This window comes from Drosophila mojavensis, unplaced genomic scaffold (genome assembly GCF_018153725.1).
Source record: "Drosophila mojavensis isolate 15081-1352.22 unplaced genomic scaffold, ASM1815372v1 contig_136, whole genome shotgun sequence".
Lineage (NCBI taxonomy): Eukaryota > Metazoa > Arthropoda > Insecta > Diptera > Drosophilidae > Drosophila > Drosophila mojavensis.
Window position 1 is genome coordinate 1,833,283 of NW_025318667.1, and position 103,959 is coordinate 1,937,241.

The window sequence follows — 103,959 nt, forward strand, 5'->3', positions numbered from 1 at the left end:
TTTAGAAGTACGATATGTTTGAAGTCTCGAGTGCATATCTATGAGAGGAAGAGGCTTAAGTATCACTTATCATAACTTTTATATACTATGTACCAAGACCATAATATTCAAAGATCACTAATATAAGATCAAGTCGACTTATAGCAGGCCTAGATTTCTGATATACATAGAATAGATAAATACATAATCGATTTATGCAATTGACCATAGACCACATTTAGCCATTGGCATGCACTCGAACAGAACCAATCTACCCCATGCTTAGCCCCTCTCGTCAATGGGCAACGAGAAGAGTCGGAAGGCAGCTGCTGCGGTTGCCATGTTAGGCTCTTGTGCTTTGTGCCCGAATGAAAACGAAAATGGAAATGAAAATGAAATAAGGCAAACTCTGAGAAATGAATCTACCACAGAATGCCAAGCATTGAATAAATCAAATATTTTTAGATCACATCGTTTAGTTCGGCTTAAATCAAAGTTAGCTGCTCCTTGACTTTTCATTTTAGTTTGAATAATAAGTTTGTGTTGTGTGGCTGATTGCGCCAATTGAAAGTAGGTGAAACGGAAATGGATATCCAGGAATTACAATGGATCATCCAGGATATGGGAGAGCTCACTCTCTGGCAACTGTTGAGTGTCTAAGTGCAATAGAGAGAGAGAGAGAGAGAAAGCCAGTTAGAGTCTGCGAGCTTGGGCGTAACCAATAGTTGTATTCTCTGTATCAGGGAGAGATAATATCCTCGTGGATATGTATATTTCCTTGGGCTTGACTATAAAACATTAACTTAGCACAAATAACGGCCAGCTTTAATGACCTCTCCCATCAGCCACATGTGCCTTAATCGCGCTCTGCTTCGCGTATTTCCCGTACTGCCTGGTCTTACATTCTGCAAGAGGTTCCCTTTGTTTATTCTCTGTCGTCCGCATAGCTTCCACATTCCGACGCGCATCATTAATTCACACTAGAGTTGCATCTAATCCACACACGATTTCTGTGTGCCGGTCAAAATGCGAAGAAGTTTCAAGCCGGAATGGAAGCAAGGTAAGGTGAGCTCTACGGTTCAGCAGCTGGGCGATGGTTCTTATACCCTGTACGCATGCCGATTGTCCTGCAGGGTATTATTGTTGTTGGCCGCAGATATGTAACAGATGAGTGCATAATTTACATGTATTATGAATCAGGTACCGGAATTCGAGTCTATCTAGCTATGTTCTACGTATCCGCCTCTCTGTCTTTGCGTACGTCTCTTGTCCATAGTTCGTTCATCTTTCCAGCTCTTCGTTATGCTATGTTGACATCGTGTTATTTGTCCGTCCGCATGCCTGACCGTCCTGCTCGTTCGTTCTCGTGTCCCCGCCCTTTCGTTCGTCCACCCGTCCGTTCGTTCGTCCGCCATTCCGTCCGTCAGTTTGTTCCCCCAACCGTTCGTCCGTTTGTTTGCCCGTCCCTCGCTTCGTTCGTCCGCCCGTCCATCGTGCGTCTGTCTCTTCAAAGAGCTCAGCTTGAATTGATTTTCAGGGTATCATCCCGTCGGACACTGACAACTTGAACGCTTTCGCTTGGTTTTTTTCCTCGTTGTGGTCTGTGATCCTTGGTGTTTGGTCCTTGGCGGTCTTTGGGTCGCACAGTTCGCAGTTCGCAGTTCGCAGCTCAGTTCGTGCATGTGTAACACACGTTTCATGTGTTAACGAGTTGGAAAAATTATTATTACATTATTATTTTGTCTGCGGGTAATTCGCCAACAACAAAACACGACAACAAGGTGTTCTTTCACGCTGTGTTCACGCGAGTGCGAGTGTGTGTGCGTGTGCGTGTGTGTGTGTGTGTGTGGGGCTTACAATAACTATAAATTTCAATTTTTCACACAGACCAAAGCGCCCCGCATTTGTTGGCTATAACTCTGGCCGGAGCAGGGGCGGGCGGCGTAGGTTTTGGCAACCCTTAAGCAGCTTGCGTTCTGAAATTTATGCGCTATACGCGCGTTGGCTAAATAAATTTATAACTTACACACGCACAGGCACACACGCACACACGCACACACACATGCAATCAGTTGCATAGTTGAGCACCCAAAATTGTTAGCCTCCATCTGCTCAACCCCCACACGCTTAGCTACCCCCCCTTGGCTATCCCCTACTGGGCTGCTACGCTTAAACGAGCTTTTGGTTTGTGTTTTTGGTCTTGGCTTGTTTTACAACATTGCCACGCCCCTTTTGCAAAAGTATTCCTCCTTGCACCGCCCTTGGCCCCTTTGACTACCCTCAGCCACACACACACACATATGACTTTATCTATGTCTCTGTCTCTGTCTCGTGTGCGCGTGAATTACGAAAATTTTCTTGCAATTAAAATTTGTTGCTTTCTGGGTATCATAATTTTATAAGTTTTCCAACTAGAGTAGGACAGAGAAAGAGAGAAAGGTGAGAGAGAGAGGGAGAGGGAGAAGGAGAGAGACAGCTGTCGTTGATTTTAACAAATTACAAAAAGCTTTGTGCATATGCTTAAAATAGATTGCGCAGCTATTAATGAATTAGTACGAAGAAGTTTGTGTAACGCCTTAACTTGAAAGCTTCTTTAGTAGTGCAACACTAAAGTGGAAAATTAATGAAGCAGTCGACTGAAATGCTTAGAAATTGACTTAAAGTAAAAGCTATTTAAAAATTTCTATAATAATTTTAGTAGTATATTTGATATACTACTAAGAGTAGTAGTATACTCTAGCATATGCTCTAGCATACTCTCAAATGAAAATATCATTCCCCAGCTGTAGATGTGACAGAGAGCTTTAAGAAGCTTTTCAAATGCTTGCAGCTTTCATGAGCTTTTCAAGCAGCTTGCATTGGTGTTGCTTTCACACTCAATTGAAAGTTTAAAGACCATCTCAGAGCATTGCCTAATTTATGTTTATGGACAGTACACGAAGGGCCCTCAGCTATAAGGCGATCATTAAAGATGCCTGTCATAAGCCCTGTCATTCGAATAGCGTTGCTTCCATCTGACATTCAGTAGCTGCGGGCAGGTATGCTTAGGTATCCTATATACAATACATATATGCATGCAAATGCATATAGAACTTGACCTGCCTGAGTAGTGCTGAGGTATTTGATGTGAAATCAAATGAAACTCTCGAGACTTTGAATACTAAGCCGCACTATATAAATTTGTAATTAGACAGCTGGGAGAGTGCGACCTGCGGCACATGTCTGCAGAACACTTAAGCCAGTGCTCAGGGTCAGGCTGGGTCAGACTGGGAATGGCTTAAGAGCTGTATATAACACACCTGTGAGACTGTTAAGCGTATACACTGCACAAAATTGCTTATAGCAAATTATTAACTAAACCAATCTTATATTCTCATGTATGAAAGTATATTTCTTTAAAGGAATATGAAAACTGACTATGCTTGAGCAGCTGAAACTGGAGGCAAGCGAGTGATTTGGTGAGCTTTTTGTTAAAGTTTCTTAAAGCTCGCTTTAAATTGAGCTAGTATTGAAAGTGTATGCGAGCTTTTTACAGCGCCTGTCTTATATATATATTAAAATTCTCCATGATATGTGAGATATTTAAGTTTTTGTAATACATAAATTGATTTATACACATAAACACTTGAAGTTCTTCTGAAAACTCAAGTTCTTTAGTGTTTTTATGGAACAATATTCTATCTCTAATATATTCAAATTTTATGAAAGTTGAATCGTTACGATGTTTATGTTTTCAAGGGAACCTAAAACATATCTGAACAGTTGGCATACGCTTTGAACATTTATGTAAAGGAAACGAAAGCTTTTGCAAACTTGAAGTCTTCTGCAAGAGATTGTATTGCAATGTTAAAAAAATCTTTAATAAATGGGAATTTCAAGCAGTTAACGTGCTTTAAATGGGATTTCAATAACCGCATTTCATTTAACGAGGCTCTGTAAGTCTTTTAGAAAACTGCCTGAATATTTCAACAGCTTTAAGCTCCCCTGCTATTGTTGTTTGTAATTGAATGGGACAAGTTTTTTTTAGAGTGTATAGCAGAGGGAGCTGGGACAATCGCTTGCCTTTCGTTTCTGTTAATGCCACAAAATGCGCCTAAAATTATGTTAAGCACTTGCGTCTCAGGCGTCCCAAAATGGTGGCGCATGCAACAAATACACGCACACACAGACACACACACACACACACACACACACACACGCACACACACACACACACACACAGTAATACAGCTGCAAAGCTGGCAAACGTTGATGGCATCGGCTCATTTATAAATCGACGACAGTAAATTATAAATGGGGAATTACATCGACAAGAGGGCTTTCCGTATGCAAAGCATGTGTATTAGTCTCTGTATGTGTGTGTGTGGGCGTGTGTGTGGCTCTGTGTGGGCGTGTGTGTGTCTCTGTGTGTGTTTACATATCAACGCCTTTGTAAAATGGAGCTATCCCTTGGCTTGTGCACACACACACACACACACAGTTGCATATTAAAGTTCAAAAGGCAACGGGAACAGCGACTTGCAGCTGGCACTGCGAAATTGCGGCACCAGCTGCTGCTGAGTGGGCCGTTTCAGGCCGTGTGGAGCAGCGGCCAAAGCAGCCGAAGGATGACAAAAGTCCACACACACAGACACAGACACACACACACACATACATTAGCACGCCTACAAACTAAATACACAAGGGTGCCTATCGAAAGCTCCAAAAAAAGTAAAAGAAGTAAACGTGCTTTAGTCGGAAATGCCTGACTAGCAAATACCCTGCACACATCTAGTAGCTCGATCCTTAAACAGCCTCACACTAAGTTAAATAAGTTTTAGAAGAGCTTGGTTATGATTATGAATTGAATTTTGAGTGAGGGTATATAATAGACAAATAAGTGAAGGTATCAAATTTCAAGATTTAACTACTCTACCAAGCTCAAAATATTTGAGTATAGTAGAAGTTAGAAGTTTTCAAGCTATGGCTGTGAAGTCAGCCAAATATATTCATCGATATTCATCGATATTAGATATGTTTAATGATTTTTAGATGAAAGGTTGGAATGGAATTGATATATTTGCATTGAAAAGTCTCTAAATATTCCATTAGCCTAGATTGAGTGAGTGAGGCCGATCCTAATTTCCTTTGCCACTGACATACACTTACACAGCATCGAATTCTCATTTTCGGTGGGCTTAAAGTACCCAGACACCAATATGCTCGCTCCGTGTAGTTGGCGAACGAACGCGCATTTACCGAGCACAAGACGTTTCAATCCCCAATCCGAACTAGATGTAAACAGTTCGTTGTGAGGATTTGCGCTTAGTTGCGAACTGGAGGAAAAGCACGCGACACATACGCGAAAAAATAGGATGCGCATTTAGGAGGAGGCAGCTGCTGCTACAACTAAGTCGCAGGAGGAGACTGAGCCTGAAACTGGGCAGGAGATAGAGGCTGAGGCTGAGGCTGAGGCGATGCCTGGTGGGACGTAACGACGACAAGGTCGAATGGCTTAGGAAGTAATTTTAGCATTGTAAATCCTTTTGGAAAATTATAGCGACAGTCAGCTTGTAGTTAGTAGCAGGCAGCTGGAGGGGGCCACAGAAGGGGGAGGCGGTGCGGTTAAAAGTGCAGATAGATGGAGATAGAGCTGTAGGGAGAGACTCGAAGAGGCGGGGCAGATGAAGCTATCATAAGATCAGGCGCGCACACAAAATGTTCTAGCACAAAAATTGCAAGCACACAAACACATACACTCTACATACATATATATGTATACACTCACACACACACATACACGCATTCTGCAACAGTCAAGCGCGAAAAATTTCATATGACATTTGAAAGGCTGCTCAGGCAGCGCGCCAGACCCAAAGACAAGACTCGACGTGAAATTGTTCTGGGATATACTGGATTAAGGGGTGAAAGGAGATGAGAGAGAGAGAGGGAGAGAGAGAGAGAGAGGGAGAGAGAGAGAGAGAGAGAGAGAGAGAGGGAGAGAGAGAGAGAGAGAGGGAGAGAGAGAGAAAGCTGGAAAGAGCTGGAGGTTGGTTTAGTGAGTCAGAGATAGACGCGTACATAAATTTGCTGGGCGTTCTAGCAAAAAATAATGCATGCATTCCCAATTTCAAAGTGCCTTCATCTAAAATATGTGCGGCAATTCAAGAACACACAGCCGCACACACACGCACATATACACAGCCGGTCGTAAATACACTTACGCACATTACGTTATAGCTTTAGATTTATTTTGACATATTTTTCTTATGTGCTACTCAAAGAGATTCTAGCGTATGGAAATGGAAAATTTAATGGCATACTCAAAATATGCACTTCAATAAGTTGCGCATTACGTTGCCTTACGTTACGTGAGTTGACTTTACGTCACACTTACGAAAGTTGTGCTACTTGTATATATTGTGTATATAGTTATACGTTTAGTATTTAATGATAATGGTAAATAAGTGTCTTAACACGTTATGCGTTACGTTACGTAAGACTTAGACTTAAGCAATACGTACGTGAATGATAAAGAATACTTTTATAAAAGCTATATAGACAATTAATGATGATACAGCAAATGCTTAAATAAAGTAAGCATTAACGTAACGTAATAACATAGCGTAAGCAATATAAGCAGAAATACTCCAATGAAAAAAAAAAAACAGTCAAGAATTATTGAGCATGAAATATTTAACATTGCAATGTAGCATGAAATTCATGCATTACGTTACGTAAGCGCACAACGTAAGCAAATTTTCATATAATTACCTTACCGTAAGATCATGCAAGCGTTAGCTCACTGCAAATAATCAATTTGAGACTCAATTCAAGTCAATTCAATCAAATTATGGCATACAAGTGAAGTTGATGGCACTACAAAGCGCTTACTACGTAATCTTATTGAATATTTCATTCATATAGTTTGACCCGTAAAAAGTTGGCAATATATTTTCCATTTTTTATTTGATGTGAACAAACAGTGAGAAAATCGGAGCTGAAACGTAAGAGATGAGCGTTGCAAACAAAAATAAGAAACTGCGAAATATTTTATTTAAAAATATTGATCAAATTTTTGTGCAAATAAAACAATTACGTAATTATTACTATTATTATAATTTTTTTTAAATTTTATATCACATCTTCTGAAGCAATTTCTTGCAGTGTAAAATCGTAGGCAATGCGCTTTAGTTGGTTAAAAAGTTTATGAGGTGGGCTCGCTTGCTTTGGCTCGGCTCCTGGACAAAGTTCGCAATGCGGTTGCTTGTCTATGGATTTGTTTGCCGCTTGTTGTCTCTATCCAACAATTTGACATTTGGCATTTCTGTGGGCAGATCGAAAATTGCCAAAGAAGTCGGCCAAACAGCAGCAGCAGCAGATATCTAGTCCGCTCGCATGTTGACATTTTATTTGAATGCAATGCTCCAAAAAAAAGTAGTCAAGTAGAGACTGAAGAGTACCCTGTATAGTTTCTATTCTCTTGTATACTATACATATATTACACATTTCAAGCCTCTCTTATAGAGGTATTTGCTTATGCTCTATGTAAGATTGAAGGTTTTATAGAAACCCTCTAATTGACTTTTTCCTTAAGATACCCGAACAGCTCAAAAAATATATCGGCTATAACGTCTCAGTAAGTACCATGCCAAATTTCATGTCTCTATCTCTTATAGATTACGAGTTAGCTTGAGTTAGCTTTAGAACTGCTGGCAAATGTATAAGACTTCATAGAGAATTTATTTTTATTGAGTCTCAATAGATTATATACTAAATTGTGTGACTCTTTCTTCTATAGATTACGAGTTCCCTGAGTCAGCCTAACAGATAAGCTAAAATAGTTATGACTACAATATATATAATTGGGTGTAAATAGCCTAGCTACCAAATGCTATGAATGAATATGAACATATTTGGATATTTGCTACCCCATCAGCTACAATATCAGTTTATAGGGTACAAAAATCAAATCCCTGTTAATGCAGCTGCGATGACTATGACTGCAGTTACACACACACACACAGGCACACACATATACATATACACATTCGCTACGCTTTGGTTCAGAGTTGCTGTGAGTCAGCTAACGGATTTAGCCGTCTTTTTCGGCCAGATTACTATTGGCCAACGTGGTCGTAGCCAGTGCTAAAAACCATGTAAGACATACGAAATTTTCGACTTTTCCGCTGTTCTTTTTGCCTTTCAATTTAATTCATGTTTTTTTCTTCATATATACATATATACATCTATATATATTATATTTTACATTTTGTTGTGGCAGCTGGTAATTGTTAGCACAGCGAGAGCGAGAGAGAGGGGGAAACGAACTTCGAGCGTATTGCGTATACGCCACGCCGGCCGCCAGAGAACTTGCCCCAAATGAGAAACTTCGTTTTGCCAGCAGCAGCGAATAGAGTTTCCATAAATATTTTGTTGCTCGGCACAAAAGTATTTCAGCTATTTGCAGTATATATACGAGTACGTACGTATATTTATAAACTTGCGCTATTCAAAATGTACTCATCCAAAAAAAAAAAAAGAGGTTAAAGACTACAAGAAGTAAATGTGCTTTGAGCTGGGAGTGCGCGACTAGAGGATACCCTGAGTCCACGCAAAATATGCTTATTCAACAAACTAAGGGAAGAAGCTTTTCTGGCTTTGACTCTGAAAGCGTAAGAGACATAATTATATAAATAACTATCGATAAAACATATATTAATCGATTTGCTGTAAACTGGAAATACTATTGACTTATTAAAATTAACTTGAGCATAACTAGAATATTTGAAGCCTTCAGTTAATTTTGCTCATCACACTTTGGGTATCTCAATATACCCCACATTGAGGGTATATGAAACAAAGAGATGAAAAAGCATGAGTTACGCTCCAGCTCGAGTCGACTTGTGAAAATCTTTGGCATAGTTTTGGCTCTGTGCCCTCGCAGCGATAGTTTGTGGTCGGTTAGAGCTGAAAGCAGAGCTGAGCATCAAACTATGCGGCAGGTGGAAAACTTGTGAAAATTAGTAAACACTGCTAACGGGTATTTAGCAACACTAAACACCACTTGACACAGTGTCGTGCAGCCGCAGCTATTAGCCAAGACCAATGGCATTTCTGCCCCTTTCTCGTTCCAGCTCTACTAACTCAACTCAACTCAAGTCAACTCAGCTTGGCATTTCGCTTGAATTCTCAATTGGTTTTCATAGTTTTATTGTTGTTCATGGCATTTGCATTTAGAAACTCGTAAAAGTTAGCATAGGGCATATATAACCAGATGCCAGGGCTGCATAAAAGTAATATAATATTCAAGCTGATTTGGCTAATGATTGCAATTCACTTAATTAGGGGATTGGTGAGAGTGACAGTACGTAAAGAGATTTCAGTTCTGGTATCTATATAGTCTATATACATTATATGTTTAATTTATATATGTATTAGCTATACACTATATATAGTGGGATATCCCATATCAATATTATCTACTTTATATACAATCTTTAAACTATGGACAAACTACCTGTTTGTAATCAATAATGCATACATACATATACATACAATCTAGGTAATATACATATATACTATCTATCCATATATGTATATACCATCTTGACTGTACTGGATATCCGTATGTAGAATATATACATTCCATTCATATTTTCATCTCTCTATCAATCCTTACCCTATTATACTAACTAATTATCTATTACCTTGAACACATTTGAGATTTTAGCATATATGATATATGATATTATCATATAAATTCCCTTCAAATTCTATTATCAAGTTAATTCTCGTTCATATATAAGATCTTTAAAGTAGCTCTATCATTTGATTCCATTGAGTGAGCTTCGATTTAGAATCAAGCACAACAAAGTTTGATTCATAATGCTGCAGCTTTCAAACTCGAATATGTTTTTATTTTGTTAGCTTAAATATGACCACAACAGCTATAATCAAGCCCACTAAACAATGCTCAAAGTCAAATGTGTATTACATAAACATTTCGTTTGCTTTACCCTGTAGGCAGGCAGAGTGCCAGAACGGCATGATGAGCTGAATCTAAGAGTTGAAGTGAATCGAAATGCAAGCTGAGAATACGATTTGAAAATGTAACATCATGTATATGTAATTACAGGGTATCGTTGAGCTGTCTTAAACTGAATGAAAGCAATGTATGTGTAGGTATTGTAGACTCTTTTTTGGTAAAAGTCTGTTTAATACAACAACTACGCATTTGTTATAATATATATATTTTATTATATTCTATTATATGATATTATATTATATATCTAATATATATTATTTATATAACCTTGACATTACAGAGTATCTCTGTGGGCATTCATTAATCCTTGCTTGTCATGCAAAAAACTTCATAATGAACCCAACTGAATTCGTAGTGCATTAAAAATGTTTTCACATTGTTTTAGTTGAAGCTACGCAAATCCTCACATTAAAATTTATATAAATATATATTGTTAGATATACATATATATACAGATATATTTATGTATGTATGCGTATGCATTTATTATGAGACTAGCTGAAAATCAAAATCCGGATGAAGCCAACAAAATGCAAATGGATGCAAACAGGAAACCGCGCTGGCCGCACGCCGGAAAGCGAAAACACGCAGCTGCTCTAGAAGGGCATGCCAGTGTGGCTGGAAGAGGGAAGGCGGGGTGGGCGGCTGGTCTGGCAACGTGGAATGGGCCTTGTTTTAGCCAGTTGCTTGTGGCACCTGGTAACTCGTTAGCGCTTAACAGCGTCCAAAATGCTGTGCCCAATATCAATATTGACATTAATTTGTGCGGCCCACAAAATCCGCATGGAGGCGGCTTCCCCGTCACCCCGCCCCATCCCCGCTTCCATTTGAAGACCACCCCTGGTAACTGCAGCGGGCAGCGTAGTGAAAGTGGATGCTGAGCTTTGAGATCGCTGCTGCCATGGCCCTGGCGGAAAGGGTTTGCATTAGCCCATATCGTATATCATATGCCAGTTACTAGCATCGAGAAGAGTAAACACCAGGCCAAGCAGATACCCTGTAAAAGGGGTTACTGTAGTGTAAGTAACATTGCGGTTCTCTTTCTGTCTCTCTCACTTCATCGATTCAATGTACTTTCAATAACTATCGATAAGGCAAGAAGTATCGATAATCGATAATCATCTTATGCTAATTTTCTCAGTTATCATATCTTCATCATCTTCATCCCACTTTATACCTAAATACTTCTACACATTCTTCAAAATCCATAGATACAATCTTTATCTTCTCTATACTCCTCTGTTACATATATATTCCTAGGCAACATTATACCCTATCTATGCCCTATGAGGGCATTGAAAGAAAATGAAAAATGCTACAGAACCGCAAGGGTTTTGGGCTGTATTTTTTTGTTGGTTTGTTGTTGGGTTCGGGCTTGAATCGAGTTCGAGTTTGGGTTCAGGTTCTCGTTCGGCATTGGAAACGGCCCCTTTTCTGTGCTACCTCTACCGCTGCGCACATAAATTGTTTTGCCTAAGCACTATAAGCAGTTAAACCACAGAATAGAAGAAGGCGAAACCTCCACTTTCTAATTACCCTCTAAGCAGTACCTGCTGCCTTAAGTGTTGAGACCGAGCTCTTGTTATCCCTAAAGTGGACTATTGCCTTAACTAATCTAGAGCTTAATTGATTTATGTGGGCTTTACTTTCAGTTATCCCCAAATCTGATTGCTTTGATGGTCGTGGGAGTTGTGGTGTATATGAAATGAGTCAAAGGATGGAAATAGATGGGAGAGACTTGGAAGATCACTAGATAGTAAATTAACGATAGATGGGAGATTAATTGAAGATGAAAAGTCAATGGAGGCTACTCAAAGATAGATGAAAGATAGAGGAAACGGAAGAAATATGGATCAAAGATGAATGGAACATGAGTAGAAGATAGATATAAGACAAATATAAAAGATAAATGCAAGATTAATAACAAAGAGATTGAAGATGAAGTAAGATAGAAGATATATGGAAGATGCTAAGATATCTATCAAAATAGATGGAAAAATGGAGTCCAATAAAGAATAAGGTAAGGCATCTATAGGAAATATAGATATTATGGGATATAGAAATCAAAACATGGATGCTGACTATAATTAGAGATCCTTAAGCTGGCGACTTTTGACTGAATTGAGTGATGGATTGAGGAACTCTCTCTGAGGTCTGTCAGCTTACATTTGAGTTGCTCTAAAGCGAAATTGCGCTGGACAGGGTATAAGGCAGTCGATGCCACTCGATTCTCGTTGTTTTTCTTTTAGCAACACAACAATAACAAAATAGAAAAAATAAATAAATAAAAATGTTAAAAACATTTGCATTAGAGGCAACAGCAAAAGCGTAAACTGTAGTTGAAAGAGCTGGGCGTTGGGGGGCGTGCCTCTCTCTCTCTCTCTCTTCGGCACTATGTATGTGTGTGTGTGTGTGCCGTGCAGGTCAGGTCGTCGGGGTTATTATCATGTTAAAACTGTAAAATGCAATAAGTTAGTTGGCAAACCGCGTCTCGGCCAACGGGTGGCTGCCGTTCGGCCAGCAGACCCGCTGCGCCAAGATTTATTAAGTGCATTTTGCAGACGATATATGCATATAGACGATGTATGTATGTGTATATGTGCATGCATATATATACAGAGCTGATATGTAAACATTTGTCTTGCTCTCATTTCTTGCCTGAAATACGCTTAAAGTTTTGCGCTTTAATGTCAGAGGAAGGGCGTGCAGCACGAGGAGGGCGGAGGCGGGAGACTTATATTATATTCATCAGCGACTGTTTGCTTAAATATGTTGCGCTTGCCACAAAAGTCATTATCATTATCAGTTGGCTCGCTGGCAACTCTGGCAACAAAAGTTGGCAACGCGCGCGAGCCAAAAATTTCTCCGTCTATTTGTTCGTTCGCTCGCTGTGTCGTTTGGGTAATATTCATAATATTCACAATATTCATAATATTTAAGTTTATTTTGCTTGTTCTTCTTCCCTTTGCCCATTTGGGCCCTCATTAGGGGTAATTTCGAGTGCCATTTGCATGCGAGGCGCCGCCGAGAAGAAATATGCTTCTGCCTTGGCTGCTCCCTCTCTCCATCTCTCCCTCTCTAACTCTCTCTCTCCCTCTGGCTGCCTAGGTGCATTTGTAATGGCTATTTAATGGGTCCTGCAGCGATCATTACAATGAGAGACTACACATGTGGTAAAAAGTGCTTACAATGCGCACGTCTCATGGGAACCAATAAATTATTCAATATATCAACTAGCGGAGTCACAGCCAGCCTTGGATCAGCCTGGGCCCAGTTCTCAGACTATAAAACTCAAACCTAATGTTCAAATTAATACCAATTATAATTAATACTAACTGATTCAATTTAATACTAACTTGAGTTAACTGCTTGGCGTACGGCTTGGTAATGTAATTGAAACTGATATATTAAGCAGTTTTCTTTTATTCTGGCGAGTCTAGGACTGGGTCCTTAGAGGTGTACAGGTACTATAAATGTAGCTTGTCTTTAGTTGTCTCATAGTTGATCTTCACATGTGAGCAGAAGTCAGGTTACTCTATAGAGACTAGATTAAATAAAATTCATGTACTCTTAAGGAAACTTAAGGAACTAAGGTTAGGAAAACTAAGGTTAGTTTTCTCTAAGAGTACATTAATTGTCTTCTAAGTTCTTCTCAGCCCAAACAGGATATTTATGGGCATATCTATCTACATCATATTTCCGATCACATCATATCACTACCATTCCATCCCAGACTGTTACTTGGCCAAGGATCTGTTGGTAATTCTCAGAGCTCACTCGTTAGATAACGTCTATTCCTGTCCTTGGCTAAAACTTCTCATGCATAAAAGATAATCTTTATTGTAAATTTTCCTTACCTACTGAGCTCTTCTCTGTCTACATACATATCTATCTACATCATATCTCCGATCACATCATATCACTATCATTCTATTCCAGACTGTTACTTGGCCTAGGATCTGTTGGTAATTCTCAGAGCTCACTCGTTAGATAACGTCTATCCCTGTCCTTGGCTAAAACTTCTTATGCTTAAAAGATAATCTCCATTGCAAAGTTTCCTTCCCTACTGAGCTCTTCTCTGTCTACATACATATCTATCTACATCATATCTCCGATCACATAATATCCCTACTATCCTAGTGCATCACACACTGTATCCCAGCTGCTCTGAGCTTCACTCGCCAGGTCGTTGCTTGGCCAAGGATCTGGTCGTTAGGCAGCTCTCTGAGCTGATTCGTTAGCCGGCGAACTGAATTTAGATTGAAGTTTATGTACTGGAAAGCTTGAAGCACTTTGTGCTCCAGTGTGCTGAGCCACTTGGGAGCGCTTTTGGGTTCGTTGATCACAAAGTGAACCAATTTTGATGCACTCGCCGCGTAGTCTTTGTTGGCTTGACCCGTTCGTAATTAGAGCGCTCGGATGTCACTTGATGGCATCGCTGTGACAGCTGCGACTGGCGGTAGCACTCGTGCTAGTCCTGTCTATATCTCTCTCTCTCCCACACTCACTCACGGGCTAATGCGTCACATCTTTCGCATTCTCCCCTGCCGCGCTGCCCGCTCCTGTTGGCAATGCTTTTTGCTGTTTAATTGATGCTTGAAAAATGCAAAGGAGCAGCTTAAAGCGCAGCAAAAAGCAAAGGACACACACACACATAGAGCGAGCGGGCAGGGGGAGGGGCACGCAGGGGCGGCTGGGCGGTAGCACAAAGTAAAAGTAAGCAAAAATTAGATAACAAGCCAAACGACAGCAACAACAAACTGGGAAAAGGGAAAGAGAAAATCTACAACAACAACAACAGCAACAGTGAAAAGTGCATAAAGTGGAAAAGCACAAAAACAACTACAACAACAAGTAAAAAACAAAAGTGGAAAAAATTGTGGAAAATAAGTAAACGCTAGTGCCATATTTTCTAAAACTTTCCCAGGCTGCCTTACTTTGTCTCTCTCCCTCTCTCCCTTGCTCTCTCCCTCTCTCTATCTGTCTGTCTATCGCTTTCTATTACTGGCTGTGCCATAATTAAATTTACCTGCACTTGGGTCAAGTTTTGTGTTTCGTCTGCCCCACTTTGTGCCCCCATTCATCCGCACGTTTCTCTAATGCATAAAGTTGTTTTCTACATTTGCCACGCCCACATCCATGCGGCCACACGAATGGCCCTTGTAGTGGCCATTGTGCTCGCATTCGCTTCGCCATTTCCATTCGATTAATTTCATAACAGTTTTTTCACTGCATTTCCGGCATTCCAATCCCATTTGACTTTTCATTTTCTTTCATATGATATGGAAGATATCTTCCAGTGCATAATATTTTGTTTATAATTTGGATACAAATTTCATTTGTTTTTGCATTTGGAGGTCTAAAAGATATGTCGGTATTTTCTCCTGTTTGCCCATCTGTATGCCTGTCTTTCCGGTCTACCCTTTGGTCAACTATTCGACTATCCGTATTTCTGTTCGTCCGGCCGTGCGTTTACTACTTCGTTCCATCTGGCCGTGTCGTATTTCTATCTATTGGATTGTACGGTTAGACCCCCTTCAAGTCGTCCCGGCAATTCATCCGTCTATGCGTCCGCCCATTTCTTCGCACGTCTCTCGATTCGTCCGTCCTTTTGTCCATTCGTTCGTCCTCTCATTCATCCGTCTATTCGTCCGTCCGTCTCTTCGCACGTCTCTTGATTCGTCCGTCTGTGTGAGATCGTCTCTCCTTTTGTCCGTGCTTGCGTCTTCTCATTCATCCGTCTATCCGTTGGCTCATTTCTTCGCACGTCTTTATATTTTTCCATCTGTGTGAGATCGTCCGTCTTTTTGTCCGTGCTTTCATCAGCCATTTCGTCCGTCCTTTCGTCCGGCTTTTCGTCCCTCCTTTCCTACGTTCTATAGTCCGTCCCATCGCCCGCCTTTTCCCTGCTGTCCATCCCATCGTCCTATTCTCGGCAGTTTCGCCCACTTTGCAGTTCATTTCAATGGAACCCAAGTGTAAGCTTATTAAGACTTGCGAAAATGCTTGTTGCGAAAAGTTGTCAGCAGACCCATTGTTAAAGGAGACTTACAAAACAATCATGCTGAATGCTTGAGCGAATCTTGTGCCTGGCCAAAGTGAGCGATTGCCAAGATTCACAGTGCTGCACAGTGAGTAACTGTCAGTCGAGCATACCCCAGTGCAATGCTTCATTCGGCTGGGGCTTTTGTTTTCACTGGCGCATTATGAATGCAATTTTAATCTAGGCTAAAATACTCGGCAACTTAATTAATTGCGTGCGCTCACATTTAAAAAGCACAGGAAAAAGTCGAGAGACAAAAAAATAAATGCAACAGAAAAAAATAAAAAATAAAGTAGAATGTTTTATTGCATATATGTACATATAATATAAATCAAATTTAATTTTAATACCAAATTACAGTTTTTAGCAAATTAATTATGCGGCCGGCTGCTGTAGAGCGAGTTGATTAGCTGCCTTCCATTTCCATTTCCATTTCCACATGCATTTTCATTTTCATTTTGTATTTTCATTTGAACTATTTAATTTGTTTGTTTTCCATTTTTGTTGTATTTCCAACTAAAACTAAATTCGTGTAAAATGCGAAAAACTTTTTGCCGTTAATAAATTATACGTAATTAAAGTGGACTTAGCAACTATTTAATTATGCTACGTCAATAAAGGAGAGCGCCACAATTAGCGAGCCATATTTGCGGCTGCTATATGTATATACATAGCTATGAATATATGTGCATGCGTTATTCATGTATTTGATGCATGTTTCTACAGCAAAGCTATCCTTAAATGTTTATCAATAACCCAATCATGTCATCATTATTATCACAGCTAGGCAAGGCATTATGGGACTTGTATACATAGATCTTCATACCTACATACATACATACATGCATACATGCATACACGCATACATACATACATACATATATACATACATACATACATACATACGTACATACATACATACATACATACATACATACATACATACATACATACATACATGCAGACATACAGGTAGACATACATACAATGCTATCTATCTGTCTTTGTTTCGCTTTCATTGCTTCAGCCTCACTTTTTCGATTGCATTTCATTTTTCGTCCACATTTTGATCACTGTCTCTCTCTCCTTGTTTCCCCCTCCATCTCTCACACATTCTCGCTCTATTCTTGTCCTACTTTTCTTCTCTTGATGAAATTCCGTCTTTCTTTAGATCTATCCTTTCAGTTCTACTCCTGCTCTCTCCTACTCTTACTCACTATCTCTCTTTCTCCCCTCTACTCCCTCGTTTTCTCTCTCTCACTCTCTTCCTCTCTTACTCACGTTATCTCTCTCTCTTCTTCTCACACCTACTGTCTCTCTCTCTCTCTCTCTCTTATTCACTTTCTTTTTGTCTGACTCCTCTCCTCTGGATTAATTTCCATTTTTCTCTTAATCTATCCCCCCACTCTATCACTCTCCTTTTCTCTTTCTTTCTTCCTCATCCTTCTCCCTCTACACATCTAAATTTCTTACCTCTTAAGAGTTACGTCTACTTTCTGTCTTCACAATTGTTTCTATTTTCATATTCACATTAGGGGCATTCCCTCGTTTTCACATGTCGAATATATGAAAACTTTCAATGGACATACATACAAACATTCTATATATGGACACAAAAAATCACTCTGTCGACAATTAAAACTTTAACTTTTTCCAACCTACATACATATATGGCAGTGTCGCTTCCATCTCCTTCTCACCCTGTCTCGCTCTCATTCTCTGCTCTGCTCATCGTCTGTTTTCTCTTGGCAACACAATGCAAATTGTTGAGATGACGTCACGTCCGTTGATTTTATTTGCAATGACACAATTTCAGGACGCAACGGCTGTACCGGATGTTGAGCGTATGGGGGCAGGGGACAAGGGACAGGGTGCATGAGCCCAGCCCAGCCCGCCAGTCAGCTCTAGGGGCGGTGTGTGTATGGACGGATGGGGTAGGGTAGCGCCAACAGTTGCTGCTTGCGGGGGCGCAACTTTGTTCGCTGTTCAACTCATTTGTAATCATTTGGGCGTTAAATTTTTTGGCGCATTCATTGCTCGCCTCTGCCGCACAGACACGGCACCCTGTCTCAGCTCAGCTCAGCTCAGTTCGGTACGGTTCAGTTTAGCTCAGCTCAGTGATGTCGCTGTTGTTTTTTACAACCTTCATAAATCTTAATTTTAGCGCATGCAGCAAGCAGCTAACAGAAATGGTCTAAAAGATGGCCAAGAGTGAATGGGATGTGGAGCAGGAGTAGGGGATGCTCTAAGAGGACAGCGGCACGGGCAGGGGTAGGGGCAAGGGGGCTTGGCAACGTGACTCGTTTTGAAGTTTTGCGCTGCACTTTTGACGTAACCAGCTGGCTGACAGCCGGCGGCGGGTGTTGCCAGCGCGTTCACGATGACGCGTCGGATGGATGAGCTAACTGAAATTTGTCGCACAACAACAACAACAAGCTGAAGGCGGAGGAGGAGGAGGAGGCGAGGAGGCAACAACTGCAGAGTGAGAGGGAGAGGGAGAGGGACGAAACGAAATGGGACAAGTTTTCGTCGCGTTAAATTTAATGCTTGTCTCGCTTTTGTTTTTGAGCGCATTTTTCCAGGAGTACTGGGCAGCCTCCATGTGACGCTGCCCCCCACACCCCTACCCGATCGGCCGCCCTCAGGGAAAGTAAGGCAGTCATACTGCCATACTCAGCAAATTGTGCCAAAAATTTTTGGTCAGAGTCGCAAGAAAATGTTTTTTAGGTGATGGGCTGTGGAGAGAGAGGGGGGTAACTATAGCTGCATAGAAGGGGCAGGGGTTGGTGTATTAAGAAGTGGAGATGTGTCGGCTCTGTGCCCGAGGGTCGCCGGTCTCCGGTCGCCTGGTGGCGCATCCAAACGCATTTTGAAAGCTTTTAGCTGTTAATGTGGCATAAATTTGTCTTTTGTTGCTGCTGCTGCTGCTGCTGCCTCGGCTTTGTGGGCGGAAATTGAAATAAAAAGTATTCAAAGCAACGGCAAAGTGGCCAAAACCAAAACGCAAACTTGAAACGCCCCCAGGCACAAGTCAACGCCATGCCAGCTGTGGCAATAGCAGGCGATGAAGGAGGGTTCAGGGGGGATAGCAGATGAACGGGGATAGAGGGTGATAGAGGGGGAGTGCGGGTAGCTGTCATGCAACAGCAGTGCGGACACTTCAAGTACTTTATGCAACAGATTTATCTCTGTATGTGTGCGAGTGTGTGTGTGTGTATGCACACACATTTAGGATTTATCGATTCACATTAAACGGACTAAAGCATCTTCGGAGCGGGTTCAATGCTGTCAGGTGGGACAACAACTGGAATTAGGAATATTAAACTGGAACTGGAAATTAGCACTGTAAACTGATTTGGTAGTGGAGCTGGAACTGATAGAACTAGAATTGGAACTAGAGCCTGAACCAGAACTAGAAGTGAGACTAATATTGGAAGCAGAAGTGGAGCTGCAATCGGAACTGGTAGCGATACATCAACTTCAATTGGAGCAGAGCCATGGGAGCTGGAACTACTTAAAGCTGGAACTTCAATTGAAAATGGAAATAGTTCAACTGGGAATAGAAGCTGAAAATGGAGCTAGATCTGAAATACGAGCTCAAACTGGGCATAGAACTTGAATTCGAGCATTCAATTGAATTGAAATTGAAAGTTAAGCCATGCGACGATCCAAAGCAGGAAATAGAACTGGAACCTTAGTCGAAAATAGTGCATTAGATTACAGCTAAGCCGGAGTTAAACTCGGAGCTGATAGTCGAAAATGGAGCTGAAACTGGAGCCACAGCTGGCACTGATACTGGAATTGCTGCTGTATATCTAGAACTGGAAGACAAACGGAACTGATCCAGCTCAAAAGTTTTTTAAGCTACAGCTGGAAGTAGAAGATTAGGGAACTGTCTTAGCATTAATTTGAAGTTGGAACCAAACCCGAAATTGAGGCTGATAGCGAAACCAGAACTTTAAAATGGAACTGGAACTTGTTCATCTCTAAATGTTAAATATCAAATCTGACTGATACATTGCGAATCCTAAGCTGAAGGCTTCTAGCCTGTTTACAAGATGTAATCTCATCGACGACTGAAACTAAGGACACGTTTCGAGCTGAATCTCTGTCCCAGCAGGATCCACAGCAGCGCCAGAGAACGAACTGCTTCCAAATTGAGATTGATGACATGTCAATGAAATTTATTGACACGACGTCGCAACAGCAGAGCACAGCACAGCGCAGCAGAGCAGAGCATAGAAATGAAATGGTATATGTCATTGGCATCCATTTTGTTAATACTTGGCTCTGGCCTGAGTTTGGGACTGGCTCTGCGGCTCTGAGGCTCTAAGACTCTGGTCTGTGTCATGGTCGCTGTGGCAAGCGCCACTAACTACACGTGCCACGCGGCGCAATCGAAGCATCAAATTGACTAATTTGTGTGAAGCGAATTCTGATTTGTTGCCACGAAAAATGTTGAATAATGAATAATGAATATGCCCCATCTAATACCCATTAGAAAACACGAAGCATGACGCGGCCCAAAAAAGTGTGAAAAATATTTAAGAGGGAGAATCGTTAAGCGAATTTGCCAGAAGTGGGAAAAAGAATCCTTGGAGTCATTAATGAATTGGAAATTAGTGTGTAGTATCAAAACTTGAGAATCTTGAAGGTTCTTTACATCAATCTGTATGTTAGAGCTATGATGTCTTAGGTAGAGAGAGAGAGAGAGAGAAAGAGAGAGGAGACAGAGAGATAGAGAGAGCGAGAGACAAAGATATATAGATAGATAGAGAGAGAGGGCGATATAGATAGATAGATATACACATATATATATGGAGAGAGAGATAGGTACATAGATAGATGGAAAGAGAGATAGACAGAGAGCGAGAGAGATAGATAGATAGATAGATAGACAGATAGTTAAATAGATAGAGAGAGAGAGATAGACAGAGAGAGCGAGAGAGATAGATAGAAAGATAGAGATAGATAGATAGATAGATATATAGACGGAGAGAGAGCGAGAGAGAAAGATAGAGATAGATAGATATATAGATATATAGACAGAGAGAGAGAGAGAGAGAGAGAGAGAGAGAGCGAGAGAGAAAGAGCTATGTATAGACAGATAGAAAAAGAGAGGTAGAAAGACTAAGCAAAAGTAGAGTCAGTCACTCGCTGGATCTTTGACGGATAAGACTCAGCCCACCCTATGGATCTATTCGTCAATATACTCATAGTATGAATGAGTTCTTTAAATGTCTATATAATCTTTATAGAGTTTCCTATATTGCCAAAACAAGGACACTGAAACAACCTTGCCTACCCTATCCAGGAGGAGTCTGGGAATTTATTCGCCTTTTCGAATATCTTTTACAGCTTCATATTATAAGTAGTACTATAATTTTTGTTATACTAATCACTCACTATATATTGCTCTTAAAGCTCTATGAAGAGAGTGTTTTGCTGTTGCTCCTCCTCAACCTCATTCTCAACTTTAAAGCTGTCCGCTCAGCACAGTCAGAAGTCTTACGGACGGTCTATCGATGACGTTGGCGATAACGATAACACTTACTTGAATGTTAACGCCATTGACAATGCACATTTCGCCTGCCGAGGCCACACGTCATTCAATTAACACATTGCGATTTTGTTGTTGTATTTTGTTAAGTACAAGTCGATTATGTTGTCAACAGTTGTGCAATGCCCGCCTTGCCTCAGCGCCCTCTGGCTCGTCGTTTATCTGTTTGCTGCTTGCCAAGCAATCAGCATTAATGTGAATACATATAAATTTATGTGTATGCACTTTCTCGCTCATTAATTTCAATTTGAATGCCATGCAATCGATACTCGATAGGCGGGTGTGCTCTATCGGAACTCTGGTTGGATGGATATGCAGAGATACTAGAGTTATGAGCTCTGGTATAGCCACTAACCAGGTTACTGGTATAGCCTAGCATTTCATGAATATTAAGAGAAGTATCCAAAGGCAATTATAACTCAATTGCTCAACTCTTGTCATTTCGATTACAGGATATCTGTTAGTCGATCTACGGCACTTAATGAGCTGTTTCATTTTGTTTATTTTACTTTATACATTAAATCAACATTTATTGTGGGCTGTTTGGGCGTTTGACTCGCGAGGCTCAGATATTGTAAATGTATTAAGCTCCCTTTTTTGTTTAAATATACCCTGTAAATGTCGAATTCACAAATGAGGAGTGGACTTTGACTAATTAAGCAGATTTTCATTATACAGTAGAATTCCGATAATTCGAAATGGTGAGAGCCTCAGTTTTTCTTTTCCGATTTACACAGGAATTTAAATTATCGAGAATTATTGAGAACGGACTTCTTTCAAGGGGATAGAATTTTTTCCGATTTATTGCGATTTTCGGGTTACAAATTATCGAGACTTGACTATATTCTATATAATATACTACATCACTGTCTCATCTACAGGGTATGCGTAGAGGTAATGCGTAGTATGCCTCTGTTTACTGTTGCCATTTTGCAGCGCGACTTCAGTTCAATATCCCATAAAAAATCCCCCCGAAATTCTGCTCAACCCGAAGCCGGTGCCCGTAGAGCAATATGATTATCATTCGGCATTCGCATTGAATTTGGACTGATCTATTTGTATGATTGTTTGTTGTGCTGTTCTACATTTCAATTCATTTATAATCAATTGACTTAGTATGAAAATAAGGAGTCGGCCTGGCCGCCCCTCCCCCTTCCTCTTGCCGTCCCCTGGTCAGCTCTTCAAAAGTTCGCATTGCTGCATTCGGTTTACAAATTAATTAATTGCTGCCATATGCTAATTAAACAGCGTTTTTATACTGTAATTTCGTTGGCATTCAATGCGCATACACTCACACATTCACGTTCGCACGCACATTCACACACACACACATGCACGCACGCACGCACACAGAGAGAAAAATAAATAAATTCCAAGCGTAATTCTTTCAAATGATGTGCAACATTATTATTGGACCTCGAATGCGAACAGCGCAGAGCTTACAATACATACATACATGCGTATACGTATATGTGTGCGTACGTAGGGTATACTCGACTCAGACATACCCTACTTTCCAATAGCATAAGCTGAAGTCTATATATAGCTTAGACCCTTATAATGAATGAATTTATTAGCACCCAATATTCAGTACACTTACAGATACCCTGTTTACATAAAATGTATTTCGACATACCCTAACTGCAATTGACTTAATTTTAAGACTCTTATTTTATATATGAAATGCACTAGCTAGGAGTAGTAAACTAGCAGACACCCTCTGTTTCGTGTGTGACGTTTGGAAGGATTAAAGCACAAACCAATATACCCTTTCTTTCAGTTTGCACATTATTTATAGGGTATTTGTCAATAAGTATATTTTGCTACTCATTGTAATATGTTTCGTTTATCATTTATGTCGGATTAAAGCGATGCCATACAATACCATTTTATTTGTGCAAACAGTTAAGTACGTGAAATTACCGTTATTATGGCTAAATGCCATTCACAGTGAAATTCAGCGAATGGCTTTGCGGTGAAACAAGCTAACACCTATCCACCTGATTAACCCCTGCCACTATTTATACTTGACTAATGATGCATTTCTATGTTATACAGTTGCATCGTCGAGCAATGGAATACCCTGGAAATGCCATGGAAATACCATAAAAATATCCTAGAATTGACAGATGTATACATGTATGTATCAAGCATTTGGAGCATTTGCCTGAGTTTAATAAGACATATAGGATAACTGCTAGTCGAGCATTGCCGACTTCTTTTGACTCTAATCATAGTGATGAATAGATTCCTATTTACAAGATTAATATATCTTCCACGTGGTTTCGCGTACTGCTGATAAAAATTCGATTTGTTGTTGCATCAAATGATTCTGGTCTATATAAAATAATAGATCCAAAGTTTTACTTTATATAAAATCAGTGAAACTCAAGCCATTGACTAGGGGAAGAGAAATGGCGCCCTAATGAAGAACAATTTATGCTTACGAGTGAGGTAGAGTTTAATATGAAACACGACTAAAATAGTAATCAGAAATATAAATGTGACTATAAACTAAATGTAAATATAACTTAATACTTGAGTTACTTTCATATAAATTAATTTTCAATGCTTATAGGATTATGTTGAAGTAGGGCTAGGGTGTTCTGTACTCTAAAAAAAAAAACAATGTTTTTCTCTTAAATAAATGTAGCTATATTTTTGCCCACTTCACTCAAAGATGTTGCACATGGCATAACGTGCCGTCATTGGCAACATTTGCTCTATGCAAATTGTGAGTCTGGCTTCAAGTGCTGTCTCCTTTTGCGCAGGTGCAGCGTGCTTTCTCTTTCATGCTCTCGCAACATTAGCGTGCATAGCAACAATGTTGCTGGGCGAGCAGTGCGCATGCACTCCAGCAACATGTTGCGCGCACTTGTTTTGATTTGTGCACAGCTTGTTTATGTTTATGAGCTAAACAGCTTACAGCCAGACCCAAAGCGCACGACAGGTGGTTGCTGTGTCTGTGTGTGTATATTAGTGTGTGTGTGTGCGTGTGTGTGCAGTGTGAGAATATTTATGCATAGCAATTGCTCAATGTCGCCGTCTGTGTCGTCCAGAAGCCAAAAGTGACGCCAGTGTCCAACCCAAAGCTTCAGCATTGGCTGCTGCCGGCATCAAAGCATTTGTCATTCTGCCTGGCAGCTGTTTGTGTGTGTGTGTTGTTACTGTGGGTGTTGGCTGTTGGCTGTGCGCATCTATGCAGCAATTGTTTGGGCTGCCTTGGCGCTGCTTTCGATTCGCGCCGTTGCCAAAAGCAGATTTCGTCGTATACCTATTGACATAGCCACACACACACATGCAGGTGGGCCATAGCCTCGTTTTTCTTTCTGCTGCTGCTGCTTCTGCTTCTTCTTCTGTTTGATGGCCCATTCACGGCACACTTCACACATTTTGCAGCCGTCGCGCTGTCACTTTCAATCTGGTCGCAGCTCAGCGCGAGCTTTGGGCAGCCCAGCTCCATCCGCCCGCCGGCGAGTTTGGCATCTGCTTTGGCCACACGCCAGCAGTTGTCCTCGCCAAAAACTACCTGTCACACACACACGCACACATACATGCACACATGTACACATGCATGCATGCATTGGTGCATGTGACTGGCTGCCTGCGGCAATGCAGCATAATTCGTTTTGGCTCCTGCTTTGCCTTTAAGCCGCTTACAGCCGCTGCGTGGACGCATAACTGGGCTCTAACTAGCCCGAATGCCAGGGGCAACCACCCCCCACCCCCACCTAACCACCTAAATACACAGCTTTCGCTGCAGCAGCTGCACTGATCCCTGACTCTCTGTTTGCCTTCTCTTGGCTCACCACAACTCTTGCTCCTAAGCGTCATTTCGCATGTACAGTTGTGTGCTAATGCTTTCCAGTGTTGGGTAATGTTATATGCTATGCATAACTACTCCCTAATTGATCGAGAAGAGCTGAAATCTTCAAGTTATGTATCAATTGCAAATATATGTACATAGTTTTGTCACTCTCATTCCTCTTCTCACCGTCCCCACTCTCTCTCTGTCTCTCTCTCTCTCTGACTCTCAACTCTTTTCCTTTACTCTGCTCTCACTCTTTCTCTTCTGTTTTCTAATCTCTTTCCCATTCTTTGTTTTCTTTCTCTCTCTCCCACACTCTCCATAAGCTCCAACTCGTTGACCAGCTCCCACTAGCATCTCTGATTTCTTAGCAAACTGTCAAACATCAAGCGGTTTAACTTTCTCCCAGGTTCCTTCCATCCATCCAGATTTTTCCACGACTATACGTTAGTCACAATCTGTTGCTCGTCAAGGACCCAGAGCCAAAAAGGTGCTTCATTGCGTCTGGCAGCTGTAAAAAGGCTGACTGACTCATCGACGACTGGCCACAGACTCGGGCTTCGGTTGCGTCGAGTGGCCGACATTGTGCTCCCTGCTAGTTGAGTCTCCACCTTTCCATCGTTCCACAGTTCCACCGTTCGCTGTGTTCCTCCTTTCTTCCGCTCTCCTTTCAGGGGCATCCAGTGGGAAAACACAAAGCTAAATCGCGCACAAAGCCAATTGCCTTTCCTCTCGCCTGTCGGCTGGGTGGCAGCTCGGCGCGCTATTTTACTCTCTGCTTCTTCTCAGTTACGGATACTCATTTAAGTTGATTCACCGCATCAACAACAACACACACACACACACACACAGTTGCAGTGACGTCGGCGTCAGCAGCGACGTCGCCAGCCAATGACACTTTATGACAATTGCACTTGGCGGCTTAAAGGAGACGCCGAAGTGAGAGAAGAGTTCTGCTCTGCAAAAAATGGGTAGAAAAGAATGAATAAGTAGGAGTACAACTAGTGGAGAGTGCTCTTGGAACCCTCTTGAAATACCCTGTGCTCTGAATCCAATTGTCTTGGGCTTTTGATATTCAATGGCAAGCAACTGTTTGATCAACCTCAGCTGAATGGTGAATAGAGCAAATGGTTATCGATCAGTGAGCGAATTATCGATAGTGGGTAAGCAGAGCTTTATCTGTGTACCAAAGTCACTGCCATCTTAATCTGGGCTAACATAGCAAAGTAGAGGTCTGTCTTCCTGCACAAGCAACTTAGTGCAAATCGATATTTATCGTTGAGGGACTCGTCTCAAGATCTTGTACATACGAACGAGCACTTTTAAGTGTATTCGTTTGAGGGAGATGCATATGTAAATAGTACCAAATCGATAATTATCGATTATCGCTGACATGATTGATAATCGTAAGTGCATAAGAGATTGTGAGGTTGAGATTGTAAGTAAGTGTGTGAGTAAGATTCAAAGGAAGTGTCATCAAAATCTCAGGTAAGATATGTAGCCGGATGACTCTCCTGAATGGCAATCGATAGTTTTATAATTAGTTAATTACCTTTTGTCATTAGTCAAAGTCGTTCAGCGTTGCAGACTCGATGTGATTAGTCACATTTACTTCTCTACAGCTCGCACAGGGTATCAAAATGGGGAAAAATTCAAACAGAAAGCAGCCAACGGCACAAACAAGTGCAAATCGTTCAGGGAAAACTGGCATCGCTGACGCCAACTTTGGCTCCAAAGGAAATCCGTGCAAGTGGGCGAGGGGGGCATTGCGGGCAAAAATCGTAAACAAAATGCCGGAAAAGGCAGCAACATGGCGACAGCACAACCACGTGCTCCACATGCCTCAGCGAAGTGCATGAGCAGGAGTCCTCGTCTCGGCTGTCGTCCTGTCTGCTGGCTTGTCGCCTTGATAATGACTTTTTGTCTTTGCTCAAAATGTCACTTGATGTCCTGGCGGCTCGCGCTCAGCGCGCTCAGGGCTCATCCTTCAACTTGTTCACGTTGTTGTTGCTGTTGTTCCTGTTCTCGTTGTTGTTGCTGTTGTTTCGCCCGCACATATTCGTCCTGCTGCTGGCTGTTTTGTCCGTGGGCCGCCTTTGTTCGCGCCGTTTCGTTTTCATACCGTGAGGTTATTCAAGTTCATGCGTCTCTCCTGCTCATCTCTCCCTTGCTGTGTAGTAGCCTTGATTAATTGGCCATGAGGCGGCGCTGGGTCGCGTTGGCCTTGCCCGAACTGTTGAGATGCTCTCAGCCTGCTGCCTGCCTCTATTCATATTTTCTCCCTCTCTCTCTCTTTCTGTCTCACACACAGTTCGAATATTTCGTCAAAAACTTTTCCTTCGAAATTCGTTTGCTAAATGCCTAGCGATCATTAGTGCCGGTGCAGCATGCAGATGGGCTACAAGCTGCGCCGGGTGCCGCAGCAGCGTCGCCTGGTCCGTCATCTGATGCGCATCATCCTGGAACTGCTGCAGAGCACGCAGCGTCCGATGCGCGACACGGAAATCATCTCAACGCTGGCCGCGCGCCTCCGACGTAGCGACCCGGAGTTCCAGCGCCAGGTGGCTCTCAATCTCGAGGATGCAGTCAGCTACGGCATACTGAAGCGCCAGCTGAACGTCTACTCCCTGCGCTCCAAGCAGTTGTCGCTGATCGTGGAGAACCTAGCGCCAAGCAGCGGACGAAGTCAACGCTGAACATCTGCTCAGTATACAACTATATACTGATGATGGTCTGGGGAGCACATTCAATTACACCCGAGTACATCGATATATTTTTTAATAGATCCAGTACAAATTAAATTTATCGATAAATATAAATCGCTAAGCTCGGCTTTAGTTTGTGGAAAGGAGTTAAAATAAAATCGCAAAATATGTTGAGAGCACAGTAAAAGAAAGTTGTATCAATTGTTATCGATATATATTTTTGTTGCACGAAGCTCAACTGAATGTATGTTTATAAAACTATATCGGTAAGAATACCATATATATCCTATTAAATACGCCTAAATAAATTTATTAAATAGCAAATGCTTATCGATAACTATCGATGACATAAGGAAAATTTTCGGTGTAGTAATGTTTGAAGTAAATGCATGCACGCCTGCATTGTGCACTTGCATTACTAATCAATGCTACCAGCTTATCGATAATTATCGATTTCACTTGGCAATTGATACATAGGGATAATACCAATGTGCGATCAATTGGAGCGAATATTATTGTCGCAAATACTATTGGTAGCTATCGATTGTACTTTCAGCCACAATGACACTGGATATGGTGAGTAGAATAGTCAGTTAATCATAAAGTTTCTTGTATAAAATACCCACCGATAACTATCGATTTTAGGTGTAATAATCCAACGTTTCCACTCTCCAGATACAGCTCAATGGAACGCTGTCGATATGCCGTGTAATTAATGTCCGGATTACCAACTGACAATGCAATTCCAATTTGCAAATCAAATCGCTAACTGCCAAAATAATCGATAGCTGGCATGGACCATGGAAACTACATATGTATAAATGCCAACATGTGAGGCGTGAGCAATTGAATTATATTTGATAAAACACAATGGCAAATGGCAGACGGACGGACGCACAATCAAATTCGAATGGAACTATTATTTGCGTTAGGTTCGGGCGGGGCAAACAGAATCAACTGTAAAAATTCTGCAGATTCAGTTGCGTTTGCCGCGGCATTCGCGACGCGCTTCGTCAAATCCAATTGAAATGCATAAATTATGCCGAGAAGTATGCAACAAATATTTTGTACACATTGTAAACACACGCGCGCTCACCTGTACACACACACACACACACACACACACACACACGCACGCACACACACACATGCAAGCCAGCGTAATTTACTAACACTTTAAGAGTGTATGTGTGGGAGTGGAAATGGGGGGCGTGGCTTGGCTGTTAACACAGGGGAATTTTGTCACGTTACAAATGTGATGCGAATGCATTTGTGGTAAATATTTGCGGTTATCTAAATGAAATGCGTTGCATACTTTTTGCCAAATACATATGCAAATATATACACACACACACACATTGACACATCTACAATGATGCACATAAATCGTGGCTGGGCCATTTGCATTGAAGCGCAAAATATGCAATTAAAGCATATATTAAGCATTTCAAAATTTAAAAATCATTTTGCTAAGCGAGAAGCACAACGAAATCACACTGAGAGATTTACCAGAGATTTAGGGGTGAATTTGTTGTTGAGAACAGGTTTATAATTATTAGTTCATTTGAGATTACTACAGACACTACCGATTATAGAGATACTAAAGTACTACAGATACTAAAGATATTATAGATAATAAATATATTAAAGATACCACAGATACTACAGATACTAAAGATATTATAGATAATAAAGATATTAAAGATACCACAGATACTACAGGTACCACAGATACTACAGATACCATAGATACTATAGATTCGATAGATACTACAGACACTACAGATACTACAGATACTACAGATACTACATATACTCCAGATACTCCAGATACGACATTCACTCCAGATACTTCAGGTACTACATATACTACAGATACTACAGATTCTATAGATACTACAGACACTACAGATACTACAGATACTACAGATACTACAGATACTACAGATACTACATATACTCCAGATACTACATATACTCAAGATACTCCAGATACTACATACACTTCGCGTCATCAGGTTAGCGCCCCCCCTTACACTCATTTTCTTTTACGTTTTTCTCTTTGCCTATTGCACACAACTTCTTGGTTTTTTTTTTTATTTCATTATCATCATATGAGATGTCTCTCATACCAAAAAAAAGCGCGAGTGAAAACCCGTTATGTTTTATTTTCTATCCTTCTCTATTTTCGCAAAAAAATGTGTGCACTTATTTTGCGTCATCAGATTAGCGCCCCCAAATGCAATTGTAATTATCTTGCTTATTTTGGCAATTACACTCACCAAATTTTTTATGAAGCTCAAAGTATTCAATATATTTATAGTATGGGTAAAGAAACTGTTTTATATTTGGTTGAAAATCAAAGATTGAGGCATACTTTGAATCTAGACTATGCAACCATAAAATTGCTGAAAAATCAGGAAAAAACAGAAAACTAAGTGGCAATTTTCTTACAAATAGGGAAAACTATGGAAAAAACTATATAAGCGGTAATAATCAAGTGATTTCAGAAGGAAATAGAAGAGCATTAGTTCGAGAAGCTTCGAATTCCCACGAATCGACCACCAAGATTAGGGTTAAAATCAGTGTTAGGACGAGCTTATCAACGGTCTAAAGAGCAATTAAGAAAGTTAATTACTTAAAGAAACAGAATGTAAAAAAAAAGACACCAGTCGATATGCTGAGAAAAGAAATACGCATTAATTTTGGCCGGGCGAATATGACGTGGTCTACCCAATGGCAGCATGTTGTCTTTTCTGATGAGAAAAATTGAATTTGGAAGGAACTGATGGATATAATTATTATATCCATGACCTACTCATAGAAGAACATTATTTGGAACGGTTTCCAAGCCGCTGCGGCGGGGGTGGTGTGGCATTTGTGTAGGTATCAATATCTTACTACAGCGCTTGTAAGCTTCAATTTTTGACATCGCGCATGAACGCATAGGACCATAATATCGTGTTTAAAACTGCTGTTCCGCATTTCTATAACCTGTCTGAAAACCGGCATTAGATTTTCCAGCATGATAATGCCCCAATTCAGACCGCCCGATCCCTGAAGTCCTGGATTCAGGGCCAAAAAATTGATCTCATGGAGTGGCCACCATACTCACTCGACCTTAATATCATTGGAAACGTCTGGGGATGGTTGGTCAGGAAAGTATATGAGTCCGGAAAGCATTATAGTACAAAGACAGAGTTAATCGAAGGTACTGAACACGCTTAATCAACCATATCCTTGAATAATATTGAACAACTTTATAATTCCATTCCTAATCGAATTTTTTAAGTAATTTCAAACAAAAAACGGCACTACGCACTACTAATATTACTTAAAAATAACAATAGCTTAAAATACAGGTGTTATTTTTGGTAATTAACTTAAATAAATTGAATTTAGCGCAGGGGGCGCTAATCTGATGACCAAATTTTTGTTACATGTTTTTTGTACATTTTACAAAAAAAAATTATTAAAAAATAATCCTTATTGTTACAGTAGCCATTCTTTTTGTATTTTAAAGAGAAATAAATGGAGTATAATGTAAAAAAATTTCAAAGATGGAGCTCTGCTGGTTTAGATTTTATTTAGCTTTGAGGTTGAGTGTAAAGGGGGGCGCTAACCTGATGACGCGCAGTGTATACTCAAGATACTCCAGATACTTCAGGTACTACATATACTACAGGTACTACAGATACTACAGTTACTACAGATACTACAGATATTACAGATACTATAGATACTACAGATACCAAAGATACTACTACAGATACTGTAGATACTACTACTACTACTGTAGATACTACTAAAGATATTACAGATAATAAAGATACTACAGTACAGATACCACGCTATTTCCTGGGAACTGGGAACTCTTTATATCGAAAAGGTTTTGCAGAACATTTCTGAAATGTTTTCTCCTTTTTCACTTTTAGCTGTAGCTAAAAGTCCGTAGACTAACTTTCCACAGTCCACAAATATAGTCGCATTCTATTCTCTATCTTTGGCTGGTTCTCCTAGATTATTTTGTCGAGTGTAGATTTTTTCCAGTTTCCAGTTTTATTTTGATGACATTTGAATATCAGTTGTGTTGTCTTGTTTTGTGGCAGGTCTGCAACATTGTCTGCAATTGTGAAACCGTTTTGTTTGCCATGTGTAAAGCGCTAACCACGAAACGTTGCCACTCGCCCCCCTTCGCCACTCCCATGGCGGCGCCGCCGTTAAACAATTTGGGGCGCGGCTATGTAAATTCAGTGACATGCATTATTAATAAATAAGCTGGCGGCCAGCATGAGATGGGCGAGAGTTGGACAACAATTTAACTGTTTAGTGTGAATTAGCTTTAGAGGTCTACCAATTAAAGCTAAGCTTGCGGATTTTAGATAATAATTTTAATAATATATAGAGATTAAGTACTTAGAGATTCTGCTGGTATCAGCTTTGGGATTAGTGAATTGGAATTGTTTTCCAATTGAATTGAAATGTGATTTGATAAAATCGAATTTCTGTTGGCATTAACGCTCTTCTATGCACTTCTCAAATATTTAAATTTAAAAAAATCATACACCATGCCTTCTTCAAAAAGACTCCTTTGACTATGTTTTTCTCTCTTGCTCTCAATCACTTCTCTCTGCCTCTCAATCTATTTTTTACTTATTTCCCCCTCTTTCTCTCTCTCTCTCTCTCTCTCTCTCTTGGGTTCTCCATTTCATTCCACTCTTTCTCTGTCTCTCTATTTCATAGCATAGCTCTAGATTTCGCTTAGACTTACACTTTTTTGAAGCTTATTTCGCTTGCCTAATTGTGAACGGAAACGGAAACGCGCCAAACTCATAAATTTACGCAACTCAAACGGCAGAAATGAGACCGAAAATATTATATATCAGAATGGGAAACAGCCCAAGCCACATAAAACTGTCATAAATTACGTATAATCGTAAATTAAAAGAAATCAAATAAAAATGTATATGTATCACAGACGTACAAGTGTTATCGAAGTGAAAATACCCTTGAATAACTGAGATCGATGAACAATTCTCTGATTGATGAAACTAGTTGGCGATATGAATTGAAGGGCCTTATTGGTCTGATGAATGGATTGATGGATTGGAGTAGTGGAGCAATAGACAGATTGTTAAGTTGATTGAATTACAGATTGCTTCAAGGGGGAGCAGAGAGCAAAGTAACAACAAGTAAGAGTGGGCCAGTCGGGTGTGCATGACTGTGAGATACCCTTTGTACGAGGGGATTGCTGGTAAAGATAGCAATAGATCGATTGAGCATTGTTATGGTCTCGTTTTTAGCTACTACATTGTAGTACCCTTTCCCATTTAAGAGGTTGCTTGGCTGCGTCACAACATGCTGTGATTGTTTACAGGGTATATCTGGGCAATGGGCTTCTGCGTTGTCTGCCGCCCAAGCCTGCGCTAAGCCTCTTCTGTGAAACCAGTGGCGCTCAATAGATACCAAGAGAGCATTCTGGGAAAACTACTTTTGAAGCACAACAAACTGCGAGAAGAAGCAGAACAACTATGGCAACAGCAGCAACTTGTTGACATTTTGAGCCAGTTCAAGTGACAATGGCGCTGCACTTGGCCAGTTGCCTTGGTAGCTGCAAAGTTCAAGACCTCTGAGCTTGGCAGAAGCAAAAAACACTAGCAACAATAACAACAACTACAGTAACAGCAACAACAACAACGACGGAAACAGGCGTCGCGCACTTGTAAATTTCTTATGAACTGCGTCCGCAACACACACGAACTTAACAAGTAACTAACTGTAGATGTGTGTATGTGTGTGTGTTTGTTGTAGTTTCTTGTTATTGTTGTTGCTAACTATGACTGCTCCTGTGCCTTATGTAGTTGTTGCTGTTGTTGCACGCACAATTAAATCAAATTACCTCAAGTGCACTCAACGCTTTTTCAACGTCTCGAGCCAAGGCTTAGTAATTAAGTACAGTGGGGACTTTTACCTTTTTGTGTCCTCACTCGCTCTGTCTCTCTCTCTGTGTAGTTATACTGCTTCCGGCACTGGTCATTCAACCTCAAAACACCTGCACATATGCTCTATTTGAGTAACTGACACTGAATTCGTGCAAAAGGCTTTAATTGAAATCGCTTTTTAGCTTTAGGCTGATGCTCAAATTCAGCTCAGCTAGCAGATACCCTGTTTGGAAGACTCGGTGATTCGAATGAATGAAATAATGAACGATTGGCATAGGATCACTATCTAGTAGAACAGAGATGTATATAAATACGTAGATATAATAGATAGATAGTAATCGATATTTATCGATTTGGGTATGGATAAGCCTCAATGAGGCTGATATGAGAAGAGTTAGTCTTCTGTAATAATTGATTAATCAAGCTATAATCAGAGCTTTTATCAAACATCTTTCATCCATAGATCGACAGGTTAAGCAATAGCAAGTTGTTTCTCTGTAATCAAAGGAACATGATGGCCTTTGTCCCTTCCAGGGTATAATGATGCCATATCGCCAGGGGAATCAAAGTGCATATGTGTGACAAGTTGGCAACAAGGGCGGATAACAAAGGCGTCTAAAATACATACGTGATGCCGATGAAAAGAGCAAGGCAGCTGCCAACGGGGGAGAGGGCAGGGCAACGAACGTAGAGGCTGCGAGGTAGAAACTTGAGGGTAGACGGTGCAGGTCTGGATAGAATGTGCTGAGTGTGTTGGTAGAGCGAGAGAGAGAGAGAGAGAGAGAGGGCGACAGAGTGTCCCGAGCAGACGGACGAAATTGCAGGAAGGGCAACGGACGGCCGCAACGTCAACGTTGACAGACGTATTACGAATATGCTCCACAGCCTCTGGGGACAGGCGGCGACTGCGACTCCAGCTGCGACTTGGACGTCTCTGTATATACGTGTAGCACACCGTATGTTGTATGGAAAAACCTCAAAAAGTTAAAACCGAAATTAAATTTACATCAAAAGGAAGACGAGTCGACCAGCAACATGTGAATGCGCCTTGGGGGGCGCCCGGTTGTTCCATTGTTATTTTATTAGGTGAGAAATGCGCTGAGGGGGCAGAGAATAACATAGACATAGAAAGTGGGAGAGAGAGAGAGAGAGAGAGATGGAGAGGTGTATAAATAAGCAAAATATGCTCACTGGTCGCTGCGTATGCCATTTCCGTTTCCTGCTGCCAGCGCGGGGGTTGCTCAGACTGCGCCAACGGGCGATGGGTAGGGTAGGGTGTTTGGACCTTGCTTGTCGAGGGTGTTTACTACATTTGCAACATTAAATTAGTTTTGACACGTAAATGCGTTTAGTTAGCGAGCACAGCGGGAACAGGTTCTATAGCCACCCTAGCCCGCTCCGCCCCCGCGCTTGAACTACTCAACGTGTTATCCAGGTCAGCTGCAACAGCTTAAAGATGTTTCCAATACCCTGTGTTCGCTGATCCAAAAAGGGAGGCATCGAGCAACTAGCAATAGATGCAACGGAAATATTCGCTGATATCGAAGCTAGGGTATCTACACATGTGGAGCGAGCTAGATCAGTTTTAGAATGATCAAATTGCTATTTAACACTTAACCATTCATAACAGTTTATAGGCAGCTGATTCAATGCATCTACCTTATACAGTTAAGTATCGATAATGTGTACCGCGCTAAATCGAAAATCACGATAAATCGAACAAAAATTCTATCTGAATGAAATTCGTTCTCAATAATTCTCGATAATTTTAATTTATGTATAAATCGAAAATAAAGTCCCCTTGCCATTTCGAATATACACGCAGCAGAAATTTTCATAGGATCTCTGTTATTTCATTAGTCTGTCTGCTATCGACATATACATTAATCTATGTTTATCTAGCCTAGATCGCGAGCCAAGTTCATGAGTTCCAGTTGGAATTTGGTATTTCAAAGGTTTTACTTTATATGTAGGCTTTCTACAGTTCGACCACTTCATAAAGCTATAATAATAATATATGGCTCAGCTTAGCTCAGTCTCACTGTTATCAACGATCATGTATAAACGTTAAATTACAATACGACCCTAATGAAAATTCTTTACAGGGTATCCACTCCTCGATCTATTCTCAGCTTGCCTTTCATTATACGTTCCGTTTCGTATTTCTATTCTCATCGACTCGACAGCCCTTTTCAATTCATAGGGTATCTACGCCTCGGGCATTCGTGTTGCATAACCTACAGCTAGCTCAAATTTTTCAACCTGGTATTCGCGGCATTTTGTAGCATAATTTTAGGCTGTCACTTGCTCAGCTGAAATATGCAAATAAATTACGCGCAACGCGCTTCGCTGAAATGCACAAAATTTATGGGTCGAGCCAGCCCCCCTCCGGCCCCCCACACACTTCGACACTCCCACACACAACAGCCACCGCTCACCTCTTATACAGCCACCCTGCTCCCACGCACACTCACACACCTTTCATTTCTCTCCCTCCCTCTCCCTCTCTTTCTTTCTTACGCCCCTCCTCAGTCGCCCTAAGCTGAGCAACTGAAATACAATTAACATGAAATTAAATGCCTGTTATTATGGCGCCTGTTTGCGCTCTGTGTTTCTCTGTTCCTTGTCGTGTTGAGTGCCGTTTGGCACACCCGCCCCGCCTGCCGCATGCCGTCTACCGCCTACCGCCCCCTGCCACCTGGGCCACAACTTTAATTGGCCACCTGCATTCAAATGCCGCCAACTTAATTGCCATTTGTTGCACGGGCACGCCTCTCACTTTGTTTTGGCTAAAAGCTTGCGCTTAAATTTATGGTACATATCGGATCGGATATTTAATGGACATTATTTAATATAGCGGTGCATCTGCTTTTACTTAATGGCTCGTGTGTACCTAGAGGAGGAGACTGATCCTTCCATAGATACGATTTTTAATGACTCGATGCTCTGTTTATTTTTCCATGGCGAGCTGATTCTCTGCATCGTTTTTATGTAGCCAAAATTCATCGCCTATGGGAATTTAAAATAGATTTATTCTTGATCCGGACCGAGTCGACCTAATCGTCAATCCATCAATCCGTTTCTCCTGCTTAGCAAGAGAGATGATATCTTAAATGTATATTTCTTTTCGATAACGCGTCGTATTCACTCATTATCGATCTTTATCGATAATATGATTTCAAATTTCTGAATTAGCTCCAATAGTGAGCATAAACTGATGATGATTTGTTTTCGGCTAGTTCAAATTCATAACCAGTGCAGTGCTTATCGACTACTTTGCATATTATCGATAGCTTTAACCATACTTTGCATATTATCGATAGCCTTAACCATTATCGATAGCTTAACTATCGATTTAGTTGTAAACTCAATTGAAGTAAACATTGAATTAACTACTGAGTGACTTCACCTACTATATTAAAGTTCGATTCGGTTTCATATTCATCCACCTCTACCGCCCTCTCCTCATTCCTCTTGACTGTTTATGCGCTTGGCTATTTGGTGTTTTTTGCTCACCATTCACCATTCAGTTGAATGTGTGCTGCTGCACTTGCCGAGTCATCAAATGGACTACAAACAATTAACATTTAAAACGTGGCTTTGCACGAATCGCAAACAGTTTTGCCATGGAGCAGCCACACGTGAAGCAACAAATGATTTAGCAGGACGTGGTGATTGCCACGTCCTGCTAACTGGTTGCTGCTGCTGCTACTGCTGCTGCTGCTTTTGTGCTTATGGGCAAAGATGACAATAGTTATCAGCCAACAAGAACAACAAGAGCAGCAACAGCAACAACAAGGACAGCAAGTCGAGTGCTCTGCTTTCGCTGCAGGCTAAACGACCCGGCTAAGCACAACAAGAGCTGCAGATGGGGATAGCTGTGCTATGGACAGCCCGGCCATTCTCGGACAAGCTCCCATATCCTTTAAGCTCACTTCACACACATTCACAGAGCGAGCGAGCGAGATAGTGCGAGGAGCAGCAGCAGAGGGGGCGAGGAGGTAAGTCCCTTTGGTCGACACTGCTCCATGTTGATGAGTGATATTTATGAATCACATGTGTACAGTAAATCATCGCTGTTGAGTATTTATGCGAGAGCGTGTGATTAGGCCAGTCCGCAACGGTCATGTCCTGGCACGTCCAAGTCCGAGTCTCCGTGCCCAATACTCCCCTAACCCCTTAACCACCGTCCGGCACATGCACTGCAGCCACAGCTTAAGCACGAAGCGTGAGCTTCGCCACTTGCCCGGGATAATTGCTTAGTTGTTGCGATTTCATTCTGTGCATTGCTCTTAGCACAGCAAACAAGTTCGAGGCACTTGCTGCTAAGCGCAACAGAAAGGTAGTCAGAGAGCTAGACCCAGGGTGCGAGAGAGAGAGAGAGCGAGAGAGAGAGAGAGAGATTAATAGTGATTATAATTGTAATCAACTAATCGAACACCAATGCTAACGGGAAGGTAGGGTAGCTTTAAGCCTAAGCCTGGCATATTTCATCTCCAATACAATGATAATACATAGTTGCAAGTGCTATACTTTACAGTTAGTTTTCATTTTATTTTCATTTCCTTCTCTCATTGTCTTAATATTTGATCAATCTCTTTTTACTTTCGTTTCTCAATCCTTATCTCTCCTTCCATGCGCCTTTTCGATATTATTCTGTACTTTGGATCTCTCCATCTCTCAAACACTCCTCGCTGTCTCTCCCTGCTGCTCTGTCGCTCTTTTGCTATAGTTTTCTCTCTCTGTCTTTACGTTTCTCTCTCGGTCTCTCTCGGTTTGTATTTATCTCTGTCTCTTTCTCTCTATTCCCTTTGTTAGGTCTCTGTGCCTCTATCTTTCTTTCTGTCTATTTATATCACTTCTCCTCTCTTCATCTCTATCATAGAGCAGACGTACTCTTTCTCTCTCTCTCCCTCTCCCTGTCGTAATCCTTTTCTTTCCTTTGCCTTGTTGCTTTGATTATACTGATCTCCCATCTCTATCACTCTTGCTCTTCCTCTCACTCCGGTTTCTGTTTTTAATTTTGTGTCTCTCCTTCTCATTAGCAACTGTTAATCACATCTTTAAATTGCTTGCATTCATATTCATATGTATATATAAATAAGTATATATTTATATGGAAGTCCATCAAAAGAGTGGGAAAATGCTATGAAGCAGCTTGGCAGTGCGTTAGGAACGTAATTAAAATTCAATTCGAAATATGTAATACAAATAGCAATGCATCGCACAAAAGCCAAAGCGAAGATGACGACGAAGGCGAAGGCGAAGGCGATGCCTGGCAGCCAATTCCCGCCCCGACTCTGTGACCAATTCCCAGCCACAGCCAGACAAAGATGGGTCCTGGCTGACGCCAGCCACTGTCGCAGTCGCAGTCGCAGTCGGAGTCGACGTCGCAGTCGTCGCCGGCATCGCGTCATCGCTCGCACAGTTGTTGACTCTGCGCTCCATGCTGATTACCAGCGGCAGCAGGAGAAGCCGTTGCTGGAGCTGGAGCAACAGCATCAATGCTGCCTTCGCCCAAGCCCATGCCTCAATGCATTCGCCGCCATCGCCATCGCCGCCGCCGTCGTCGCTGCCGCCGCCCGCCGCTTGGTGGCGCCACTTTGTCGCGACGCTTTTTATAATTGAAGCAAATTGTTAGCCCGCGCTGGCATTCACTTGTCCTGCCAGTTGGGTCGGATGGTCGGGGTGCTCTGGGTGCTCTGGGTGCTCTGGGCTGGTTGGCTGAACTGTGTTTACCCTGCTTGCATTATATCAGCTGCCTCCATTTCCTGCTGTTGCTGCTGCCGCTGTTTGCGCCGCATTGTCGCATTCCAATTACAAAACAATCATGATGAGCTCTAGATATTTGCAACAGAAGCAGCAGCAGCAACAGCAACAGCAACAGCAGCAGCAACAACAACAACTCGCTCTATAGTTAACTATTTGAGAAAGGGAGTGAATGAGACAGAGAGATATTTAGCATTCACATAAAGTTCTCTTTAACAACTCGACCACTCTTTAATCATCTGAAGAACTCCTACCACTTGGCGGAACAGGACTTATCAATAGTAGAGCTCACTAATGCGATTGTTTACACTGGGAAAGTGAATCGAAAGCTGCACTCGAACAGACCTCGAGTTTGCACTGGAATCCTCAAAATGCCCTTAACTGAAGTGAAAATGTCTTACAGATTGTTAAGTGATTTTCTTTCCCTCTCTCTCTCTCTCTCCCTCTCTCTCTCTGTCACTCCCACACTTATTTCCTTTCTCAGTGCTTCTCTGTCTAGACAGCTGAAATTTCTTACAAATTTCTTCGCACCCCCCTGACTCCCTCCAGCGACAGCTTTTGTTTTCGAAAGCAAGTTTGCTGTTAACCCTATTTACTTAAAGTGCCTCTAGGTAGAAGGAGTATAAAATGATATCTAATAATGAGAGGATATATTCATTGCACCGAGCCTATTGTTAAGACATTGAATATTCGACAGATATTATTTAATATTTGATAGCATTCCCAAGCTCCATCTCTCTCTTTCTTGGTCTGTTTCGTTCTTCATTCACATTTCCATCATTCTCTCTATATTCGTCCATATCTCTCTCCCTTTCTCTGTTCCTCTCGTTCTCTTTCCCTCTCTAGCTCAATAATGACACAGAACTGCATTGTTTCAGCCCAGAGGAATCTCTCTCACTCACCTCCTATGCAGCTGCTGCATGTATACATATATTGCATAATAAATCGTTTGCACACACATTAAATAATGAGTGCATCTCTACTTACTTATCCATTTAATTGAAAGCTAAATATTCCTTTCCTTGAGCCTAGTTGCTGAGCAAATGATGCAACGTCTGCAGTATTCAATTGCTGGAGAAACAAAATTAACTAATTGAAATACAGCTTGACGACTCGTAGCTGCTATTTGACCCAGTCAATGTGTGTGTGCGTGTGTGTGTGTTTGTATGAGGTGCTTTGGGTAGGCCACATAGGAATGGCTTAAGCTTGTGGTTGAAGCATATGTTGTCGACTAGCTAAGACGCCACGCCCACGCCACACTTGCGCCTCTTGCTTGGCCAGAAGCCTCCGCCCCCTCCACCGGCACAATGAAAGCGCTAGACGTATGGGGAGGTGGGAGGGGAGGGAGGTTGACTAAGAGTTGGTTTTGTATTTGATTTGGTGTCAGCTTTAGGCGCCAGCCGCAAATCCACTTAATGCATACGCAAAAGACCCACACACACACACAAACTCACACGCACACGAGCTTTATGTGTGTATGTGTGCGTGTGTGTGTGTGCTGTTATTATTGGCGTCATTTGTTAAATGGGCGTGGCACGCACTGTGATTGTCGCACAGCAACTGCTATTAAGGGGCTCCCAGACAGGATATATGTGGTCCCAAGCAAGACACACACACACACACATATACGCTCATCTAAGCAGTTGCAGTTGATGCATTGTGTGACGCTGCTGCTGTCTGAGCTTGAGTTGCATCAACTCAGCTGCTGTTGCAACGGAAGTCACTGTATTTGAGGTTAAGTCACGCTGATGCATCTGTGTGCGTGTGCCTGCCTCGGGCCTTGCTCCTGGACCAATGGACTTGCCCACCAGTCCTCACCCTCTTCACCTCACTTAACCTCTTTGCACTCTGCTGCCGACCTGCATCTATAATAATGAGGTTCGTCACAGCTTTATCATCAGAGCTGAGAGCTCTACTGGAAGACTATAAAGCCATCAAGCCAATGGAGATAGCTGTCATATACTACAGCGAGCTGGGTTATATATGAACTGAACTTGGACATGCCATAGAAAAAAGCTTTGCTCGATCTGTTCCATCGATCGACCTATCTATCTCTATCTCCAAAATTGTTTCATGTTATCAAGACTTCGTTCATATATAGATCATACAGCATATAGAGATATACTTCATTCATAGGCCTATTTTTACGAGTTCTCTGTTTCATATCCATCAACTGCTCAGCTCAAGCAGCCAAAGTCGAGTACACTTGAGGGAGTTCACTTCGGGAATTCCTTAACTCACATCACATTCTGTCAATTTGGAGTGCTTTTAGGACGTTTTCCACAGTCTGCTATTTCGCTAGAACAGCCCGTAGAAGCATAAGCAACCCTTCGCAAGGTCTGCGCTGTCGAGCAACCCAACTAGCCCTCGGGCTCAACTGCTTTGCCATAAGTCACGCAATTTCAATTCAACTGATTTTTCGCACCTCATCACGACCCCGCCCCGGGTTGGGTTTCCTTCGCTCTGTTTGTTTTCTTCATATATTTTTGTTTATTTGGGCATAACTTTCCGACTCCAGCTAGCGGCTGCTTGCTGGCATTATTGTTTTACATTATATCATAAACGGATTTGGGTCTTGCTCGGCCTCAGGCCACAGGCCAGTAAAGAAACAAGTTTATGATACCCAAAGCCCGACGCACGGCCTTTTTGCTTCAGCGAAGCTGTAAGTGAAGCGGAGCTAATATGCGGCTACCGACACAAAAGGTCCTTATTCCAATCTGTATGGAATCGACTCAAAGAGCATATTCAACTAGACTTTCCAAGTCTTATAATAAAATATTCTACACGTGCTACAATCGCATCAAACTCTATTGATAATAAACCTGACATGATGAGAGATACGGAGTAGTCTTTGTCTTTGTACTAATCGATCCATCCGTCTACCTAAAACTTAGCTCTTACCTACTCTCTCGCACTCCTTGGCCTATAGTATCGATTCCTTGATCCATCTACCTTCAAAAGCCATCAGTACTTCCATAAACGTAAGTGAACCCTCACTCAACTCTCAAGTCTCAACAAATTAAATTTCAACACAGCAACTTGGTATCGCACAGGCGACGACTGTTCAGTCATTCAATGTCCGTGTTAGTTTTTATGAATTCTCGGTAGAAAAGCAGTTTCGAAAAAAATTTTTCAGAATAAACTTATTTGGTTTTAGTTTTTAGATATTTGAGTAACCCTAAATCTACACAGAGAGGACTTTTTACTTAAACTGATCGAAGGTACAACTTTGGCACGACTGTTAAGAAGTGGTTCACGTTGGTTCAAATGATGACTTATACATAGACTCTAACGGAAGATCTACATTAAGAATTTGTACATAAGCGAAGAATACAACGGTATGTTTCACTTCGATTAAATCAACTCGATCTACACAACACATCTCCACACCTGAACTAAGCCAAGTCAGAGGCTTGGCTTTGCTCCCTGAAGTTGGGGAGGATGAGTCCTAGGCAAAGCGGCTTTGCCTTAAGTCGATTACAATTTAGTTTCAAGTTAGGCCTTCCTGCAATGAATCGAATATGATTGATAAACAAATAATTGGTCGAGGTGGGCTTATCGACTTATCGATGCATAGTTGTGGCATCGATTCCCATTCCGATTTGTTAGTCTCTCGGCATATATACGACAAATTTGTTTTACTCATGGCAGTAGGTTTGAGAACAATGTCAATAGCTAAGTCGAATGCTGTCGTTAGTCGTCCCCAGATCTACGCAAGTGACAATACTAATTCATAAAGAGCTCCGATATAATTTCAACGCAGGTACGTCAATTACAAAACTTTTACCTAGGACCTTTAGCTTCAACCTCTCTTGAAAAGTCGCCGAGGAAAGAAATAGATAGACTGAATGAATATATATGTATATATATACTGATTCCAATCGCTAATAGAGATAATTTGATATTCAATTCAGGTAATACGGCCCAGTAGACGACGAATCAAGCGAGTCAAGCTAATTAGCAACAGTTTATCAGCCGCAACAACATCAGCATCAAGAGGATATTTGTACGCATAGCCGAAGCTACGGATCGCGCCCTGCATTGAATCACAGCAGCAGCAACAACAACAACAGCAATCACTGTAACAACTGCAACAGCAGCAATACAAAGTCCTGCAGCGGGATACAAATGGCGTCGAGTCATTTAGAGCGCAGCAGCGGCCCGAGCATGGGCGGTTCAGCTACTGGCGAACAGGCCCACACTCGTCAACACAGCAGCACAATTGGACAGTCGCAGGGTCAGGCAGAGGCACCGAAACAGGGACATGGTCAGGAATACGGTCAGGGACAGGCACAGGGACAGGAACTAGGACAGGAGAAGGAACAGGGATCGGCACAGGGTAAGGGACCGACACAAGGTCAGGGACCGGCACAGGGTAAGGCACCGGCACAGGGTAAGGCACCGGCACTGGGACTGGGCTACGGACGCGGCGACTCTCAAGCTGGCAGGACTATCAATGTCCCTATCATTAATGGGCGCCTCAGCAACTCGTTTGGCATTGGCGCCGGCAATTTGCCGATCATCTACAGACACTGCTCCGAGTATCAGACGGGGGTGCATGCAAACCTGAATCGCACTCCGCACATTTACAACGTGCGCTCGTGGACTGGCTGGGATGTGCCGCAGCATCACCACCACCATCATCAGCACCTGCAGTTCGTTCATCAGCACCACCAGCATCAGCTGGCACAGCAGCAACAGTTGTTGCACCAGCACCAGCAGCTGGCACGCCAGCACCAGCTCTTCGAGCCGCTGCATTCGTCGCGGTCGCATCAGCTGAATGTGAGCGCACCCAGCTTCACGCCATCCAGTGCTAGAGCTGCTGATGGCGCGGCAGGAGGAGTGGCATCGGTCACAGCAATACCGGCACCGGCTACTGCTGCGACAGCGTTCGCCATGGCGGGTGCTGGCTTTGGCATGGGCATGGGCCTGGGCATGGGCATGGGTATGGGTATGGGCATGCATATGGGTATAGCTACGGGCCGATGTCCGCCCATACAGCTGGTGCCTAGCCAATCCCAGCCGCAGCTACACGCCCAAGCGTTCTCGCACTCGGGCAGCCAGTCGGAGCGCACCAATGGCAGGCGCCAACAGTTGCCGGATCTATTCCAAACGGTTATCAAGCTGATGCGTGAGCTGAACCGTTCGGTTAGCTATCCGGAAATGATTGGCATGCTGTCGATGCGGCTGCAGCGCTTGCCAGTCGAGCTCAAGCGCCACATACCCCACACACTGCACGGCGCCGTTGCCAATGGCTATTTGCGCAAGGATGGCAATTATTATACGCTGCTGTCGGAGCAGGAGCAGAAGGAGATCATGAAGCGCAACCAGGAGGCTGCCAAGCGGGCCAAGGAGCTGGAGAAGGAGCCGTTGTCGTGGCGCATACGTTAGGATCCAGCATTTGTTTAGGCACAACAATCACTCGAAGCAATCTTGGCCGTTGCCAGGGATTCGGAGTGTAGTTCATATGTGTTCATATATGATGTTTTTGTTTCCGCGTTACTTGAGCACCCACAACACCATTCCAACCCCAAACCGCTCCTCCACCCCCTCACCACTCCCTACACTCCCCACCCCCACACTCACCCCTATACAACCCCTCACACACACGCCATGAATCTAAGGAAATGCCAAATTGTCACAAGAATACATATATGTATCTATATATATACACAGAGCGCTGGGCTGTTGCCGAGAGACATTTGGGTATTCTATGAAATTTAAGTTATTCGTTTTAATCGATTTCAATGGGCAAACCCTTCGTGTAAAATAATAAAAAAATTTAAGTTCGATACCATATAGATTTTTATTTGATCCCGACTCATCCTACGCAGATCCCTGGCATCATCACTATAGATTCTTGATCATGCCAGCCCAATGATCATTATTTATAATATACCCCCATGGGATTGGTGATACTACTGTAATTTTCTTTACTTTTTGTAGGCTATATAATTATAGTTTTAGCTGACTCTCGATATGTCAATATCTTTTAAATACATAATAAACATTCACTCCCTTATATCATTTTCCCTAAACAGGTCCTTCAGCCTATCTACCGTAATCAATGGATGACCGAGCTCAACTTTTTTTTGTCTTTTGATGCTTTATCCTTTCATTTATTTTGTATTCAAATATATTCTACAATATCTTCGGTGAATTTGTTAATATTGGTCTATTGAGGGACATCTGATACTTTGGCTATATTATTGCGTACTTTCCTCCTCGGCCTTTGCCTGCTGATTGGCTGATTGCTTGACAGCATCGTCTCGACTCCTGTTGCTATGTGGGGAATCGTAGCGCGATGCATTGCGGTTTTGCTCCCGCGGCTCATTCGGATCCACGCGACTGGGCACAATCGAATAGCGATAGTTCTTAACACGCAGGTACCCATAGATGAGGGCATCATGCAGGTTGACAGTTACTTGCCGCTTGAGCTCTTCATCGGAACGATCCAAGCGCTCCGACACGGCCTCGACGATCTCGTGCTGCGTCAGCGGACGATCCGATTCGGCTACCACCCTCAGGATGCTACTGAATAGGTTTGGTATGAGCTTACGTCGAGGCGCCTGATTGGGACCGTTCGGCCTCATTGTCCTGGCCACGGAAGCAAACAAGTGCCAGCTATCGGAGCAAAAGTCTTACAATATTATTAGCACTGCTTTTTGTATGAGCTAATTTGGGTTTCTGTCAACCTTCCAATGAAAGCATACTGAAAGGATAACTAGATGAGCGCTCTCTGAGCAAGCTGAGTTGATTGACTGGGCATATCGGAGAAGTTGAAGTATAAGACTGATGGCTGGAAAGACGGGTGAGCGGAGTAGCAATGCGGAGATATCGAGATATCCCTCGAAATCTTGGAGATAATATTGGCATTTTTAGCCCACAAAGTAAAAGGCATTTTAGGTTTCACGGATTTTTCACTCGGCCACTTAGGAAATGTTTTAAGAGCAGCGAAAAATATGTTGATTTAGCATTGTGAAACGTAGACAACTTGAGGGTTGCTCTAAAGCCAAATGCCAAACATTTGAGAATTGTGATTACATTGAAGCGAATGCAGGAGACACTTAAAGTGCCGCTCACCCAAAATAGAAGAGGCCAAACTGACTTTGCGGCTGCCTGAAGGGCAGACTAGAAGAGCGGGAAAGAAAACGAGAGAGAGAGAGAGAGAGAGAGAGATACAGACACGCAGATGAAACAAAGATGAAGCAAGCGGTCAGGCTGAGGCTGGTTTATCGATTGGCAGTTAAAGTCGCGCGCCATAGCCAAGATTCGAGGGCAAATCGCTATTTGGCTGTGCAATAAAATGTGAAATGCGGGCAACTTCTCGAGTTGAAACGACAAGGAATCTGCGTCTCGGAAATTTGCATAAAGCAAGCAGTGAGGGCGCGACAGATACAACAGATGCAGATACACAGATACAGATAGAGAGAGAGCGAGAGAGAGAGAGAGAGGGAGGGAGAGAGACGGGGTGGCGGGCGAGCCGCAGCAGCGAGCTCTGAAGTTGACTTGTGGACTGAGCAAACTGGGCAACATCATTGTTATGGTCGTACTTGTTGGCAGTTGCTGCTGCTGCTGCTGCTGCTACTTCTGTTGTTGTTGTTGTTGTTGCTGTTGTGTCTGGCACGTGTCACAGGAAATTTAGATAGCTGCAAATTTCCATTGGTTGTCGCGCAACACAATAACCGCAGCCTGATTGAAATCAGTTTGAGTGCCGGCGCATTTAACTAACAGACACACAATCAAGTAGTATGCGTGTGTGTGGGTGTGAGTGTGGGTGGGTGGGCGTCAGGGTGAGGGCGCGTGTGGTGCAGTCCAGCACTAGCACAAGCGTATTTCGACTTTCCAATGCCTCACTTTCCACTTTCGACTTTTGAGCTGCAATTATCTAAAATGAAAATGTCATATATAGATATATAGATAGATATATAGATGCATTTATGTATATCCAGAACCTGTATAGACATACATCAGTATTTGCTAATTGATCATAGATCAACGCGTTGGCTCTCCCATATACGATTTGTTAACATTTCTGATCCAGGATTACGAATGGAATGCTCCATTCTCGAATATGCTCTCATGGTCGTTCCAGTGGTCGGTGGGGTCCATTGGTGCAGCTGTCGCAGTTGATTAGCAAGTTTTGGGGCGCAGCTTTCACGCATTGCTGACAGGCCAAAAAGTTTTGTATCCATTTCCATTTCCATTTCCAGTTGATGCTATTTGGCTGAGCGCATTGCGTAACTCTCGCTCCCGCCTTAATTATGACTGACAACTGGATGGGGCCCCAGCAGCCCCACAGCACCTCAGCAACCAGGAGCAACGCTGCCGCCCAGCCTGTTGCAAGTTAAACTAATCTGGCGCAAGTGATTAAGCAAAGCCCCCGAAAATTTGTCGAGCAACAATTAAAATCAGCTTTCTCTCCGTCTCGTGCAAACTTTTCCACGCAGCCACAAAAACTAACCCTAAACGCAGCACGCCCTCGCAATTAACCAAAACTTTTGCCGGCTATTCTCACGCCCTATGTCTACCTAGATGCCCTCTGCCCCACAGCCTCTCCCACTATCCCTCTCTCTCTCTCTCTTCTATGATATACGCAATGCATATAACTCATTTTATGTTCAGGCTCAAGTCTTTACGTCTCCCGGCTCCCATTCCCAGTCGGGCTACCAGCGAGCCGTATAAGTGCCTGGTCAGTAACTGCCTTTGGCCACGTCGCGCTGGCGCCATCAGCCCTTGAATGCGCCGTCCCCGCCGCGGGCGCAGACAGTGGCGCCGGGTGGCCATAATTCATCGAAACGGGGGACGTTCAATAACAATTGAAAGTGAAATTGAAAATGATGAAAGTGGCTTCAGGGCCAGCGATACTCTCCTTTTTGTGTAGCATGGATGAATTTGTTTAAAAGCCAACAGCCAGCATACAGACAATGATCTATCGGGCCTGAGACAACCTCTCGCTGACTGCCTGTCTTGCCTCCCGAGTGTCCGCTCTCCGCCTCTCTCTCTCTCTCTCTCTCTCTACAGTCTCTCTTGGGCGTCCATTACAGCTTCGTCATTTCCATTTGAGCTTTCACTGTCAGAATCGCCTTTCACTATCGTTAATACAGATCTACTGATGCAAAAGTTCTGTTTACAGTCTGATTGAAAGAGAACTGGCTCAAAATGTCCGAACTAGTTCCGCACTGACTTGTCTCCTATCGATAGTTCTATATCGTTGAGCTTTCTAAACGTGTAATTAGAAAGAGAACAGGCAGAAAACGTGCGACGTACTTCCGCATATCCCTCACACTTATCGAAACTTTATCGATATTTCTGGTTAGTCGGTATATCGCCTAAGAACTTGTTAATCAAGTTTATTCATACGACAAAATAGTGTACAATAATTATATACTGGCAGCATTACTCGCTGTCTTCAGCCTCTTCAGCCCCTGCGGCCCCATCGGACGAGCACATCAGACGCCTCTGGAGTGTGGGGAAAGTGAAGCTGGCAAGGGCTAGCGCATAATAATGATTCGGGCATTATCCCTGGCAGCTTAAAGCGAAGCAAAAACTTTTCATCATAAGTTGCCCACTTGTTGTTGTTGTTGTTGTTGGTGGTGGTGTTGGTGTTCCATTGAATGGACTTGTCTATGGCCATCGAGGGATTGCAGTTTGAGTGTCGATTTGTTTCTGCCGCCTCACAAGTTTCGCATCGGGCGCAGATTTATAAACGCAGCACGCGATGAACAACAAAATACAACAAAAAAGAGAAAAGAAACTGCAAAAAAAATGAAATAGAGAAAGTTGCGTGCTTTGCTCAAATGGTCAGCTATTGTTGGCCCTGTTGTTGCTGCTCCCGTTGGCACGCCCTGTAGGCGTTACTAATCTAATTTGCCGTTATTGGCGGCCAGATTAGCACGCGCCACATATGTGGATAATGCGTATCGCGTGTGCCCAGCGCCACACAAAGATTCCATTTTGTATTGCATAGCATTTGCCGCACAACAGCAGCCAGCACCACCAACACCACCGACACCACCCACACCACCAGCAGTGCCTCGAATACATTAGTCTAAGCTGTGCAAGTGCAAAACATAATGAAAATGATGTCGGTTTGATAAGATTTTCGTCGAGTGTGTGAATGTGTGTGTGTCTGTGTGTATGTGAGTGTGTCTGTCTGTCTGTGTGTGTGTGCGTGTTTTATTGTATTGTATTAGGCCGCAAGTTATTGGAAAAGTTTGACTACCGAAAGAAGCCTAAAACAATGCCCATGCCAAATCATTCGTATAATAGTTTGCAAGAGCTTGTATAACAAATGTGATATACTCGAAATGCCCTCAAATGATAATAGTTGTTTATGGCTTTTAAAGAGTGCTCAGGTTTTTGTATTGCAATACTTTTTCATCAAGTTTGATTAATCAGTCTGTTATACGCATTTTCCTTAGAGCTCATATTTGACTCGGTTTGTTACTTTTAATCATAAGCAATTGCAGTATAACTGTTTTTTGTATAACAGCATTCGTTTATACGTTAATTGGCATATTTCATGTGGTATAACAGTAGCTCAGAGCTAGTTCCTTTTGTATAAAACTTACTATATATTACCCGCTTCTAAAACTCAATTTGTATAACAGCTCATACACACTGTTATATAAACCCACATCTATTATCAAAGTCGATGTTATATGTATCACCTATTCATATTGACATATGTATCATGTGCATCTGTTATACATAGTCACATATACATCACCTTCTTTATACATGTGGCACAAGTTAACGTATAACACTCTCATTCAGAAGAAATACTCGAAGGAACCACTTAAGTAATTAATTGAAAAAGCTTAAATTTTCGATTTCTTTTTTCCCATTTTATTGCATCACTTTGTTGGCGTATAACAGTTGGTTAGGTCACGCAACATGTGCATCGGCATGGCCATCTAATGGCATTTATCTATCGGCTGGGGCCCGAGCTGTCATGTTCGTACCGGGCGCATTGTCAAAGTGTCAACGCAGCAACTTGCCACTGACAACGCCTATCAAATTAACCAAAACAAAATTGCATTAGGGCTGAAAGTACCAACAATAGACTGCACACAGTACGTGTGTGTGTGTGTGTGTGTGTGTGTGTGTGTTGGCACATACCAAAATTATTCATTGCACAATGCGGTCCAGACAATTTATGCTAATCAACATCAATCGATTTGCATGCCATGCATATGGCCAAAGCATAAAAGCTGACTACGTCCATGGCCCGAGCAACGAACAGCGAGTACTGCCGCCCGTCCATAGATGGAACGGCCGAGCGTTTGAATATGGATTGGACGGGGATTTTATTTTGCTGTTTATTGGGCGGCTGTTGTTGGCTATGCGGCTCGATGGCCATTGCTGGCACTTGTCAATGTATGTATGTGTGCGTGTGGGCTCATATGAATGTTAGAGTGCGCCAAAGTGGACAATCACTGCATATGGGTAATTGCATAAAACGAAGTGGATGGTCTCTCGACCGTCGACGCGTCGGCGACTGGTTGCTCCTACTCTGCTGATGATGCTGCCTGCGACAGCAATAATTTCAAAAAGATTTTTCCCTTCTTTTTTTTGTCGGAGCCAACACGAGGGCAATGACGAAGAATAGTCGCTCTACGAGTGATAACGGAATACCTATATGCTAGGTCGACAAGCACATATTTACAAATTAATTAGACATTTAGTGTAACAGTTATGTTCAGTATAACAGTTATGTTAAGTTTAAGAGTTTTGTTTTGTATAACAGTTATGTAAAGTATAACAGTTTTGTTTAGTATAACAGTTGTGTTTAGTATAACAGTTTTGTGTATTATAACACTTGTGTTTAGTATAACAGCTATGTTGCGCAACAGTAATGTAGCTGTGTATCTGTCTGTTATGTATAACAGTTGTTTTTGTTGTATTTATCGGGTATAACAGTTGCGATTATCAAGTGTATGCAACTTATGTATAACAGTTGTGCATCACATTATTTTATAATAACCTAACAATTGTGTATAAAAGCTGTGTATGACAGTTGTGTATCAAGTATATTAGTGGCACATGTATCACAGTTGCATAATAGTTTTGTTATAATATTTTTGTAAAACAATTTTATATAATGATTAAAAACCTTCACAGAAATGTCCACAGAGCAATCGACATATCCGCTCTATGATTGTTCAGTATAACAGTGTATTCAGCTGCTATTACTTTATGCAAGCTTATCAGCAGCTCTTTGATGCTTTATGGCAATGCCATGTAAAATACCACTGGACGTTACAGCTGACGAGCTGCATGACAGCTGCATAGAAGAGTCTTTATGTAGCAAACAGCATGACAATTATTGAGTAATCAAATTAGGTTTGTGCGAGTACGAATCGCAGCAGCTGGCTGCGCTGCCTGGCCAACGCACGCCGAGGCCGAGGGCAATACCGAGCAATGCAGCAACTAATTAATTCACCCACTCGCTGAGCCGCCGACCCGCCATTTTGTCAACCACCACCTCAGCCAGTGCAACGCATAGCAGTTTGCAGCTCATGCATGTATGTATGTGTGCGCACATGCTGTCATCGCGGCCATCATCGTTCTCGTCCGCATCATCATCGTGCCATTCATTGTCATCCGCTATAGCCAAAGGTATTCCGGAACATGCTCATGAATTTGGACTGTATGCCAAATGAGCCTGGGCCAGCTGCGGATTCGGGCAACTAGTCATACATAGCGGTACACGTATGCGCAGCAAAAATAAAATCCGGTAAAAATTCTGTTCTGTATGGACGTGTTGGCTTTGGTCTGCCGAACTTGGAACACCCTTACCATAGGCAAGATAGATTGTCTATGAAATTTGGTTATGCAAAATAATATTTTGATAATGATAATGAATAATTATCATTGATGATAAGTAGTTAGACAGAAGACAATGAGAATGATGATGATAATGACAATGAAAATACAAATGACAAGTATATGCATTAGCAGAGAATGTTAGGAAAGTCAATGCGAATCACAATGAGAATATTATTGCTAATAATGGTTAATGATAATCACAATAACAATAGGAATGACAAAGGTAATGACAATACCAATGATAATGATAATGATAATGATAATGATAATGATAATGATAATGATAATGACAATAAAAATGACATTGATAACAATGATGATAGTAATAACAATGATGACAATGCAAGTGCAACCTCAATGCATCGACTTTATTAGCTTAGATAGCCCTGCATCAAATAGGTAACACTCCTTGAGCTGTTTACAGGGTATTGCGGCAGCTCAGATTGATGTGCGAATTCGAGTTTGATTTTCGCTGTTTGTGAACAATTTTGTAAATCTCGCTTCATCGCAGAGTGGATGGGGCTGGAGCTCCATTGGACTGGGTAATTGTGTAATTGATTAGCATTCAGTGCTGGGGGCCAAAATGCCAAAATGCCAATATGGGTAAGCGGTCTAGTAGGCGGGCGACTGACAGGTTTGAGCAGCCGAAACTGAGGCAGCCATGAGCCAACATTGGAAACAAACTCTGAGATCAGTTTACACGGAGTCGATTTTCTATTTATATTGCTCGAAATTGTTTTTCAAAATTGTAGGAGTTGTGCGCCACCAAACAAGAATTGCACACAAGCAACAAACATTATTGATTACGAAAACAACACAAAAGACAGCAGACCACATAAATATATAGCTACATATGGTCTATGTATATTGCGAATATATATATAGGCATATCTAGATATATTTATATATACAAGTGTATATATATAGATATATACATCATCCAAATCTTATTGTGAAGGCACGGAACGCAACGAAGTAGACGAGGGTCAAGCGCGCACCACGACCATGTTGCTTAAGGATCAGCCATCATTCAAGGAAGTGGCCAAGGTGTTCATAGTAGGTGAGTAGGCAGGGGGGCGGGTTCGGCATGAGAGCCAATCGGGCGACTAATCGATTGGAAACCATTCGACAGGCTTGGCACTGCGCTCCTATGTGTCAAACGGCGATGGAGAACAGCGCAGGACGTGCTTTGGGCACGAGCTCTCGCGTCGCATCTGCATGGCGGCCAATCGTCACCGGGCCAACAATCGCCATCGCTTGCTGAAGCTCATGTCGCCGGAACGCCTAAAGGAGTACGAATTGAGCAACAAGACTCGGGCACTCCAGCCACAGCCACTGCCACTGCCACAGCCACAGCCACAGCTACAGGCGCAACCACAGCCACAGCCACAGGCGCAGCCACAGCCACAGCCACAGCCACAGCGCGATCTCAGCCAAAAGACTCGGGAATTTGCTGCCAATACAAATCGGAATACCAAGTTATAAATGAGACACTCGAACATTAGGTTAATACAAGTTTTTGCATCGTTTCGGAGGAGTTTGGAATACATTGGGTGGGCTGGCGGATCTTTGGCTGCGTTGCAATTAAGCAAATCATACTATGGAGTTGTAATTTGAAACATCCTCAAGCATGGGATATCTGCTCAACCGAAGCATCCGGCTCGCCTCGCAGAGCACACAGCTGTCATCACGGCCAGTGTTGGCGCACGCTGGCCTTTTTCGAGCTAACTCAATTCGGTTAGGGACAGCTAAACTATTTCGACTTTTTTGTTTTTCCCCATTTGAACTAACTAATTGTATGAGACTTGACATATAGTAATATCATTTAATTTCTAGTATAACAAATATCTGCATCAAAGTCTGGCTGCTCTTCTTCTTTAGCCTTTTTATAGCCGCTGCTGTGACAACAGTCGGCAATGAACTTCAATGCTGCGCTGCTGTGCAGTCCAAATGCTGGCTTAACACATCCTGCCAGGATATGCGCCCGAGTGGCCAGAGGTGTTTGCACAAAGAGCGAGCGAAAGAGAGAGAGAGAGAGAGAGAGGGGGGCTAGGCTAAGGCTAGAGACAGGGAACTGCTGCAGTTACTCGCTGTGGCATGCATGAGCATTTGCAAAGCTTGTGCTGCTGCATTGTTCCTGCCTAATTGTGTGCAAGGACAAGGCAGAGGCAGGACAGGCAGCACACCGGCTGTCTGCCTGGGTTAGGGCTGCCACAGCAGTTGCATAATTTCTGCAATTGTCGCAGAGCATAACTTGGCAGCAGAGCAGCCCACTTGCAACTTCAGCCGGCACCCGGGGCCAGGTGGGGCCGGGTGGGGGCTGCTGCACCTGTGCCCCCGAGCATCCTGTGCAACTTGGCCAGCAACATTGCCACAGCTACAACTTCATTTTGAGCATTTCGAGCAGTGCACTGCCGGCTGCCAACTTGGGCAACAACTTTTGAGTGTAAATAATTGTCAGGGCACAGGGCTGGAAAAAATAAGAGAAATGCACACTAAAAAACAAAACAAAATACAACCGCAAAAATTCTGCAGCAGCTTCACAAGCAAATGCCTTTGTTGCTGTTGTTGTTGTTGTTGTTGTTGTTGTTGTTGTTGTAGCTGGAAAGTGTTTTCCTACTTGGGTGCTCAGCATTTATGGATATTTATACGCTTCGTGCATTCACTCGCCCACCGACTGCAGCTCCAATTAGTCTATCGCTCCCTCTCGCTCACTCGCTCACCCGCTCACCCGCTCACTCACACTCTGTTATTCGCTCACTCTTCCTCTATGCCACGCTGTCCGTCAGCTGGCCATCTGTTAGCAGCAGTCCGCAAGAACTCCGACATAACTGAATCACACACAACACACACACACACACACGCAAGTGGATTACATGAGTGCGACAGCTGAAACTTTAAAAGTATTGAAAAGTGCTTGAAACTGTAGAATGCGGCTTTTTACAACACTGCTCGCCAGCACTTGTAATAATCATTATTTTTGCATGAAATGCAGCAGAAGCTGTAATGATATGAGATATAACTGTGTAGAGTCTGTGTGTGGATGTCTGCTTATGGAACTTCTGTTTCCAGAGCTTTCCTTAGGCCTCTGTCGTCTTCTTCTTCCCTACAAATTCCCATTCTCATTTCTAATTGCCGTCTTCATTGCCACTGTTACTACAGCTTTCTCTCTTCCTCTCCTCGTCTGTTTGGCTTTCCATTAAATTTCGCCCATTCACAGGATGCGCTGCATTAACTGTCATTCGTTGAATTACGTGTTCATTCGAGCTGCCAGTGGAGAGCTGAAAACTTTTTCGCACTATTCAGATTGTTATATTTTTACTGTGTTTTTTTTTTATACTTTTTTTATTGTATTGATTAAAAAAATATGGCCGAGACCTTCCGTCTGTTGAAACGCTCTACTCTCAATCCGGGTGCCCAAGTTTTTAAGCCACGTGGCGTCGGCGTAGCTTTTGATACCAACAATTTGCCGCATCAAACTCAAGAGCAGCTAAATTATGGTACTCAGGCTTTTGGTAATTGGCAAGTGGTGCAGGAGCTGCTGCCGCCGCCGCCGCCGCCGCCGCAGCAGCAGCAGCAGCAGCCATGCGCTTTGCATGGCAATGGCAATTGGCTTCAAGTTGGTCCGCGGCCATCGCAGCCGCTGTTACCAGTGGTGCAGCCGAATCAGCTGAATTATGTTGTGCCAGGCGACAACAATTGGCAACAGCAGCAGCAGCCGCCGCTGCCGCCAGTGCAGCCACCGCAGCTTCAATATATTGTGCACCGTCCCAACAATTGGCTGCAGATTGCTCCGCATCAGCAAGTGCAGTACGTTGTGAATGCCGGCAGGAATTGGTCGCCGCAGTCGCAGCAGCAGCAGCCGCAGGAGCAGAATCAACAGCAGCCCAAGCAATTTGCTCGGGTTGCTTATAGCAGTTGGGCGCAAGCAGCTGAAGCGCAGCTATTGAACGAACAACATTGCACTAGCGATGGCAACGGCGATAACAACAATAATTGTCAAGAATTTCAGGAGGAGCTGCAGGAGCAGCCACTGGAGGAGCAGCAGGAGAAGGTGGAGGAGGAGTGGCAGAAGGATCCGCCGTTCAAGATGCCTATCGGATGCAGCTGGCAGCAAATTGTTCAGGAGGAGGAGGACCAAATACAACAACAGGAGGAGCTAAAGAAACAGCGGCAGAAACCGGAGCAACTGCAGCTCCAAGACAACAACCAAGTGCAGCCAATTGCTGAAGAGCAGTTGCAGGAGCAGCAGCAGCAGTTGAAGGAGCCGCAGTTACAGCAGCAGCAGTTGCAGCAGCAGCCATTGCAACAGCAGCAACAGCATTTGCAGCAGCAGCAGTTGCAGGAGCAGCAGTTGCAGCAGCAGCCATTGCAACAGCAGCAACAGCATTTGCAGCAGCAGCAGCAGCAATATCAGTACCAGCATCAGCAACATCATCAGCAGCAGCTGCAGCAACAACAGCAGTTACAGGAGGAACCGCAACAGCAGTTGCAGCAACAACAGCAGTTACAGGAGCAGCAGTTGCAGGAGCAACAGCAACATGATCAGCTGCAGGTGCAGCAGCAGTTGCAGGAGCAACAGCAACATCACCAGCTGCAGCTGCAGCAGCAGCAAGAACACCAGTTGCAGGCGCATCAGCACTATCAGCAGCAACAACAGTTGCAGGATCAAAAGCTGCAGCATCAAGGTGAGTCGCTGTCGCAGTCGCAGCCACAGCCGCAGAAACAGCTGACTGCTCCGACCGTCATGTGGATCCCCATTGCTCCGGTAGCTCCAACGTCTACTCAACCTTATGTACTCGTTCGGCCCATTCCACAATATCCGAAACAGCTGCAACAGTCGGCGTCCACATTGCCGCCGACACAGTCGAAAGTGCAGCTGAAGCGCGATCAGAGGACTGACCATCCCAATTACTATCAGCAGCAACAGCAGCAACTGCCGAACAAGCAGCCACTGCACCAGCAGCAACAGGAGCAATATCAGCAACTTCAACAGCAGCAGCAACCTCAAGAGCTGCAGCAACTTCAACAGCAGCAGCCACTGCAACAGCAGCAGCCACTGCAGCAGCTCCAGCAACTTCAACAGCCGCAGCCACTGCAGCAGCTGCAGCAACTTCAACAGCAGCAGCAACTTCAGCAGCAGCAGCCACTGCAGCAGCTCCAGCAACTTCAGCAGCAGCCACACGAGCAACAGCAGAAAAATGCTTATCCACAGCAGCCGCACCGTTTCCAATTGTCACGCGCCTTTCAGTCGCGCACCCATGAGTTTTCCCACTATCAGCCCGATCAAATGCCGGGTTATCTAGGGCAAAATTTGTATAATGAACAGGCAGGCGGCGACATCGGTCAGCCGTCCAAGTCGCTGGCCTACAAGCCAAAGCAAGAAAATCATGACCAAATGCAGCAGCCGCCGCCGCCGCATATGCAGCAGCAGCAGCTGCAGCAACACTTCCAGCAGCAGCAACACTACCAGCAGCAGCAGCAGCAGCAGCAGCAGCAGCACTATCAGCAGCAGCAGCTGCATCAGCACTTCCAGCAGCAGCAGCAGCAACACTATCAGCAGCAGCAACACTGTCAGCAGCAGCAACACTGTCAGCAGCAGCAGCTGCAGCAATACTATCAGCAGCAGCAGTTGCAGCAACACTTCCAGCAGCAGCAGCAGCAGCCGCAGCAATATGAACCGGATCAGGCGAGGAACGGACATCTAAACTCTCTCGCATACAAAGCAAAGCGTAATCCGAATGTCAATATGGATACCATATACTACACCAATCCGGTTCACATCAATGGCTGCCGGGAAGCGGCGCCAGCAGCATCCCTTTTGGCCCACTGGAACGATAATATTTTGGGCGCGCTGCTCAGCCTGATGGCGGAGCACGGCAATCCGCTTTCATTTGCATTCATACTGACCCAACTGTCCGTGCGTCTCGGCTGTCCAGAGGAAATTGTCAAGCGCCTGGCCCCAAACGCCATGTATGAGGCCTCCAACAAGGGCTACGTCCGTCGCGTCAACGGGTGCTACGTGCTCAGCGTAGATCCGTCTATTGTTCAGCAGCACCTGCTCAAGTAGCAGCAACGAATGCAAATTATTTTAGTTAGTAGTTTATCATTGTCATTCAGTCGGGGTCTTTGACTCCGCAAAAAACAGCTCACTTTGCTCCCAACAGCAACAACAACAACGACAACAACAACAACCACAACAACAGCAACAACAATCTGGTAAATCATCGCGTCCTTGACTACTTTTTATATGTGATTTATAATTTTTATAAAAAATATAAAATAAAGGCTTACGGGAGAATCGAATGATGTGCTGAGGGATTTGCTAAGGGGACTTTAAAATTTGGTTAGAGAAGGCCAAGTATGGGCCATGTGAGTTCTTATAGAGAGAGAAGGGATCGTAAAGCAGGCTAGAAAACTTTAGCCGGGGTGTTGCTCCACTAGGTTTACTAAACCAGCAATTCGTCTTAGCTTATGCTCATGCTATCGATGGCTTTAACAACTCCAATGCGGCAAGCAATTGCAGCCGGGCTATAGCCACACCTCTCCGGGCAGCAATCGCTGGCAATCGTTTGGCCAGCTGCCAGGGAATCGCCGCGTCGCGCATTAATTGCAAATGAAATCACTTTGAACTCCATTAAAAAGCCAACTTAATCAACTTGAGTCAAAGTTTGCCAGCGCACCTGTAAAACATCAACTCCGCCTCGGTCTCGGCCTCCTCCTGCCCCTGCCCCTGCTCCTGCTCCTGCTCCTGCTGCGCCCACCCACTGCGTTTACACCTCATTTTTCTGCTGAATGGCCTAAAAATTATTAATTAGTCTCGGCGTTACCCCGTTTAGCCCGCCCCACGGTGCGCCCTTTGTTTGCCTGGCAAAACTTTTTGGCAAGTGAATGAAACGCACATTGTGCGGCGGCATCTACCAGCCGCTCATCCCAGCTGCACCGCCTCCTCGCTGTCGCCCCCTCTGCCAATTGAGGCAGCTCTTAAATATTTCATATTTAATTGCGCGCGTAAGCATTGCAACCCTCTAACATTGCCAACCCCCAGTGGCCCCCCACCCGCCTCACCTGTAGGGGGGGTGGGTGGTTGGTACAGGGACCTTTGAAATTGGCAACATTAATAAAATTAGCCCGTTCGAGTGTTGTATGGTACATGCTTAGCCTGTAACAGTGCCGCCCCTGCCCCCTGGGTGGTGCCTGCTCCATCAAGTGTCGAGCCGCTTTTACTTTTACATTTTTCACTTGATTTCTGACACGCCCACCGAGGAATAACCTTTAAAATCGTATTAGCCCGGCGTGATCAAAGTGCGTTGCTGCCTGCGGGCCACTCTGCGAAATTGGCGGCGCCTCCAGGTGTCCGACTTGTCGCCAGCCAGGCCCAGCTCCACGTGTCTCCTTGAATGGCAAGAACACAAAACGACTTTCTGATGAGGGTTGTCTCAGCCTCGGCTCGGCGTCAAGGTCCTGCGGCCGAAGCGAGCGAGTGATAGACGCAGATGGGCCCTTGGCCTGACAGAGACAGAGAGCAGGCGCCTTTAATTGTGAATGCTATAAATAACAAATTCAAATTTTCTTTTGCTAAGCCCACGATATCGAATGATTCTCGCGCCAGCTCCTTTGAATAGGCCTGGAGACTGCTCAAGCTGTCAGGTTAGCCAAGAGCACCATAGAATATCGGACATTAGACCTGAATCTAAGTAACTGTAACTACTGTTGGTTGCCTTGACGAGTGTTTACTGTACTTGTCATGGATCTGGCATAGAGTGCGACGCCTTGAAGGGAGCGAATTGCCTATGAACGGATACGACGCGCCTTCTCTCTCACTCCCTTTCCCTGTCTTACGTTTTCTCTCTCTCTCTCGCTCTCTCGCTCTCTGCGCCTTTGTCTGCTGCTCTTTCATGCCTGTTTCCTGCGTGTCCTTGTCACAGCTTGTCAATTTCAATTCGATATTTATTTTGTTGTGCGGGTGTTAGCTGTGCGTGTGTGTGTATGCGTGTGTGCGTGTGTGTGCGTAATAAGCCACATTCGTTTATTTTAAAACCGCTTCAATTGTAACGCACACCCAATGCAATTGAATATCCATTCATCCAGACGTCGCCGCACGCCGCCTATCATCCCTCACCAGTTGCCCCACCGACCCACCGCCTTTCGCTGCGTGTGGTCAGCAATTTGATGTTCCACTGCACCACTCACCCACACACACATACACCCACACACACACGCACACAGAGGGCGACACTACTCGACGGTGCAGCAGCAGCAGCAGGCAGCACATTTTGTGGTTTTCATAGCTGTTTTCATTGCGGCTGAAATCCTTTTCCGTTAAAGCACCGAGAATGCGGCTTGAATGGCAATGGCCCGTTGGCCAAAAGGCGGCGCAGCAACTACACATGGCCGGCAGCCGGCAGGAGGCAGGAGGCGGTGGCTGCCCAAAGGGGGAGGATGTCAGCACGCACGACTACATTGTCAAAGTTTTTTGTGTGTCATTATTGTGGCTGTTGGCGGTTGCTGTGCGACTCTGTGTGTGTGCGTGTGTGCCTGTGTGTCTCTGTGTGTGTGTGTGTGCTCTATAGTTACTGGCCTTCATTTCGCTGGCGCCATGTTTGTTGTTTCGGTTTATTAAAAACTTTTACCGCCCACTCAGCGAGTCACAGCGCCCACTAAGCAGCCCCACAGAGCCCTCGTCTGACCAGCCATCCGCTTGACCCCGCTGCAGTTGAACATTTTCATTTTCATTCCCATTTTCATTTTCATTATACCCTGAACCCATTGCAAATGGAAAATCTGGGTATAATGGTTTTGTGAAAATTATGTAACAGACAGAAGGAAGCATCGCAGACTCCATTAAGCATATATATTCTTGAACAGGGCGACGAGCTGAGTCGTTATAGTCCTGTCCGTCTGTCCGCCTGTCCGTCCGTATGAGCACGCTGATCTCAGAAGATACAAGAACTAGAGAGCTGAAATACTCGTGTATACCATACGCAGTACAAGTTGATCATACTTTTTCGATAGCTCATTCGATAACTTTTTATCGAGAATAATCGATAAATCGATCATTTCGTTGTTTCAGCCTAATTTGAACACTTTTAGACCCAGAGAATTCAAATTTACTGTGTATATACATTACATGAGCACGAATTACAGATTTTGGATACCACGCCCCCTTCGCCCTTAATTTAGAAAAAGACGTATTTCAAGTACTAGAGATTTTTGCTTTGGAATGTACACACATTTTAGCCATATGATCATGTTTTGAAAGTTTCATAAGGATAGTCCCTGTACAAGAAAATTCTCACAGTCGAGCAACGGGACAGACAGAGTGTTTCTCACTTCTCGAATGCTTCAGTACTCCGACTCCTCCTCGGTGTGGTCACTCAGCTTCTCTCGTTTGCTCACATAATCAAACTTATTTACTTTATGTGACTTTTATGTGAATTAGGTTGCATTTCGAGTTGGCTCTCCCCCACTACCCCCCACTCCCCCACTCACTGTATCATTCTATCACTATAGCTACTCTTAATGATGTGTGACTCATTGGCATCTCTATACTGCTTCTATTTGGTCATCTTTCATTATAACCCAACGAAGGTTTCTCTCTGCATTCCATTTACTTAACCACATCGCCAGGGCCAAATAGAGGAGATTGCACCTTTTTATACCCTGAACCCATTGAAAATGGGAAATCAGGGTATAATGGTTTTGTGAAAAAGTATGTAACGGGCAGAAGGAGGCGTGGCAGACCCCACAAAGTATATATATTCTTGATCAGCGCGACGAGCTGAGTTGATATAGCCCTGTCCGTCTGTCCGTCCGTCCGTCCGTCCGTCCGTCCGTATGAGTGCGTCGATCTCAGAAGTTATAAGAGCTAGAAAGCTGAAATTTGGCATGCATACTCGTGTGTACCATACGCAGTACGAGTTTGCTTTATTTTTTCGATAATTCATCCGATAACTTTTTTATCGAGAATAATCGAAAAATCGACATTGTTTTTTCAGCCTAATTTGAACACTTTTAGACCTGTAGTCTTCAAATTTGCGTTGTATATTAAGTTAATCGATACAAAGATTTTGTAATTTACAGATTTTGGATACCACGCCCCCTTCGCCCTCAATTTGTAAAAAACGCATTTCAAGTACTAGAGACTTGCGCTTTGGAATGTACACACATATTCATCATATGATTACACTCTGAAAGTTTCATTAAGATCTTATGTCTACAAAAGAAATTATTCAACAAATAAATTCTCATAATATTGCCCACACTGCAGCGCAGCCCAAGCGCAGTCGCTGCTTACTGCGCAGTTAGCAGAGCGCAGGCTTATGCGTGCGTGTGGATGCATGTGTATGTATGTGTGCACAAACGAAGTGCAGAATGATTAGAATATCAGCTTAGAGGGTTCAGGGTATCTCCTAGTCGAGCAGTCTCGACTAGAGCCTTCTTACTTGTTTACACTCAAATAGCATGTTCAACTGTGAATTGCGTACGGCATTACATTGCGAGAGCTACACTTATTTGCACTTACCACTTTGGCCACAGGCAACACACGCGCGCTGCGGCTGCCACTTGCCGGCTGCCGGTTGCAGCTATGCAAAAGAGGAGTTGAAAAATTGTCTCAGCTGCTGGGTTGCAAGTCCGTTGTCATTGTGGCTGTAGCTGGGCTGTCGCATGCTGCCACTGATATTTATTTTTGGGGCTTACCTCTGTCCAGATGCGGATTGCACCTGGCCACAGCTGTTGGCGCTGTCTGAGAGCTGTCAGAGTCTGCGTCAGAGCCGAGACTTGTCTGCTGTCTGCTGTGTGCTGATGGCGCCCTCTGTTGTCTGCGGGCGTCATAACAAATAGCAGACACGCTTCCCTCTCTCCATCTGGCTCTTACTCTCGCCTGGCGACTTCTCGTGACTTCAATTCTTTGCAACTTTTTATCATTTGATTTATTTTTAGTGATTTCTGAGTGCAGCATTCAATTTAAAGTGGAATGATGCTTATTTGCCATACTTTGTCAAGGAACTTCCTTACAAATTTCAGACTCAGAATCAGGCGGCTAATATGTCCGTCAATCAGTTAGCCTGTCTATCCTACAATCAATCAATCAAACAGTTAACCAGTTAGTCAATAAATTATCAGTCAGACAGTCAATCATACAGTCAATCATGTAGTCAATCATGTAGTTAATCATGCAGTCAGTCATACAATCAATCAGTCAACCAAAATGTCAAGAGTATCAAACAGTCAATCATGCAGTCATTCATTCAGTAAATCATACAGTCAATCATACAGTTCTATTCAGTCAATAAATACATAACTCCTTCAGTCAGTAAAGAACTCGCTCCCTCCTTCAATCACTCAGTCAACCAGTTAGCCAATCAGTCGGTCAATCAGACAGCAAGTTATGCGATCGATTATCAATTGTCAGCGAGTCACTTCATGAATAATTCAATCAACCATCAATCAGTCAGTCAATCCAGCTCTCAGTCAGTCAGTTGGCTCAGCAGTGAATCGAAAGAAATCCTAGCAGTACTGCATATAATATTCTCATATCAGGCCATCATTTAGTGCGTTCAATCACGTCACGTTTTCACACACCCATCTCTAGTTGCTTGATTGAAGCAAAGTCAATTTATAGCTTAAGGCCAGCTGCAAGCTAGCTTTAAGCTTGGCGACGTCTTCCCAGACAATCTGAGCAGGATGTGAGTCTGCTACGGTGTCGCAAATGCCGCTTACTGTCTACCCCTAGCATTATCTCTCTCTCTCTCTCTCTCTCTCTCCCTCACACGCTCAATCTCTCTCTTTCCCTGATGGTGTCTTTCGCTTCTGTTGGCATTGTCTTTGTTCCACGAGCGTCTACGGCTGCTTTCCGGGCCAAGTTGAGCGCAGCGCTCACGTACGAAATAATTATAGCGCAAATACGTGTGCCGCATATGCAATTCACATAGCTCACGACTCTACGACACCCTCTCAGCCGACCCCTCTACCCCTACACCCCCAGCCGGCCAGCAGCCGCTCAACCCTCGCTCGACGCCCACGCAGCAACGTCTTTAGCTCTTGCCAAGCTCCTTTCTACTTTCCACTTTTAACCATTACGTTTCGCTGTCAAGCCTTGGCTGCCATTTTGTTGCCATATTTATTTTTGGCCTAGCCCATTTTTAGGCATATATTTTTGGTAGTCCCGCCCCATCCCCAGCCGCCTCCCACTCTTTGACACCCCTTTCTCGAAACTTGGCAAAGTTGGTTCCGCTCTTTTTATTTAACTTTGGGACTCGTTTTTCCTATGTCAAAATTTTGTTGTTTTTTTTTTCTTCTTCATTTTATTGGGCACCCTCGCGTTGGCTTTGTTAACCGCGTCTTTTTTTTTGCCATTGTCTAATATTGACGTGCTTTTTATTTCGATATTAAGCCAACACACACAGACACACAATAATTTTTAACTTTTTTGTTGGTTCTTTTGCTGTGTTGTGTGAGCCATCGAAGTGCTTTTTCGGGTTCATTTCTTTGTTTTCCCTGGCATCATTTGGCTCAGTTCCTGATTACTTAAGTTTCAGCTCGATGCCTGTTGATGCCTCCACACAAATATCCATTAGCATGTCTAATAATGATATTAGTTTTTTGTTCTCATTTAAAATGGATATTTGGAACTATCTTTGGCTATGATAGTATGGAAGAAAAGTTCCATGTAAGATATATCTAGTGAAGGAGCGCTCGTATCAAATTTGGATTAGGCTTTCTATAATCCTTATCCACTGCTTGGAGGTGAAATTTGCTGATATTTAGTTATAGGTTATTATATTTCTCTCATTATTAGTATATGATAAAGCCAATGATCTCAGTTGATCCAGCAATAACCGATAGTCTATGGGTCTATCCGTCAGTCTTTGTGTTCTTCAATTCGTTTATTTGTTCTTCCTTCTGTCCATCCACCTTTTTCGCCTACGCCACGTTTTCATATAATCAACTGCAAATTAAATAGAGCTTTATTTTAAAATATCTATTCTTGAATACCACAGTAAGAAGAAGAAGAACCTTTGAAGCATTATTCCTTATGATCGATAATAATCGATATCTCAATTTGGATACCATTAGAGCTCAAATCTCCTAATTGAAGACTCAGTCTATCGTTAGAAATCCTTCGACTGTGAATATATACGATTTTACATATCTCTACACATCGAAATAATAATCTAGATTGACTACAACAACAGCGCTGTTAAATACACATATCCCGCCCTCTGTTTCGGTTGCAATAATACCCATTCATTGGATGTACAGAAAATTGTCTATTTTTATTGAAATGATGATGCCCATTTGGCAAGCTGATATTCTAGTTTGTTGACTTTAATTTGTGCTGGGCAAAAGTTTGTTAGTCGCAACGACTAGAAGCGGCTAGTTGGGATGGGGCGACTCAGCAGGAGAGTCAGGGCACTCAGGGCACTCAGCATGGGGGTTGGGGGTAGGCAGATTGCGTTTGGGCCACAGCTGTTGCATGCTGCGCCTAAAGTGTGCGTCAACTCAACCACAGAACGCACACGTTCCGCCCTGACTGAGGGACAGCCGTGGCTGGGCGGGGGGTAGTGGGGCTAAGCAGAACTTGGCTATGGATGCGAGTTGCTAAAAATGGCAGCGTGGCCAAAGCGCGCCAAAAACTGGCAAAACTTTCTGCCAAAGTCCAACATATGTTACTGTTCATGCATGTTAGCCCAGTTAGTCAGTCACGACGACGACAGGAGCAGGGGCTGTACGGGCCGTACGGGCCGTACGGCACGGCTAACTTAGTTAAGGATGAGTATAAGGACACACAACACACACACACACACACAGCACACAGCTGTCAAGACAGTGTAATTATAGCAAGTTTGCAACGCATTTGCTATCACATGTGTGTGTGTATATATTTCGATGCTCAGATACCCTGTAAAAGCAGCACTGTAGGGCTATGTGATAGCCTACAGAGTTGTATACATTTTAGCATCTTATATACCAGTTATATGCCTTATTTTTAGCTCATGATGACACTAAATTTGAAGCACAGAGTATACCCTGGAATTCCTCAACATACATATATTTCGATGCTCAGATACCCTGTAAAAGCAGGCTACGTGATAGACTACAGATTTGTATACATTTTAGCATCTCATATATCAGATACATATATGTCTTATCTCTCTTATCTTAGCTCATGATGACACTAAATTTGAAGCACAGAGTATACCCTGGAATTTCTCAACAGACGGAATTCCCAATATGCCACACAACTTCATTAGAATGCTGCAAATATATATTCTATATATAAAGTTAACTTTGAGCAATATCAAAGAGCTTCACTGCCTGCCACTACAGGGTATTTCATAGTCAGGTTGTACCGCACGTGCTCCCAAGCTAGCTGAGTTATCCTTTTCTTTTGCTTCTTTCTTGCTTTTTTTTTGTTAGGGAATATCTTTGCGGCACTCGTTGCCTAAAATAAGTTTTTGATAAGAAAGTTATGATGAGTTTTCTCCACATATACACACACACACACTCATATACACACACACACACTGTCGCATGTATGCGCAGCTGTTGATTTTGGCCAAATTAGTGGAAACACGTCTTGTTTTTCGGCTGCGGACGAAACATGTGCAACTAATTTGCAACGTTTGCAGCCAAAAGACACAAAGCATTTGCAGCATTCGGACTCGCCTCTTAAAGCATTCAATCGTACACAGCCATCAGGCAGCAGCCAGCAGGCAGCAGGCAGCAAGCAGCAGACAGCAGGAGGCAGGGAGGAGTAGCCAAGGCCCCAGCCCTAATGGCTCTGTTGCTTGTGACAAACTAATTTGCAATTCCGGCACAGGTTCAGATCGGAGCTCCTCCCGACCGTCTGTCTGCCGACTGTCAAAAGTTTATTTATTTGACACCGAAAAAAGTTGACACAGACACCACTGTCAGGCGCACACTGGGCGAGGGAGGGTGAGGCAGAGGCGGTGTGCGACAGGGCGTGGCTTGTCACAATGAAATCCGATTTATATGCCTGCCCAAAAATTGGATTACAATTGAGTTGTAATTATGCCGACAACAAAATGTGGTTGCTGCCTGCCCCCGCCCCCGCCCCCGCCACAGCGACAGAGCGCCAAAGCATCAGAGTCGCCCACAAAGCCCGAGAAGCCTCTCCAGCCTTGCATCCTCTGCCACTCTGTTACAGAGTTGTTCATCTGTTTTTCATGTTGCTGCTAGATGTCTAGGCAACATCTTTTGAAATTCGCATTTTGCATTAATTAAAACTGATTTAATTAAAGTGCCGTCGTGTCGCTTTTAAGTCATTTCTGTTTTCCAAAATGGAAAATGAACCCTGGCTAGAAGCCATTCAGAGTCTCTCTCTCTCTCTCTATCTTTAGCTCTCTCGAAAACACGCCCACTGCGCCAGCTTTCGTGCTTATATAGGAAGCGCTCTCGACCCGGTTTTTTGGCAAAATTTCTTTGAAACGTCCCCTCAGAAAGGTGAAAGTTTAATTAAATATGCATCAAGTGTGTGCATTTTGATTAAGGACAAACGCCTGACAGGCCAACACGAAAAGGTAGCTACAGCTACAGTAAATACTCGCATGGTCGGCATCTAGCAGGGATGTTAAGTGTGCATCTCAGTTCACTGAGATAAACTTCAGTTTGGCTAACATAATTCCAATGAATTTGTTCAATTTAAAGCTACGAGTTGTCTGGGTTTCTCTTAATGAGCGAATTTATTCAATAATCACTCGTTACTTTTACAACGAGCTAGCCGAACGACCCGATCAATTACTCATTACTTTTCGACTCCAAGTTAGCTCAACTCATGTTTCTGCATCATACTTGATATTGTTTTGTCTAACAGCTGCTCGTTAGTTTTGCAACGAGTGATTACTCGCTAGTTCTCTAGCGATACTTTTCCTCTTCCTTGAGCAAGGAGTTGCTGGTAGATTCACTCTAACACTGTTGAATTTGACAAACGGGAAGAGATTAGAAACTGAGAATGTCATGTGTGAACCAAGTAGACGTTAGAGCTTTCACTCAGAGCCCCTGATTGGCATATCGGCCAAATTCTTTTTAGGGTATAGAACTAATAAATCCGGCTTTCAGATTATTTTAAAGTTTTTACTTTTGTCTTTCCCTCTCCCAAATTCCGGTATAGATACAAAAACCGAAGCTAAACAATTATCAAACCTCAAGTCAATAGCCAAAAAAGCTCTGAAACCTAAATCAAACACACACACACACGCAAGCAATCAAAACAAACGGAACGAATGAAAAAACAAGAGAATACAACGAAAAAAACAAGGGAAACAAAGAGGAACAGAGAAATACATGCACAAGCATATACAAGCACACACACACGCATCCAGAGAGAAGAAAGAAAGCCAAAGAGCAGAAGCAATGAATCCTCCTCGGCCCAGGTTGTTGTACATGCGCCAGCACCGACTCCAGCCGGCGCTGCATTGGGGACCCAACGAGGAGCAGCATCACGATTACGATCGTTTCATACCGCCGTTGGTAGCGGCGCGCTTACAGCACGAGAACCCCATGGATGTGGCTCGGTTCGTGCAGAACCTTCGGATCATTTTGCAGCGCCAGCGCGTCCATTTCGACATGGGCGAGGGCGATGGGATCCACGTGTGGAGCTGGCGCCTGCCGCCCCGGGCGATCGATCAGGATGGCGGCGGCGATGATATACGTCTGCGTCGACGGTTGCAGGCGCAAATGCTGCCGGTCGTCCATAGGCTGCCCGAGGCGGACTAATTCTCGACAGGCATGAAACCAATACCCGCATTTCCTTGTTTTTCGCCCCATCCCATTCGCTCCATCAGTTGAGACAGATGCCGGAGCGGGACCGGGACTACAGTTTGTGAGGCGAATCCGCCGCTCTCGATTTGTGTGACGCGCATTTTGCAGATGTAAGTGGCATAAACCCAAAAATGATGAAACACGAGAGCGAAATCCGTAAAGCTAGAATAGGTGGACGATGTATGCTCTTCTGACCATCTACTCGTGACACTAGCCCTAGCCGAAAGCTCACATTCTATTATTACACTAGAAATAGAGCGGCACACAGATTTCCTCAACCTTCCCGCTTCTTGCCCTTTTATTTGTTTTCGTTATTGTCTATTTCGGGCAATGGGCGCACCGAAGCAAATGCTAAAAGCGAAAGCCGACTGAGCAGTCTAGCAGGGAGTTGAGAGAGCATCGGAGGAGGAGCAGGAGGCGGACAGACGGTACACGCACGCATATAATAATTTCCTGTTCAATGAGCAATTACTGTAATAAAGATACATCTCGGCTACTCTATTATACGCATCGCATTTATAACCCCCAACTCCCCACAACTCCACTCCCCCAACCGACCAACTCAGGGACACCAAATTTGGTCTAGTCCATGACAATGATGATGATGATGAAGATGATGAGAGTGAAGACGGAAGAGGAGTGACATCACACATAGAGCATGGAGGCAGGAGAAAAGCCCAAACAGACGAGACTAATACCAGATTCAAGGTCTATTCAATTGCAGCTTGCCGCGATGACCACGATTACAATTGTCGATTGCCAGGCCTGGGTTGGGACTCACATCTACTTCAAGCGCTGGGAGATTAGACTATAACAAGGAACTGGGGCTATATATATATTTATAAGAAGAGATAATTGGAGTGCGCAAAATCGAAAATTGTTGGCAACATTTCAGTCCGAGATGAAATCAAACGCAACTCAGATTCATTTATACAGCACGGAGCATATATATGTTGCATACACTAGCATCAAATCGGACTAAGAGCACTAGTAGATTCGTCAAATTATATGTATTTAGCTAAAGCAGAAAATCATTTTGTAATCAGTTTCCCACGGTTAAAAAACTTTGGTTGTTCCTTCTGTACAACAAATTAATTGAAACTAAATGAAAGCTGAAGGTAAGCACCGCCCTCCCGCCCTAATTATAGGCATCTACCCTATATAATTATGCATTGAACTGATTACAGCAAACGCAGAGCTCGTCTCAACAGGCTCAAATTCCAGCAAGCACTATTCTTCCATAGGTCGAATGCACATTCAGGGTCAAGCACCCTTCCTAGTCAATTGATATACAAGGTTTGTAGGCTCAGCTAAAGCTTTTGACTGTATGATTTAAAAACGTTTCCCCTTCCCATACATAGACAGAAGATAAATCTGAAAATAGAAACGTTAATATCTCCTACTTTTTTGCATGTCGTACTCTCAGCCTTATTTGGAATAATGTCTTCCGGTTTTACGATATCAGGACTTTAATCAACTCGCACAAAGTCTCACAACTTGAAGATCCTTGAAGATTCTTGAATGGGTTTCAATACAAAGTGGAGCGAAAACATTCAAGGAAATTGTACGATTTGTATCTGAAGTCCTGCAGCTTCTGTAAGAGCGCAACGGTCGGAAAAAAGGGGAAGTAAGCTCGGAAAAACGATTAAAACAAAAAACAAGAACAAAAACTAATCCACCAATTCTATTCCATGCAGATACAGTTCGGGATTACAATTTCAGATTTCAAAGATGAAAGGAACAGCCTGACATATATATAATATGTATGTCTGTGCTTATATATAGCCATCAGTCTTTCAAAGATCACGACGAAGAACCCATTAGCTCGTCTTAAGACAGGAAGAAAAAAATGAATAGCCTTTTATAGCATACGAAATCTAGAAGTTGGCTTCCTTGACGCATTTCCGATAATTGGAAATGGAAATAAAAGTGTCGACACAAAGAAAACTAATGTAATTATTATCGATTGCCACGCTGCGAATACCTACAAAGGCAACCTGGCCAGAGCGAGAGGGGAGAATGGGTAGAGCGCGATAGATAGAGATGTAGCATTGCGCCCATATGGAATGCAGCTTTAAGGTTTCTCTCGAATACGCGTGATGGATGACAGAGCACACTGACTGAGAGGCAGAGCGAGAGTGCGAGAGTGAAAGAGTGAGAGAGTGGGAGAGTGAGTGAGTGAGTGAGCGAGTGAGCTCGAGTCGACAGCTCTGCAGTTGCCATTAGCAGACAATGTCGAGCTGTCAGACAATCGAAGGCGCATCGCTGGTTGAGTGGGTAAAGTGGTTGGTAGAGAAAGAAGGAGGTGTTCCACTGAGCCTGTGCCTCTGCTTATGCCCGTGCCCGTCCCCGTTCCTGCTCCAGCCTTTGTTTTGTTCATCAAGAGCACATTTTATTGCTTTATGAGTTTAATGAAGTGTTGCCCCAGCACATTCACTGACTGAACCCCCACGCACACACAGCTCGAGTCTCTTTCTGTGTCTGTGTGTGTGTGTGTGTGCGTGTGGGCAACCCTTCGGTTGGGTTCGGTTCGCTTTCACTTTTTCTAGAGGCTGGAGCAATCTTGCAACATATCAAACAAAATTCTGACAGCATCTAACTGACTAACTGACTAACTGACAGACTGGCTGACTGTCTGACTGAGTGATTGATTGATTGACTGCATGACTCGAAGTTTGTCAGGAGTCTCGTGCCATGCTTTCCGTCGCATGTAATGCATAAAGAATGAAGCTTAAATAAAAGTTGGAAGATGAGAAATAGGATTAACTTGTCACACAATTGAATTTAATTTTCCATACACACACAGACACACCCACCGACACACACACACACACACACACACACACACAAAGCAACTTAAAAGCCGCCCGCTCGAGTGCCAGACAGCTACTTCAGTTGCCTGTTTTTGGGGGCTACGGATTGCTGTTGTTGGTCTATTACTTTCACATTGGGGAATTCAGCATTTTCATTTTCCTCTGTCTCCTAGCCTCTCTCTCTCTCTCTCTCTGTCTTACTCTCACTCTCTATTGTGGTTATCTTGTGCTATGGTTTTCGTAATGAAATTACAAGTCCCTCAGATTTGTCAAAGCAAATCAATACTTTCATATCGAACTCTTTATGGCGCTCGCCGCTTGCTGCTGCCGGCATATCCAGCTCCAGCTGCCTCTTCCTTGTTCCTCATCTCCCTTTACTCCACGTTCATTGTCCTGGCAAAAATTTGTGGAAGCAAGTTAACCTTTCTCCTTTTCATTTCGGCAGCCCGATTGATCTGCGTGCCCTGCTCTAATATTTTCATCTGCTACAATCAACTCTGAGTAATAGCATTACAAGTTGAACCGCTTAGCAGGGATAGCCCATAGTCAGGTAAATGAATGTTTCTCATTCAACTGTCGCTTACAATTTGTGCTTACGAATGAAGGTTTATCGTCAACTTTAAGCGAACGAAGCTTTATTGTTGGAATATTAGGGATAATGGCGAAATCGACGTTGATATTGTGATTATAGATAGATACCTAATAATATATATAATGTATCGATCAAAATCGATATATTTATATACATTTCTTCATCCACCTCTATTTGTCTGCATGTTTGCGTGTAGACTCATTAAATAAGCGGAGAGATTGATTGACTTAGTGATAGTCCATAACTTTTAGTACATTAGATATATGCAAAGGTATCGCCATAGTCGATTACTATTAACAGAAGTACATCGACAAATATCGTGTAAGTACAAACATTTCACAATGGACATTGATCAGTGAGCAATCAATCGTTATTCTTATACATATGCAGAGAGTGATAGGGTTATATAAGCATTGGATGATGTGGAATCGTTTAAGATGTTCCCAGTACACTAGATTCGCCATTTATCGATACATAATACCGTTAGTCGATTATAGATTATTGATAATTTTAGATATGCTAATAAGTACAATACCCTATAGGGTAGCTACACACTAGTTATATATATGCTAATAAGTACAATACCCTATAGGGTAGCTACACACTAGTTATAGATATGCTAATAAGTACAATACCCTATAGGGTAGCTACACACTAGTTATAGATATGCTAATAAGTACAATACCCTATAGGGTAGCTACACAGTCAACCACTCTAACTAGATGTCATGGCCGTGGCTTCCCCTGCAGCTAACTGTCGCTGATGATTCAATTAAAGCTGCTTAAATGATGTGAATCATCTATCAATTAGATGACTGCAATCCTTCCCACTCGTGTCTGTGTGTCCAGCTGCTGCTGCTAAGCGGACATTGGCTATGCGTTGCACATTTCACGTTCGGTTTTTATCCTTTGATTAGCGACAACAAAGAGCCGACAGTCGTTCATTAACTGTCACACAAATATGACAATCACTGCAGACAGAAGAGAGGGAGGTAGAGAGAGAGAGAGAGAGAGAGAGCTGCCGAGTTGGTTGGGGTTGGGATGTACGCCATATGTTAGGACTTAGCCGTAACTGTTGCTAGGTAAAGATCAAGCTTAATTAAATAGTTTGGGCTTGGGTAAGAGCTCCATTGAAATCCTTTTGTTTTCCCTTTTTATTGTGGCTGTTGCGATAGACTTCACATAAAACTGTCTAATCCATTTGCCCGATACTTATGCACGCCTGCACTCGGGGGATTAATAAGCCCAGCCCCAGACCAGTATCTGAGTCCGCACCGAGCCGCCTTTGCATTGTGGCAACAGCAACCACCGTCATCATTATCAAGCTGGCTGGCAGCGCACCACCAAAATCAATTTCGACTGTCAACTGTCAATCAGGCAACAATTCAATCACGCAACGCTCTGGGAGTTCGACTGCTTCATCTGCTGCTTCTGGAGCTGCTTTGCGGTTCGGCTTTAAGGCATTATAAATTATGAAGAAACCGAAATGTGGCGGGCGTGAGGCTATAAAGGAAAGCAAGAAACGCAAAGAATGGCCCATGAAATCCGAACTGGCTGCGTGGCGTCCTCAATGCCCGAGCATCATTCATGTCGCTAACATTTGCTCAAGAGATTTTTATGAATTACTCGCACAATTGTTACGACAAGCCCCAGTCCAGCCCAGCCCAGCCCAGCCCCGCCCCGCCCACTCGCTGTCGCCTTTTCCTGGCCTAAACAGATTTTTATTGGTTATGTATACGAGTACGTATTACCATTTACAACCGGAGCGATACTTGACCCCTTCCCAACTTCCCAATGTCGGAAGTAACAAACGGCGCAAAGGCAAAGGCTGAATGTAGGGAGAGTAGGCGGCAGGGCCTCAGCTAGGGGTTGGCAGGGCGAATGGGGTAGCTTGACAAGCTGCTGCTGCTACTGCTGCTTAAATTCGCAGTCAAAACACATGTCACGTATTTTGCTCGTAATTATGGCAAACGTGAGAAATTTTGTTAAGATTTTCTGGGAACATTTATATACCCTAACTTCTACGAGGGATTTCTCTACTCTGAGTTGCATATGGAATATGAAAGGTTTACTTGTTCTGGAAATTCTATAGTATACTATTGTTGTGTTGAATGAAAATAGTTTAAGAACGAAAGGAAATCAAAACATCTATTAGAATTAATATTACCAATGAATGAGTCCTCCTTCGTGTTGGCCTTAAGCCTACCTAGATGATTGACCTCGCTTCATAAGACCTCAAAATCAGTTCAAGGGTTTTTCACACACTTCCATATCGGTCGATAGCTTAAATCGCTGTCGCTATTCATGTAGTTATCGGAAATGTTATCAATTTTGCTTGATCATCCTCTATATAGGTTTTCTTTGCTATTCTCTGTTATACAAGTTGTGCATCTAGTAATTTCCAGAGTATTCAAAGCTCGCTTAGCTCTGCTCAATTCGTTTCGAGTTGGTGTTTGCTTTAGTGCTTGCCTCTAGGTATAATTTTTGGCGTTTTCATTTTGCTTGACGCTCCGACCTTCCACACCTTAGCAGCCCCTATTCTCAGCCCTTTCTCTCTCCCTCTCTCTCTCTCTCCCTCTCTCTCCCCACAATGCTGCCTGTTAACATGTGTATCCACTTGTAGACTCTCACAGTTGGCAAATGTCATTTGATAAATGACTGTGAAAGGTTTGTCGCTTGTTGTTGTTGGTGCTTAAAAACGTCTTGACCTTTGACCCTTGACATGCTAGCATCAATCAGAGCGCTGAGTGCAAGCTGTAGCATGCTTAAAGCCCCAAATGAACTGGAAATAAAATCGATCTCAAATGACTGCATTCACATGAATGCAATTCAGTTCAATTGATTCTGTTTTATTATTTCCTCAGCAGATACTTGATAGGGTTTTAGATATTTTTGCCAAAGGTCTAGCTGATGCTGATGCTGCCATCCTGCGCTGCAGTCAGCTGCTGCAAGCTCTTTATCAAATCAGCTATGAGCCTCTGGACGTTGTTCATGAAATTTCTGACCAGATCACGACGCGTTGAGTTTCCTCCTGCTCCTGGTGCTAGTGTGGATGTGTCTTCTAAGGTCTGGGCCATGCTGCAGGCCGTCAGCACTGGAGGAAAAGTCACTCAATTAGAACATGTATGTGTATATGTATGTTGCTGACGTTATTCAACACTTACAGCTGCACACCAACAGCAAATATATCAATTTGTTGAACATTCTTGTTGGGTTGAAGCATAACTAAAACATTTGGCAATTGGGCCTAGCACTAAATAGTTCCGCACGCTCGTTAGCTACGTGCTGACTGAGACTCGGGCAGCTCACGTAGAGGCGCGATTAGCTCGTCCAGTGTTCCACAATGCCAGCTAAGGCTCAGCTGAGTTTGAATGCCGTGAAACGTCAGACACTAAAATCGAAAAGTGATAAAATGTTTTGAAATTGAATCACACTTTGTTTTGTGTTTGCTGAAACGGAAGTTGAGGTAGAGGATACAGCTAATGCTTCCATATACAATTTCTATAACTTTTCCTATTGCTTTGCTTTGTTCATTTATATTTCGTACTCTACGTTTATCGCAAATTGATTTAATCAGTTTTTTGATCTTGTAATACGAGTCTTGTGGAAAGGTCTTACGTTTAGGCTTTTTGTATACTTGCTGTGTCTACAGTTGCTATTCAACAAACTTTTGCTCTCTCTGGAACTCTGAAATATTCAGATTGTAAAAGTTAAAGAATCTACCATTTTGCTTTCATAGAGCTACAGAAATATATATGCTAACGACTCCCAAAATCATTGAATTTTTACGGTAAGATTTAATAGACGTATTATATTCAGTATATCTAACTTTTATAGTCTTTAACTAGATTTAGAAAATCATGAATATGCATATATATTTATTCGAAAATGTTGAATGGAGACCCTTATAAGACAGCTTTTAAAATGTATATTCCAGAAATTCCACGATTTTTATACGGAAATCCAATAAGAGTTATCTATATTCAATATGCCTACGTAATTCATTAGGTAACGTAGATAGAAATTGATGGGAGCAGACGAGTAGACAGGAGAATAGAAAGAATGAGAAGAGAAGAAAAAGGAAATCTTGATGAAAACTGAGAAATGAATGATGAGAAAGTGAAGAAAATACATAGGAGAATAACAGAAGGAAAGTCTTGATGAAAACGGACAATGAATGAGGAAAGAGAAAAGGAATAGGATAAAAATTCAACAATATATAGAAATAACTGTTACACAATTTTCATTAGGATATGCAAATTTTGATTTAATATTTAAGAACACAAATAATTATTGACATTTGAGTACACTTAGTTTTGGCATTGACGTCGGCATTGGTGTTGGGAGTCGTTGAGGGCTCTGGCTGGGCTTACAGAATTTTCGGTTGGCCTAGCTTAGACGAGAGCGACTTGGTCAGACCGCCAGCTGCGAGTCCTCCAGTAGCTGCGCCGAGTGCCGAGCCAACAGCGCCGCCCACATTGCCGATGGGTAGGGAGTCGAGTCCAGGAACGGGCAGCTGGGGCAAGTCGGCGAACTGCGGGCGTGCCCAGGTGGCGCTCAAGTAGCAAGCTGGATGTGTGTGCAAGGATATGGTCAGATGCGTTCATTAGGCCGAACTAGTTCAGTTCATTTCAGTTCACTTACCGCACAGAATGAGTGCAACGAAAAAGGTCTTGTTGAACATGTTTGCGCTTGAGCTGTAAGTTTGTACTGCTTGCCTCAGTGCTCGCACTCGACGTCTTTTATACCAGACTGAAAATAGACAGAGACTTGGAAATGTTTCGATCGGTGCCTCAGCTTGACTTTTGGCACGTACTCAAGCGTGCTGATAGCTCGCAATTAACGGGTGGAGCGGCTCTTCGGCTATCGGCGCTTGTCCACGCCTATCGCAATCGAGCTCTGATTGACTCGTGTTTTCGATATGCACTGATGTGCCGACATATGTATGTTTATCGAGACATGGAGCATGGGCAGAGCACTCGCCAGTGCAGCGAAAGAGAGTCTATTGGCTTTCGTATGCTTGTTTATCTCTGTGTATGCATCCAAAGCATTTCATTGAAGCTAGAGACTTGGCTTGGGAAACAGTCGTATATCATACACCCGATATTCACGACATTCCCGGGGCCCTAGTTGGCTCGTCTACAACTGGTCGACTAACTATATCTACAACTAATATAATCGCTGATCCACGCCTCTCAATTGTGCCATGAAAGAGTATTATACAGTCTTTTGTAACATCTGCAGCAGCACCCTGTATGCTGGTCTGTAACTTATTTAAGTTTTTACTTTTAATTACATGGATATTTATATTTATGGCGCTCTCATTTGGCTTTCGGTCACGTTTATTGCAAATAATTAAAATTTCAACTGTCAACAAGCTGAAATAAAAATGTCGTGTAAATTGTATTCATGACTATTCATTAAATGCCCTGTAACGCCGCTGCTATGAGGGGGTAGCTTGACTAAAGCTAAGCTTGACTATTAACTGTAAGTTTTTTACGATTTCGATTTACTGAGTCATATAAATATATTTAGCTTTATTTATTTTTGAGAGTATTGGATATATATGTATATAGAGACAATTATCAATAGTCTATTCATTTTAACAATCTCAGAAGTTAAGCCAATATTTCTTTATTTTTAAAAATATTTTCTAAAAATATTTTATACAACTTTTTTTATATTTAATATAATTTTGTAGCACAAAATGAAAACATTTTGAAATTATTCTGAGCATACTTGAAAACTAATCCTCTTGCAATGGAATTCTACTTAACAGGGTATTCGAAGGTCGCAGACTGCAGCGCTGCTTATCACATATTTGTCTATTTAACCATCATACGAGAAGCGTCAGCAAAAAATCATTGTAATGCATGAGAAGCGCAATTTGCGCTCGACTGGAAAGCGAGCAAACTTAAAGAGTTCTCTGCGCTTGCGATTAAAGGAAGCTGGAAGCTGCTTCAGCGAAAGATTATGATAGTACAGTGGAGATTCAGCTGAGCTGTATCTAGCACTAGCTAATGCAGGTGTGTGTATTTTCAAATGATTGCAGCCAGATGCTAAAGGCCAGCTGCCAGCTGTTGGCCAAGTTTACGTGCTCGTTGGCCAACAGCTGAGCCCACAACTGACCCAGTCAACAGAAACGAAACGGGTCAAATGACTGTACCATGCTCGCCCATAATCAAATTACAATACCAGAGACTGATCACAGTTGTAGTCGATGGCATGGGGTATACAAAAAGAAGTAGAGAGAAACATAAAGGAGAGTGAATAGAAATATAAGATAACTTGCTCTATATGAATATACATCTCTATCCCTATGTTGCTCAATCTTCATACTAAGAAAGGTCTGGTTAATTGGCAGTCAGTCTAATATGCTCACTTTTTACACTGTGGGCGAGTACTCAAAGCTGAAGAAGAAGCAGATGCAGAGCTGAAAGCAAATTGAATGCAATTGGTCTGCTTGACTTCCGGCGGTCAGCTCTGGGTGCTGGCTCAACACGTGGTTGCTGTCGTGTTGTTTCCGGAATCAAAGAAATCATCGGCAAAAGACGACAGCAATTGTTGCTGCTGCTGCTGCTGCTGCTGCTGATGCTGCTGATGCGTACGTGTGTGTGTGTGTGTGTGTGATTATTATCTGGTAGACATGATAAGTGAATAAAGAAGCTCACGTAGCGGCCACACGTTTCCGTGCGACGTGTGCGTGGCCATCAATATAAAAATGCATCTGATGGGCACTTGGCAAATCAGTTCAATTAGCCAAATTTATAGAGCAGCAGCGACAACATCAAAGCTCTCCGAGGCTAATTAAGGACCGACAACATAGAATGCCAGCGGCAGCAGCAACACCAGCCCCAGCTCCAACATCAAACTACACAATGTTGCTGCCAATTGCGATATCACGTCGGCATTTAATTGCTCTCGTTGTGACAACAATATTAGGTAATTAGTGCGCCATGCGGATGGCTGTGGCTTCCTCTGTGGCTGCAGCCAGTCGAGCCGAGCTGCTAATTGATTTGGCCGAAAGAAAGGGAAAGGGAAAAACTAACTACCACTTTTGCATTTGGCATTTGCATTTTCAGCCAGCTGCTGTCAGCTGTGTGCGGCTCAGAACTCGACGTTCGTGGCAACAATTGTCAGCTCGAACAACACGTTGCAGACGCTGAACGAGACGCGGCTCAATGAAACGATAACAATCAATATAAGTGAGATTATTGCAGCTGCGACGGGCGACGGGCCGACTGATAGCACAACAGCAACGACGGACACGACGGCAACGACAACAGCAGCAACAATAACAACCACACCTGACGGAGCAACATCGGAATCAACATCAACAACAACACCAGCAACAAGCTCAACTACAACAGCAACAGCAACGGACACGACAACAGCAGCAACTGATACGACTACAACAGCAGCAACTGACTCAACAAGCAGCACGACAGCAACACCTGATTCAAGCAGCTCAACTATAGCAGCAACAGACACCACAACAACATCAACAACAACAGCAACAGATACCTCAACAACAACAACAACACTTGCTGCTGAGACAACAACAACAGAAGCAACAACATCCAGCACCACACCAGCAACAGACACCTCAAGCACGACAGCAACATCGACATCCACAGAGGCAACAACGACAACAACACTTGCTGCTGAGACAACAACAACAACAACAACAGAAGCAGCAACATCCAGCACCACACCAGCAACGGACACCTCAAGCACGACAGCAACATCGACAACAACAGAGGCCATATCGACAACAACAACAACAACACTTGCTGCTGAGACAACAACAACAACAGCAGCGACAACATCTAGCACAGCGCCAACAACAGTTGCTGCCAATACCTCAACAACAACAACAACAGAGTTGCCCACAACAACAACAACAACTACAACAGCTGCAGCTACAACAACAACGATGACGACAACAACAGCAGCAGCAACAACTCTGGAGCCCTTCCCAATCGCACCATATCCAACAGTTTACGGTCAGCTGTCCAGCCTGGATATAGCCAAGCAGATGCGCAGGCTCAAGAAGGAGCGATTGGGCCGAGTGGGCAGGAAGCCAGGACGCAAAGGCCGCAAGTTGCGCAGGCGCAGCACAACAACAACATCGACAACAACGCCAGCACCAACTACTGCAGTCGATGATGATGATGACAACAATGATGATGGTGATGATGGCAATGATGATGGCGGCAACGCTGCTGAAGATCCCATACTGGTGGAGCCCCTGCCAGAGTTGCCTCTGCGCCTGGGCAACATCGAGAACCAGCGCATCGATCAATGAACACGAATCGAGCTATGAATCACTAAGGTAGATTTAACATTTATGACATAATAAAGCCTCATATTGAACGACTTATATAGTACATGGTATATAAACTTATCACATGTTTGGCTGTGTAAATTCTTTCGTATAATCAGCGAGAATTGCTAAAATGCCGCACAGCAAAAAACCAAAACAGCTCATTGACAAGCTGCGAACAGCGACTTAACAACGTACCGGGCATATACGACTTCCAGATACGCTGTATGCAGCTAAAGAGTAGCTTGAACTATCTGCACTGGAAAAATTATATTATATGGAAAGATGGGCAGACCTCCGGACAGCATGGGACAGACGCACGGACAGTTAGTCAGACCACCTTACAGACGGATAGATAGATGTACGGGCGGACAGACAGTCAGACGAATGGACTAGCAGAAAGTTGGATAGATTTACGTATATATTGAATATATTGTAGAGTGTTAAGTCTGCATCGAGTATATATACTATATATGTAGTTGACGACGTCCTCTTCCACATCTCACACTCATTTCAATTGTACTTTTAATCTCTTTACTTTCAAGAAAAAGATTTTGCGATTCTGAATTGAAAATACATTGAATAGATTCGAACAACTATTACTGCAGCCTTTGCTCTTGCTGAATGGCCTCAGTACATATTGGGGTATATACGTATATATACTTTATTAAACGTTGGTCTAAGGAATTTAAAGATCCTTTTATTACCAAGCGCTTATTTACTTCGCTTGTGCGTGCTATCCTAGAGTATTGTTCTGTCGTATGGTCTCCGCAACATAAACTGTATCAGGATCGTATCGAATCGGTCCAAAAACAGTTTCTTCTCTTTGCCTTAAGAGACCTTAGATGGGACAGTAATTTACGATTACCGTCTTATCATAGTAGGCTCCAGCTAATTGATCTTCCATCGCTAACCAATCGCAGAACAATTTTAGGAATTGTTTTTCTGCATAAATTGATTAGTGGTGATATTGATTCGTCCTCTTTGTTGGGTCGTCTAAATTTTTTGGTTCCGTCCCGATCAACTAGACACTATTGTCCGCTTCATTTACCTGTGTGCACTAGGGATTATTCTTTGCACAGTGCGTTTCATGTTCTTTGTGTTAATTTTAATAAATATTATCACGTTTTTTCCTTAGAGCTCTCTCCTCCTAAAATAAAAAGTGTACTATCAGCTTATCTTAGGGAAATCACTCACAATGCCTAGGCATAAGCATTGGCATACGCTTTTGCTGCTAATGTTGTGTTAGTGATTTCTCAATTCTATTCTTATACTCTATTTTTGGCTCTTCCATTACTCTTTTCTTTTTATTATTTCTTATTCTTTTTATTAACTTTTCTTGCAACTTCTCTTATTACCGGCCATTTTCTTTTTCTATACTTTATCTGTTATTATTTTATTTTTTTTTTTATTTTTTTTATTATTTTTTTTTTTTTTTAACTCCTTTTATTTATTTATTTATTTTATTTTATTTATTTTTTATTATTATTATTATTTTTTTATTTTTTATTATTATTTTAAGAATTATTTTAAGTATGCTAAATATTGTTTAATAACCTACATTTTAATATTTTATTTTTTTAAGTTTTCTTACTAACACTTTCTTTTCATAGCTTCAATAGTATCACTGACCATATTTGGCTGTGAGACGTGGGCATAGCCGGCCGGACTGGCAAATAAAATACCCCCATCGGGTTGGTGTTACTATTGAAATTATATCGTGTACTTTGTATAGGCTTTTTTAAATTAAAATTGACTCTCATTTTTGTCAATAGCTTTAAGAAAATAAATAAATATATAAATATATAAGGAATATACAAAAATGTGTTTATATAAATATTTATGTTTGCCAAAAACTCTTTTGCTTTTGATAGCTCCGAAAAAGTCCATGGCATACACGAGCTCTATCAAAAAAATGCTCAATTCGCAGTATTTGCTATGCACATTCAATATGCAGTGTTATATTTAGACAGCAATAACAATATCTTCTATATATATACACACACACACACACGCACACAGAGCATTTGGTGTGCAATTAATTTGGCAAATTGTTTGCTCAGCACAAATAGCCATACTAAACAAGCCAACAACAAACATGCATGTGTATATATGCACTATATGCCGACCAGCACACACACACACACACACACACATTCGCATCTATTTGCTTGAAGTTGGAGTTGCAGGCGGGCAGCAGCCGGCGCACGTTTGCCACGCCTCCAATTGCCCGGCGCGCACTAAACAAATACAATTTAACTTCCACTTTCAACACATCAACACATCGCCCACTAGTTGACCCCCTGCCCTCACTGCCCTCACTACCCACGCCCCCGCCCCCCGCCCCTCTGATTCTGACACCCTCGACTATTGGCCACTACCTCTAGCCGCTGCCAAGCCAAGTCAATTAGCGAGCTGCAGCTCGCCCCTGGGCGAGGTCAGCTAACGCATTCAATTAAAGTTTACCCCTAGCTCTAGACCTTAGCTCTCTCCAGCTGTCGTACTCCCCCTGCCCCTACTCCGGCCCACCCTTCCTCCAGCTTCATTAAAACTTTTGCTCGCAAAAAATTATTGCTAGATACATGGAAAACACATTTTGATGCCGCAGACTAATCAAACCTGACAGCTAAACACAACAGGGTTGCAGTGCATTGTGTGTGTGTGTGTGTGTGTGAGGGGGCGTGGCAGGAGTGAGCAGCTGAGCTTAAGTTATCAATAAGCCGAGTGCGGCCACATGGCGCAGTGATTGGACGCATAAGCAAAATAACTGCACACGTGCTTATCAGCTGCAGCGCAGCACGTGCTTGGCCGCAGCTTTGCTGCAGTTGCTCGTGTTTTGGGCTGGCCTTAAAAGCAGCTGGCTGCCGAGTAAGCGTTAGCAATTTGATCCAAGCAACAACATGGCCAACACACCGAGGCAACAATTGGCGGTGCTCTTGATCGCTGCCATGGGTAGGTGATAATTCAGGTGCTTTTCACTGGGTTTTTCAGTGGGTCTTTTCCGTTTCAGCAGCGCTGCAGCTGTCGCACGCTTGGCTCTTGAAGCTGCCCAAGCTGGAGGACCTGAGCGAGAAGCTGGATGATAAGCAGCAAAAGGAGGCGCTGAAAAAACTCGATTTCCTCAATCTGTTCGCCGCCAAGGAGGAGAAGAAGGCGGACGAGTGGGAGAAGATCAAGGAATGGTTCGAAGATAAGAAACTCAAGCAGCTGGACATCTTCGAGGCCCTCAAGGAAAAGGAGCAGGCCAAGAAGGAGAAGATCGTAGAGAAACTGGAGGAAAAGATCGAAAAGAAGGCCCATAAAAAGGCCAAGAAGATGCCACGCCCAACCACAGAGTGCGACAATCAGTACTACGAGTACACGACCAAGCCCAGCTATAAGCCCGAGCCCGAGGCGAAGTATCCGGAAGAGGAGGAGGCCGAAGAGGAGGAGGAGGAGGAGGAGGAGGAGGTGGTGGTGGTTAAGAAACCCAAACAGCCCTGCAACTGTAAGGAGGAGGTGAAGTCCTACGGCTATCTGCCCACAGCGTACGACGTGCGCGACGACGACGAAGAGGGCATACGTTACTTTACATAGACACAGAGAGAGAGAGCGAGAGGGAGAAAGACGGAGCGAGAGAGTGTGGGAGACAGAACTGTATATAGTCTCACATGTTGCATAATTACATACATTTTCTATATTTTTTTAATAAATTTTATGAAAATACTTAGATGTGTGTGGCACTGTGGGTTGCCTAGCCGGTGCTTGGGGTGTGGGCTACTATTTGATATTTGTCTTGTCGCCTGCATAACATTTGCATATAAATTGAATTCCCAGGTTTCGTTGAACTCCATCCACTCTCTTTTTGGTAGACAGCCAATATTTTACACATTTTATGTCAGGGAGCAGCCTCTGAGCTTGGCCTGGCCGGGCCAGATCCATCACACCACAGACCCAGCCGAACACCCAGCATCCAACACTCAACACCCACACGCAAACCTAGAGAATCATCCGCATCGGTTCTGTCAGTCGCGGCGCTTCATCAAAGTTGTCAGCGGCGGCAATGACACATTGTCCCCATTATTTGCATAAAAGTAAGAGAAACTCTCCCTCTCCCCCCCTCACATTTAACATCCCTACCATCTACTATTCATCCCCAGCCCCCCTGGCACCAAGCCATTTTGCAGTGAGGCAAAGTGGTTTACCCTGTCGTTAGGACAGATAATGACAAAAAGTACTCGCATCATCAGAGCTACCAAAAGCAAAAACGTGAAAAGTGAAAAGCAAAAGAGCAAAGGGGAAATGGCAAATGGCAAATGAGCAGCGACTCGCGAATGCACTTAATATCGTTGTCGGGTGGCAACGCTGCAAATGTCATCGATAGCTCTGATAACTAATTAATCGATTATGATGTGAGCTGAGTCACTTGAGGGCTCAAGCCTCGGTAATTTGTTGTATATCGATTTTCAAATTGAATGAACTTTCTTTTTGGGTTTTGATTAAAGCTTTATCTGTGCAAGCCCCAAACGAGGCTTTGCTGACAGATCTCATAGAATAAGATCCTATTTTAGCTAAGTTAGCTGAAGCTGCAGGCACTCAGTCCATGTTTAACTCAGATTTTGTACTTTGCCGGGTCTTCTTTAATACATTTACGGCGAACTTGCCTTATACTCTTTTGTTACCCATCTGAATCCAACCTATAGAGTGTACCTCTACACAAGCTGAAGCTATGACTGAAGCTAAACCAGTCAATCCTTTTGCATTATTCAAGAACTCTGTGTTACGGATGGCTTAAATCACTGCTGAAATACATGTAGTTATCGATTAGTAGTTACTTTTTCCAGTACCACAATCTAAATTTGATAAGCAGAAGCAACATTAAAGCTTCCCTCATAGCAGAGACAACGTCTTTAAAAAGCGCTCAATGATGGCCCAACTCTGGCAAGCGAACATTAAAACAATATAAGAGTTTCTATTAATTTAATGCGAGTTATCAAAATGAATTATACTCGAATCTCTGCAATCAATAAAGAGGCAGATTTTTATAGCTGAGCCGTTAGTCGAGCCCAGCTGGAAAATCAATAAAGGCCCATTATATGTTTTATGGCCCACAATTAAAGAGCCCAGCCAGAAACAGAACCAGAAAGCTGAGGGCTGAGATCTGAGGGCTGTAGTAGAGCGCATATATATGTATATATTTGTGTTTTTATAGGGTATTTCTTTTCGCACATTGTAACTAGATTAGCTGCAGCGGTTGCCCCCCAGGCGGCTGTTTGCAGTCCCCAACATAATCAGAATCTTTCGCCAAACTATGATTATTTTCCAATTGTATTGCCTATTGCACGAGGGGTGTTCGCATAAAAGTTAGTCGTGCGGGGTATGCGGGAGACTCCGTTCGTCAATCGAAGACAACAAAAGTTTTGGGCAAACTTCTGGCCCCAAGACACCAGCGGCCCAACGGAAGCCGACAAACAAATGCACAACCGAGTCTATAAGTCGAAGAATATCTGTGTGAAACAGCAAGGAGCTGATTGACTAAGGGTTACCCTGTACAGGAAAATCGAAACAGGCGTAGTGCTGTAGCAGTAGAGCTGCTATGAGTCTCAATTTAAAGTCCCGTTCTAATTAATGCTGAGTATTTAGTTTACTGTGATTGTATTTAGAGTGCTTCCGCAGGGTATATAGGGTATACAGCGTAATAGTGTCGAAGCTGTCCTCTAGTATTTTTGGATGCATTTGACTTTCATCTCACACCATTTATTCCCAGAGTATATCTCTTCCTTAGGTAAAATTCGCAGCACATCCCATACTCATGTACATTTTACAGGGTATTGCGCGAGGGCTGCAACCAGCCCCACCGCAGAAGTTGGTCAAACTCTTGTGCAGCTTTTTGATAGCCCAATTTCTTTCATTGCTTCTCTCGCTCTGATTCGCTTTCCTTTTGCTTGAAAGGATGGAAGGGGGTCAATCTTGTTAATTTCGACTTGGTTGCTGGAGGGAGATGTCCAGAGTTGTCTGCCTAATTTCGTCTATGTTTGACGGGGGGTTTCCAAGTCAATGCCCCAAACCAGCTGCCGCAGCTCTATCTTTGCTATCAATCCCAGCTACTCCAACTATTTATCTAACTCTACGACTGTCTGTCTATCTCTTTGACTGCTCGTCTATTCGTTGGGGTAACATACGCATGTGGCGCTTGGGGAGCTTAAGACGTTAGATGGGGAGTGGTGGGCAGTCAGGTTGGTGTCCCGTAATCGCAATTAAGATAATCAAAAAAGTTTTGACTGTGGACTGTCGAAACGCCGTTTTTACTTTCGTCTGCGACCTATGCTTTTTTCCTTAGCACAAAAACTTACTTTCCTTGGCTCTCCTTTTCACGGTAGTCGGGTCGGCGTAGACGGAGCTGGGGTAGAGGGCGTGGCACAACGTATGCTACAAGTTTCTGCAATGCAACAAAAAAACTGTCGTCGCGGACCAAGATGAGCTTGTGGCAGAAATTGAGATTTAAGCTTAAGGAAAAAGAAACGACATTCAAATGTAAAAGTAGTTGAGTATGAGACTAAGAGATACCCTGTAAGCAGTCGATTTCTATATCATACAAATACTTTTGATGAGCGCTCCAACAGGAGTGTGTTTCTTGCTAAGGGATGCCTATCAGCAGATGCTCAATAGCTATGAAATACCTAGGACTAAGCATAAATCGAAATAGCAGAAAAATCTAAGAAAACTTCCACTTTACTCGTCCTCAATACTCCAGATAGCATAGCGCGGAAAATACACCCAAATATACTGAAATCCAACTATTTCCTATATAAGTTCAGGAAGGAACTCAACTCTATTCGATTTCTCTATATCTAAAACCTATCGTTACTTTTTTCTTATCACTATACAAAACAATTTTAGGCAAATTTTAGAGAGTTCTTCTTCTGTTCCTAAAGACCATTTACCTTCGTATAGCCCCGACTCGAAAAATCTGTAGATTTTATATGCAAATCTAAGGACTTATACTCATTGAACCTTTGCAAGTTCACAGCTTGTTGCATACCCTGTAAGTTGTACAAAACTTCCTTGCCGAGTAAAAAACTTTGTCTGGTCAAGATGCTGAAGAGGGTGGGGGAGATAGGCGGCCAGAGTTGCCAGGCGACGTTTATTTTGTGCGCAAGTTTATGGCCCACTGTGTTTTTGTTGTTGTTTCTGCTGTTCGGTTGGTTTTTGTTATTGCATACTTTGCGGCTATTACGAGCATTTGCGGCTCTCAACTTGAATTTAAAGTTTTATTGCGGGCGCCAAGGAAAAGCGAAAGCCACAAAACAGAGGAGGAAAACTGAAACGGAGAAATGGTGGAGTGGGAAAGTGGAAGGAGAAAACTGAAAATGAAATCGAAACTAAAATAAATGAAGTTGCCAATTAGTTGAGTGGGCGGTCGGGGCGTGGCAATAACTATGCACTAAATCTGTCTGAGATTTTTCCAACTCATGAGCAGAGCAAAATCAATTCGAATCACATCAGGTAACGCATAAATCACACGCATCCAGGTAAAAGTTGAACCGACAAGCAGAGTGGAAGCGAGAAGGAGACAGAGATAGAGAGGGAAAGCAGCGTTTAGCGGCTTCCGGAGCAAACGAAATGAAAAGCCCCAAACGAAAGTTGGACATGAAGACGAAGGCGACCCAGCTCAAACGCAATGCGAATCGACAGGCGACGAGACAGGCGACGAGACAGCGCACAGACACAAACCCCCCTTCGCCCACCCACCCAGCCGGCAGCCCCCAGCCAGCCCTGGGCAACCAGGGCAACAACGACAATAGCTGGCCAAAAGGGAATGGGCAAGAGTTAGACAAAGTGGCCAAGGGTTGCGTCTGTGGATTGGCGATAATCAGCAAAAAGAATCAAAGCAGAAACGTGCCGAAGTCCAAAGGACTTGCCACAACGACAGGCAGGGACAGACGAGGTCGGACGTAGCAGAGTTGCCAAGCGCCGCTGAAGTAATTTATGCAAATCGTAACTAAGTCGAACTTGTCGTAATCCCATTTTCACTTAACCCCAACGATTTGGCATTTAAATATTCGAATGTTATCGATATGTTTTCTCATCGATAGTTAAGCTGCGGGCCCAAATATGCAATTGCTCTTCGATAGTTATGTAGAGGTATGACTAAGAAAGAACCACAAAATATGATGAGACCTAAAAAAAATTATATGTTTTTCCGGGGGTTCCTAATGTATTTTATCGCAATATATACCCAAAGAACCCCTGTCAGAAGAAGACTTTATGCAGCCATCTAAACTAGAAGCTCATTGCTTTCTTTTTTACCATTTTAAATTATGAAAGTTCTACATCGTCTCTCCTGTCCTCGTGTTGTAGTCCATCATTCTAATCCTAAAGCTATAAATCATATCTCTCTAACATTTCTTGGGCTTGCCATCTTGCTCTTTAATCTCTTGTGCCTCGCTTTCAAAAGGATGGCTTACAGTTTCGTGTTTCAGAGTCGGACTACGACTGTCTATAACCATCGGAAAACATATTTAATTTCTAGCTTCGTCCAGTACTTACTTGACAGAATGCATATCTTCAAGATAAAAGTCTTTTCCAAATAATTTTCTAAGTATTATTAACAACGACGTCACAAAAGATTCTCCTGAATCTAAGTAGGCGAAATATGAACACTGAGTAATTACCGAATCCCAGTAGGCCATGACTTTATTGTCTATACATTTTGGGGTAGGCTTACGAGCTAAATGAAAATCGTCAGTTCACATCTTCCGCCCAGGTTGATAACATCTCCTAACAAAAATTCAAAATGTATAAAATATTTTCCTCATAAATGTGTAAATTTTAGAGAAATTGTAAAACCAAAATCAAAATTGTAAAATTAATAGTAAAGCAAAAATTTAAAGCAGTCCGGTATGAAAAATTCGTGAAAATTTACCAGTGAATCGTTGTTAATCTAATAATGTAAAAGAAATTTGTTGTGAAATGAGCAAAGACTCGAAGAATATTGTGAAAAATGAGCAGAGAATAATGTTGTTATTATATTTGTGTAAGAGACACGTATTAATCAAAGAAAAGAAAAGAAAAATGACGAGAAAATTGTAGAAGATGACGAGAAAATAATTGTTATTATAATAGTTATGTAAGAGTCTTGTGAAAAATGTCAAGAAATAAGTGTTATTCAAGATGGTCCATGGGCAACTGATTATTGTTGTTGCTGTCCAAATTTCAAGTGATTTCAGATATGAGACAAATTTTAGTGAAACGTCAAGGCCTCTGGCAATAACTGACCGTTGTTGTTGTCTTCTAAATTGCAAGTAAGGGTGTGAAACAAATTCCAGTGAAACGTACAGGCGTCTTGACAGCCTGCAGAGATGTTTTAAGGTGAGTTTGACAGCTCTCCAGTCTCGAAAATTCATTCTCACTTTTCATCTTCAGTTAATTTACAGAGTTTAATGAAGCTTACAAAGATACACGACGAGCGCTACTGAAGGATATGGCCGAGTTTCACAAAATTCAATGTGTTAATAAATATGACATGCTACAGAGACAAAACGCCTTTCTTATTTTTGGTTTAGCCTAAAGTCCTGTGTGATTAAGTGATACACAAATTCCGGACTAGACTAAGTGCTGGGCATTATTTGTGTCCCGTCGTGGGGGAGGGGAAGGGTTGCTGTGTGTCGATGCAGATGAAGAAGCGGAAGCAATTAACAAAGGGAGAGCCCCTTCAGAGCCAAGGGCCGGCCTGTGGGCGGAGCGAGGTGAAGGCAACGGCAAACAAATCTCCGAATCCCCAAATCAATTGAGCCACAAAACCCGCTTCGGTCAACAGAAAATTTTGAGCGCTCGCCACGCTTCGCTGGGCGCAACTTTCGCTTTCCCTCAGTTTCCTCGGGCATAAGGTCGGTGCGCCGGGGTCGGGGTGGCTATCGCCAATTGAAGCAGAGCAAAGTAAACAAATTAAATAATGTTAATAACGAAATCTTGTTTTCAACATAAACAGCAAATATGCAAATGTCTTCATAGCAACGAAACCTGCTGAGCTCGCAGCTCGCTGCAAATTACCAACGGCGGGCAGGGAGCCGCCCAACTGGGCCCAACTGAATCTGCTGCGGTCTCCCGGACACACGCCCAGCCAACCCTACCCTCCCTCCCACTCTCCCCCTGCCCGAGCTCTTTGTAAATACAATGCAGAGAGATGCGAGCACAGAGATATAGCCAGCCGGGCGTTTGAACCCGAATATCTTGCATTACTTGTTGTTGTTGTTGTAGCTGTTGTTGTTGTTGTTGTTGTGTCTCTCAAACAAAGAGGCAAAGGAATATTATTTCAGTCAGACAATTTGCATTTAGATCTCTAAGGGCAAACAATTCAAGAAGGGAGCAAGTCCGAAGCCCTGAAAATGGAATACAAATCGAATTAAACAGATTTATTGATTAAATCATTCAAATCTATAAATGTTTTAATATCCATACAAAACGCAAACACCTAGATTAGAATTCCTTCCAGCAAATGCTAACAAACTGGGTCGCACAATATGAGAATCCGACCTTATAGCTCCCCAAAATTTATTCTCGCTTTTCTTTAGTTTTTTATTGCATTCCCTCTGTTCAGCTTCCCAAATGAAAAAGGCAAAATGCATAGCACTGATTTGACATATGTATGTACATACAATGTAGAAATTTTTCCTGTAGCAATTAGAGATGGCGAAACATCGATACTGACGATAGTTAGTGACGATAGATATTTAAGAACAGTCGATAGTAACGCTAGTGAGACTGGAGAGAAGTGACACAATAAGAATTTTGGGTGATTTCTGCCATAGACTCACAGTTATTATTTAGTGTATGGGTATTTTCTCTCAGTGTATCGCTAGTTTACTGCATGAAGATTGCATTTTGCCCAGTGAGTGTGAATGACGAGCGAATCGGCAAACGGGAATTGCATTTTGATATGTTGGAGTCAAGTTTATTTATATGACACACACACACACATCTACACTCAGTATTGCATGCAGGTATTACCTGATATAATTCCTGTCAAACAGGATGCGGCGCAACGTCCAAGAACTGGGGGTTGGTTGGTTTTTGTGTTGTTTTTTTTTTTTACTTTTTGGGGGTAGGGAGATGATGGGGTCGGACTTGGGGCTGGGGGTCGAGTCCGGCTCGCGTCAGTCAGTCAAGTGTAAAATTAAAAAATATCAACAGAAAATTCCTTTGGCGGTGCTTCAATTTTCTGTGTGAGTTTTACACAATTTCGTGTTGTTGCTATTCGAAAAGCTGGCCGCGCGCCAGGCGCAAGCAGCGGGGTATATTGGTTTGTATAGAAGTCAAAAGGAGAGACCAGTCCGGCCATCACAGGAATGTGCGAGTGAGTGTGAGGATTCCCCGAAGCTGCATGGATCACAGATGATGAGAGTTTTGGAATTTTGATGACCGAATCAACTTTGAATAGTTTTCAGTGACTGCAGCTCAGCCAAAGGGTTAAACGATCCATCGGGACTAAGGACAAGGCACTCGCTTTTCTTTTATGTTTGACATAACTTTTGAAACTTCAAATGAAATTTACTCTCTACTCTCTGAATAAGCTTTCGATTGTGAAAAATCTTGATTCGTTATCGCTTGTTACAGAGTATTCTGCAGTCAGGCTTTGCTGCAACTTTGCTGTGGCAGTGGCTGTTGTCGTTAAGCAGCAACAAAAGCAACAGGAAGTACAACAATTCCATTGTTGTTGTCCGCTCGCAATTAGCAGGCATTGAGCCAGCCTGACGCTGGACCGCAGGCTGTTTCCAAACCTCGGCTGTTTGGCTGCCTGACTGGCTGCGCTGCCTTAAACGCATTTGGCCATAATGCGAAAAGCACACGGCTCGCTGACCAGGTAAACCATAAAGCCAGAAAGCCTCGACGACTGCAGAGCAGACGGGGCGGGGCGGACGTCTCCCAGCTTAACTCGCAAGCAAATCTCGGCAATTTGTCAACTTTCCTCATTTCCAGCATGGCAAATCGCCAGAGAGCCTAGCACAAAGGGAAGTAGGACTGAGGCATGGAGGGTGCATCCGAACTAATGTCAAAATTCAATTGGAATTGACAATATTTGCGAAAAAGGCAAATCATAACAAATAGAAAATAATATTATGCAAATGCTGAGAGTAAAGAAAAAAGAGCAGAGTGGACCGAAGATGGAACGACGAACTACTCCGCAAAGAAGAGTTGGGGAGTAAGGAATGAGGGATGAGGGTTGAGCGTTGTGGGCTGAGGGCCGTGGGCTGTGGGTCTTGAGGGTTGTTGATATTGTCTTTGGGCTCTCGCTAGCATTCTTATCACATTACGTAACAGGCCGCAGACTTGAGCTCGAATAACACAAAAACCAAACCAAAGAATTGCTCATGTGTGCGCAGAGGGGGTGTATCGCTGGCTGGGGCTTGGGGTCTACGAAATTGTGGGTATGCATTTCGCATTTGACTCGGCCGAGGGTTGGCGAATGCGGAAACACGCATCAACATTCATTTAGTTTTGCAAAAGATGTGGCTAACAGATAGCAGCGGCATTTTCATTGTTTTTACCCCAGACACCGACCCCCCACCGCCCCTGCCACTCTCACTCTCGCTCACACTCTTGCTGTCCTCGTTTTAATGTCCTCCTTTAATTTTCTAAAAAAAAAAGCGATTTTAAAATGCAAATTTTTCCATGTCTGAGGCAGACAATCAATAGAGAGCAGCTCAGACTTTAAGAAGCTTTAAATAGGTACAGGAGACTATTGAATGGGAGCTATGGGCGAACTGTATAAAGACAAGCGAGAAGCGCAAGAGGCAAGAGACCTGAGCTGATAGACATTTTGTATCTTGGAGCAGGTTCATTAGCAGCTTCATGCCTCTAACTCGCCTATATCCCTCCATTAAACTGTCTCACATGAAGCCTCCTCCCATTTGATATATCTATCTATCTCTCTCTCATTTCTCTGTCTCCTTTTTGCTATATCCCTCTCTGTCTTTCTCATTATTTTCCCTCTGTAATTCTCTCATTCTGTGCATCTCTCTTCTCTATCTCCTGCTGTGTCTGTCTATCTCTATCTCTCTAGTCTCTCTGTAGCTCTCGTTTTGTTTGTATCTCCTCTCTCTTTATAATTCTCTCATTTTGTGCATTTATCTCTTCTCTCTCTCTCTCTCTCTCTCTCTCTTGCTGTGTCTGTCTATCTCTATTTCTCCAGTCTCTCTGTAGCTCTCTTTTCGTTTGTATCTCCTCTCTCTTTGTTTTTTTATACATCTCTGTATTTTTATACATCTCGATCTCCTTATGTATCTCTTTCATTCTATCTTATTCTTTAGGTTTCGATAAGCCAATTCCTCGTGAATATTCCAATTCCTACCTATCCATATCATTGGCTTCCCATTTTTAGCTTCCTCAAATTCTCTTGGCTCTTCATTGCTTCCAAATTAATCTTCACTTAAGTTCACCTTCCCATAGCTTTCACTCTTAAGGGCTTCTCATCAGCCCTGCTGATGCCTTTACTCTTATTTAAGCTCGCATTGTTTTGTACTCAAGCTAAGACTCGCTTCTGTTCACGGCATTTACTTACGCGTCTCGCTTTGTCTAATCTTTCAACTCTTTATGTGGCCGAGTTAATACTAGCAAACGCTTCTCGCTTCTCGCTTGTCGGTTTACGCCTTCGCTGGGCTATTAACCCCTGGAGTGAAGTTGAGCCCCCTCTTGTGCATTACATTTCTAATCCAGTGTTGACCATAAAACATAAATGAATTTCCCGAGCGGGCGAGCGAGCGACGCGTCGACAGCAGCCTCATAACTTTCAATTTGTATGCCCAATATTAATATCGATTGTGGCAGACAGCAAACAGCATCAACTGCCGCCCCGCCCCGCACCGCATAGGAAGGGAGAAAAGACATAACAATAAAATGTTTATGCCGTGGCTAACCCTTTCGCAGCAATGGGCTGGCCACGGGGCCTGGCGCATGATGTAAGGGCAGCGCGTTAAAGGCTTACTAAAAACAACAGCTACACCCCCAACTCCCCCCACACTCCCCGCCCATGCGTTTTTTGGCCCTTGTCATTTTAGACACAATTTAAGTAAGCGTAAAACTGCAAATTGCTGCTCGGCAGCCCCTGCCCGACCCACTGTTGCTGGCTGCTCGCTGCCAGCTGAGCCCAGCCCCGAGCGGGGCGCAGCAGACGAGACCAAACAGTCGAGTCGAGACGAGGCGAGACGAGTCGAGCGTGGGGGCATCCACAATAAATTCAACTAGCACGCGTCTCGGCACTGTAATGCACTTTAGCAGAGACTCTCGACTGGCGACTGGCGACTCTTGAGTGGAAAGTGAAATGAGTAGCAAGTCGACAAGGGCGTAGGGATGGGCTGGGATGGGCACACGGACTTTGTCTTGGGCACATTGTCTCATTGTCGCGCGCTGCTAGCCAGACGCTTTGCATAATGAGATGGCAGCCCTCGAAGCTGGGAGAGAAAGTCAAGTTTGCTCGGACGCGAATCAATTTGTCATAATTTTAAATATATTTATGCGATTTGCAGTGCTTAAAAGTAAGCAGAGAGAAGCTTGAACAAGCGACATTAGCCCAAAGCAAAAAGTCTGCAATGAATAGGAGAGCGAACATCGCAAAGTAAAAAGCAACTCTGCTCGGGCCAGGGAGAACGAGAGAGAAACTTGCAGCGTCCATATGGCGTGTGGAGAGTGGAGAGGGCGCAGGGGCGCGGGGCTTGTAATCGCATTAGTTGCACATTTTATTGCTTTGACACAGGGCACCTGGCCCATTGGCCACGTCGACAAGTCACAGATCTGTTGACATGTGCTCGAAACCGGAGGTAAGTAAGCATCTTGCTTGACATGCTGTAATTGCCGCAGCCACCAGCCACCAACCAGCAGCCAGCAGCTGCCACTGCACCGTTCGGGCCACGTTAATAGCGATAATAGGCTTAAAGCATGTCCCACACACTGTCAAGTCTCACGCAGCTCTCGAGAAGTAAGTATTTCTCAGGAGAACTCGCATCTATTGTACCGATGTTGCACTTCAATATGTGAATATTAGAATTTAACTCAGCCCTTTGGTATATACTAAATACAATAATACCAAATGTAAGCATACGAAGGATATAAACTACTCAAAGTATATCAAAACATACCGAATCATACAAAAAATACCTAAATATACATAAAATACTAAATATTTGGTATATTCTTAAATATACTAAAACATTCAACATCGACCATACGCACCTAGCAATTGCAAGTATATCAAAATATACGAAAATATACGAAAAATACCTAAATATACGACAAATACTAAATACTTAAGGAATACCAAACGCTATATTAGCAGATATTTTTAAATATACCAAAACATTCAACATCTACCATACGCACCTAGCTTTTCCAAGTATATCAAAATATAACGAAAATATACAAAAATACCGAAAAATACTAAATATTTAGGGAGCACCAATCGCTATTGTAACAGATATTCTTAAATATACCAAAACATTTAACATTTAGCATTCCATATAACAACAATGAAAACATAGCAAAATGTAAGATAAACAAGTAAGAAGGCTCCAGTCGAGACTGCTCGACTTAGGAGATACCCTGAACCCTCTAAGCTGATATTATAATCATTCTGCACTTCTTTTATGCACATGTATCCACACGCACGCATAAGCCTGCGCTCTGCTAACTGCGCAGTAAGCAGCGACTGCGCTTGGGCTGCGCTGCAGTGTGGGCAATATTATGAGAATTTCTTTGTTGAATAATTTCTTTTGTAGACATACGATCCTAATGAAACTTTTAGAACGTAATCATATGGTGAATATGTGTGTACATTCCAAAGCACAAGTCTGTAGTACTTGAAATGCGTTTTTTGTAAATTGGTGGGAAAGGGGGCGTGGTATCCAAAATCTGTAAATGACAAAATCTTTGTATCGATTGTTTTTATATACAACGCAAATTTGAAGACTCCAGGTCTAAAAGTGTTCAAATTAGGCTAAAAAAACAAAATCAATTTTTCGATTATTCTCGATAAAAAAGTTATCGGACGATTTATCGAAAAAATAAAGTAAACTCGTACTGCGTATGGTACACACGAGTATGCATGCCAAATTTCAGCTCTCTAGCTCTTATAACTTCTGAGATCGACGCACTCATACGGACGGACGGACGGACAGACGGACAGGGCTATATCGACTCAGCTCATCGCGCTGATCAAGAATATATATACTTTGTGGGGTCTGCCACGCCTCCTTCTGCCCGTTACATACTTTTTCACAAAACCATTATACCCTGATTTCCCATTTTCATTGGGTTCAGGGTATAAAAATTTTAACATACGAAAAATACCAAACATTTCTTGAAGCAAGAAAATACATACCAAATATACTGAGCACACCAAACTTGGAACAGCTTAGCATACTACATTAAAAAATACTAAAAATACCAAAACTATATATGATAATAATTCTATTAAAATAAATGAAACTTGACAAAAATACCAATATATATATGAAGCATATCAGATATACCATAAATACCAATCACACATAGCAAATGAATTGATTTGACTTTTAGTTGCCAGAAGTACTGGGGTCAAAAGTCTCACACATTGAGACCATTCCCCAAGGACTACCTGAGGAGAGTTCCGTAAACTTATGGGCTCTGGAGCTTTAGTCTATATCTGGCTGGAATCTTTGACACTTGCTGCAACGGTATTTTTATACGTATTATGCTTTCTTTGCTTATTTATAGCTGTAAATAAAAGTTTAGCCGCCATTGTCTATGAGGAAAGGAGTCCCAGCGGGACGGCGGCTTGTGTGTGTGTGTGATGAGGTGGGTGTGGCACAACAACAAATGCCGTTACTCAACTCTTCTTCTAGCTGGCGCTTTATTTTTGTTGCTGTTTTCTTTTTTCGGTATTTTCATTTTTTTTTCGCTGGATTTTACATTTCGCACTCATTAATCTTGAACACAAAGCGGTCGAAAGCGCAGAACATGAAAAATAGAAAAGAAAAACAAAAAATGCAATAAAAAATACAACAACAACAACTAGAGGAATAAAAATGAGAAGCAAACAAAGAGGCGAACAAAAAAACGTGAAATAAATTTAAATCTTGCCTTTTGCAGGCAAAATCTAATAAAAATCCATTTCATTTGATAACAAACAGCGCCAACAGCAGCAGCAGCAGCAGCGGCAGCGACAGCAGCGGCAGCAGCGACAGCAGTGGCAGCAGCTTGCTGCAACAAGCAGCTGATGCGCCTGCCTGCAAAATGGATTACAGCAATTTGCTTTGTTGCACAAACAGACAACGAGACCGGGCCAGGCCAAGCCAAAGCCCAAACCCAAGCCAAACCCAAGCCAAAGCCGAAGCCAGAGCCTGAGCCAGAGCAGGCCAAGGCAAGTCAGGCCACCCAGCTGTGGGCGACTGCTGCTGCTGCTGCTGATATCCCTTTGGATATCATGTGAAACAGGGTATGCCTGACTGGCAACTATTAATAGAGTTTGCCACGCTGCGCCTGAAATTTACATAATCAACAAATAATTATGCGGCAGCTGCCGCCAGTTGATGCCTCGTTTGCTGGCGAATGCAACAACAGCTTCCAGTTGCCTTTGTTGTTAGGGCAAAAGTTGCCAGGCCAACAGGCGCCACATGCGTCTCCTCACACACACACACACACACACGCACGCACACATGTATACTAATGGACAATTGACCCTCATCAGGCGGCAGGCAGCATGCGGTTACATTTGATGTTGTCCTTGCCCCAGCCGCCCCAAAAATTGATTGTGGCACGACTCGGCTGCCTATACACACACACACACACACACACACACACAGACACATGGCCAAACACCCACAAATGATGCCATTGTACATGACAATATGTGGTTGAAATAACCCATACACACACACACACACACAGACACACACAGACAGACACACACAGACAGACAAACACACAGCTTGTCTGTGTTGTAGGTTTTGTAGGGGGGTTCGTTGTCGCAGTTGCTTTCAAAGTAATTGCGCATATAAAACGGTGGGGGCGACCTCTAACGGCCAGCAGCAGTACTACTAGTAGACAGTGGTTAAACAACAACAACAACAACAAAGAAAAAAGTGCAATAGCAGCGCGCTGCTCAAGTGTAGGAGCAGCCATAAACATGCAAACTCAATTAAAACGATTTCTCATTAAGGCCATTCAGCGGCATCGAACGCACCAAGGCCATGCCCCAACCACCCCACCCGCCCACACACACACACACACACGCACACACTCACAGCGTTGCCGCAGTCCATTTGACTAGTAGTACTTTGTCTAGGCGCATGAAACGGGGGCAGGGGGAGGGGGTGTTTGCTGGCTGTGCACACTGTCAGATTTCATTAATTATCGTTTGTAAAAGTCACCACCAGGCTGAAGTACATTGAGCACCGCATCAAGTCAAGCCACGCCCACCGGTAGCCACTGCCCACACCCAAACGCTGTCAGCCGCAGCTACGCACAGCGTGTGTATGTGTGTGTGCTCGTGTGTGTGTGTGCCTCTTGATGGACCGCCAGTTGATAAATGCAAATGAAGCGCATGATTTACTTGCGACCGACAGACCGACGGACCAAGACCAGCTTGTCACTTACCAACTGCCTGTCAGCATTTGACAGTGGAAGTCAAACAGGAACTGAGGCGACGCTGCCTAAAGCACAATTCAATATCCGGCTAAGCTTAAGAGATTCATAAGAACTTATGCCTTAAGAAGTGCTTGAGAAGAACTTGTGAACTACATCAAAGTCCAACTGCTTGTCAACATTTAAAAGCAGGAGCTAAACATTGGTAGAGCAGATCATGGTTAGGCCAAGTGTTTCGCATCACTTTTCCACTCTGATTCCAGCATAGAAGCAGGCCAAGCCCGAGATCTGAGCTCAACTAAATCTCCATCATTGTCCCAATTCACTTAGTTTTCAGCAGTGAAAGTGGCTTTGACGTGAACTTGAAATATTCGCAGCTCTAATGACCTTATCAGTTGATCTGGCGACATAGCCATGGAGCTCCAATTGGACTTATTGGTTGCATTTTGTTCGCTTCGCTTCGCTTATAATTGACAGTTGCAGCTGGAGTTGTTCGAGCATTTGATATGCGGATAATGTTAGCGAATCCATGGATAATGTACACAATTCCAACGTTAAACAAACTTATTTCCGCTGCTTGCGTGTTCCTCCTGTTCAGCTACCCTGTATGCGGATTGCCAATGGGTGCAAAGGATGTGATGGACCGAACATGCAATCAGCCTTAGAGAGCTAAGAATCTGTTGCAGTAGAATGAAGTTGCTTGGGGAAAGCACTTATACATAGTATCTGTGTTAGCTTTCTAGTTGGCAATTTGACATGAGCTTGACATGAGCTATAGGCATTTAACTCTTGCTACAGGGCAAAAGCAATTTGACAGTTGGTTGACACAAACTTGGCATGAGGTGCAAGTCTTAACATTTACATTTTAGCCAAAAATTGGTGCAAGCTTAATACGTCCTTGTGGGTCTCTTAAAGGCTAACGCTGATTTGACAGAAGTTTGACATGAGCTTGACATGCTGTAACAGCTTAAGCATGAGCTACAAGAGTTATAAAAGCCATGCTCTAAACTGAATATGTAATTGTAGTAGCAACAATTTGACAGCAGCTTGACATGAGCTTGACACGTCTGCTAGCAAAGCCTTTGCATATATTTAGAAGGGGTTTAAGTGATTGTTTTTGTATGCTACAGGGTAACATTTAGTCGAGCACAATCAGCTGCTTGCTGTTGGGTTTCGGCTTTGGCTTGGCTTTCGCTGCAACTTGGCAATTTTATGCTTCAATTTCCGTTTCCTGTAAAGCGAGCAGCACTCGCAGCCATCACGCGGCGCGTCATTGCCAATTGAGTTGCCTTACCCGCGACACAGACAGACTAACAGACATACAGACAGACAGTGAGTGGGGGAGATGGTAGAGGGAGCTAGAGCGTGTGTGAGAGAGAGAGAGGGGAAAAGGGGGAGAGGGAGTTATATGTAGCATATAAAATTGTATTTCTTGTTTTCTGCTGCTGCCATTTCTTTACTTTACTTTTCTTTTCTGTTTTATGACCCACACTGCGTGTGTGTGTGTGTGTGTGTGTGTGCCAGCAGTTACCTGCGCGTATGTGTGTGCCGCACTCAACCGCACCATAAAAACCGAACCGAACCGAAACAACCCAGCCGCGTTTTCTTCCTCTTTGTTTAGTTTTTACAACTGGCAGCGCAGCGTCTTCTACAGCGACATTTGACATTTGATATGCCTTAATCAACTATAAAAGCATATATATACTAGACAAAGACAGGTCGTCTATTGGGCTGGGTGGCTCGGTGGTTGCAGCAACAGCAACAGCAACATGTGGCTATCAAATTGACGGCAAACTTCCCTAAATAAATAATGCACACAAAAACTCTGAATTTAGTTAGTTCTCTTACACTCTTTGCCCAATGCTCGCCGCACTCCGATTTGGGGCTGAGCCCAGCCCAGTGGAGCGTCATTAGGGGTGAACAGCCGGCTCGAGTGTTGCACTTTCCGAATGGCCCCCGCTGAGGGGGCAGGCTGATTGTCCAGTTAAGCGGCAATCATCATTCGCTGCGACATGTGCCATCCGTTTATTTGGCTCGAGCAATCAACTGTGTATTTAACTATCAGTTAGCAGAGCTCGATGAGCTTTAAGCTTGAACGACATCAAGTGGGGAAGAATCTTCCTGCTATATGGAAACAGCCAGCAGGCAAGGGACAGTTGCCTCAAGCGCCCGCTGAAAAGTATGCAACACTTTTTCGCTTGGAAACTGGAGCCAACTTTTAGAGCGCCTCGACAGTAAGCTTCGTGTTAAGCTATAGATTTGCCTAGCTTTTCAAGCGAAACTACAGAGCGTGATCATAATGTTCATATGTATGTATATTCCGTAGCACAAGTTTCTACTTTGGAAATTGATGACGAGGGGGGCGTGGTACCCTAAATCTGTAAATTACGAATTTGTGTATTCATCAGATGTATATACACAGTAAAGCTGAAGTCTCTAGGTCTAATAGTGTTCAAGTTATGCCTAAAGAACTCTACAAATTTATCGATTATTCCCGATAAAAAGATATCGGGTGATCTATCGAAAAAAGGTGATAGATTCGTACTGCGTATTGTATTGTGTGGATGAATGTGTATGTATGTGTGCATGAAAGCAGTGTAGAGTTATTGGAATTTGAATCTACTACCCCGAATTTTGATAAATCGTTCAACAATCTATGGAAAGCCGGTTTACATAGAGTGCCGTGACATTTGTATCAGTGCGTCTCGAGAGAGCTTGCTGTGTAGACGGGTTTTCATTAAATGCCAAACGTACGTTTCATTTAATATATAAACATTTAAGAAATGTCCTTCGATAATTTTGTATATAATATCAAACGCGAGAATCCCGAGATTCTGACTGATGTGAGGCGTGTCTTATCAAGCGGCGAATGCTTCTCGCCCGAACGCACCATGTCGCTCTCGCAAATACGTGGTAAGTTGGACCGCCCCTTGTCTTATTGGAAAGAAACATGTCTTGAGTAAGAGCCAAACTCTCAACAGCCGGCTACAAGAAACTAACAGACTGGGAATTTCCCAACATGGTCGATCCACGCACTGAACTCTGTTTCCTGCTCTCAGAGCCTTACATTGCGGGCTTTGCAAACAAGCAAGGAACATTCCGCTTTTACATCGTGCCACACGCGGAAAAGTAAAACACACTTTAAGTTTAGTGCCATGAAATGTTGTACAAATAAAACGTGATGAAAATTGCAGTATATCCTGAACTCATTAAAAATGGGAAATTTGGGTATAATGGATTTGTGAAAAGTATGTAACAGGCAGAAGGAATCATTGTAGTCCCCATACAGTATATATTCTTGATCACGGCGATAAGCTGAGTCGATATAGTCCTGTCCGTCGGTTCGTCCGTATGAGCAAGCCGATCTCAGAAGATATATGAGCTAGTAAGCTGAAATTCGGCATGCATACGCAGTATGCAAAGATTTTTTAATTTATTGATATTGGGTACCACGCCCTATTACGCACTATTACTTATTTTATTTTATTTTTTTTTTTTTTTTTTTTTTTTTTTTTGATAATTATCAATTGTAATTCAATTCGAAAGCAAATTGAAGAGCTGTAAAAAATATGTAGCAAACGTTTTATAATACGACTAAAGTGGGAGAAAAGCATCTGATATGTGGCAGAAAAAACGCTTAGTTAAATGCTGAAAGGAAATAGCAAAAGGCAAACATAAAATTAAATAAAAGTTGCGCTGCGCAGCTAGCTGAAAATTTTAATTATATTTGCAATTGCAATGCCATAAATTTTCGGTACAAAAACACGCACGCACCGAGGGAGCTTGGCGGAGAGGGAGAGGGGAAGCCAAGGCGGAGACTGGAGCGCTGAGCTCCACACCTACAGCACACGCTGAGGGGCCACAGTCGCGGCAACCAAAAAATATGTGCCAAGATATTTTAATATGACCAAAATGCTGGCTGGGGAGAGCTAAGATTGGGGTTTGAGCTAGAGGGGAGGGCGGGTGGTGGCGGTGGCGGTGAGTTGGGACTGGTACTGTTAGGTTGCTTTTGGCAACACTTAAACGGCGGCACAGCGAGTTGTCGCTGTGGAAGGTTTTCGGCAAAAAGTAAACCTTAAATTAAATTGCAATTTGTGGCTTAATTTATTTTTATCGCACACAACGACTGAGACAGATAGAAAGCCAAAAACCGAAAGACATACATAGAAGTTAAAGCACG

The 103,959-nt window shown here is 43.1% G+C and overlaps 10 protein-coding genes and 2 long non-coding RNA genes across 16 annotated transcripts; 10 read left to right on the plus strand and 2 right to left on the minus strand.

Moving 5' to 3' along the window:
* The first annotated feature begins 27,686 nt into the window (after window positions 1-27,686).
* On the plus strand, window positions 27,687-29,027 carry LOC6585577. Of its 2 annotated transcripts, none has more exons than XM_002011169.4 (3): window positions 27,687-28,388; window positions 28,443-28,698; window positions 28,768-29,027. In XM_002011169.4, exon 1 carries the CDS (start codon window positions 27,805-27,807, stop codon window positions 28,111-28,113), a length of 309 nt encoding a protein of 102 aa, XP_002011205.1. In that variant the 5' UTR covers window positions 27,687-27,804; the 3' UTR covers window positions 28,114-28,388; window positions 28,443-28,698; window positions 28,768-29,027. The 2 variants fall into 2 exon arrangements, with proteins under 2 accessions (XP_002011205.1, XP_043867578.1); XM_044011643.1 differs by having other exon boundaries at window positions 28,798-29,027.
* A 13,874-nt stretch (window positions 29,028-42,901) lies between these two features.
* On the plus strand, window positions 42,902-45,625 carry LOC6585575 (filaggrin). 2 transcript variants are annotated; one of them, XM_002011167.4, is made up of 2 exons: window positions 42,902-43,171; window positions 43,748-45,625. In XM_002011167.4, exon 2 carries the CDS (start codon window positions 43,962-43,964, stop codon window positions 45,222-45,224), a length of 1,263 nt encoding a protein of 420 aa, XP_002011203.1. In that variant the 5' UTR covers window positions 42,902-43,171; window positions 43,748-43,961; the 3' UTR covers window positions 45,225-45,625. The 2 variants fall into 2 exon arrangements, with proteins under 2 accessions (XP_002011203.1, XP_032588766.1); XM_032732875.2 differs by lacking the exon at window positions 42,902-43,171 and adding an exon at window positions 43,494-43,596.
* Window positions 45,626-45,918: 293 nt separating this feature from the next.
* Window positions 45,919-46,557, minus strand: LOC6585574. The gene has a single exon (XM_002011166.4). It carries the CDS (start codon window positions 46,424-46,426, stop codon window positions 46,040-46,042), a length of 387 nt encoding a protein of 128 aa, XP_002011202.1. The 5' UTR covers window positions 46,427-46,557; the 3' UTR covers window positions 45,919-46,039.
* Window positions 46,558-53,330: 6,773 nt separating this feature from the next.
* Window positions 53,331-54,525, plus strand: LOC6585573 (serine/threonine-protein kinase pkpA). Its single transcript, XM_002011165.4, has 2 exons — window positions 53,331-53,727; window positions 53,800-54,525. The coding sequence occupies exons 1-2, from the start codon at window positions 53,673-53,675 to the stop codon at window positions 54,150-54,152; spliced, it is 408 nt and encodes a 135-aa protein (XP_002011201.2). The 5' UTR covers window positions 53,331-53,672; the 3' UTR covers window positions 54,153-54,525.
* Window positions 54,526-55,930: 1,405 nt separating this feature from the next.
* LOC116804585 (adenylate cyclase, terminal-differentiation specific-like) lies at window positions 55,931-57,569 on the plus strand. The gene is made up of 2 exons (XM_032732878.2): window positions 55,931-57,155; window positions 57,440-57,569. Exons 1-2 carry the CDS (start codon window positions 56,035-56,037, stop codon window positions 57,567-57,569), a joined length of 1,251 nt encoding a protein of 416 aa, XP_032588769.2. The 5' UTR covers window positions 55,931-56,034.
* An 11,478-nt stretch (window positions 57,570-69,047) lies between these two features.
* On the plus strand, window positions 69,048-69,410 carry LOC116803658. The gene has a single exon (XM_032732790.1). It carries the CDS (start codon window positions 69,048-69,050, stop codon window positions 69,408-69,410), a length of 363 nt encoding a protein of 120 aa, XP_032588681.1.
* On the plus strand, window positions 69,408-71,402 carry LOC6585571. 2 transcript variants are annotated; one of them, XR_004364581.2, is made up of 4 exons: window positions 69,408-70,573; window positions 70,643-70,751; window positions 70,817-71,082; window positions 71,153-71,402. It is a non-coding gene; the product is annotated as an uncharacterized LOC6585571 (long non-coding RNA). The 2 variants fall into 2 exon arrangements; XR_004364582.2 differs by having other exon boundaries at window positions 70,882-71,082.
* Window positions 71,403-77,099: 5,697 nt separating this feature from the next.
* Window positions 77,100-77,611, minus strand: LOC6585569. Its single transcript, XM_002011161.4, has 2 exons — window positions 77,504-77,611; window positions 77,100-77,428 (listed from the first exon to the last, which is right to left on the minus strand). Exons 1-2 carry the CDS (start codon window positions 77,541-77,543, stop codon window positions 77,229-77,231), a joined length of 240 nt encoding a protein of 79 aa, XP_002011197.1. The 5' UTR covers window positions 77,544-77,611; the 3' UTR covers window positions 77,100-77,228.
* A 2,007-nt stretch (window positions 77,612-79,618) lies between these two features.
* LOC6585568 (cell wall protein DAN4) lies at window positions 79,619-81,242 on the plus strand. The gene is made up of 3 exons (XM_044007372.1): window positions 79,619-79,801; window positions 79,942-80,708; window positions 80,751-81,242. The coding sequence occupies exons 1-3, from the start codon at window positions 79,687-79,689 to the stop codon at window positions 81,165-81,167; spliced, it is 1,299 nt and encodes a 432-aa protein (XP_043863307.1). The 5' UTR covers window positions 79,619-79,686; the 3' UTR covers window positions 81,168-81,242.
* Window positions 81,243-84,077: 2,835 nt separating this feature from the next.
* LOC6585567 (cilia- and flagella-associated protein 251) lies at window positions 84,078-84,890 on the plus strand. Of its 2 annotated transcripts, none has more exons than XM_032732880.2 (2): window positions 84,078-84,137; window positions 84,199-84,890. In XM_032732880.2, exons 1-2 carry the CDS (start codon window positions 84,086-84,088, stop codon window positions 84,759-84,761), a joined length of 615 nt encoding a protein of 204 aa, XP_032588771.1. In that variant the 5' UTR covers window positions 84,078-84,085; the 3' UTR covers window positions 84,762-84,890. The 2 variants fall into 2 exon arrangements, with proteins under 2 accessions (XP_032588771.1, XP_002011195.1); XM_002011159.4 differs by having other exon boundaries at window positions 84,081-84,137; window positions 84,196-84,890.
* Window positions 84,891-89,785: 4,895 nt separating this feature from the next.
* Window positions 89,786-90,702, plus strand: LOC26527865. Its single transcript, XR_001448980.3, has 2 exons — window positions 89,786-90,536; window positions 90,591-90,702. It is a non-coding gene; the product is annotated as an uncharacterized LOC26527865 (long non-coding RNA).
* Window positions 90,703-102,469: 11,767 nt separating this feature from the next.
* LOC6585566 lies at window positions 102,470-102,972 on the plus strand. The gene is made up of 2 exons (XM_002011158.4): window positions 102,470-102,692; window positions 102,761-102,972. Exons 1-2 carry the CDS (start codon window positions 102,563-102,565, stop codon window positions 102,910-102,912), a joined length of 282 nt encoding a protein of 93 aa, XP_002011194.1. The 5' UTR covers window positions 102,470-102,562; the 3' UTR covers window positions 102,913-102,972.
* The last annotated feature ends 987 nt before the right edge of the window (window positions 102,973-103,959 follow it).

Bases quoted from the DNA above. Each gene is read 5' to 3' on its own strand.
- LOC6585566 (XM_002011158.4), top strand. From the start codon at position 102,563: ATGTCCTTCGATAATTTTGTATATAATATCAAACGCGAGAATCCCGAG. The intron at 102,693-102,760 runs GTAAGTTGGACC...AACTCTCAACAG, and splicing joins GTCGCTCTCGCAAATACGTG to CCGGCTACAAGAAACTAACA.
- LOC6585575 (XM_002011167.4), top strand. From the start codon at position 43,962: ATGGCGTCGAGTCATTTAGAGCGCAGCAGCGGCCCGAGCATGGGCGGT.
- LOC6585567 (XM_002011159.4), top strand. From the start codon at position 84,086: ATGGCCAACACACCGAGGCAACAATTGGCGGTGCTCTTGATCGCTGCC. The intron at 84,138-84,195 runs GTAGGTGATAAT...TTTCCGTTTCAG, and splicing joins GCTCTTGATCGCTGCCATGG to CAGCGCTGCAGCTGTCGCAC.
- LOC116803658 (XM_032732790.1), top strand. From the start codon at position 69,048: ATGAATCCTCCTCGGCCCAGGTTGTTGTACATGCGCCAGCACCGACTC.
- LOC6585569 (XM_002011161.4), bottom strand. From the start codon at position 77,543: ATGTTCAACAAGACCTTTTTCGTTGCACTCATTCTGTGCG. The intron at 77,429-77,503 runs GTAAGTGAACTG...ACACACATCCAG, and splicing joins CGTTGCACTCATTCTGTGCG to CTTGCTACTTGAGCGCCACC.
- LOC6585573 (XM_002011165.4), top strand. From the start codon at position 53,673: ATGTTGCTTAAGGATCAGCCATCATTCAAGGAAGTGGCCAAGGTGTTC. The intron at 53,728-53,799 runs GTGAGTAGGCAG...ACCATTCGACAG, and splicing joins GGCCAAGGTGTTCATAGTAG to GCTTGGCACTGCGCTCCTAT.
- LOC6585568 (XM_044007372.1), top strand. From the start codon at position 79,687: ATGCCAGCGGCAGCAGCAACACCAGCCCCAGCTCCAACATCAAACTAC. The intron at 79,802-79,941 runs GTAATTAGTGCG...TTGCATTTTCAG, and splicing joins CGTTGTGACAACAATATTAG to CCAGCTGCTGTCAGCTGTGT. The intron at 80,709-80,750 runs GTTGCTGCCAAT...ACAGAGTTGCCC, and splicing joins CTAGCACAGCGCCAACAACA to ACAACAACAACAACAACTAC.
- LOC6585577 (XM_002011169.4), top strand. From the start codon at position 27,805: ATGCAGATGGGCTACAAGCTGCGCCGGGTGCCGCAGCAGCGTCGCCTG.
- LOC6585574 (XM_002011166.4), bottom strand. From the start codon at position 46,426: ATGAGGCCGAACGGTCCCAATCAGGCGCCTCGACGTAAGCTCATACCA.
- LOC116804585 (XM_032732878.2), top strand. From the start codon at position 56,035: ATGGCCGAGACCTTCCGTCTGTTGAAACGCTCTACTCTCAATCCGGGT. The intron at 57,156-57,439 runs GTTGCAGCAACA...TTGCTCCGGTAG, and splicing joins CAGGAGGAACCGCAACAGCA to CTCCAACGTCTACTCAACCT.